The sequence below is a fragment of the Astyanax mexicanus genome, chromosome 2 (assembly GCF_023375975.1).
Source record: "Astyanax mexicanus isolate ESR-SI-001 chromosome 2, AstMex3_surface, whole genome shotgun sequence".
Classification (NCBI taxonomy): Eukaryota; Metazoa; Chordata; class Actinopteri; order Characiformes; family Acestrorhamphidae; genus Astyanax; species Astyanax mexicanus.
Genome location: NC_064409.1, coordinates 49,532,432 through 49,668,516, shown reverse-complemented (window position 1 = coordinate 49,668,516; position 136,085 = coordinate 49,532,432). Strand labels below are relative to the sequence as shown.

Here is a 136,085-nt window from a genome sequence, read left to right as displayed (position 1 = left end):
TATCTGAGTTGTGGACGTTATAAAAACTAATGTGTAATGTGTAGGTAGGTTTCCTCAGTTTTTTTTCTGGCCACAGCAGCTTTTGCTGGTTACCTGAGCAACTGCAGTGCTGCTAATACTGATGATAGAACAGCTACTGCAAACATAGAGATATTAAAAGGGCAAACTCTGTCTTCTTCTGTTTGTTCTAGCAACGATTAACCAAATAAACATGGAATTAAAACAGCAGAGAGCTGGCAATCTAAAAGGATTTTCACAGCTGTAGTTTGTTTCTCTGCTCCAAATTAGTTGATGTGTTTTCTCCCTCTGTTTGGTTTGTTTTCACACAGGTGCAAACCTAAATGCAAAAAATGTGGCCCAAAAAAAACATACAAGTGTCTTGTTTTTTTTTTTGTCTTTTCATTAGTCATAATTGTCTGACGCCGGGACAATATAGTAAAAATAGCTAGAAAGTTCTGTGTTCCAGACCAGCGTCTATATTTATAAAGTGTGAAGCTGCTTTATTACTAATGCAGATCATTTGCAGCTGCACTTTTAACAGTGTTTTCAATGGCATTTTCAGCGCATGGCCGTGAGCAGTGAGCGCTCTACATGCGACAATCAAGGTCAAAAACAACTTAGCATGGAACAGCAGCAGAGAGAGTGTTTGTTCATATCTATGGTAATTATCAGTGTAATATATCAGATTAAACTGCACCTAAACAGCCGTTTAGCTCAAATAAATGAGTATATTTGATAGGGACAGAGGCTGGATCATGTCATCACCACAAACAAACTGCTCCAGAGTTTATTCTTCTCGCAGGTCTCAGTACTGTTGTTTTAGTCTGCATCCGAGTGCAATTACTGTTTTCACATCTGCCTAAACCAACTGGTTGCACCAAGTGACATGTGATTCATATGCTTTGAAAGAGGACTGCAGCACAATGCATGTTTATACAAATTATACATTGATTGCTTGGATAACTACACTAAGAAAAAGGCCACTCAAAAAAATCAAGACCGCCATCAACAGGCTCAACACTCATTAACCCTTTCAGGCATGTATTGAAAATTGTCTATTAAATTGTTAGATTTACTAATATGGACAAACTACAAACCTTTAAATATCTGAAGTGATTTCTCTGAGTAATCACTGTGCTTTATCTGGTGTTGACTTAATTACTTAATTTTTTTTATATAATAAAGTTTGTGTGTTTCCTAAAATGTACTGATTTTCTCTTTAAAAACAATAGGAAAGTGAACAAAATGAGAAGAAAACAAGACCTAGGTGGGTTCTTACAGTGACCGCCATGCCTCAAAGGGTTAAAGCTGTCTAGTCAATGGCTGGAGGGATATCAAGACATTCTGGACTTGTTCACTGAAACGCACTACTGTAGTTGATTCTACATAAGGTGCAAGACGCACAGCAAACACACTACTGTAGTTGATTCTACATAAGGTGCAAGAATTGTGGGAACTTGTGAGCTTCTGAATGTTACACCATAGGCACTCATGCCTAGAGGCGGTTCTTTAATTAGGCAAACCTAGGGCCTCGACCAAATCTGACCATCCCAGCTACAGTAAATACACCAAAACAATGTTAATTTGTTACTTATGTAAAGTAAAGAAAAAAATATTTATATTAAAAAACATATCAGTATATGAAATATATGAAATATTAGTAGAATGCCGAATTAATGTCTAAATACTAATTGTCCAAACACACATACCCCCCTCCGTTGCTTACATTGAACTAGTCCATAATATGCTGACGTAGCAATGTGCGACACGACGTGACTTCAAACCAAAACAGCGGGAACTGTACGCGACTAGAGTGAGAGCTGTCACAGTGAAAATGAAGAGGAGTTATGAAAGTGGTTCTGCTAAACGAAAGAAACGGGCAGAGAGCAAAAGAATCGCAGATGCACTGACAAAATTCACCTCCTTTTTTACACCTCCTGGACCGATCAGTGTTTTTGGGGCCGATTCCGATCGCCGATCGTCTTTCACCACGATCGGCCGATCGCCGATACCGATATTGGGCGGGGCCATACAGTCTATGGGCGGGGCCAAATGCCACATTAATGCCACACAGGTGCCAGGCAAACCTGTTTCAGATTCCCCTAATTACATTCACGCCTAAGCATACACTGGTCATTTACGCTGCTAGTAAATAAACACGAGTGTTACTGACCACAATAAACGCTTTTTAGAAGAGATATAAGTTATGTGTAAATATTTATAATAAACATCACTGTGTCAGCGCTAGTCGCAGTTTCACCGCAGCAAAGGACGAGGACGTGAATCACTTATCTAACCAGCCTTTACTGATTTCTGCCTCCAATAACCCTTTCAATAACCTCCAATAGCCTTTAATAGTCTTCCGTAGTCTTCAACAGTCTAACCTTGCAGCCGTTGTGTGTCCACTAAACTCCGTAGTTATAAACATCCTAAACATTCGTTCGTATTAATGGCGGATGGCGTACCAACTACAGGCGCATTACCGCCACCTACTGAGCCGTGGCGCGAAGGGAGACTTCAGGATAGTGAACATCATTTAAATTAGAAACAGAACATAGGAAGGAGGAGAAAATAAAATAATAAATAAATAATAATAAAAATTAAATAAAAAAAAAAAAAGGGGGGGGGGGGGATTTAGATTAAATTAAATAACCCAATATTTTTCAAAAACACCAGAACTTGCTTATGAACTATCCCCATGCCCATCCCATAACAAAGCAACCCTTTCAAAGAAAAATCTTTATGGCCCTCCAACGTAATTGCCTCAAACAACTGCTGTCTCTGCTCAGAATATTTACAACAATGTAAGAGCACATGCTCAGGAGTCTCCCTATGTGCACAGAATCTGCACATGCCTGTGTCATGTTTTTTAATAAGATGTAAGGAAGAGTTCAACATAGTGTGCCCTATTCGCAGTCTAGCAATCACTACTTCGGCCCTCCGGCCAAGCCCTCCACCCGATACCGCTCCAGTGCTACGCTGAATGTTAAACAAATGTCTGCCCTTAAGACTTTGCTCCCAGTTTATCTGCCATAGGGCCCGAACGCGTTTTTTAATTAAAACTTTAATCTCTGCCTTACTCAGAGGGATGTCAATATCACACATCTGCCGCCGCAAACACTGCTTGGCCACCAAATCCACTATGTCGTTCCCCTCCACTCCAACGTGGGCTGGGACCCATAGAAAATTTACACAGATTCGCTGCATTTGGAGCCGGAACAATAATTGAAACAATTCCAGTACTAAATCAGGTCTACAAGAAGAACTGCCGGTTTGAACACTCTGGAGAGCTGATAAAGAATCTGAGCAAATTACCAGACTCATAGGACAGACCTCCTCAGCCCATTGTAGTGCCAATATAATTGCCACAATTTCAGTCGTAAACACTGATAGATTATCTGACAATTTCCTTCCAAAGGACACCTGAAACTCTGGAATAAATACTGCAGCTGCAGTCACCCCCAGCGAGGGACATTTAGACCCGTCAGTGTAGACCTGCAGCATATCCCCATATGACCGTGCGAGATGCTGGGCTACAACCACAGAGGATAAAGACCAATCCTCAGTATCTTTAAGCTGCTCACGTATCCTTAAATCAACAATGGGTTCAGGAAACATCCAAGGTGGAACTATAGCTCTAGGCACTGTAGCACATACAGTTACATCCCTGAAACCCAGATCCTTAACTTCTCCCGTACTACAACACCCAAAACTCTTAGACGGACCATGATAAGTTTCCGAGCAATCATGAACAATGGATATTACAGGATGATTCCCCATATGACCCTTAATGTTCATCCAGTAAACAGCAGACAAAGCCAATCTACGCAATTGGAGTGGCAATTCCCCAACCTCTACTTGTAAAGAAACTACAGGGGAAGATTTCACTGCCCCACTACATAATCTTAAAGCCTGTGCTTGTATCCGGTCCAACACCTCCAGATTGGAAGCAGCTGTAGACCTATATGCCACACATCCATAATCAAAAACAGATCGTATCAATGCCCTGTATATATACACAAGCGACTGACGATCAGCTCCCCAATCACAACCCGACAAGCATTTCATAACATTCAGAGCACTCTTACACTTATCCACCATTTTTGTGATATGTACCTTCCATGTCAGTTTGGAGTCCATCCACATTCCTAAGAACTTTAGCATTTTAACCTGTTCGATCTCTAAACCATACAACTGTAGGCTCAGACAGGTTGGTTTCCGTCGAGTTGAGAAACAGATAGTTTTAGTTTTTGAAGTCGAAATCTTAAAACCCCAATCAGTAGCCCAGCGCTCTACCGTGGTCAAAGCCTGTTGAATCTTTGTCATAACAAATGTAAGATTCCTGCCCCGTTTCCACAAAGCCCCATCATCCGCATAAAGAGATTTGCCTATATCTGCTCCAACCAAGGAAAATATATCATTAATCATAATGTTAAACAACAAAGGGCTACAGACACTACCTTGCGGAGTCCCATTATCTGCAACATAAACTCCTGACAAGTCATTACCCACTCTCACTTGAAAAGTCCTATGACTCAAAAAATCCAATATCCAATTGAACACCCTACCCCCAATCCCCAACTTGTCCAACTTAATCATCAGGCCTTCCGTCCATAACATATCATATGCTTTTTCTATGTCCAGAAACACAGCCACCACCACTTCTTTATACAGTTGAGCTTTCCTCACTTCAGACTCTAGGCACACAACAGGGTCCATCGTCATTCTGCCCCGACGAAATCCACTTTGATAGCTAGCAAACACATTGTGGGTCTCAAGATAATACGTCAGTCTGTCCGTTATCATTCGCTCCATTATCTTACTAAGACATGGCGTGAGTGATATAGGTCTATATCCCAACAGGCTAGAGAGATCTTTACCGGGTTTACCAATGGGCACCACCACTGCCAATTTCCATGCTGAAGGGATCTTACCCAACTCCCATATTCTATTATAAAAGTCAACTAGTACAGAGAGAGACTCATCTGTCAAATGCTTAACCATGTCGTAACATATCCCATCCTGTCCAGGACTTGTAAGACCAGACCCAGCTACCGCCAACTTGAGTTCCCTTAAAGTGAAATCAGCATCTAGAACACAATCAAAATCGTCTTTCCTACACAAAACTCGAGGAAATTGTAAACGAACTTTCTCCCGAGACAGCAGCATATCCTCACTTAAGTTAACAGAGCTATGGACTTTTGCTAATTCCTGAGCTAAGAGCTCTGCTTTATCCGCATCCGTCACTGCCTCAATCATATCTGTTTTCAGGACAGGGACATCAGTCCCTTTCCTAATCCCCCTCATCTTCTTAATCATGTGCCAAATATCACGTACAGATATATCTGATCCGATCATGCTGCAAAATGATCTCCAATAGGACCTTTTTGCCAACTTAACAGTTCTACGTACCACTGCCTGTGCCTTTCCTTTTCCCCCCATATGGCTTTTTAAGTGGAATAGCATCCTCCGCTGACATACACAATATATTACACACTTTTTCATTACAAATATCTACGTCATCCGAGATACCCAAGTTCCTAAATCTTTGATCACATAGGTCAGAAAATGTGACCCAATTTGCATTAGAAAAATTCCATCTACGCAAAAAGGTACGGCCCATCCTATACACTGCAATACCAAACTCACATTCAACTGGAAAATGATCACTCCCCAGAGAGGTAGACTGCGACACGTCCCAACTACTCATCCCTGCCAATATTGAAGAAGCAAACGTAAGGTCCAACACAGTAGTGATATTGCTAGCCACATTCAACCTCGTACCCCTACCATCATTGAGACACACCAGATCCCTTTCAAACAGAAACTGTTCCAACACTGTGCCATTCTGGTCCGTACCTGAACTCCCCCACAAGGTATTATGAGCATTAAAATCCCCACACCAAACCACCCCGTGCTGGTCCAAACCACCAACATCAGAAAGCGTATCCAACGTGAGTTTCTTACACGGATTATAATAATTAATCAGTCTAAATTTTCCGCATGGTCCCCATATGTCTACCTCAATAGACTCGTGCGTCCCATGAAAAGGGAGAGCCCTAAACACCAGTCCATCCTTTAAAAAGGTTGCTACACCCCCTCCATTTCCCTCAATCCTATCCCGCCTAAGTACAGTGTACCCACACAATGTGAAGCTTAGATGTGGCTTTAGCCATGTTTCTTGCACACAAATTATATCTGGCAACCTCTGCCTGTCCACCACATAGTGCTTAAATTCTTGACCATTAGCTATAAGGCTCCGAGCATTCCAGTGCATGAGGAGCAGACTCTTACTAATCATTTTCAGCCTGAGAGGACGGCATTTTCACAGCCAATCCTCCGCTAACTGACTCCCATGTCAGTCCCAGTATACCCAAAAATCTCTCCGCAGATCGAACAATTATTTTAATCTTTTCCGTCCTACTACCTGTTTGAGCAGTGCAATTAATCACATCCGCAATAAACATGACGAACTTAGCCTTCTCCACAATCAGAATCTCTGGATATAATACCCCAAGAGGCTGCGTCACCGTATCTGCCCTTCCCTGATCCGATGGACGGTCATCCGTCCTCGGTGGTACTACCTCCGGAGAGCTAGTACGGCCCACCTCTTTTAACGCCTCAGCATAAGATAAACCTCGAACCGCCCTAACCGTCTGTACTTCCACAGCCCTTTTCCGAACCTCACAACCTCCGTATGCAGCTTTATGATCCCCCCCCGCAGTTACAACATTTAGGTCGAACATCTTTACCACACGTCACCTAGTCGTGCTCACCACCACAAACCCCGCACCTCTTTCTTGCTCTACATACTGAGGCAATATGCCCATATCTCTGCCAGTTATAACATCTCACTGGTGGAGGTATATAAACCCTGACTGGGAAACAAATGTATCCCAAAAACACCTTCTCAGGTAAGGAAACACCTTCAAATTGGATCATGACTGACATGCTATCTGACCGAACACCATCCCTAAATCCTTTCAATCGGATAACGTCCCCTACTCTGCCCCCTGTCAAAGACTTCTTTATTTGATCCACAGTAATGTCAAGTGGGACCCCCGTAATCACTCCCCGTAACCTCGCAGAATCCCTGAACAGGGTCGCCGTTATTGACTTGCCCCCCAAACTATGAAGCTTCAATGCTTTATCTCGCTGTCGCGCATCCTTACATGTAATCAACACTTTACCATCTCTCAAAATCTTAGCCCCAGCCAGATCACCCAAAGCTTTCCTTAATTCATTCGTCAATCTAAGCGGGTTAAAAGGAGTCCCTGAGTCCGCCCCAAACCGAAGAAGAACAACATGCTCTTCCTTCCTACGCTTCACCTGTTCCTCCCTATTCCCACCTCCAGCCGAATCTCTCTCATCCGATAGCCTCCTACCTTTCTTAGGTCCCACAGTTTGCCACTCTCCTCCACCTCCCCACGTCCCAATCCCACTTCCCGACATGTCCGATTCACTTTCCTCTCCTACGTCACTTCCTTCCATCTCCCCTCCAACCACCTGGAACTGCAGCTTCCTGTAAGCGAGCAGTTTCACCAGTTTCATCCACACACAGCTCTGATTAACTGCTTCACCCTAAACTCCTGAATCAGATCGGCTAAAATCAGAAGAATATCTGCCGATCGCCGATTCCGTATTTTGGCTGAAAATCGGCCAATACCGATACACTGCCGATCGATCGTTCCATCTCTAGTTATTTGGTTTATGTGTTTAAGAATGAGGACCCCTTGTTTATATTTTGCCTAGGGCCCCAAAATGGCTAGATCCGCCCCTGCTCATGCCAAAACTTTATCAAGGCACTGGACTTGCTGGGTTTACAGGAAAGATACACTAAATTGTCAGGCATGATTCCAGGCATATGCAAAGCAGCCAGAGGAGACACTATTGCTTACATGGATTTTTAGTGAGGTGTTTCATATTCTGTTGCAAAATGAAATTCTAGTCATCAAACTGTAATTGTCTGTGGGACATTAGGCCAAGATCAATAGCCAAAGAGAGATGCAGTAGGTTGACAGGAATTTGATTTAAGGCACAATTTCCTCCTGGAATGCCCACAGCCTTTTCAGCAACAGGATTCTCATTCACATGGCATTACTTGTTTTTGTATGCAGTGTCTATTTGGGAATTAGCCTTTACCAGGTGTTGGGTAAATTTTGGTTGCAGAAAAAGGCCCACAGTCATCATTTAGCTTTAGGAGCTACTGCATGCTGCATACTGAGGGTTCCAAACAACACTGTCTATATGATATATATATATATATATATATATATATATATATATATATATATATATATATATATATATATATATATATATATATATATATATATATATATATATATATATATATGCATATTTCACAGTTTTCTATTTGTCAGCAGAGGGATGATTCAGTGTAATACTAAGAAATGTAAACAGATATAATTCTAGCAGAGCTTACAAGTGTGGGGTCACAACACATAACCAAGAAACCATGGCAGGAATTAATGGCTACATTCGCAAATCACATCATATCACAGATGTTAACTTTTTGAAAGGGCTTGTTCCTTCTTCTCAAACACACTCTCAGCATGTATAAACAGCCATGCTGACCTGCTTATAAATGGCAGCTTTTGAGAGTCTTGAAGAATGACATCAGCACTGACATTTGGACAAAACTGCATCCCTGACGTGTATGGCTCACACATTCATGACATAATAATGAAACGATGGAAGGATGAAGGATTGGTGGTCCCTGTTCCTCCAAAGACGTGAAACACACTGACTGGCCTTACACAGAAATGGGGTCACATGAGGAATTGAAGAAAATTTTAGTCATGTAAACAATGGAATTGACAAATGCACGATTTGTTTAATATGTTTGAGGACCAATACATTTTCTGTAGTAACACATAACATGAACAGGATGTATCATCAGATATTAAGGAAACATGCTGAGTTTAGGCACTGGCAGCTCTTGTCAGTGACGGTTCAGACAGTATTTTTATGTGAACCGTGTGATACGTCATAGAAATCTGTGTGGGATGTAGCTTCAAAAACTGCACACCACCAGTCCCTCTGGGTTGCCAGGTATATACAACAGCACACGAACAGTGTGCTACAGTCATGGAAACTGGCGAGTTGGCTATTTTTCTGCTGAACAGGTAATCACTGAGCTTCAGTAAGGTTTGCTAACCATAGCTGGGTAATTTAGCATCACACTGCAAACTTAAATCAGTGATCAGCTGCAGCTGCATCGCTCGCCACTGTGTGGGGCAGAAAAGTCAATGCAGTTTTTGAAATTGATCTCCTGTAGCTATTTCAAACACACACATGCATGTATAACTGGTTGTTCCTTTAAACATATAGACATATGATTTACTGCATTCATTTGGTTCTCTAATAGACAAATTGATATGTTATGACATATTGGATCATTTTCACAGACAGGAATCTCTATAATTATTTTTATGCTGTGATTTCTAAAAATGAAAAATGTTCTAACTATTTATCTTTTTATCCTTAACTGCCATTCTGTCTGATATTTGCTTGAACTGCTGCTATCTTCTTCGTTATAAAATTTTATTGTTGTAGATTTTGTTCAAGATCAAGCACCTCATCAGTGAAAAATGTAAACACTCTACAAACTCTTGTCTTTAACATAAACTTTGCTGAGAAGGAATCTTGGAGCCAACACTTGTTTATCATGATGAATTGTTTTTGCCCTACCCATATTCACTGACTTCACTTACATTTCTGGAATAACTCCTGCATAGATGCTTATAGAATGGTGTCAGGAAACACCCCTGGTGGTATTCATCCCAAGCCAAAGAACATCACAAGGCTTCTCACTTCCCTCATTCTCAGACCTGGTTGTTCACTTTCATCAGCCCCACACTGCTGTGGTCCCCTGCTGGGCCTCAGCAGAGCCTGAGGGTTACAACCCCCCATTTGAAGCACATACATCTCCCCAGGGGTCCTGCCACAGGTGAATGTGTGTGTGTGTGTGTATGGAGTCAAAGGACCAGATGGAATTTATAGCAGGCACCGACAAGACAGCAGGCAGACCTGTCCCAAATGGAGCTGACAGCCATCGAGCCCAGGGCACGGTGAACCCTCAAGTGAGAGGATCTGTTAAACCCATACGTCAGACACTTACCAAAACACTGAGAAATCACACTGTAAATTGCGTGAAATTGTGAGCAGCTGGTCACATGTGCTGGCAGAGAGGAGTGTGTGCTGACGTCTGCTGTTAAGTTGTTTAGTCTAGGTTTCCTCCCAGTTGTGGAGGCTCTTAGGGTTATTGGAGGAGTATCCTGGTGTTTTTGTCTGGGTTCCGATAGCTTTGGTTTGCGGCGGATAAGGAACAATACAGAACATTCTGGTGTTTGGATTTCAAATACAAATGATCGCATGAATTGAATGGCGTCATGCTGATTTGAACAAGCTGTTGCAGACAAGAATTACTAAATGTCACATGTCTGCGCTACGTTGTGCACGAGACAAATCCGAAACAGTGACTACATTGTGGACAGTTCCAAGAGAGACCAAGTCTTCTATCTTTGGTTTTCATGCTTTAGCTGTTTGGCATAGCATGCTACATTTACAATCTGTATCATCAAGGAAATGTGTCCGCATGATAATGACAAATGACTCCTGGTAAAGGTCTGGAAATCGCAACATTGTTGGAAATGGTATAATCATTTTTATATCTTTCATCAGAGCTTATTTTACATTTTTTTGGATGACCGCGAGTTTGGTTTTCTATTACATGTAGACCATGTTGCAGCTGTTGGAGGATAGCCGGATCATGAGAAAAAAAGGCACTGAGGTTTCCTGCTAAATATTGACATTCTAAAATCCAGCCCCAGAATGCTCTGAGGCTGTCAATACATTCCATATCTTGACCAACGTCTAAGAAAAAAAATGTGCAACGGAACAAAATATTGCCTGCAATAGTTCAATAGGGTAACGTGGTTTAAAAGCTCCGTCCAATAAGATTTTTCATTAAAACAAACCTGTAGTATGTGATGATTCATGATGCTAAGTGGTCTGAAGAGGTCAAAATGGTTATGCAAGATACTCCTTGGTGTCGTACCACAGATGCATGAGTTTGGCCAGACCTAAAGTACATAATGAGCTTCTCTCTGAAATCCTGGCAATAATACTTTATTTCTTCTCTAAGCAAAAGTCTTTATAATATAACAATACAATATACACAGCCCAGACAGGTGGTGGGTGGTGGGTCATTCTCAGCACTGCAGTGACACTGACATGGTGGTGGTGTGTAAGTAGTGCATGTTGTGCCAGTACAATTAGATCAGACACAGCAGTGCTGCTGGAGTTTGTAAACACTTCAGTGTCATTGCTGGACTGATAATAGAGCACCAACAATAAATATACATTTGACAGCATCCTGTGAGCAGAATCATAGAGGATGACCAACACAAATCCTGCAGCGACAGATTCAGAGATTCTGTTTCTGACTTTACATGTAACAAGGTAAAACAGCTATATAAGAGTTTCTACTAAGAGTGGAGAATAAGTGGACACAGTGTTTAAAAACCCTAGCAGCACGGCTGTGTCTGATCCTCTCGTACCAGCACAACCCTACCACCACCACCACATCAGTGTTAATGCATGGCTCAGCATAACTCATACTCAGTGTTTTCTCCACTCTCACGCTTTGAGCGTGTGACACATGCACCTCAGCGAGTTCACACGCTCACATGCCATACATGGTATTTCTAATGCTTGCCAATCCATCGGCTGCATATTATAATGTACTCTCATTGAGACAATCAGAATATAGATCGCTCTGTTTTTAGGCAGACCTAGTCAAAAAGGGTGGAGTTTCAGCCAGTGTCAGGCGCAAAGAACTATCCGATTCGAAAGTTCTGAAACGCACTTCGGAGACCAACTGAAGAAGAACTGCGGCACCCCGCAATATATATATATATATATATATATATATATATATATATATATATATATATATATATATATATATATATTCAATTTCAGTCTTTAAATTTGAAGTTGTAATTTAACACATCTGGTCCACCTGGTCAGGAACATGTGATACTGGATGTTTGTATAGTTAGAGCTGGAAATCAATTTGTAGGAGAGTAGATCACAAGAGAATAGGCCAACTCTGCACTAGAGGAGGGAAAACTATACGTACCATGATTTATTACAGACATCCTCAATGGCAGCCAAAGTCAACAGGGTGTCAATGATCTAGCTTAAAAGGTTAAGCACCAAAAAGAAAGCCAGGGATTACCACAAGATGATGCTCAATTGGAGTGCCAACAGATATCTGGAGACCATATGAGAACGTTGAAGAACAATTCAAAAGGCATTGGAGTCTTTAAAATAGGACATTTTAGTATATTTCTGTCTAAAAGCACCTGCCCAGCAACAGACGCATGAGTCAAGAAAAAGATATAGAGGGAAAGCCTAAGAAAAATGACTAAACTGAAGACTACTATTACTGCTGCAATTCAGTTGAGAATAGATCCATTCTAAAATCCTTAATCTGCAATGTCTCTGTTAATGTTAACAAGTCCACCATCAGAAGGACACTGGTGTCAACAAAAAGGGAGTCCATAGTAGGGATGCAACATTCCTAAACTGGTCTACAGTTTTGCTAAATGCTCAAATCGACAAGCCATAACACAACTGGGACAGTGTGTTATGGACAGTGGAGACCAAAATAGATTTTTGTGATTAATTTTAGATTTGGTGAAAGAAAATTATTGCAATTCAGCATAAAAACTTTATCCCATCTGTGAAACACGGTCGTAGTATTATCAGAGTAGGGCCTGGATAGATTTACATTATTGATGGAACATTGAATTTTATATTATACCAGAGAATTCTGAAGGAAAATGTCAGAACATCTGTCCACGAGCTGAATCTCAAGAGAACATGGGTCATAAAGCAAGACAATGACCCTAAGCACCACACTTTGTATTGTTAAAGGATAAAATGAATGTGTTGGAATGGCCTAGTAGAAGTCCTGACCTTAATCCGCCAAAAATGTTGTTGAATTACCTTAAGCAAACAGTTAAAGGGAGGAAACCCAACAACATAACAGAGTTGAAGCTTTTTTGTGTGGAGAAATTAGCTTAATTTTTTTAAAGCCAATGTGCGGTTTAATGTGGTTCTCCTGATCTACTTTTAGGTCTTGTGTAAAGTCTGATAGATGTCAACTTAATGCAACAAAGGCACCATTGTATGTTTGGAATCACAATACTTAAAAGTTTTGACAGATTCTACAGTAGTGGCATTGGACACGAAGAACAGCAAATCTTGGATGTTTATTTGGAGATAAACAGAATGGCATTAATTAGCTGTTTCTAAACTATATATACTGGTTTAAGCAGTTGGTTCATTGCTTAGCTGCAACCTGTTAGAAGACAAACTAATGAAAGAAGATCCAGGTTATGTGGTGCTTGCTATCAACAGAGGGCTTTGTGGAACATTTTAGACAAGTCTAGACTGCATCGTCTTTCTGGAAAAAGAGCTTTTGGTATACAGACGTCCTGACAAACCAAAATATACCCAAATTCTTTTCTTATCTCCCTCCTAGCGTGTTTAGGCAACTCATTACTTTATTTAGATGTTATAAGAGAAGTATTTAGATGTTCTGAGATATCTAAATTGCCTTAGGGATGGCACAGTGATTGCTTTGTATGTTTCACCCAATGGCAGAGACAGGCTGTGAACACATTCATTCAGCCCACATACAAACAAAGTTGGTGGCAGAATGTCATTTTGGAATGTCCTTTTCCTATAGGCCAAAACCTCATTCATTTGCTGATTTCCTTAAAATCATATGAGAAATAAGCTGCAAATAGTGTAGGCTGTGTTTGCATTTCTTATGCTGATAGGAGACAAAAGACTAGACAAAATACTTCAAGTGAGGACTATTAGTGGGTACCATGGGGATGATACATTCTATTTCTGAAGTTGTGTCGGCAATTAACATTCCTTACTCCACAGTTTAATGTCAGAAATAGGTCATAAAAAGGATTTATTACCCACAGTGGACAGCACAGTGGGTGGGTATTAATGATTGTGACTGGCAGTGTCTGGTTAGAATTGTCCATGCAAACAGAGACAAGTGACACGTTTAAAACAGGAGGCCCCAAACACATATTCTGTAAGTCAATGCAGAGTTTTTTTTAGCTTCAACTGGCCATGGCAAAAGTCACGGGACATAAAACTAGTTTGACATGTCGGTGTACTTCCCTGCAGTTTGTAATTCCACATTTCCTTGCAGTAAGGTCTTCAGAATGGCTGGCTCAATCTGCTGTACTACTTCCACTGACAGACTCTGCAGTTGTTTTTCATAAACATGGCTCTGCTCATCTTCAGCAGTTTATTATCAGCAATTAAAGCCTTCGTTTGACAGTTACAGATAATTCCCAGACTGGGAAGAGCATTAGAAGAGTCTCTAAGAATCTTTCTTTCCTCTCAATTCATCTTATCCTGAGGTTAAGCTTGAGGTTGTCAGCCATGACCTCCTCTTGTTATCTGTGATTCCTAAAAAAAGAAAAGGCTGTTTACATCCGTATCATGTCCAGTAACAGTGTGTAATTCAAATTTGTCTCTTTTTAGAAATGTTTTTCTTTACAGCCATTAAAAAATAAGTGTAATTGTATAAGAGGTACTCCGAGTTCTTATTGTAACTGTGATAAGAAGATAGAACTAGCCAGGACTAGCCCAATAAACCTGAGGCAATAGGTGGGGCCTCTTTCAGGCATCAGTCTGTAAGACCCTCCATGGAGGGATTCTTGCTGTTAGTGGCCCACTTCTGAGTAACACAGTCATGACAGGATGAAGCTGCTTTTAGTTCAAAAGAAAAAAGGCGCCCCTTGGAAGATTACCGTCATTTAAGATGCCCTCTGTACCGGTAATTTCCTTTGCCTAAGAGCATGCAGATTGGTTCTCTCTGCTTCTTGTTAGAGCCTTAAAGAAGAAGGAATGAGGGAAAGAAAGGGATAGTTAGAAAGGTAGAAATTACTGATTGAGACAGCCACATGAATGAATTGGGCCTCAAATTGGGAAAACAAATTGTTTCCTATTACTAGGCAGATTTACGGGGCCTTTTAGAGCAAGATTTACTCCTAAATCAATCTCAACCTCACATCACCACTCTTAACTGATTTCTTTACCAATACTAAACATTTATATTTTTACTTTACTTCTAATTTCCAAGCGTCAAACTTTCATTTTCATGTTTAGAGGCTTCAGAAACCTAAAGTGCTTGACTGATTTTTCTTACTGTAATGTTTTCTTACTGAGAGTTTAACAAATGGTGTATAGCAATAAATCATGGCTGTTTGTGTGACAACTGTAACAAAAGTTGTAGCATGTGGATCCGTTAAAAACGCTGAACTGTTGATGTAGAATTTACTGCATTCAGGTTATTATCTCTTGAATAATTTCAGAAAGCCCCCCTTCTTTACACATAAGACATCAGTGCCAAAATACATTATGTTATGTCACCCACATAAGTTAAAAATTGGTTAAAAAAATTGAATTAAAAAAACATTTAGCATGTGGATTCTTTATACTTTTCCAGGTATGTTCATGCATTGTTCAGCAAGACAACACAAAAACACATGCTGCAAACATTACAAAGTATACTGAACCATTTCATCGCTTAAATGGTAACATTACAAATTACATTACATTACATTTGGCAGATGCTTTTGTCCAAAGCGACTTACAAAAGGTAGAAACATCTTTAGATAGGGCCTAAAAGAGGTCAAAGGGAAATAATAGGATAGAGGAGTGAAGGAGGGGAAGAAGGAATTTAGGTTAGAAGTAGTTAGTGGGTTAGAGGTGTTAAGAGAGTAAGTGCTCTTTGAAGAGCTGTCTTCAGGAGTTTCTTAAATATAGCGAGAGATTCTCCTGATCTGGTAGTGGAAGGTAGTTTGTTCCACCATTGGGGAACTCTGTATGAGAACAGTCTGGATTGCTTTGTGTGAATGTTTGGCAAATGCTACTCTATCCCAACTTTATTTGAAATGTGGCAGGCTGAATTTGAAATATATGGGGGTTATGAGTGTTTTGTATTAATTTAGTTTAGTTGTGGAAGCTCTAACTTATTCAACCTCTTGGTGTAAGTGTGGAGGGTGAACAAGGGTCTCTACCATTGAGCCATCATGTTAAGAGAGTACTGCTGCTCAATGTGGATATTTTTGTCTTTCTCTTAGTTAAAATAAAGTTGCTGACAAAAAAGGTTACTCCACCCCTGGTAATGCTAAAATATTAACAAATGGAAAGTCAAAGTACATGTTTAAAAAAACTGCATTTTTGTACACTGTCCTAACTCTGATTTTGTAATTGAATAATATCTCTGTGCCTTTTTTCCTTTTGCTCAGAACTGACGCTGGTCAAAGCTATCAAAGCGTATTTATGCAGGTTTTACTGTAATTAGGTCATCAACTCCTCATGAACATTCCCAGAACACCTCCTGCTCCCCTTTCACCACTGATTAAACATTAGTCAATCACAGGAACTAGGCAAGGTTTCATGAATACACACATTTCAGTGACAATACATGCTTGGAAGTATAAAATTCAGAGCTCTATTTCACAAGGCCAAGAAATGAGATCCCTGATAGATCCAGCAGTCTTGTGTGACTTAATGGCCACACACTTCCAGAGTGGCTTCCTCTCGGAGAGGACATGTGGCTCTGATTAGTGGCTTTTACCTCTCAGGCTGTGCCCACAGCACAGAGGCGTGATTGAAACTACAGAAAGCCTTGCCTGGCACACAAATGTTTCTGTCGTCTGCCAATATTTTTTTTTTCTTTAACTTGCTAATTTGAGGAAATTAGAATGCTGTGTGAGAAAGGGGAAGCTTTTGGGAGAGCGACTGAGGGAGGGCGGGTGTCTGTAAAGCCTATAGCAAACTCAGATGCTACCACATGCTTGTTGCTTATCTCACAGGTTTGTTTGTTCTACAGAGAGTATTTTCAGAGGCAGAGGTGACTACTGCCCACACACTCGCACACAGACGCGAGGGAGAATGTGGGAGCTGTTTTAGCCTAAAATTACACCAGCGATACGAGACAAAATCTTAAGAAATTACAGATCTTTGTGATGTAGTTTTACTACTCTAAACTCCAATTTCAGATATTAACTATGAAATACTTACTACTAATATCAGACCTACAGATTAATAAAACAAGTCTGACATGAAATATTACCAGGATGATATCCATATTTAGGCCTGTCACAATAAGAATTTTGCGATGAACTATATTATTGTCAAAGCAACTTCAATAATAATTATAATTTTAGATTGAGAAATAGGCAGGCCTATCCATAATGTAATTTTAATGAGTCATATATTACCATTTATTTAATGTCCTTCATTTTTAAAAGTAAACACTTAAAACATCTATAAATACAAATATAATTTTTAGTAGTAGGAACTGTTATGAAGAAAATGGCTATACAACACTGAAACTACACATTAAATTATGGCAATATAGTAGTTTTCATTATTTTTAAAAAGGAAAATACTCAAATTTGTGGGTTTCTTTGGTCACTTGTGACGCTATCTTGCCAGTGGTTCTCATAGCCCTGTGTTTTAAGTGTGCCTCTGAAAAAGCTTAGTTTAAAGGGTAATATACCACTAACGTCCCCCTACCCATCCAGTCTAAAACTATAGATAAGCGGTAGGGCAAAGGGGTGAAACTGGATTGGGCAAAAAAGTTAAAATGATTCTTATTTACGTTCCATAATGATATTAACCTTAAAATATAAAATCTGCATCTCCATCGAAGTTGTCAGCAGAGGGAAGCATGAAGTGCTGTAAAATTGTCTGGTAGAAGACAGATGACATGGCTCTCCTAACCATTACTGACCATCGGTACATTTTTTATTTATTTTGGAATCAAGGCAGCAGAGTCTGGAGGAAGAGTGGAGAGACACACAGGCCAAGCTGCTTGAGGTCTAGTGTGAAGTTTCCACAATCAGTGATGGTCTGGAGAGACATGTTATCTGCTTCTGTTGATCCACTGTGTTATATCAAGTCCAAAGTCAGTGCAGGGTTTCCCAGAAAATCTTACAGCACTTCATGCTTCCCTCTGCTGACAACATTTATGCAGATGTGGGTTTCATTTTCCAGCAGGACTTGGCACATTGCCCATACTGTGAATAGTACCAACTGCTCTTATATAACTTTTTGAAACACTGATTCTTGAGTTTTCATTGGCTGTAAGCCATAAATCATCAATAATAAAAGAGATAAAGCTATCTAATTTGAGTTTTACATTTTGAACTGAATGACGGAAATAAACTGAACTTTTCAATTATATTCTAATTTTCGATCTGCACTAGTATATCTGTATCTTGAGGTTTTAGTAGTAAAACTGTAAAGTGTGGATAAGAGAGTGAGAGTCCAGGTAAATCAATGGTATGGCTTGCCCACAAGTTTGTTTGTTCTGCTGAGAGAATTTTAAGAGGCAGAGGTGACTGCTGCCCACACTTACTGAAAGAGAGAATGTGGGAGTCTAAAGCCCCTCTCACACATCTGAGAAGAGAAAAAAAACTTTGTTTTGCCATTTGGTTTAACGAAGCCAGAAGCTCACCACAGCGACGTCTGGAAGGATCCTATAAAATCAGTCCGCTCCCCTGTGGCTACTTTCACCAGGGCTTTTAGCTACACGAGAGCTGCATTTAAACAACAGTCCAAATCTGCACACTTCACCTATAGCTAAGTTACCTAAGCTAAGTAATGTATCTAATTCACACTGTTTAAGAAGTGTTTAGACTGCTGTTTCTGTCTGAGACGCTTTAAACACTCCATAAGTAGCAGCCCACACACAAGCCCTGAGGAGAAAGTAGGCTAATACACCAGTCCAGACTGGAGCTTAGCTTAGTTAGCTAATCTACTCATTTATCTGACTTAAATCAGAACTTTGGCTAGGCTAGCTTTAGCCACCTACAAGATATAAATCACGTGTAAAATATATCCCGCTATTGTAACACGGAGACAGTGGTTGTTTATGGTTCTTTGCCCTGTAGCTACAGCCTACAGGCTTATGATCTTAATTTTGTGCTCTGAGCTGCAGCTCCAGGTTATCTAGCCCACTCACTCCTGAGCTGCGTGTGTGAATGCATGGGGGCAGGGTTGCCAGGTCCAACAAAAATATCCAGCCCAAAGATAGTCTAAAACCTATGGAAGCCCATTTCCGCCACCTGAAGAAAAAAAAACGTCCTCAACTAAGTCATAATTATGAGATAGAAAAGTCATAATTATGGGATAGTAAGTCATAATTATGAGATAGTAAGTCATAATTATGAGATAGTAAGTCATAATTATGAGATACTAAGTCATAATTATGAGATAGTAAGTCATAATTATGAGATAAAAAAGTCATAATTATGAGATAGTAAGTCATATTTATGAGATAAAAAGTCATCTCATAATTATGACTTTCTATCTCATAATTATGACTTAGTATCTCATAATTATGACTTTCTATCTCATAATTATGACTTAGTATCTCATAATTATGACTTTTTATCTCATAAATATGACTTACTATCTCATAATAATGACTTTTTTATCTCATAATTATGACTTACTATCTCATAATTATGACTTAGTATCTCATAATTATGACTTACTATCTCATAATTATGACTTTTCTATCTCATAATTATGACTTAGTTGAGGACGTTTTTGTTTCTTCAGGTGGCGGAAATGGGCTTCCATAAAAACCTGCCCTTCAGAAGCTAAAACTAGCCCACAGTACAGCTCTGGAAAAGAATTAAGAGACCACTTCAGTTTCTGAATGAGTTTCTCTGATTTTGCTGTGTATAGGTATATGTTTGAGTAAAATGAAGATTGTTGTTTTATTCTATAAATAACAGACAACATTTCTCCCAAATTCCAAATAAAAATATTGTCATTTACATCATTTATTTGCAGAAAATGAGAAATGGCTGCAATAACTAAAAAGATACAGGGCTTTCAGACTTCAAATAATGCAAAGAAAACAAGTTCATATTCATAAAGTTTTAAGAGTTCAGAAATTAATATTTGGTAGAATAACACTGGTTTTTAATCACAGTTTTCATGCATCTTGGCATGTTCTCCTCCACCAGTCTTACACACTGCTTTTGGATAACTTTATGCACTTTAAGCAGTTAAGCTTGGTTTGATGGCTTGTGATCATCCATCTTCCTCTTGATTATATTCCAAAGGTTTTCAATTTGGTAAAATGAAAGAAATTTTTTAAGTGGTCTTTTAGTTTTTTCCAGAGCTGTATGTCTCACCTACGAAGCAAAATGGCAAAACAGTTTAGTATTTTGTTTATAAGGGATTTAATATGAGTGTTGTTATTTACCTTAACATAATATTGTAACATTAGTATTTTATTTTAAAACAGTTTTATAACCCAGTCAAAAACATTTAATAGTAACATAATTAGCAGAACTCATTTTTACTTACTCATTTCTGTTCTTGCCCCTCCTGAACTCTCTTCTCTCCTCTTTAACATTTTTTGTATTGCCTGGTGATTTCTGGTTACATTGTGATTTTTTGTTTTGTTTTTGTGACTTTTTTTTTTTTTGTGTTTTGGCGGACGTGGCAATAAAAAAAAACGCACCAGCTACCCCTGAATTTTCAAGGAAGCCCAATTTGACAGAAAAACCGCGAACCTGGCAACTGTGGATCAGGGGGGACAGTAGTGTGAATGTGGCGGGGGGGTCAGTCTGTGCCGCTCGTGCAGCCCGTCCCCCTCTGCACGCGCTCTGCCCCAACACGCTCTGCTCTACCCGCACTAATTGGACGGGTTGTTTGAAACGGGGCTCCAGCAGCACCTCGCAGCCGCCCGCCCGCTCTCCTTCTCCCTGCTCCACCACACACTCCTCCACCAGTCTCTCTCTCAGCCCGAGCACTGACTGAAACCGCTCCATCAGGGCATATCTGTCTGTACACGGTCTGAAACACAGCAGCAGCAGCAGTATGGGTCCCACGCTGGTCATCCTCTTCCTCTCATCCACTCTGTACGGCTTCGTTCACAGCCAAGGTAAGTGACCCCTTCACTCAACAGATCATCATCAGTCAGCTCTTCAGTGACTGAAATGTGTTTCATCAGAGATTTAGGGAGAGAATAGTTATACATCATAAACAGCTGTGGATACTGGACTGAACATGCATTAGGCTTTATGCTTTAACTGAAGTTAAAGATCTGGGGAAAAAATTTGAATTCTTGGCACTTTACTCTGGTTTCTGTTGGTGTATTGGATGGACTGGTGTTTGGAAATGGTCATTTATCAATGTTTCTGTATTGAGTAAAGCACTATTGTAGATTTTAAAATCAAATATGAAAAAGGAAAAATGATAAAGGTGGTATTATTATGTCATTTGTGTCATTATATGTTATGTTATTGTGCACTTTTATATAATCAGTTATTGAAATCTTTTCAGAAATTTAGTGAGAGAGAGAGAGTAGTCATACATCCTGAGCAGCTGTGGGAACTGAACTTTACTGAACTCAACATGCTTTGTGCTTTAACTGAGTACAGAGTTAAAGATATGGGGGAAAAACAGTGATTTCTTGGCACTTTTCTCTTTTTTCTGTTGGTGAATTGGTTGGACTATTGTCTGAAAATGGTTATTTAACCATTCTGTATTAAGTAAAGCAATAGTGTGTCTTTCAAGACCAAATATCATGAAAATTAAATAAAAATGATGAGTGTTATTTTGTAAATTTTGGAAACAAAATATTATTACAAAGTACAAAACTACTTCAAAGTACTGTTACATACAGTTTAAACCCATTTAAGGTCATGTATACTAGCACTGCACAATATATTGTCATCATTATCGTAATCTGCACATGTGCAACAGTCACACCTCAGGATGTGCAATGCCTACTGTTTACCCATTATTCATATTATGACATATTGGATCATTGACTTCAGGTGCAATCTGCTGAAACATCCCATAAGATTTAATATCACATTGTATATTCACTTCAGTTCATTCACTTCTCAAAGAACCATATAACCAGAGAAGTAATATTTTAATCATTTAAATACTTCTTTATATTGTATTGTCTAATGATTATGATATTTATTATTGGTTAGATAATGGGATCAGTACTCCATTGCCGTGAAATTGAATTTCCTGTGTTGATGGCTGGAAACTGCTGGCCATGCCTTCAAAGGTTTTCTCAGGTGACATGATTCATTCTGAAAGGGGTCAGTTTGAGAAATCGCATGGGTTTATAAAGGCTCTTGTTTACAGTGGGTGAAGTGAATAGAAATTCAGCAACTTGACATACTTGTAGTGATCATCAGAATAGCATCAAGTAAATAAAAAAAAACAGGTTATTAGCAGTCTTTTTGATGAGCAGAAGATACTTTAGAATACATTTAAAAGCTGTTCTTTAATTGCGGTGATTTCCAGCACAAAAGCTTGAGTGTACTTTTGATAGCAAAAAGCCTGTAATTTAAGAAGCCACCTCTGTAATTTGGTATACTGGCTGACTGAGGTGCTGATTCATTATTTGCCAGTACTTACATGCCAGACCTTTTATCCATTATACCGGTTAAGAGCAACCTTTCTGTACTTTCTGTCCAGCCCTGTCCAGCGGTGAAAGGGTGAAATATAAACATCCTGAAGTGACTGGCTCTTTGAAATAGGCTCTTTGTCTGTGATGGCATGCTTTTATCAGATTTGGTGGGTCTGCACACATAGTGCTGGACTACAGTGACGCTGGTGCTCAGTGAGGGTTGTAGCAGGGCCAGACTCATTAAGCCTGGTTTACGTTTTTGGGCTCAGTGCTCAATTCTGGCCCAGACACCACTGTATTCCAAGACGGCAATCAGGCTTTAAAAGAAGGAGACAAAACGTTGGGGAGGGGAGGCCTGGGAGAGCTATTGTGCCTGGATGAAGTGTCTGGACTGATAAAATAACAGGAGAGAAATAACAGCAGAGATGTTTTTTAAAGCTGGCCTCCTCTTGTAATTGCGTACGGCTGTGGATTGTCATAGCAGGGAGAGAGGAACAGGGTCTGACAGGCCAAGTAAGGTAGGATTAGGAAAAACTGGGGGCATTTTACTTATCAGCTAAAAGAAAACCACAGTAAAAGTGAGTTCCAAGCATTACTGCTCACCATTATCCAGACTTTACTGCTCAACATTGCTCCTGTCGCTTCAGCCTGTCACTTGCCTCTCTCTTTCACTTTCTCAGCCACCTGGCCTAGAGATCCACTAAAATAAGCATTTTTTGGGCCACATTAAGTAATATTAAGAAATTTTATAAATTATAAAAATCTAATAAATTGTGGAATAAATTATGTAACCTAAATGTGTAACACTTTAACCCTCTATGGCATGGTGTTGCCCAACTTTTTTTGTATATAATACCACAGACATCCACAGACATGTCTCTGTGCATTACAATTAGGGGTAGAAAGGGGTTCAACATATTTGGGAATTGAACAGTCCTTGTAGGAAGCGGAGCCACATGGGATGCAGGGCCAGCAATAAGTAAAATAAATATATATTTTTTATTTTAATGTAAAATGGAAATAATCTTGAAACATTTAAAATTGATCTTAAACCTGGTTTATTGGGCCCAAAAAATCAAACCGGCCCAAGCCTGTGCACGTACCAAATTGAGTCCAACTCGACCCGTCCCATAAACTGTCATTATGAGCCCAAGCTCGATTTAAACCCATCATTTTTTTTAGTAAATAAAGCATAAACATTTTCGGGCTGTTTGAATAAGTGAAATCTGTTCAGAATGATGTTAATTCATTATTACACCACTTGAATAAGATATTATTTAAGAGAAATGTTTATTAAGAACGGCTACACACAACGCTGCAAGTCAAATGCGTAATGCAGACTAGTAGAAGAGCTCACGTGTGTGTGAGCCCAAGAGCTGCGTGATCATAACATGTGCAATTAACTTGTGCAACTTTTTTTTTAACACAGTTAGATGTTTTACTTTGGTATATTGTGATTATCTTGCCATAGCTTTATGTGAAATAAAAAAACTAGCATTAAAAACAGAAGCCTTCATCACAGACCATTTTCTTCAGCCTGACTCGACCCAGTCGAAGGAAAGTGGTGGGAAATCTCGACCTGGCCTAAGTTTGGGTTAGGCACTGTGTCAGAATTAGGGAGAGAATCTAAACTCTACTGCTCATGCATTTGAGAATGTGTTCTGGGTTTTTTAGACAGTAGAGGGCACTGCTGAGTCAGTCCTAAAGAAGTAGGTTCCATAGACTGTATATAAAGATGGACGCCGTGTCGCCGTTCCCATTCATTCAATGAAAATGAAGCCAAAATCTTCCGTCATTTTGGCGATTCAGAGACCAGAGTCTGCGCAGTAGAGACCAGAGGAGGGAGAAAGGCTGTGGAGAGACCGCCTACTCACTTTAAATAACCCCGCCCCTGAGGGCTGCCTCGCGGTCACAGACTGCAGAGCGGGGCGGAGCGGAGCTGACGGTCTGTTATTGGTCCCGCCCATAAGCAGCCCTTTTACCATAACCACACCTTTTTTGAATAGAGCCGAATAAAGTTTTAAAAACCGAATTCTGTGGGGATATAAAAATTTGACAATATAAGCAGAGGTTACACTAGCTGTTGCATTTAAATAATGGAGGTAGAATTACAGTATATTAGAAAAGAACGTGATTGAAAGTTGTCTGTTTTGCCATTGAAACCTATGGGGATGGGTGGAGTTACACAGCTTTCTGCAGCCGAACAGCAGGGGGCGCCCGACCTGTGGTGGCTTCACTTTTAAGAGACGATGCTCTGTCCAGCTATACACAGTCTATGGTAGGTTCCAATGGAGTATGTGAGGAAAATTATAGCTAAAAAAAAATTCAATAATTCTTTATACATTTCTTAACAAAATGAACAATATCAACAGTTTCAGTATCACAAACATCATTTTTAAAGCCAATCAAATGATAAGACTTTTTTTTAACAAGTTTTTAACAAGCGTCAGCATCAACTCACTAACCCTTTAGCACACAGTAGCAGTAATGCTAACATCTATCTCTATTGTCCAAAACACATTCGTTGTAGATCAGTGGAAATATACAGGTATGTTTTCTTAGCATTTGTTTTAAGCAAAATGTTTAATTCTATTACAAAATTAAAGAAACATCCTGGCAGGTGGTTAGACAATCTTTTTAATCATTCTTTTTAGCCGCTTAGCTCTGTTTACTCATTAATAGAGGACTCGTTCATCGAGTGTGAGTCTGACGGTGCTGCTGTTTTAAAAAGTCTGTACATTCTAGAAAACTTTTGTAATATGACTTCAAATAAATAAGTCATTGTTTGGCTTAAACTGTTCTGTCTTTTTACTTATTTAGTTGAACAGCAAAGGTGCTTTTAAGCAGTCAGTTTCTTGTTAAACCTTCTATGTTTACAAATTCTTAATATCATTTGAAGGTAACCTGCTGTGCGTCCATGTAAAAGTCACATTTGTGTTCTCTGCAATGTGGCTAATGGATATTTCTTCTCGTAACTTCTCTAAAAGGACAATAAAGGAAGATGTATTTGGTGTCCTGGCTCTTGCTGCTGAAACTGTGCACTATCACTGACCATCTTTGGAGCTCAGACCTTTAGTGGTTTACATAGTAGATGTTATAAATATTCCTCTCTGTAAGGTCTAGTGAATTAAGTTTCAGTTTCTGTTTTTAAGATAAAATTCAGCTTGAAAGCACTTTAATCCCTGTAACTGCTAGCCTTGTCACTGGCTCGTATATTTCATCATGTCTAGTAAACAAAAAAATCTTCTGGTCCTGGTCTTCATTTAAAAGAATTAGCACACATAAAACCAGCTTGGCAGTTTACTCCATGCTAATGCCTGAGGAAAAGTTGGCCAAAAGGATTGACTGCCAAAGGTACTTCATGTCTGGGAGATCAAGCAAACCACAAGAAAATAAATGTGTTTGAACAGATTGAGACAGGCAGTCATTGTTTAGAGATGTTGAACATTTTCTGTGCTCTAAATTAATGGGACAGACAGATAGCATTGGGACATGAACTGACTGCCTGCCAATCAGCAGATGTCTTTAAACAGTCGATTATCTCCAATATAATCTCATACTGGTGGGGAAATAGTGGTGGATAAACAACTAAAGGCAGCAGATACAAAGACATAGTAAATAAAGCGAATAACTGAGTGTGAACAGCGTGAAAATTATTTGCTCTCTTGGTAAGAACAGCTTGAATCTAATCTTAAGTAAGCATAATTACATTTTATAAAATTTACAAAAATATCTTAATAAATCTGCTTAAATGGTTTAAGACCTAAACCTTTCCCTTTTTGATGCAATATTAAATGTGGTATTTATACATGCATGGATTCTCTAGGCCTTCTGTCTATTTTACTGTGTTTTTAATATTATAGAAGATTTATATATTATATAATAACTTTGGGCTTTACTTCACGCCACTTTAATATAATTTGAAAAAGGGACCAAGATGGCAAAAAAGGCAAGATGTTGGCAACAAATGTACTGAATTAGGGTTAAATTGCACTTGTAGTGTCATATTTTATTCACTTTGTTTTATCTTTACAATGCAGCCTGTTTGTAACATTACAAACATGTATATCTTTTATATAATGCTTATTAAATACCACTTATTATATAACTGTGTTTGCACTTTCTGTATGGCGGACATCAGTTATCCTTATCCTTACTTTATGCACATCAACTGGTGTTCGCTGTCTATTGTGTTCAACTGCACTACCTCCATTTTACATCACACACACACACTAAAGACTGTACTTTTATAATTTCATTTTATTTTTTTATTTTGTTGTATTTATATGTATCATTTATATATTTTTTTAATCTTTTTGTAACTTTGTGTACTATACACACCTGCTGCTGGATGTCAAGAATTTCCCCTCGGGGATCAATAAAGTATCTATCTATCTATCTATCTATCTATCTATCTATCTATCTATCTATCTATCTATCTATCTATCTATCTATCTATCTATCTATCTATCTATCTATCTATCTATCTATCTATCTATCTATCTATCTATCTATCTATCTATCTATCTATCTATCTATCTATGCATACCATGCAAAATCAATTGTGTGTGATCAGGTATTTTTGCCTACTATTTAATAGGTGTTGATCAAACAGCACATTTCATTCTATTGGTCTTATTTTGAAGAGATTTCTCTCTACCCAGACATCACTGTGTGACTCATGATGGTAATCACAGACATCATGTTTTTCTCGTCTCTTACAGTACATATGTGGAACAATCTTATTTGACGTCAGATTTATCTGTAAATGTCTTATACTTTAACTCAATTATGCTTATTTAAACTATTTGTTAACACTGCTGTGGAAGGGAATCAAGTGTTCTGTGGTACTCTTTATTACATTGTACTTCTGGAATGATATAAAGCAAAATTATCTACCAGGGTGTTCCAATAGTAGGCTTATGCAAATATGTGTACTACAGGAATGCCTTGCACTGGTGTGCTGTTTAAATGCCAAGATTCTCTAACCAGAAAACTAAAGATTCTTTGTGGTGATACTGCTGGAATCTATCATCTTGGGCAAGTCATAGCAAATGCAGTTCTGTACCTGCATGTTTGATATACAGTGAGCCAGCGATCTTGAGGAAAGAGCTCTGGGGAGGACAGAATTTGGCAAAGGAACATTTGATTTGCTCTATTTGCAGCTGTTTTATTCTACTGTTTTTATTTTACAGAGACCACAGATCCTATCTCACTGGATGACTGCTGTAAAGATGGCAAAGAAAAGGGCTTGCAATCCCAGGATTGCACAAGGCTCCCTCTCATTTCAGAATCTACCACCTGCAGGTAAAATGGATTTTCAGTCCCATCAGCCACATGAATCATAATGCACAATGTAGAATGGGCAGCTTAGCTGGGACCAGGATCTGGATGTCAGTGATGGGCCCAGGAGGGGTTAAACATGGGCTCCATCTGGTTTGTAGACTCCACATGGGGCCTAGATGGGACCCAACTGAGTCCTGGTAGCAACACATGTATAAACCCACTTAGAGCTTCTGCTCACGCTCACCTGAAACCTACCTAGCCTATATTCCACCCATGTGAGCCTCATATAAGAATGTTGGCTGCACTGGGGTTTTCCAAATCCAACCACTAGACAGTGATTCACCTACAGTGAGGAAAAAAAGTATTTGGACACCCTGTGATTTTGCAAGTTCTCACACTTAAAAATCACGGAGGTGTCTGAAATTTTCATCGTATTAGTATGTATATAATAATTATGTATATAATTAGTATGTTTGTTTGCAATTACAGAGGTCAAAGTTTCCTGTAGTTGTGCACCAGGTTTGCACACACTGCAGCAGAAAATCCCCCCCACAACATGATGCTTCCACCCCCATGTTTCACAGTAGGGATGGTGTTTTGGGGATTGTACTCATCATTCTTCATCCTCCAAACACGGCGAGTGGAATTAGGACCAAAAAGGTCTAATCTGATCACAGAACTTTCTCCCAGGGCTCCTCTGGATCGTCCAAATGGTCATGAGCAAATTTAAGACGGGCCTGGACGTGTGCTGATTTAAGCAGTGGAACCTTCTGTGCCATGCATGACTTTAAACTATGACGTCTTAGTGTATTACCCACAGTAACCTTGGAAACAGTGGTGCCAGCTCTCTTCAGGTCATTGAGCAGCTCCTCCTGTGTAGTTTTGGGCTGATTTCCCACCTTTCTTAGGATCATTGATACACCATGAGGTGAGATCTTGCATGGAGTCCCAGTCCGAGGGAGATTGACAGTCATGTTAAGCTTCTTCCATTATCTTACAATTGCACGAACAGTTGATCTTTTTTTACCAAGCTGCTTGGCAATTGCCCCATAGCCCTTTCCAGCCTTGTGGAGATCTACTGTTTTTGGACAGCTCTTTGGTCTTAGCCATTTTAATAGTTTTAGTTAGTAGTTAGGAGTCTTACTGATTGTGTGGGGTGGACAGGTGTCTTTATATAGCTAACAACCTCAAACAGGTGCTTCTAATTTAGAATAATAAGTGGAGTGGAGGTGGACTTTTTAGAGGTGGACTAACAGGTCTTTGAAGGCCAGAATTGTTGCTGATTGGCAGGTGTTTAAATACTTTTTTGCAGCAGTAACAGACAAATAAATTATTAAAAAATCATACATTGTGATTTCCAGGTTCCAGACATGCACCTAAGAAGAGAATTTTAGATTCCTCCATACTTTCTAAGTGGGAGAACTTGCAAAGTCGCAGGGTGTACAAATACTTATTTTCCTCACTGTATAGGTCAAAGACTAGCATGTGCTTCCTTCATGATACATAAAGCACACACATCTTTTTGAACTTCTGATAATGCAACATTGGCATTAGACAGCTCAACACACAGCTAATAGTGTTCTACATTGTCTAGTATAGTGTTGTGTGATGGGGAGAGGACAGCCATCCTAATTGTGGCTTTTTTTTACACAAAATCATAAGGTGTGGGAATCTCAGGAATATGGGTGGGAATCTTACAATACGCTATCACGATACGCTGCCCACGGTAACAATGATATCATGATACTGTGGTTTTGCGATACTTAATATATTGTGAGACAATTCTCTATGATACTTCAAGGCATCTGTGTTACTGCAGGGAATAAAATACCAGAAATTATGTATATATTGGTCTCAGTTTCACAGAAATTGACAACCAATATTCTTCACTTCCGGTTTACCCTATTCTTTTGATTAACGCCACCTCGTGGAGTAATGGAGCAGTAACTTTAGTCAGTCACATTGTGGGGGGGGGGGGGGGGGGGGGGGCAAGTTTTAGGGAGTTTAGAGTGTCTATGTTTCAAAATATTGCTATATGATGTGACGCAATGATACGGTACGACTGACACAATATGGTTATATTGTCTGTTCCCTAAAAACAAATGAAATTTAAATTAATATGCCCCAAATGGGCTTCTAAGAGTAAAACCTTCACCAGTCTTTCACCAGTGCTTCTCACAGAATCTTTCACTCTTACCTCAACCTTTTTCAACTACCCTGAGCACATGTGGTCAATAGGGAGAGCCTGATGGCACACATTAGGATTATGGACGCTGTCCCCGCTTCCCCCTTACCACAGTAGCTAAAATTATTAGCTAAGATACAATCACACAACCTTCTTAATCATGTCCCTAATGACCTGGCTAACGTTAAGGCTTGTGTAGCTCTCAAATGTAAAATATGCTGATGCTTATATAATATGCTAATATTGTTAATACAAGAAAAACTGTCACACTGCACAGCTGTGTTTAGACATAAAGGCATTTCACTGAATTGTTGGCCTGTATGTTTTCTCCTAGACCTTCCATGATGCAGCATCACTGAAATCTGTGCCTTGTTAAAGCCTTATACAGACATCACTACCTGACTCATGACTCATCACATAGTTCCTACAGTCAAATATATTTGAGGTTCCAAAATGTTTTGAAGCACAATTTGGGCACAGTGTCAGAAAGCTGGGAGCAGCTGGCAAAAGAATAGTGGTCCAAAATTCCAATAGAGGAGTGTACGAAACTCATTCATGGTTACCGTAATCTATTTATTTCAGTTATTGTGTCTAGCAGGGTGTGAATCAAAAGGTGTATCACGATATGATATTATCGCACTGCCTATGATTACCATGCTATCAATATACTGTGATTCTGTAATATTTGGTATATCACAATACAGTTCTTTATGAAAGTTTGTGGAATCTGTGTTACTGAGGAGGATACATTACTAAATAATGAAATACCTAAATAATGAAATACCAGGAATTATGTATTTATTGGTATATTTTATTGGGAAGTGGATCTGGGGTGTACGCACATTGGTGCTGCACCTGTAACAATTTACTGCCAAGATAGCAATGAATGTGTCATGGTTGACGTCTGTTTAGATTGTTGTCAGCAACTGGCGCACCTGTGTTGTCCATTGCCAAGATAGCAATACAACAGAAATTGAATACAGCTCATCTCAAAACCACCACGCTTTTTGGCATAGATATATTCCCAAGCGCTGTTGCTATTTAAATTGATGCAGACACAGGACGTGAAAATAGGCTGTTGACAAGTGGGCCCCAAGTGTCAAAAGGAAGTGCTTATAAATATAAATTGGGGAGTGGCAATCATTTTGTCCAATGAGTTTTTGCAGTTCTGTGTGAAACAATAACTGATTTATTTATTTTTTTGCTAAAAACAAGCTAAAGGAATAGGATAGCGATACTGTAAACATGTGAATACCAAAAACATATCAAATTGCAACAGTTCTAGGGAAATTAGTCACTGTTGTGAAAGAACTGCAGCAGTGCCAATATTTTTGGCTATGACTTGAAGTGTCAATGGACCTACCGAATTTAACTGGTAATGCAAATAGCAGATTCCCTCTCTCCTCCAGCCAGAAGAGTGTCTGCATGGCTGCATGACAGAGTGAACCACTTATTAGTCCTGTCCTTCAAGCACCCAAGCAGAAGGTTCTGGCAGTGTGGAGTTGCATGGCATGTGGCTGGCAGTTTAAAAAGATTGATCTACAGAAATTGAGCTACACTTACAGTTACTACACATTGCCTTGACCATAGCTAAAATCTGTGATTATATGAAAGTACTGTATATTAAGAAAAGAACCTTAAGGGATTCTAAAAAGTAAATTTAATATATTACTGTTGGTAAAATACCACATAAGTGTATGAGGCAGGAATTAACATCCATTAAGGCAGGCTCTGGTGGTTGTGTCAGCTTTGTTGAGAAAGCTACCACTGACCACTTGCCAGAGAGGCACTGGCAGTAACAATAACAATAGCGTAACAGTAGGAGGTGTGCTGCTGTAGATCCTGTGCCATTCAAAACCATATGGGTTACTCCGTCTGGCCGTCCAAAGGCAAATGCATTTGTTTTGGCAGGCCAGGAGATCCAGAATTTGTTCAAATTAGAGAGTGTGAGAAGGCAGAGATGGTTTAGGGTTTTGGGGTGGGAGGAAGGGGGGGTAGCTGGGTGTTGGAGGGGAGTTGGGGAGCTTAGGTATGGGGGTATTTCCAAATCCAGGAAATACCACTGAGGTGAAACTATAGTCAGACGGAGAAGAGAAGGGGAGGAATAACAGGAAATCTGCGGATTATTTCAGACACCGAAAGAAAAAAAAGAAACACCCAAGAAAAGAGAGAGAAAGGAGAACGTCTGTGCCCTTAAAAGGCGCTGCGGTGGTGCATGATGGGAGAAAAGTGGAGAGTAAAATAGAGATGTTTCCTGTAAGGGGAATGAATTAAAGGGGATGGTTTTAAGGGGAAAAGGGTGACTCTAGACCTGTGTACTTATACAATGTGTGTGTGTGTTACAGTAAATGCGGCCTCCTAAGTGCTCCAAAGTGCATCTCTACCAAGGTCTATTTTTTACCAACAACGAGAAGAATGGACTTACAGCAGTAATTTTGGAATTTTATGTTTTTTTTGCATACATTTGTAATATAATGTGATCTGAGCTTAATACAATTCAAGGGTATTGACAAATATATTGTGCCTAAAATAATAACTAAATAAATTATTATCCTGCAGGTTTTCACTAAGAACAATGAAACCCCCATTAAACCCCTCATAGTGCTAGCTGAAAAAGTATGCAACCCCTTGAGTAAATGACCTCAAAAAGCTAGCTATAGTCAGGTGTTAGCATAGCTCGAGAAATAATAAGTTTGAAGGTGTGAACTAGAGTTAGGTGTGTTCTTGAGTCTACTCTCTGTAAAAATCTAAAATAAGCAGGGTGTCTAAGGCAAGACATCACAAAAGGAAGGTGATGCGTACTAAAAAAAAAAACATTGCAGAATGCCAAAAGAGCACATTGACTCTTCACAATGGTACTGGCAAATGTTTTGTGAACAACTAAAACTAAGATTGAATTATTTGGAAAGAACACACAGCTTTACATCTGGTTAAAAAGGCACTCTGGTTGGGTGCTGAGTGGTCCAGCGGTCTAAAATGCTGCCACTATGACCGGGAGATTGCTGGTTTGAATCCCGGTCATATAGCTTGCCATCAGCTGCAGAAGCCCCGAGAATGCACAATTGGTCTTGCTGTCTCTGAGTGAGTAGATGGCGCTCTTTCTCCTCTTCATGTATCAGAACTAAGCCACTGCATTTTCCTCCAAGCACACTGGCTACTCTGCAATTTCAAAAAGTGTCGCATGTGTCGGAGGAGGCATGTGCTAGTCTTTACCCTCCTTGTTGCGGCATCACTTGTATTGGGGGAAATTTGGGCAATTTGCCTAGATAAATTAGGAAAAAATTAAAAAACAAAATAGAAATAAATAAAAAAAGACACTGCACACACAGTATGGTGCAGGGAACATCATGATTTGGGCCTGTTTTGCTGCATCAGGGCCTGGCCAGATTACAGTTGTTCAGTGGAAAATGAATTTCCAAAAATAATAATAAAAAAAAAAAGATGTGAGACTATCTATATAGCAGCTGAAACTCACCCAAATGTAGAAGTTGGGTGTTGCAACAGGACAATGACCCAAAACACCTGAGCATGCCTAGAACAGAATAGCCTAAAAAAAACATAATCTGCATTTTGGAGTGGCAAAGTCAGAGCCCAGATCTTAACCCTATAGACCCTATAAGGACTGACTTGAAGATTTTTAGGCACATTATATGTGGCAATACCCTTGGATAAAGATCAGACACATTTATGATAAATTTATGCAGAAAAATATGAAATTCCAAAATGTTCACATACTTTTTCTTGTCATTGGATGTTTTTTGTCAAGTTACCTTGCAAGAACAAACACACATGTGCAATAATGGAACCTTTTGAGATGCTTTGAATTTGCATTTATATTAATTATATTAAGTAAGTTGATAATACCCAAAGCTAATCAGCGTAGCTAAGGCCTCACGACTAAACAGCATAAACTAGCATTGTAAAGACAGTTTAACACTTATAATAGTCTTTGCAGTATCATATGTTACTTTACAACATGTGTAATGCCCTGCTAAGTGCAGTTCAGCCACTGACCTAGTCTTAGAGTCTCTGTAAAATGCAAAATCCACCGGAGATCTTATGTTAACCTAGTCCAGGTCCAGAAAGTAAAAATCCACTCTGGGGTTGGCTAAGCCGCAGCAGCAGAGGGGTTGATTTTTAATTTTAACTAGTTTAAACAGAACTCTTAACTCTAAACATACACCTACCTATCTCAATTGTACTTTGCTGGTGGTGTTCCATAGACAAATTCTAACTATTTGTTAGCTCTGAATTAGCTCTGAATTACTGGGCAAAGCGTGTGATATTTGAAAAAAAACTTGCAGTGCTGTTCCTAGCACTGCTAGCTCCTGTCTGACAAAACTGGCTTAGCTTTAGGCCATGAATCCAAGAGTTGATTCTGTTCTTTTCCTGATCTTATTTTCTTTTACTAGCTAATGCAGACAGTTGAGGAAGAGTTTCAAGTGCAGCATGAATAACTAAGAGAAACCTATAATATTTCATAAAGAATTAGAAAAAGTAGATTTTAGTCAAAGGAGACCTTTAAAAACTTTTAATTTGTGGATCTGACCAATGTCTAGTCATCGGTTCTGCATTGAATTCACAGTGAGTCCTGTAAATTTCCATTTGCTTTCCTTGGTAAGTCACTGATCAGTGCATCCTCAGTTTCTATTGCTGAGCAAGAACACATCCAGGAACTTTAACTGTTTCCTGTAAATACATTCTTGACTATAGGAATGCGACTTGGGAAGTGGATGATGACGTTAGGTAAGAATACGAGGATGCAAAAACACGAGAACGCATACTAAGAAACGGCCATGGAGATGATACATGGGCTGAAAGTGTGCTCTTGAGACTGCCATCAATAACTTTGCTCACTCCTAAACAGCAATCCTGTGGTTGTAGTGGCCTCAGAGGAGGAGTGATGAAGTAAAGAGCAAGTTCGTAAGAAAATAAACACAGGGGTCTTGTGCAATCTACATGGCAGTGATTGTGCTGCAAATTTCCAGAAGTTTCTAATGAATGTAAAAAATGTGAGGCCTTGTTTTGAAGTCTCTCATAACATAGAATATTTATGACCAAGCATCGGTCTAGTACATGTTGCAAAAGATGTGTTTTCTGCATAGATAATAAAAACCCAATTGCAAAAAAGTTGAAAGAGCCATGTAAATAAATGTAAATGCAAACAAAATTCAATGATTTTAAATATCTCATAGAGCCATATTTTAGTCACAATAAAACATAGTTTTATTAGATTGCAGCAATACATCTCAAAAAGATTGGAACAGGGCCATATCTACCATTGTGTAGCGGTCCCTCTTCTTTAACAACAGCCTGTTGTCACAGACAGTGATTTCTTGAAGTGTTCCTGAACCCATGCAGGGATTTCCAGTACAGAATAATGCCTGTTTTTTAATGCAGTGCCACCTGAGGGCCTGAAGATTACCAACACTCAGTACTGATGGGCGGCCTGGTCTCTAACACAAAAGGATTTCTCCAGATTCTCTGAATCTTTAAATCATATTTTTTACAGTAGATGGCAGAATATAAAGTCTTTTATCTAATATTTTCAGGATTTTTATTTACGCACACTCTGCCTCTTTTACATTCTCTTTCTATACCCACTCATGTGAGTTTTTAGCAGACAAACCAAATCTCCCTGAAGCTGCGGGAGTCTCCCGCATTTCGGCAGTGGCTCCCGGATGCCCGCGAGTCACATATAACCTCCCGGAATTCAGAACGAGTGCCCCAAACGTGCACACAGACGACAGGCTTTTTTGCTCTAATCTCGTGTGGGAAGGAGAGAGAGAAAACAGAGAGGGTTCTGATTGGCCTGTTCTCTGCAAAGAGTCTGTGAGACAGCCAATCAGTTTTTAGTGTGGGCGGGCAGTGTTTTTCCCCCCTCCCGGATGGGATTTGTTCAGAGAGTGAGAGAAAGCAGATCATGGCGGAGGCAATATTAATAATTATTGTAATATGATATGAAATGTTTTTGATTTTGTGCAATTTCTTGTGATATTGTTACTGTCAATTTTTGTCAAATAAAAAAAAAAGCATAGGCAGGAAAGCAGAGGCAGGGCCTTCCAAAAAAGAAAAAAGACAAAACTCATTTTATTTCAACTCTGAATACTCTAAATTTTATAAAATAAAAAAAAATAAAAACGTAAAATTAATTAATATAAAACTAAAGTTCCGTTATCATTTGGTGAGTTGGGGGGGATGGGCTCCCTGAAATCAACATTTGCAACTTGGGATGTCTGTTTTGGTAACTTTTACTTCTCCAGCATTTTGTTGCTTTATCACAAATTTTTTGAGATAGGTTGCTGCTTTCAAATTCTAAACAAATTACTGTAATGTTTTTCTTGAAATGGTAAAATCGTTTACTTTCAACATCTGATATGTGTTCTGAAATGTGAATCTCCTTGCAAATCATTGCATTCGTTTTTTATTTACATTTTTGTACATTTTACAGTACGGCCCAACTTTTTTGGAATTAGGATTGTCTTTTAAAGGTGGTTTGAAAGCATTTTTGTGTTAATTAGCACTGCATGAACTTTAATTGTGTTAGTAATGGCTTATTTTCAATATCTTCTTCTTTCTGTGTGTTTTTTTCTAATAGAATAGCCCAGGAACAGTGCTGTGCTGCAGTACTGGAGGACAATAGCTGCACTAATGGTATCAATATGGCCAAAGACCAGGGTACCTGTGATGCCCTTCTGTCCGGGAGCACATGCGAGACCAAAACTGCTAAGGTACTGTATGTATGCCAGATTTCATGGAACTAGAAATGGTGGCATAGTGCCATGAACCATGGAAAATAAAGAACCCTGAGTTGCTTGCTTGTGGTTTTTGGACATTCTAGCCAGGTATCAACTGTCTGACTTTTGTCAGTAATACATATGCATTTTGTATGTAACATGTCAAAGTAAAGCATTATCTTGCCATTTTTTTTGGTGAGCTGTGTCAAATTAAGTTGCTTGCTTCAGCCTTTTAGATGTAGATGAATTTTCTCTTTTGTGGTAAATTATTATTGAGTGTTTATTATTTATTTAACATAAACGTCTGTTTATGTATAAAGAAGAAAAAAAGGTTTTCACACTCACCTCTTTTACAAAAATGGTAATTTATTAAACAAAAGTGGTTATTCAATGTGATAAAAACCCTTTGATTTCTGGAAATAACTTTACAATAACACAATAACAGAATTTGGTAAAAGAATAAGCTATATTATTGTTTTTGAGTGTAATAGACTTTCTGGGAATTTGAGGAAATTACTAGGATACTTTATTTTACTTTCAGAACCACCTCTAATCAAGTTTAAATAGGAGTTTAAAAAGAGAAAAAGACACAGAGAGGGTTTTACTAAACTGTTTACAGTTAAACAGCCCAAAACTTTCAGTCATAACTGGAATGTGCCATGCTGCTAGTGTATTATTTCCACAAGCGTAATGCCATCCATAAACTCATGACAGATCTATTATACAACAACAGCCTGTACACGCCTGAGTGCGTTTCAATGCTCAGCAGGTGTTTGTTTAATTTGAGCGCTCATATAAAGTGTCAGCAGGCTGTCAAAAGTTGTCACAAGTCCAATAAACTCCTGTCAGGAGGAATCATTTCAACCACTGTACATTTTAAGCAATTACTGGGTGTGTATTGAATGTCTCACAGTGGTAACAGAAGAGAAGAGAGTGAGTGTTTTTCACTAAAATGACTGCACACTATAAGTGGTCAAGAGGTGACTGTAATATTTTGTTCTTTAGATCAGGCAGTTTAAATTTTGGGTTTCAGATATATGTCCATCCTAGAGTGCAGAGTGAACCATCATCTTTCCAGGAGCTGAAAATCACTTTCTCAGTTACAATTACATTTCTAAATAAGCACAAATTCTAATTTCAGTGTTCATTCACCTCCATTTAGGTCAAGGTTTGTTTTCTTATTTTGTCGTAGAAAAATATAAGATTTGTATTTTAATGAGACAGTTATTCAAAAATCAAGTCATGATATACATCTTGATTTTTTTCACTGGAGAAACATGACTCATGTGGTTGTGTATAAATCTATTGGTATACATATAAAACAAAAAATACATTTAAAAATGCAAAATGTAATAAATTATTCTCTCTTGTTGCAGGTAACAAAAAAACAACATAAAATGTGTTACAGACTATTATAAAAAAAAAACTGTCATTTACACCATGTAAAAAGCTTATTAGCTTAATGAACAGATCCCAAAATAATTAAGTATTTTTCATCAGAAATTGGGTTACATGGTCTTTCTTCTAATGGTTTCTGACAACAAATGTTTGGAGTGTTACTAAACTTCCAGCATCTTCTAAAACATATTAACAGAAAAAGTGATCTTAGGCAGCTATATTAAGACAGGTTTAACTGTATTTCCTAATCTACTTATTCATTATGTTGCTGTTCTCAACAAAAGCCATGATTTGGATTACTGCAGTTTGGACTTCAGTTCAGCACAATGGTAAAAAAAATAACCAATCTCTTTTTTGAACAGAGTTTTAATAGTAACAGTTTGTTCTAGCAAGTGTCTAATTGTTCACCCATTAGATTTTTAGTACAGTCAATGTTTTGTAGTGATGATATGTATGGCCATAATTTTAAACCAATACTTGCTGACGTATGAAGGAAAAGGACCAAGTGACACTGGCTGTGCTGCTACAATTGGCCAACACTGACTGTGATACATTAAAATCCATTGAATTTAATCAATTTTTTATTTTTTTATTAGTCATAAAGTTATAGGGAGTGTCTAGTCTATTTCCGAAATTGGCATCAGCAGATATATACAGGGGTTGGACAATGAAACTGAAACACCTGTCATTTTAGTGTGGGAGGTTTCATGGCTAAATTGGAGCAGCCTGGTGGCCAATCTTCATTAATTGCACATTGCACCAGTAAGAGCAGAGTGTGAAGGTTCAGTTAGCAGGGTAAGAGCACAGTTTTGCTCAAAATATTGCAATGCACACAACATTATGGGTGACACACCAGAGTTCAAAAGAGGACATATTGTTGGTGCACATCTTTCTGGCGCATCTGTGACCAAGACAGCAAGTCTTTGTATCAAGAGCCACGGTATCCAGGGTAACATCAGCATACCACCAAGAAGGACGAACCACATCCAACAGGATTAACTGTGGATGCAAAATGAAGCTGTCTGAAAGGGATGTTCGGGTGCTAACCCGGATTGTATCCAAAAAACAAAATCATGGCTGCCAAAATCACGGCAGAATTCATTGTTCACCTCAACTCTCCTGTTTCCACCAGAACTGTCCGTCCAGACAATAAATTATTGTGGTCTAAAACCAGGTGTTTCAGTTTCATTGTCGAACCCCTGTACATGTCTAATATCAGATATCATCATCAGCCCAGAATTCGCGTAACATTCGGTGCATTCCTAGTGTAAACGTTACTATGTTTTATGTGTTTCCAAACTTGATGTGTTAACCTGCAATGTCGGAGGAGAAATAGTTTATTTTCAGTCGTTTACTCATTTACAGTGAGTAAAAAAGAATAAAAAAAGGCAAAACAAAATATATATATTATTATATTATATTATATTAGCTTTTCTTCCACGATATCCATGCTATTAGGGTCTGAATACACTTACCTCCTCAGCCCTATCTTATACTAATGTGTGGGTCACGTAGTTGTGAGTAAAAAAGACTGTAGGTATAAATGTACACCCACATATGAACCTTTGTATTGTACACAGGATGTATTTGCCCGTGTGGCAACTCTGCGTGCTCTCATTGAACTCACATTGCATCACATTAGTCACAAGAACCTTGCCTCGACTGGTATCCCCCCAGCAACCTCCTTAATCTTGTTCTATTGAAGATAGCGGTACAAAAGCCTGTGTGATGCCTGTGTGCTGTCATCAGCAGCCTGTACTCCGCATGCCTGTACTTGTATGCTTGTCTGCACTTCATGATTCCACTATAGTTCAACATGGTCCATGAATCAAGATGATTTATTAGTATCCCAAAGCAGTTTTGCACACAAAGCCATTTTGTGCCTCGTCAGAATGCTCGGGCACAATAAACGTGCCATAGTGGAATTAAATTACACCAGCATGCCATATATCATGGGACAGGAACTAGCATTGTGTGACTTTTGCCATGTCACATGGAAACTAAAGTACACTGCGCTGACCTGCTGGATACGTGTGTGTGGCCTCCTAAACTGAATCTAGATGTGATAATTAATGTTGCCTTGCCATGAGCATGCTAGACAGTGTTCAGCCTCACTCACAAGATAGCACCTCACAACTTATAGAGGTGTGGATTTTCCCATGGCGTCTCCTGTGGAAAACTTTGTGATAAGTTTAAATACTGCTGTCCAATGATGTCTGGCACGTAAGTGTATGATATTTTCTTGTTTATGTACCAAACAATGAGAATGATTAAACGAGTAACTGTTTAAACAATAAAAACATATTTCATCATTTTCTAACTTTTCAGGTCAAGAAGAAGAGGCAGTTCTTTTTTACTGTGTCTTTAAACCTGGTACATTCTTGAAAAAAGGAGCTTTAAAGGGTTCTCTGGGCAATGGTACCTTTAAGGTCATTTGGGGCACCTTGATTTTTTTGTGTATACGTAAAAATTAGATATATGTTGCCATGTGGTTTGCCTTGCTGTTATTCATTTCTTTTAATTTTAACGTAAATGGCTGTACTAAAATTGCTAAATATACTCTCTCTCTCTCTCTCTCTCTCTCTCTCTCTCTCTCTATATATATATATATATATATATATATATATATATATATATATATATATATATATATATATATATATATACTATGCTCAGCATAAATGAGTACCCCAACAGATTTGTCAGAAAACCATAAGTTTCATTTCAAAATCAACATTTTCTATGGGCTACTTTACTACAAAATACTCCCATGAAGGCAGCCTCTCCTAAACCCATTCACAAAAAAGCCCACTTAGAATTTGCCAGGGCCCAAAATTGAAAAAGATCAATATAATGTTTTTGGAACAGATGGCTTTAAAACTGTAGGCATGATGTTTTAAAACATCTTAAATCAATCATTTTCTGATGTTGCTTTTTTTTTTTTTTTACTATAATGGCCATTTTAAGGCGTCTGTGGGTCTTTAAAGATGCAGCTGCACAAAAAAACAGTTTTATTCTGACTGTTGTAGTTTTAAAGTTTTTTTTTAAACAGTAGTTTCTCTCTTCTTGTGTGTTTGTGCGGTGCAGGTGTGTTGCGAGTGCTGTTTGCTTGGCAGGGCAGCAGAGGAGCAGGGCTTGTCCTGTGACTTTTCCCTGACTGTAAGCTATCAGTGTGGTCTGGTGTCCCGGGCCTGCTGTGTGGACAAATCACCAGAGACTGATGGAAACTCTACTCAAGGTTAGTGCAGCTGAGTGATGTCAATTACAGAAATATGTTTTTCCTAGTGCACAATCAGAGGCTTCATTCAGTCAAACAAGTCATTGTGGTGAATGATGGGTCACAGTTTGGCACATAGATGGAACTCCGGAGCTGAAACACAACTGCAGCCACTCGTTCATGAGCAGGTAGTCAGAGCTGCAGGCTGGGCATGGACGTTTGGGATAGGCAGCTCCTCATCAAGATCTTGATATGTTCTCCTTTACCAGTCTTACACACTGATATTGGATAAAAGATCCTGGTGCCATTATTCAAGCAGTTTAGCTTAATTATATTCCAGAGGTTTTCAATTTGGTATAATCAAAGACACTCATTATTTTTCAGAGCTGTATCTATGTAATAGGTATGCTAGTGTGAACCTAAAGGTTACTTTACACCTTTATCCACACAGAAATAATTCTTTATTTAAACAAAAACGTTTAAAATTGTGATTAAAAACCAGGGAATTCCACCAAATATTGATTTTCAAACTTTATGAATATGAACTTGCATTATTTAAGGTCTGAAAGCTCTGCATCTTTTTTTATTATTTCAGCCATTTCTCATTTTCTGCAAATAAATGCTTTTAGAATAAATATTTTTATTTGGAATTCATACAATAAAACAGCAATGTTCATTTTACTCAAACATATACCTATGAATAGCAAAATCAGAGAAACTGGTTCAGAAACTGAAGTGCTCTCTTAATTTTTTTCAGAGCTGTAGTTCTTTACAGAAGCAAAAATGGTTCTCCTGTGATATACCTCAAATAACCCTTTGCAGCACCTTAAGACAGACAGACAGACAGACAGACAGACATTTTACTGACACTGTACAAAGGCATACAATAGTTTAATACAGCTCAAATAGAAATATTGGTGTTAAGATCATCTTAACTTGCAGAGAGAGTGTTCTGGATGATGCTCACTCGACTATTTAAAAGTCTTCTTTGCATTAAGATGCTTTTAAGAAACTCAGCCCTGGTTAATTGCAGTCAGTTTCTGATTTCCTGATTTGTATTTTGTGAAAAAGCACTAAAATGTGCAGGAAAATGAAAAGGGTCCTCCAGTCTGAAATGGGAAAGTTACATCTCATAAAAAGCTCTGCTGCCCCCTAGTGGTCTCTCAGAAGCACGAACTGTGTTTCATGGTTATTGTAAAACATTCAGCCTCTCGGTATGTTACAGCAGCAGACGTACCCCTCTTCATATTTGTATTTATGTCATCTCAGGAGCTGCTGTTCCCGATGTAGAGTGTAAAGGTGAGTGCTAAAGATCTTCTGATATATAGATTTAGAATGGACATAATGTAAATAATCTTGTAACAGAGATCCATGTAGAAATATTAATCTATTAAATATTGTGTGCCTGTGTTTGTGTGTGTGTCAGTTGGAGCAGGGAACTGTGCTCAGCGCTGTGTGGGGAATAATACCTGTGCCTGCTTTGCTGGGTACAAGCTCAAGCCAGATGGGAAAAACTGTGAAGGTAGGTTCTTTAAAAATCATGTGACATTCTGAAATCTTCCATTAAAGCCACAGTAAAGAGACCACATGGGTCAAAACACAGTGATTAAGTCTTTTGACTGTTTATTATATTAGTCTACACAGAAATCAGAATTTCCCAGTTTAATCACTTTTTATTTTTACTTTTTATTTCCTGTCATCCATGAATTCACCATGGCAAACCTCACAACAGGGTTTTATTAAAAAAAAGACAGACATTTAGTGAAATTAGCATTTGATTAAAACAGGGTGGATCTAGAGCTGCAGATATTTTTATAGAAAAAGATACATTTTGATTTTCCAAAATTGTTTTCATTAATATTTTACTATGACAGGAAGAACTGCGTAAGCTCCACCTCAGCAAAATATTATTTGATGCATATTAAATAAAAATAATATGGTTAATTGCTGACCATGCAGCAGATGTCTTCAGTGCCTTGAAAATAACACAGTGTGAAGGTTGTGATGTTACTGATGTCAAAGCATACTTTTGTAAAGTGGTGGGCTAATTCTAGGATGAGCTTGATAGTTTTGTTAAAATAGATAAATGAGGGATTTAAATGTCTTATTCTTTTTTTTTTTTTATTTGTGTGTTTTTTTTTTTAATAATTTAAAATAATTATTAAAGGCAGCATCCCGGACATGGCAAAAAGCCCACCCCCCAACATCAAAAACTAAAAAAAAAAAAAAGTACATTAAAAGTGATTTTAATAATGTGTTTATTCAGAGTAATTCTTTAAAAATGTTTTGTTACACACTGTTTGTATGAAATTTAAACAACTATGCTGTGAACACAAAAGACACAGTATTGAAAACCCTTATATTTACATTCTTCATACATTTACATTTACATATAGCTTCATTCTGTCTCTCTTTCTGAAGACATTAACGAGTGTTTGCTGGGTTCTCATCACTGTCGTCCTGGTGAACGCTGTATCAACACAATGGGGTCGTACCGCTGCCAGAGGGAGGTCAGCTGTGGCACAGGATATGAGCTCACTGACAGCAACAGCTGCAAAGGTCAAACACACGCTTACTCATTTACTATATATTTGTGATATATGATTAGAGAATGTTATAAAAGCCTGTATTTAACACTTTTCTTGTATGTGGTGGTGTACTATGTGTAACTATGTGTGGGGTCTATTTATTTATTAATTTATTATTAATGTATGGTAATTTATAGTGGTCTGTATAATTTAGAGTAATTACAAAAAATGTTTTTGAGATATTGACTTAAGTAAAGTAGATCGTTTAGGAGATACTTTTGCATAGTAATGTTTTTTATTATTATTACTTGACTATCTAATGGTTAGTGTAATTACACTGAAACATTATTGTAGGTACCTCCTTCCTGCTGCACAGCAATATACAGTATCCACATGTGTAAAACAGGTTTTGCATTCACAATTCATGACATAAAATTCATAAATTGTCTTCAACAACTTATGAGACTTTATTATTTATAAGGTTTATATATACAATATAATACTAATAATATTTTTACATTGTTACATTGCTTAGACAGTTTAAGACCTTCTATTCCTATAAGTATGACATTAAAACTAAAGTTCATTCCTCTTTTTTTCAGATATTGATGAGTGTGAGACCAACACTCATAACTGTCCTAAGGACTTTGAGTGCCAGAACACACCAGGCTCCTTCCGCTGCCATCCCAGCGCACAGTGCCAGGCAGGATACATACAGGATGCTCTGGGCAGTTGCATCGGTGATGAATGATTGATGTTCACTAAAGGCCCATAATTGTGTTAAAACCTCACATATTATAATACAGAAGTTAAATATCAGAGATGCCAGAAAAACAGTAACCAAACTATTAATATATTAATATAATTTGTTTAATACCTATTGTGTTTTTGATATAATGGTGTTACAAAAAGTAGCTTTACGTTTTTTTTTTATTATGTATGCTTGCAGATAATTTTTTATTTAGATTATTTAAAAAGTTTATTTAAAACTATTTAATAATAGGTGTGGGACAATACATTAATATTCATATTGATACGTGGCATGAAATATGGATATATTTATTATAACATGGGCTCCCTAAGACTCCCCCAAATTGGCTTCATTTTTCCACGCTAATCTAATAAAGTGTGTACAACTCTGACAAAATATGAGACCACTTTAAAAATATGAGTTTCTTTGATTTTACCAAATTGAAAACCACCAAACCAAGCTGATCTGCTTGAATTTTTGCGCCATGAGCGGTGAGACTGGTGGAGGAGAAAATGCAAAGATGTATTAAAAACCAGGGTAAGTCCAAACCAATATTGATTTCTAAACTCTTAAAACTTATCTTTGCATTATTTGAGGTCTGAAAGCTCTGCATCTTTATTATTATTTCAGCCATTTCTCATTTTCTGCAAATAAATGCTCTAAATGACAATATTTTTATTTGGAATTTAGGAATAATGTTTTCCATAGTTAATAGAATAAAACAACAATGTTCATATACCTATAAATAGCAAAATCAGAAAAACTGATTCAGAAACTAAAGTGGTCTCTTATTTTTTCCAGAGCTGTTAATCTGCAGTGAAGAATATTGCTTGCCAAATTCTGTGAAACTGACACCCATAAATCCATGATATCTGGTATTTGCTTATTTAGAAGTATTTTATCCTCTTCAGTAACACGAATGCTGTGAAGTCTCTTCAGTATCATGATATCATTGTTATCATGGGCAGAGTGTTGTGATACTATTGTAGTGTGTGGTGCCTATTCAATAAGGACTATTTTGTATTTCTTTGTTATGAAATCCTTTAATGTAATTCTGTTTTATGTTTGTCTCAGATATAAATGAATGCCTGAGTGTTGCAGGGCCATGTCCGTCTGGTCAGCTGTGCATCAACACCGTTGGTTCATACACCTGCCAGAGGAACTCTGTTAGCTGTGGTCGTGGCTACCACCTTAATGAGGAGGGCACACGCTGTGTGGGTACGACAAAATAGATTTTTTTATTAAATACATTAAATTAATTCAATAAAGCATTTTTTTGTGTAAAATATAGAGGAAAACATTTTCAATAAGGGTACATTAATTTACAGTACGTGTGCTAGTATCAAATAATAAATAGTTAAACCTTTCTAAGTCATCATTACAACCTTCATATATTTTATATTATTATTCACAACATAATAATGTCTTAACTAGTGTTTAATTAATAATTAGTTGAGACGTTATTACTTTTTTTATAATGTTTATTACTTTTGTAAGTACTGTAATTTGTGACCGTTGCTATATATTGTTCCCATATAAGCAACAGAAGTTCTTTTCTCTAATTGGGTGTATGTATGTGTGCTCCTCAGATATTGATGAGTGTGCAGGGTCAGATAATGCCTGTGCTGGTCACGGCTGCATTAATCTGGTGGGCTCTTACCGCTGTGAATGCAGGAGTGGCTTTACCTTTAACAGCATCACCAGGGTCTGTGAGGGTGAGAGCCCATACATTTCACATCAGCTTCACATCAAATCCCATACATTAAACACATTCTTCTTTCATTATGAACACTTGAGCACATTATATTATAGTAAACGGAACCTAATCTAGGTTTTGCTGTCTCATATATATATAAAGAACCGATATAAAGGCCAGCATTTTGATACAAAGGTAACATACCCTCATTGTCCAATGGAAAAACATGTATCTCCAGGAAAGATCTCCATCTTACAGGAGAAAGATTAAACCTTCTTTACTTCTAACAGAAGTAAATGTAAATAAAGTTTATTTCTATTGGTCATTTAATCAAGAATTGATCAAAGTCACTCTGGTCACTCTATGGACACACCCCCATCTCTGCAGACACACTCTCAGTGATGCCCTATTACGTTATTTTTATAATTTTACACTAGTACTTTTTATTTAAAACTCTCTGTATTTACATCTCTACAAGTTTGCACTGCTAAATGTAAATTATTATATAACTGTGTATTTGTGCTGTCTGTATGGACGACATCAGTTATCCTCACAATATGCACATCACTTTTATACTTTATTGTATTTTATATGTATCGTTATATATTGTCGTTCTTTTGTAACCTTTGTGTACTATGTATACCTGCAGCTGGATGTGTACAATTTCAACTATCTATCTATCCATCCATCCATCCATCCATCCATCCAATAAATTCTCTTAGCTTATCTTAGCATTTAGCATGATCTAAATGTAATTAATACTAACTAACTTAACTAGAGTTAAATGTCAGAGAATTGACATTTGACTTGGATTTGCACAAAAATACTTTTAAACATCCTTACATAAAGTCAACATATGTTGTCCAGCTCCAGCTCTAGAGGGCACAGTTTGGTGATTTCTCTGCTCAAATATACCTGACTGCTGTTTTTTCAGGCTCTTTCTTCTTCACCCTGTTTTATTAAATAACTACATGTTCTGTCTGTCTTTTGCGAGTTCAGATATAAATGAATGCAGGCATTTTCCTGGTCGCCTGTGTGCACACAAGTGCGATAATGTTCTGGGCTCCTACAAGTGCAGCTGCACCACAGGCTTCAAGCTGGCCAGTGATGGAAGGAACTGTGATGGTAAGGAAAGATTTTAACCCTGTTCCTGGAGTAGCTCCCAGTTTAATTTCAGTTTTACTCTTAAACACATCTGACTCTAATATTCATATCAGATCTTGGTCAGATGTATCAGATAGATTACAGTATACTGCACTATACTGATTTTTATCCAGATTTTCGTCTTGATTCTCAGCCTGGCTAGATGGCTGTAGTCTGCAGATTTTTGTCAGTCAGTGTAGAACAGTTGGAGAGTGAATCGAGCAGTGTGGGAGAGGTGTTCACTCTGTTTTCTGGCCTTTTTAACCAGTTGAATAAAACATCTTTTAGCAATGTAGTCTTAATATGCCCTGTTTACAGCCAATAAAAACTGAGCATGAAAAGTGTTTTCTTAAGGCAGTCTCTTATTTGCCTTAAATTAGGCAGCAGCTTCATCCTGGCACAAGTCTGTCTTCTGTACTATTTAAAGTGAGACAAAAAATCATATAGGAATTTAAAATCTGCCATGCTCCCCATGACCAAATTTTGCTCTCTTTGTAGTCTGACCAGATCCTTTTGACCCCGCCTTTCCACCCTCAACCTCAACCAAACCATTTTTCTTGTTTCTGTTGTTTTTGATAATAGCAAGTCAAGTAGCAGACAGTGTTAACAGCTAGCTGTTATACTTCTGTTATAGCTATATAATTTATTGTATTTTTATCGTTATCTCTATATGAGTTTTTGCGATGACCATATTGTAGAAGCTGTGAAAATGTCTTTAACCTGGAGATTCTTTGGATTAAACAGAAGTTCTGAATTAACACTTAAATAACTCTAATGAACAAAATTAACTTATCCCAACAAACTGTGAACAGTTAACTATTCAAATATATAAAAGGAAATAAATATATTTATGTTGTAAGAGCAGTAACAGGAGTAACAGGAGGCACATTTCAGTCTGTGGGTCAGAGGTGTATTTTTACACTTAGTGGAGCTAAACTAGTCTTAGGTTCAACAAATCAAGCTTCACTCAGACCCCACAACAAATGCTGTGTTCCATTTACCTCGGATGTGGGAGGTCAAAGCTGGGAATGGCGTCACACCCGAGTTAGCTGTGTTTTCTGAGGAACTCTGAGTGTTCTGGTAACCCAGGGCTATATTAGCTACAGGTTCATCCCAAGTAAACACGCAGGCTACAGTACGATATACTGGCCTCTGAATGGCAAAAAAGCTAGCACTTAGCGCGGTACACGGCTAATTGTAATGCTGCTCCAGCTGTGCTAGCAGGGGTTAGCAGCTGGCTGCAGGCTGATAATGTTCACCTTTGAATGACGAAAGAGCTAGCGCTTAGAGTGGTTAGCGGCTAATGCTAATACTGCTTCAGTCTCGGTGCTGGAGAAACTGAAACTCCTGTATAACACTGTACTTCAGACTTTACTGCTCTTATAACCTGACTGGTAGAATTCATACATAAGGCGCACCGGATTATAAGGCACACTGACAGTTTTGGGGAAAATTAAAGGATTTTAATAACACTTTATAGTGTGAAAAATATGGTATATTATAATATTAATTAAAACACATTGCTCAATATTTATTATGCATCTACACCCCACAGATGTTGTATCATACTGTGTGTAAGATCGATTTAAAGTGCTAATAAACTGTATACTACTACTGCTTTTACTACTGTTGATATGGGGGCATCCATCCTGGATTCTAGGGTTAGGGTTAGGGTTGGTAAAGCTCTTCCAAATTTCAGAGTAAGAAATCTGACCTGTAGGAGCGTTCCAGTCAAAAGGGAACGCAGCAAAACACTTGATAAAAATGTAATGCTTAGATTAGGTGTAAATTGACTAAATACATGTTAATATGATAAAATCAATAAATAACAAGTTCTGTACTTTATCATTAAAAATACTTATGCCAGACACACAAAACTACTACTTATCCAGGGAAAAATAAGTGCAGCAATTCGCCAAAAAAAAAAAACCTTTGAGGAGCTTAAACTAATTTAGTTTTTTTTTGTCCATATTGTATGTTTTCTAGGTAACACAAGGCCTGTTTTGGGGTTGTGTTCTGTATTCGATTCAGTCCTGTAGTGTATGATCTCTAGTAATTTAGTGTGCGATAGACAGTTTTTTAATTTTCCATAAAATAAATCAGGAAAACTCATTTAGCAAAGGTTAGATCTTCTATGACTTTGAAAGTTGTGTAGTATCAGGTTAGATGTAGCTTGGACACTAGACCTGAGCACTGAACTAAACTTGTAGCAGAATGTCTGACCAGATGCAGAACTGGAGGAATTATAATACAGTTCTCTCCCTCTGATTAACACACAGATCTTAATGAGTGCGAGAGCAGCCCCTGCAGTCAAGAGTGTGCCAATGTTTACGGCTCCTATCAGTGTTACTGCCGCCGTGGCTACCAGCTGAGTGATGTGGATGGAATTACATGTGAAGGTATGAGCAAGTGGTTATGTGTTATTTTTATTTTTAACGTATCAGGGTTTGTACGGTTATGAAAAACCTGGAAAAGTCATGGAATTTAAAAATAGCAATTTCCAGGCCTGGATAAGTTTTGGGAAAATAAAAAAAAACATGAAAAGTCATGAAAATTTGGTCTACAAATCTTTGCGTTTATGTTTATTGATGGAGAAAATCTGTTTTGAGCTACAAATACGTCAGCTCAAACTTCTTTCAGAAATTTAGCCCTACATATTTTATTATTAAAGATTGTGTGTCAACATTTTTATCTTTCATTTTAGGCCTACTGTAATACATTTTGATTTTAGTTCTAGTTTTAGATTTTTGGTTTTATTGTCCATGTGTTTTAAAAAATCGTATGGTCATAAAAGTTTGCCTTTAAGTCATGAAACAATAATGGAAATATATTGGTTAAAAAGTATATGAACCCTGTGAATTTGTATGTACAGTTTACTAAATGCCATGTTGTTCTGTTTATCCGCAGACATTGACGAGTGTGCTCTGCCCACTGGAGGACATATATGTTCTTATCGATGCCACAACACACCAGGCAGCTTCCACTGCACGTGTCCCGCTAAAGGCTACACCCTCGCCCCCAATGGACGCAGCTGCCAGGGTAAAGAGCCTTTTTTTAACCTTGGCTGTTTTGTGGATAAACATGATATGTATTTAAATGGAGAGCACACAATTTCCTTAATGCAGTAATGGATGTATTGCAACATGCTGCTCACTTTCACTTGACTGTTCTTTATGTTATATCAAGCATTGCTCATTTTACAGCATCACACAAAAGAATTACCTCAAGGTAAAATAATGTGTGCTGCAAATACATAAAATTTTCATAAAGACGTCTGCAAAAATAAGTAAATAATAAAATAAACAACAAAAAATGTATCTCTTGGTCATATTTATTGTGATACACAGATTAGGAATTGTAGAGGTTCCTAATGGTGAACTGTGATAGTCCACTCAATCCAGCTTAAATATTCTCATGCAGTTCCTGCAGAGTTTGTAGTAGTGGTGGTTTACGCGTCCAGTAGCATCCTACACATTTCCATGATGAAAATTCTACCTCTGCTAAGTTTCATTCCTATTTATTTGATAATGAGTGTATGTATTACAATGTGCCACTGACTCTGACTTGACTGTCGTTTATATCAATAATTGCTTATTCACAGCATCATACAAAATTATCACCAAAGGAAATCAAATTATGTATATTTGACTATAATGTTAGTTTGTACTTTGAGTGGTTTACATGTAAAAGCTGTAAACTGTGCAATCTCAATGTCAGTCAAGAAATTCTAGTAATTTTTTGAATAAGGGTTTAATGTTGTTACTGTAATCTGTTTTTTTTTTGTTCGTAACAGATGTAGATGAGTGTGTAACAGGAACACACACTTGCTCAGAGACAGAGAGCTGTTTCAACATTCAGGGCGGATTCCGATGCCTAAACTTCGATTGCCCACCCAACTACAGGCGCTCTAGTGAAACGTAAGTATTTGATGTCCAGTGACTGCAGATATGTTTGGAAAGAATGAAAAATGAGAGGCATGTTTGGGGCCTGTATGTAGTGCATTTCTACTTCCTGTACATGAAATGGAAGGACAATAATATGTACCTAATCATTTTTATTGGCTCTAGATAAGTGGTTCTCAAACCGTGGTACATGTACCACTGGTGGTATGTGAAGCACACCAAGGTGGTTCACCACCAAATAAATGTTTTTTTAATGTATCAGAAAGAAAGATTATAAAAGCAAATGCATGTGAGTACCAGGGTGTCCAAATCCCTGGGTCTTGCCTGGTTTCATTGGAGACAATGACATATTGTCACTGTGAGGTAAAAACATAATTTTCTCGAAATGTTGAGAACTTCAAAAATGAAAGTAATTTTGCAGGATTTTAATTGGAATTTAGAGTAAACTTTTCAATAGCATTAATGTATTGTTTCACATTGACATCCAACAGCATACTGTATGTTCCTGTGTATCACTTTTAGGTGAAACTATGATTTTTAGTTGATTGTGGGTGGTACATGGTCTAAAATGTTGGAAAACCACTACTCTAGATAAAAAAATGAAAGAATTATTGATTAAAGGATTTTTTTTTCGTGACACTTGGACACATGGTTCAATAAATCAACAAAAATGCATGCTGAGCAATGAACACTACTGTATATTAATAATGCAAAACATTTACTTGCAAGACATGTTATGCTAAATAACTTAGTTTTAACATTACTATCCTAGCATTCATTTACCTCTCAGTGCTCCACCCACAGATGCATTATGCAGCAAATGCTTGCAGTTGCAATTGTGTTTGATTGAATTTGACAGTGGATAACTTGTGATGTGATTATTGCACATCTGGGCATTATTTGATGATGCAAAAAAAAATATTGTGTAGCCCTAATTCCATGGTGAACAGTGCATCGATCTAAATCGTACTGTGAAGAAAGTACACAATTGTCTACTAAATCCAGACAATGTTTAATTAAAAGCATGTCCAATTTCTTGTATACTGAAAGACTGGAAGTGTTTGTTAGCAATCTTAGCCTCAATTTGAAATTTGGACACCCCATATATCTTGGCTGATGAACTACTTCTGCGGTAAGACAAAAAAATTGTGCAGATTTGAAGGTATGGACTTACTTCTGACTCTTCTATGACTAAGAAGAGGTCAAAATGCTACAATACTAACAAATTGCAGCATGTTTTAGTACCTTATAGACATTTTTGCACTTCAGTTTCTCAGTTTTGCCTCAGAGCTAACCTAAGTCCTCAATAAACTCAGCAAAATCAAGGTCAAAATCACCGATGTGTCCCATGCATTTTGCTCTTATCATCACTGACCACCGGCCAATTTGGCTCAGAGACAATTGTACCCATTGAAATGATTTAGACACCACCAAAAAGGCTACAATCACCAATGTGTCTCGTGCATCCTGCTCATATCACCAAAGTTCACTTTAAATCTTAAAAAATTAGACCTTGCAACACAGTTGTGGGTGGAGCACGGTTAGGTGCTCAGATAGACCACTGCTTTGAATGACGAGACCCAGGCAGGTTACTTTGCCACTCCCCTCACCCCCCTCTCCTTCACTGCATGTCGAGCACTGCATCGCTCTAACTCTTCCCTCTCTCCTCTCCTTCACCCTCTTCTCTCCATCTCTCTCTTTTCTATTTGCAGTCGCTGCGAACGCTTGCCTTGCAATCAGAGTAGTGAGTGCCTGGCCTTGCCTGTGAGAATAACCTACTACCACCTCACTTTTCCCACCAACATCCCTGTACCCACCAACATCTTCCGCATGGGCCCCTCCAATACTATGCTCGGCGACAACCTCCAGGTGGCCATAGTGGACGGGAACGAGGCAGGCTACTTTGGCACACAGAGGGTAGACAGCGGAGGCGTGATGGTGGTTCAGAAACCCATTCTAGTGCCTCAGGACTTTGAGATCTCACTGGAGATGAAGCTGTGGCGCTATGGAAGTCTCAGCAACTACCTGTCCAAAATACGAGTGTTTGTCACACAAGAAGACATTAGCAATTCGATCGCTGAGTGAAATGATTGATTATTAAACTTTAGAAAACCTTTAGGAAAGTTTTTTATTCATTATGATTATTTGATATTTGTTTTAAATAGTGCACAGATTGGTCACTACAGCTGATTTGTGGTTAAACCTGTTTCATTTATTGGTCGGATTATTATTAATCAGGAACTTCTGAGATGTAAAGACATACACTGTAGTAAGTAAAGTAAGTATAGTAAGTATGTGGTGTCACAGCTCTTCTGATTAAAGTTTCAAATGTATAGCTTTATTATACAGTAGTTTACATTTGATACACAGAACCCTTCCAGATTTTAATTTCTATGTTTTATAGCTTTCCTGAGAGGATCTATTAGTGCTTTTCATCTTTTTGTTGTGTGTGTTGTGTGTCCTGTTTCTTTTCCGTTCCATGTTTTTTAATAAAATTATTTCTTTTTGCTACTTTTATCTTTAACAACAATTGCATTACTGGTATTGAAAAAAGGTTTCATACGATATTACTACTGTAAGCACTAATTCTGAATAGGGCCATGGGGGGAACACCTATGCTTATAGTAAAGCGTATTTTTCATACTCATATTAAATTATGGGAATAACCTTTTTATTATATATTATTGACTATTGATGTCTATTACATTTTTTACACACAGGGATTAAACTTAGTCCTGGATTTAATTTTCCTTTCAACAGCAAATCTCTGGTTTGTTTTGTGTTTTGTGTAGTTTAGTTCAAGACTAGACTTAATTGATGTCTAAGAATCCATATTGTATTATGTTGTATACAGTACCAGCCAAAGCTTTGGACACACCTCTTCTCATTTAGTGTGTTTTCTTTCATTTTAGGATTTTTACATTATAAATTGAATATTGAAGACAAACCAGACTTTGGTTTATACTTTAGATTCTTCCAAGTAGCCACACTTTTTTTCACACTTATGGTATTTTAATCTCAGTGTCTTCATGAGGGAGAGTCACCTGGAATAGTTTTCTTCAGCATCTTGAAGGAGTTCCTAGAGGTGCTGAACAATAGTTGCTGCTACTTTTTTACGCTGTGAAGCTCCAGCTCATCACAAATCACCTCAAATCACCATCTCAGTTAATCAGGTTTAGGTCGGGGGATTGTGGAGGACAAACACTTAATTGTTTTGAGTGTTTTGTCCATAATATGAATCTACAATGTAGAAAATAAAGTAAGTAAGGAAAAAACACTGAATGAGAATTAGAGTGTCCAAACTTTTGACTCACGCTGTGTTTCCATTCCTATCATGTTCTGATTACTGTTAACATTGAGCCACTAGATGGAGCTTTAGGGAAAAACAAGTTGTCCAGTGTTGTCTGTTAATATTTTAATAGAGATATTAGGAAGTTGGAGTTTGGTATTACTTTTAGTCATTATATGTAGTTTATAAATATATATTTTCATGAGATACTATTTAAAGGTAAACGTAAAATGTGCATTAAATAACACTCAACAGTTTCAACAGCTGGTTTCTTTCTTATTGGACTGGATCGAGTCTATTTATTCAGCATTAGTGATTCCACTCATCCATGATAATGAAGCTGGGAAAGCCGGTCTGATTTGATGGAGTACTTGAAAGAACGGTTTTGTGAAAAGAGACGAGACTGAGATTTTTCATGCCATAAATCAAATCAGCACTCAGGTTCATCAGGGTGTAGGGTGATTACACCACAAGAGGTGCTCTTCTCCTCACTGTCAGCCAGGGGCATGTCCTCAAAGTACAGTTTTTAAAAGCATGGCTGCGCTCCTCTTTTTTTTCTTCCCCTGCTTACTTTCTGACAGTGAGTTATAGGCCTCTGGGTTCTGGACGGTGGTCTGCACCAATTTGTGGCTCAGCAGCATCACCACTGCGCACCAAGAATGAAGGCCCGCAGAGTTTGTGTTGGGGCTTTATCAACACGCTGACTATAAATAATAATTACCAGCGAGGGAAAGAAAAAGAAAGAGAACTTGTGCTTGACCATAAGAACTCCTGTCCAAAAAAATGATTTTTTTTCTTTCTTTTCTAGAGGCAAGGCCTGAGAGTTTGTGTTTTGGGCCACGTGACTGCAGTTGGAGATGGCTTTGATGCCCCCTGTGCAGCATCTCCAGCCGCAATCAACCCCCCACGCACTCAACCTGCCTTTGAAGTCGGCTTTGATGTTATTAGGCGTTCACTTTAAAGCGGCAGTTTCAGTTCATCTCTGTGTTTTATGTCCTCGTGAATCCAGCCAGTGGTCTGCTGTCGTGACGTGACGCAACCCATTACCCCCCCCTCCCCCCTCCACCTCCATTCCTCTGGTCCCTCCCTCCCTCCCTCCCTATATCCCTACCTCCCCCCCAGTAGAACCCACTAGACTCTCCTGTGCGTGCCGTGCACGAGGCGCGCTATTATAAGTGAGGAGAACATCTTGTGGTTTTGGCTCTGCTCTAAGCAAAATGTGGACCCGCCCGCTAATTGCTAATTACAAGTCCATGCCCAGTGGTGGCTTGACTTTTCTGTCAGGGGCTTCTCCCCTCTCAGCATGAAAGAAGGCCCGTAACCCAATCCAGGCCTTGGGGTTTAGCTGCAGCTCCTACAGCCCGATGAAAGAAAGCAGCAATGGAAGGAAGGATAACTAATCACGGTGGCTCGGAGAGATCGCAGAGATCACACCACTGGAGCAGTGAGTGTTTTCTTATGTGCACAAGAGTCCAAACAGCCGAACAGCCGTTCCTTTTAATGTGTATTTGCGTGAGTGTGTGTGTGTTAATGCTGGTCGCAAATACAGCAACACTGGTAAACAGTAGTTGGTTAAAAAAAACACTCTATAAATGTCAGAGTGGATCTGGATGACGTTTGCTCAGATTCTTGCTACACATCATTGTGCATTTGATTTATCGCAAAGGATTGAAATGGATTAGGGCAGGTGCATGACTAGAAATGATTGGAAATGGTTTTGGTTTTTTAAAAACCTTCATCAAATCTCTGATCATACTGCTCGACATCAGCAGCCGGAGTCAGAGTAAGCACAATTGCTTTTGCCTTGCTCTCTCAGGGTAGATGCTCAGATAAGTAAGTGGCACGCCCTTTTTCTATCTTACTCTGGGAAGTGTGATGCTGGTCAGCACAGGCCTCTGTTGGCTGATATATCAGAGCTAGGGAGCCTTGCATGTGTCGGAGGAGGCATGTGCAAGCCTTCAACCTCCTTGTGTAGGGGGAGTCCAGGTGGGTAAAGCAATTTTTTTTTTAAATTGCAGAGAAAATGGGATACAATTAGAAATAATACATAAAATACAACATAACTTTTAAAAACACACAAAAAGACCCAATGCAATGCTTGACAGACTGTTTTTTAAATGGGAGGATTTAAAACGTTTGCCTTTCTTTCTCAGGGTAGATAGGTAGATGTGTAAATGGCATGCTCTCTTCCCATGTCACTCTGGGAAGTGTGATGTTGGTCAGCACAGCCATCTGTTGGCTGATGTATCAGAGCTGAGGAGCCTAGTTTTCCTCTGAGAGAATTGACGACCCAGTTGAAAAAGAGGTGTAGCTGACTTTTCACCCTCTTTGCGTTGGGGAGACCTAGTGGGTGAGGTAATTTACCTTCCAAATTTAAGTAAAAATGGGAAACAATTGGAATTAAATGATTAAAATACATACAAAAAACTTTAAAAACACATAAAAAAAACCTTTGAAATACTAATACAGACTGTTTTTAAAAGTGGGAGGACACAAGACTCAGGACTCTTATTCCACAGACACAACCTTCAAGGCGACATGTTCCAGAGACCCTTTCCTCTTACATCGTCCCAACTTTCTATTAGCAGCTTGCCTCTGATTATCCTGAGACACAAACAAAGTCTTAAATAAGCTCCACTGCACAGGCCTGCAAAGACAGGGGAGTTGTCTAGTCAAGCTCTCCAAGGGTATAAAACTCCCTCGGCCCATAAATCCTACACAAGAGATTATTGGATATGAATGCTGGGACGGCTCCACAAAACCAAATATTTTCTTGTACAGGCTTTAGATCAGTGTCGGGGCTTCACCCTGACAGGCAAAATGCATCGAAACTATGAGTGGCTAATGGGAAACTTGACCACCAAAGTCTCGTTCCTGGTGTGATTTTTGGCCTGTCCTTTGATTTTATTCTGATTCCGGCCCCCAAAACATGATTGCCCAACTCGCAGGTCCCATTTTAAGAATGCCCACTATTTGTGCAGATAATATTTATGTAGTGGACATTTCACTCGCCTGCTGGGCATTGGGTTCTGCGGTGAGCTGGACTGGAAGGCTCCCCGTTGTTGTGTGCCCCCAGTTTTGAAAGGATTGTTTTTTTCGTTCAGTCATCGGCTGCAATCAAGACTTGCATTCTTGTGTTGTAGCTGGTAACCAAGATTGATAATGACAGGGCAAGAATCTGTGTTAGATCAGAGTTCTTCCTGTGCAGTGCATTGTGAAGGCATGAAGGCATGCTCTTTTTCTTTTTCCCTGCACTTCTTTCAGCAGGGCAAGGGTCGACCGCTCCGACACCATCCGCTGTATAAAGTCCTGCCAGCCCAATGACATCACGTGCGTGCTGGACCCGGTTCACTCTGTGTCGCACACTGTCATCTCCCTGCCCACCTTCAGAGAGTTCAACAAACCAGAAGGTACAGTATGAGTTCAAACTCCTAACTTGATTTGGAGTTCAGAAAAAGTGGGATGCTGCATTGATCTGTGGATAAAAAGTGCCAATCATATGAAATCACCATAAATATAAAGACAGGGGACTATATTATGACCAGCCCCTTGTTCCTACACTCATTATTCACCTGATGAGCTCAATTGACAGTATATGTGCACATTGTAGTCCTTCTATTTCTCTGTATACATTTCTTGTATTATCTTCCTTTGCCCCTGGGGTTTTCAATGATCAGAACCCCAAAGGACCACCAAAGAGCAGTAATGTGTTGTGCTATTATGAGTGAGAATCAGACACGGCAGTGCTGGTGGAGTTTTTAAACACTGTGTTCCCTCACTGTCAACTTTATTAGAAACCCCCTATTTAGCTGGTCCACCTAAGGTCATTAGTGTCATCAGTGGTCACAGGATGCTGTTTCATGAATATTTCTGGTTGGTGGACTGTTCTTAGCCCAACAGTTACACTGAGATGTTTAAAAACACCAGCAGCGCTGCTGTGTCTTAGCCTCTCATACCAGCACAACACACACTATAAGTGTCACTGCAGTGCTGAGAATGACCCACCTCCCAAATAATACTGTGCTGCTCTGTGTTTGTTCCTGTGGAGTCCTGACCATTTAAAGTACATGGTAAAAGAAGGACAATAAAAACATGGACAGGGAAGGAAAAACATGGAGAAACAAGGAGATGATAATATCATAATTATCATTATATTATCATAATATTGTGACTTGACTTGGTAACCACTGCAATGGTTCTTATCATACATCATTTATTTTTCTTTTTTACAACAGTTAGTTCTGACCTCACAATCAGATTAGTTGAGAAGTGTTGTAACCGTGCTGATATTTGTGATAACTCACACTAAATATGTTTCCCTCTACGGACACGTTGCCGATTAACAGCATATTCACACAGGACAGTTTTGTATCATCTCCTCCAGCAGCATCAGTAGCAGCATTAGCTTAGCACAGGCTAGCGCCCAGCCAAGACACACTCACCCACAGCCCGCAGTGCTGGCTCGTCAATTCATCAGTTACCTCGGCCTCATTCTGATAGCCGGAACAGTAACCAACTAGGCTAGGCTAAGCTAAGCTAATGCTAAGCTAAAGCAAGCTATGCTAACCTAACAACAGTTCTGCAAGCGCAGCTAGCCTGCTAGCTAGCTAACTAACCAACACCACCCGGACAACAGGCAGAAATGCTCGCAAACATGCAGCTTTCACATGAAGACGACTCTACAGAGCAGGAGAGGAGAGTTTCAGCGTTATTTCAAGGTCCTAACATTTACCAACTACCTTAATTTCACTGTTTTTCGCTAATTCCCAATTAAAATTGAAAAGCTAATGTTCGTGGTGTGAGCCTGTATAAACCATACGCTGTTTTGTAGTTACAGTTCTGTTACAGTTCACTTGTTGTAGAACTACATTTTGGCGGAAGGCACAGTCCATATTAAAGCATAAACAATATGCATTTTTTTTAGGTTCTTTGATTAATTTTCTTCATTTATTTAGTAAAAAAAAATGTTGTATAAAAGCAATTTATACAGCTGTGATGTTATTAGCGATAACACACTCCCTCTTGTGTTCTATTGCTTAATTATTTCTGGTGCACTGACAGAAAAGTGTCCCACTTTTGCTTTCTCTGTTCTATTTCTTGCTAATCTTCTAAATGAAGTTTGGACAGATTGTAGTTCATTGTTTTCTGTATTTTTCTTTTTCCCTCTCGACAGAAATCGTTTTCCTGAGATCTGTGACCCCATCCCATTATCCACATATGGACTCCCCAGAACTCATCTATGACATTCAGGAGGGAAACATCCACAACTCGTTTGACATCATTAAGCGTGTTGAGCATGGCATGATTGTGGGTAAGTGGCACTCTGGCATCTGCTTAACAATGCCTAGGGAACACAGGCGGAACCCTGGGGCCCCGCTCTCTGGAAATTGAATTTGCCTCAAGTGGTTTTCCGACCTAATTTTGCATTACGAAAGATTCTCCCGCTTGCTTTTTTTTTTTTTTTTTTTTTAACAAACCAGTTGCATATGTGTCTTTGTGTGGGAGAGAAAAAAAAGGCAAGACTGGAAATACTGGAAAGTGCATGTAGATGCTTATTCCACTTTGTGTGGTGTTTGTGACACCACTCTTCCAGTGTTGGTTCGGTTGATGATAGCCCTCAGGAGTCTTTTGCATCTTTTGTGGTCGTCCCAACCTTTACATGGCCCTTCTGGAAGAAAACTCTTCATGTTCTGTTCATCTTTTTAGATGAATGAGGCTTTTTTTTATTTGCTTGCTAAGTATAAAGACCTATTCTCTTTCGGCCTTGTGGCAGAACTGACTTCATTTGACCCTGTGTCTGCTCGCTTTGTTTATTCAGGGCTGTTTGGAAAGATCAGAGAAAGGATTTCAGTGAGCTAAAGGTTATTGTTGTTATGTCTTCCTACAAGAGGAATTGGAAGGACTAACAGTACTAAGCGTATTGAGGCGAATGTGGTTGAGACTGAGAGAAAAAAAAGCCAGAAGACATGGAGGACACTTGAGCTTGTTGCATATCTATATATATCACTGTTTATTTTGGGAAATAGTGTCAATTCAGAGAGAACCCTAGTACATATACATTGCAAGAGGTGATAGGACCCATTATTTGAGTCCCTTTATTATATATATTTATATATGATGAATCCATATGACCTTTGGGTGAAGTTTTGATACTGATTTCATTATAAAAGACCGCGTGGCGCCACATTTATTCACCATTGGCCTGAGATCTGGCTAGATCTCATTACTGTCATTACTGGTTATTGGATGCCCCTGCTGATTTCACCTCATGACCTGTGAACATGTATGTTACACAAGTAGCTAGATGGCCCCTTGGAGAACAAGGAAACAAGGTAACAAGGAAACTGTGCATGTATGTTGGCACAGCACAATACTAAAGGCTTAAATAAAAGTGATTGTCCAAATATTTCAAATATTACAGGCATGATTGGCAGGATTGGACCAGGGTAGACATGATGCTAACAGCCAGGCTCAGCAGGCTTGGTGTGGCTTGGTGTGGTTTAGAGCCACAATGCTAACAGACACAGCAGCCAAGTTTGGGCTATTTGGAGCAGGATAGCCAAAACAGGCAAACAGGAGGAGGGAAGTATGTCTGAAAATAAAGCATTTGCTTTGTTTTAAGAGGAAATTGAAAGTCTTTTGAAAGTCTGGCCTCAGTGAGATCATCAGCTAGGTGAACAGAATTTTTTGAGGGGTATCGATGTAACCTAGTTAACTTGTATAATCACTTTTGCGTAAACACATTAACAAGGAATTTTCAAAAACTACAGTGCAGAAATTGTCAAGCATAAACATACAAACTCACAAACCCAGACAGATTCATCCAAGACCAACAGAGCTAACTAGATGATAATTCTACCCCGTCATAAGCAAGACAAAACTGGTAATTACCTGCTCAACGGCATCATCAAGTTAATTTAATTGAAATTTACAAAATGCAAATCTAATATTATGACATTCAATACACAGCTCTGGAAAAATATAAGAGACTACTTCAGTTTCTGAATCAGTTTGTCTGATTTTGCTATTTATAGGTAAATGCTTGAGTAAAATGAACATTATTGTTTTATTTTATAAACTACAGACAACATTTCAAATTCCAAAAAAATTATTTACATTTAGAGCATATATTTGCAAAAAATGTAAAATGGCTGAAATAACAAAGAAAGATGCAGAGCTTTCAGACCTCAAATAATGCAAAGATTATATTATATTTGGTGGAATAACCCTGGTTTATAATCACAGTTTTCATGCATCTTGGCATGTTCTCCTCCACCAGTCTTACACACTGCTTTTGGATAGCTTTATGCCACTCCTGGTGCAAAAATTCAAGCAGTTCAGCTTGGCTTGATGGCTTGTGATCATCCATCTTCCATTTGATTATATTCCAGAGGTTTTCAATTTGGTAAAATCAAAGAAACTCATCATTTTTAAGTGGTCTCTTATTTTTTTAAAGAGCTGTAAGTCTGTAAGCTGTATAGCAATAGCTATACATATATTTTTTTTACTTTTACTGCAAATACTTAAACAATATATTCACAATTATTTATATGAATGTTGAGGATTTTTATAATATAATACTGCGATTTTCACTATGCCTGTTTCATATTTTCATTTGCCTATTAGTACCATCTACTCTTACCATATTAAAGACACATAATTATTACATTTTCTAAGAAGATAAAATGAGCAGAGCCAAACTGAGATCATTCTGTCGGTAGGGCCCTCCAACACAGTTACAAGATAAGTTGTGGCCCCTTGGGGAAATGAATTGCCCACTTTTGCTCTACTCTCTCTTTTCTAATTTAAGTATAGTCAGAATTCATTGAATCAGTCTGAAACTTTAAGTGGCTATGCTAATTTTCACACTAGCAAATTTCTTCTCCGTGCCAGGAGAATAGCAAAGGCCAAATCTCTCTTTTTTTTTGTTTTTCACTGAAGCACCACTCTCTGGAAGCCCAAATCTCTCAGCATTTTGTATTTTCTTTTGCACAACTATTCTTTTGTGAAACATTCTTTAAAATCTGGTGTTATAAATGTATTAGGAGACAGTATGTGCTGCCGCTGCTGAGTCTTCCCAAATCAGCACCACACAAAGCAATGCAGACAGCAGGCAGACATGGTTCTGTGGAATGCTAACATCATGTCATGAATTTTGTGTGTGTGTTCATAAAACATCCCCGCTGCATGATTCATGCAGTTGCTCATCGTTACATATTGTTCCCTGCAGTCATTGTGTCTGGCTTGGCACTAGAGCTGTAAAACTGGGTACCACATGAAAGCCTTCCGTGACTTTACTGCAAAGAACCACTCGTTAGAAAAAGAAGACGACGACGACTCCTCCAGAGCCGTTTCCCACATGCGGAGTCCCGCTGCTTATGCAGAGCGAGCTGCGTCCCTTTGTCGCAATGAGGCAGAGGACCTGCAGAGGCCAAGGCAAAGACAGAGGCATCGAGGAGTCAGACACTGCCCAGCTCTGAACCAACTCAGAGGAATAAATCATGAGAAAGCATCTGGGATACATTTACAGTCCTGCACTGAAAGTCTTCCATCCCATATCTCTTGGGTATTTGAGGAGACTAAGGACTTAATCTCATTTATGAGTCGTGTCACTATAAAGAAAACGCTTGTTCGTACTCAGATGTGAATGGCCTGCTTGGCTAAATTGAAAAGCAGTAAAATGTTTCCAGAATGTCAAACAAAAAGATGCATGAAATACTTTTTCTCTGACATGGCAATTAGTCACTGTAACTCTTGCACAATATTTCTGGAATATTATTTCATGGAATGTCTTTTTTTAAATTTAGAACAGTTTTATGTAAGACAGTGTTCTTAATTGGCTGCAGAGTCGGTGCATCATGATACAAGACAGTTAAGTCTCGTGTGTCTGGAATAGGAGTGGGCAATATGGCCATAATTTAATATCACAATATTTCAGGATACTTTTCTGATAATTGTATTCTTGGTGATATGAAAAAAAAAACAAAATCAAGAATATACAACTACAACAAAATAAACATTAAAGTTTTATTAAGTATAACAGTTTCAAACTGTAACCTTTTAAAAAAAAGTCTATTTTTAAACAACATTAACTTACAGACATAAAAATAAATAAATAAATAATATAACAAAATTAAGAGTATTACAATAATAATGTAATGAACCGAGAACCTAATGAAGTAAAAAATATTAAAATACTAAGATACTTTTGTAGAAGTTCAAGTGTCAACTCAAGCTTTTTAAAGTTTAAAAGCGCTGATCTCAAAATAACTTAAAGTACTTAAAAAAAAAGTAATGTAAGGAGAACAAAATTGCATTAAGGAAACATTTTTTTTCAAAAGCCATAATGTCTAATGTTATATTAAAATGTTAATGTAAAAAAACAAAGCAAAAAAAAAAACAATGGGCTTCTCTAAAAAAAATTACAGGCTGAATTATTTACTGTTTGCCACTGAACTCTGTGGTCCTTCAGTAATTTTAGTCCTGTCCGGATCCACATCTCTGAGTTTCATCACATTGCGTTTAATAAAATGGCTATTTGCCCGCTGCCACAAACCATAATTACACTTTGGGCGAGTGTTTCCACGGGGATCCACAACAGCGAGTGGAAATGGAGGAGCTACTGAACATGATGTCACATGACCGAGAAAACCAAAAAACTCACTGTTCCTCCTGTTTTTTCAATTGTAGTCCAGATGCAAGAGTTTTATCACTGAGTAGAAATGTGAAATATTTTTCACAGACGTCCCCCTGAGAAACTAATCCCATCCAGATAAGGCTTTAGTTGAGTTAACTCAGTTAACTCTGCTGCTTTCTCATTTTAAGTCGGTCTGAAAGGATTAGTAAAGATTGTTACCATAGCTGTTACCACAAATCAATCAAGAAATAAATCAAATATTATTGAAGCTATTATATAACATATTAAATATGCAATTTCGCAATACATTAAAGTATTATAGCAAAATGACAGCGATAGCTCTACTTGTGAGGGTTAATATGAGCAGTTGGAACATTACCCACTGTTCACAGCATTTATTTGAAAGACCCTCATATAGGAATTCATGTAATGGGAATTCTTGGTCGTAACTGGTTGTGGCTGAGAGGCATTCTGCTTCTTTGTTTGTTTGGGTTTCCCTCATGCTGAGCTTCACACAGAGGGAGAGAAAGCATCAGTTTTCCTCTCGCATCCATCACTGTCCATGGCAAGCTTTCTCATGGCACTCACGTCTGAGTGAAAACACTGGCAGCATGAATCGTCCGAGCAAACACTGCAGCCTTGATGAGTTACCAGGATTACGCTCAACTTTCAGATGAGGAGCCGCTTCAAGAATCTTATGACTTCTAGCAGACGAGCTAATCTGCATTTATAATCTTGCATTAAAGTAAAAAAAGCTTTAAAATAGAATTTGTCTATTTTTAACGAAAAATAAAATTATAAAAAAAAATAATAATAATAATGTAGCAAAATTAAAAACATGACATAAAAATAATGTAATGAAATAAGAATCTGCCACTGTAAATATCAAAACAAATACAAAATAGACTACTTTCAGGAAATACCACTATTATCACATTTTTTTAATATATATTATTTATAAGTAAAAGCAATTCTGATAATCATATTATTCATTAATCATATTAATATCACATAAGACCCTTATAACTTTTAGCAGACAAACTAATCTGCATTCATGGCCTTGCATTAAGTGTAAGAAACATTATAAGACTTTAAAATACAGGGGAGAGTCAGAAGTCATAGTGCACCCTTTCATATATATATATATATATATTTTGCCCCTTCACCTTCCCTGTGAGGATGCCCCAGAGGTGATCAATTACGTTTAGGTCTAGAGATATTTTCAGTCTGTCCATCATCTTTATCTTCAGCTTCCTCAGCAGCATCCATTGTCATCTTACACTTTACATTGCATCAAAGTGTCATATTGTCAATGTTGTCCCGTCATAAGATATGATAAAATATTTACAAAAATATGAGTGGTGTACTCATTTTTGTGAGATACTCTATATAGGGATGTATTTCTTCCTATTAATATATTTTTAAAGAAATTCGCTGAACAGTGCCCCCTCTGAGCCTGAGGAAATGCAAGCTTTTGAGGTATTAACTGTTGTATCAGAACTACTTCAAATAGGCAAAGAGATGGCGCTCATATCACACTTTGGTGGCCAGAATGAAGCTTTGGCTGAATTCCCCAGTGACATAACCCCAGCAAAAATGCAGGCCTGAGGAAAACTCGGCTGTGGTGATTCCCCTCACTGACACGAGGAGAATTTGCCGACTTCCGAAAGAGCAATTGTTGGGAAAATTAAAGCAGTGGCATCTTTGCTTGAGCGATCCCCAACTTGGCCAAAACTCGGCCTGGATTCAGTTTAGGAAACCAAGATAAAAAAAAAAGACCATCCGACCACTTGAAACATCTGGGAGGGATATGCACCTGTGGTCTGAACTGACTCCAAATAATGAAATAATTTGCTATGATTCAGTTGGCATTATAGTGGAAAGCGAATGAAGAGACGGTTTGTCTGTGTTCAGGTATGTGTTGTTGGCAGTGGCTACTGTCCTTCACACACACCAGAGGAATTTTAACTAGGCGTGTCAGACCTTTTGAGATTTTGGGCGGCCTGTGTGTGTGTGTGTGGGTTTGTGTATGTGTGTGTGGAGGGGGGTATTTCCTTGTACTTGCTATTGCCTAACTTTTTAGTGTGGAATATATTAAATATGACAATATACAGTACTAGTCACAATTTTGGACTCATCTTCTCATGCATTTTTTTCCTGCATTGTAAATTAATACTCAGTCATCCAGACTGTAAGGGAACACATAAATCATGTTGTGAATTGTTAAAAAAATACTTGAGATAAATCAAACTAATACTTGAGATTGGTCTTCCTTTTTTATGCGGTCCTCATGAGAGGACTGGACTGGATAGGTCGTATGGACTGACCTATCTTTTTTCTTTATTTAGTTGAGTAGTTCTTGCCATAATATAGTTTAGAACATTACTCAAAAAGAGCTGTTCACTGTATACTAACTCTCCCTCTACACAACTTTACAACTGATGCTCTCAAACAGATTATTCTTATTAATTCTTGACACGTTTAGCACAGCTGTTAACTGAAAGCCATTCCAGGTGACTCTACCTCATAAAGCTGACTGAGAAAATCCAGCCAAGATGTGCAAAGCTGTCATCTAAGCAAGAGTTGCCTACTTTAAAGAATCTAAAATATAAAACATAATCTGGTCTGTTTAACACTTTTTTGTTTACTGAATAATTCCATGTTTTTTTTCATAGTATTTAATATTAATGTACAGAAATTTTGAAAAAAGTATTACAGGGTCTGCTTGTTTATTATCTGGTCTTTGAGACAGAGACCGAATTCAAGAATTACGACACTAAAAGGGATTTTGTGCAAATAGGTTAGAGCTATTTTTCAGTTCAAACATGTCTAATGACAATTTCGGTCTGTTGATTGGTTGATGGCCTGTTAAGGGGTTTTACATGGAGCCTTATTTTTATTATTATTTTTGTAGTAAATACTTTATTTAATAAAATGACAATTGTGACATGATAGGAATGTTTTATACTCTATTTAAAATCCTCTTGCTCCACTACAGTTTCAAGTTAGATTAGTTCTTCTTACACTTGTCATGTGTTACATAATGATGCCTGGATTCAATGCTGTTTCATTGTGGGACTGAGATGAGTAAATCTGATTTGTTGCTTATATCATGCGTGAAAAAGACTAGATGTTCAGCAGTAAAGCCTGCCGTGTCATATCTCTGTGGTTTTTTTGATTGAGTAGAGGATTGACTCCTGCTGGAAATGTGCTCCTCTTTCACTAAAATGCATTTCACTGATAGCTTAGGAAATACAGATTGCGTCTTGGAAGCCGAACCTCAAGAAGGTCAGGCCGACACACATCCTTGGATGCAGCATGGAATGAATCACAAAATGGCATCATTAGCCATACAAGAAGGGCCAAGCCCACGTAGAAGATTCCTCTGCCTGTCAGTATAGGGAATACTGTAAATAATTAAAGTGAGGTTAGTCTACTCTGGTGGTCCAGAGCCCCCACAGACACATATCATTCACTCACAGTGCACAGCCAGGGAGCCAGGGCCATCCATCACAGCTGATTTATCATCTGCTGTGGCATATCCAGGGACGGTGGCCATGAGGAGCACAGGGAGCTTTATTTATGCTACAGTTTCGACAAGGGAACACATGATCAGATCACATGTAAACCTGGTAAATGGCTGGAAACCTGTGGTTTCATAATGTGATAATAAGCAGCGCAGCAAGCCTCAGTAGCTTCAGTAACCACAGTACTGCCACAGGTATAACAGAGACATTACAAGCCTGGTTTAAAACATCTGGAAATCTTGTGTTTGAGAAAAGATAAAAAAACACATTGGACTTACTAATAGCTAGGTTTCCCTTTCATACTTAAAAAAATAATTTCACAGATTTTTCGAACTGATTTAGAATCATGGTCTTCCAAAAGAGTTAGATGTCGCTGGTACAAATCCCGGATCAGCAGCCAGAGTCTGAGAGAGTTTACCTTGCTCTCTCAGGAATAGAAGATTATTTCCTCCATGTATCACAAGGTTGGTCAGCACAGGCATCTATTAGCTGATGTATCAGAGCTGGTGAGCAGCACTTTCTTCCAAACGCTGCATCAGTTTATATACAGCTCTGGAGGAAATTAAGAGACCACTTCAGTTTCTGAATTTCTGAGTTTCTCTGATTTTGCTATTTATAGGTATATGTTTGATTAAAATGAACATTGTTGTTTAATTCTATACAGTATTTCTTCCAAATGCCAAATAAAAATATTGTCATTTAGAGCATTTATTTGCAGAAAATGAGAAAATGCAGAGCTTTCAGACCTCAAATAATTTGAAGAAAACAAGTTCATATTCATAAAGTTTTAAGAGTACAGAAATCAATATTTGGTGGAATAACCCTGGTTTTTAATCACAGTTTTCATGCATCTTGGCATGTTCTCCTCCACCAGTCTTACACACTGCTTTTGGATAACTTTATGCCTGCACTCCTGGTGCAAAAATTCAAGCGGTTCAGCTTAGTCTAATGGTTTGTAATCGTCCATCTTCCTCTTGATTATATTCTAGAGGTTTTCAATTTGGTAAAACCAAAGAAACTTATCATTTTAAGTGGTCTCTTATCTTTTTTCCTGAGCTGTGTGTCTATATATGTCTTATTTATGATTATATATATATATATATATATATATATATATATATATATATATATATATATATATATATATATATATATATATATATATATATATATATATAACATGTACTAAACAAAACATCATAAAAATAACATTACTCTTTAAATGAGAAATGTCTACAAAATATACAGAAGGTAAACACGTATAGATACATTTTAATGGAAGTTAAAGCTGCAGTCCTTAATATATTTTTTTTCTTTTAAATTGAAAGTAGTAATATTCCTGCATATTACTGCTACAATTCCTGCAATGCTGCATATATTCATTCTTAACACAAGGTGTCTGGTAGGTCCCAGGACCCTTACTCTAGCTATAACAGCTTTTCCTGGTTACCTGAGAAATCATGGTGATACGAATGATGTAAATACAAGAGTTCATTAAAACAGGGAGATATTAGAACAGAAAACTCATTTTCATCTGCTCATTTATCCATTTTAAAATTATACAGACTGTCACTTTATAATGAAGTCAAAGTGTATTTCAAGTAAATGTAGATAATTTCTCTTTATTTAGAATTATTTACACAGTGTATATTGCAGCTACAGGGTTTAAACAATGAATACAACAAAAAAGATACATTTAAGTTATTTTTATTTCTATCAGTACTTTTGGAAAACAAAATTGCAAAAAATAGTACTTTTCTGGCAGCAAGGGTGAGAGGCAGCTGACCACACAGACAAAAAAAAGCCTTCTGGAGGAACATGTTATTTTCAGGATGATGATTAGATAAATACTTGTTTGTAGTTGTTTTGCCACTGTACCAACCACAACTGTTGAGCATGGTTGTGTTGGAAGAAATGTAAAAGGAGGTCTACCTCAGAAATTCTTCAGTATAACCTCAAACCATCAGCTAGGTGGTTGTAAATTGGACACAATCCACACCAAAACAGTGCCAATTTTATGTTGTACACACAAAATCTAAGAATACAGGGACTCCAATATTGTGTATCCATTGTGTTTAATGTATATAATGAGTGTTTGTATACTTATAATCACGACTGTAGTTTATCAGTGATACATGAAGGGAAGTGTAAAGTGGAAATTTCCAGGGAGATGTACCTCTGTTTACTATTATTAACATTATCAACATTTACAACATCACTGATCATTTTATATATATTACATTTAGTAAAAGGCCTATAATTATGAGGTGTACAATATGGCATATGGCGTCAATCACCACAACGGTTAAAACATTTTACATCAAACTTCTTTGAAAGACTTTTATCGTTTATATCTCGACAACCAGACTATTCAGAGATGCTGAATATTTAGTTTCTATTTATACTATATTTTCTAAGTACTTTTTTTTTTACTTTGCAGCTCATAGAAAACTATAAAACTTAATAGTGTCGTTGATGTCTGCACTGTTGTGAGGAAATAATCTAATTTCAGCTTGGGCTGTTGGACATGATGATTCATTGCTAATTGACCTTAAGGCATCGAACCACACATCTGGCATTTCAGAGAGATCAGGCAGAAGTTAAGTCCCCTTTACAGTTGCTGAGGGCTGTTTGTATAAGGCAGCCACACTCTCCGTAGACCCACTATCCAGGCCTTCCATACCCAACTGTGGTGTCCCACTGGGGGTAAGCTTACTGAGTTTCCTATTGTAGATTCAGCCATGGTCTTTGCCATCTGGGTTTTTTTTTCCAGTGCCCTTTAGTGGATAACACGTCGGCTAGCATATCATTATCCAATACTGCGGTGAGGCGACTCATACTTCGCATTTGTCCCTAGTGTTAAACCTTCTCATTACAGATCCTGTCATACACTTCTTTCCTTAGCTACTGTAACCATAAAACCAGAAATTATACTGTTTACTTGTAACCCTTCAATATGGAAGCCTGTGTAACCATCGCAAATGAAAAATGTGAGCTTGCATTCACCTAATTTTGTTTTGTGGTGAATATTTTACTACAACCGTGCAGTGTTTTATCTCCTCTCTCTGTGGCATTGTGGGTCGAGCAGAACAATACAGGTTTATAAAGTGCATAAAGAAAAGCAAATTGGGTGAACATTCATTTTAGTCAACTGCCCTTAACACCAGGTCCACATTTAGAATAGAGGCCATTAGGCTCTGAAGTATAACATCTGTGGTGGAGAGGTACTGAACATGTAGGTTGCTGTTATCTACAGTTGAATGGAACTGTTGGATTCCACACTTGGAAATTATAAATTATATTTGTAGCTTCTCAATGTAGCTTAACTCTATAGGCCACACACAGAATACATTGAGAGGGAATAAAGTTCTAGTCTCTACACAATATACTGTTATTTTAAACACGCACATAGTTTTAGGACCTTATATTACACCCATCACAATGCTCATTGCTATCTTACACCTCGCCAACAGTCTATTTTTACGCCTTGCACCCACGTCGTTTAAACAGCAACAGTGCTTGTGAATATATCTACGCTGATTGATATGGGTGTTTGAAAGTGAGGTGTGTTTAGGTACATTTCTGGCTATTGCTATCTTGGCAAAGGAAAACACAGTCAGTGTTGCGCCTCTGACTGAAATCAAGCTAGACAGAACCAGCAGGGATATTTTTTATGCTCTAATTGCAAAATATATGAGCTGATATGTTCTGGGCTAGGTACTGGGCTTTCTTTATTTATCCAACTGGCTATGTGCAAAAAGATATTTGCCTGCATTAATCAGCCGCTTAATTGAACACAGAAACACAATTTGCATGCAGCCCACAGTGTCAAGCTGAAATTTCATTTAAGAAATGTACCTTTGTTTTAATTTACGGTTGGCTTAATATTTCAGTAGTTTTTTAGAATTTTCACAAAAGTGTCTGGTGTTTTTATGCTCTAATTGCATAAATGAAATCAAATAGAGCTAGACATATTGGCTGTTTTTCAGCGGAAGACATGAGCTGTACTGGACTAGCTAAGATAGTAACTTTAGCTAAGCTGACGTTTGCCTTTCTCTGTGTGAATTTCACCTCATGTGACCTGCATAGCACTGCTAAAGTACACTCATGATTAGAATAGCACTCTTGGGGTGGCTAATGTATTGTGCTTTGCTGGGTTATTAAAAATGTGAAATATTTTTAAATTGTAGTTTTGTAAGTTATTTTTCTTTGAAAACTTTTTTTTATTTATTTTAGTGGTGAAAAAGATTCAAAATAAATACAATCTTATAGAAAAAAACATTTTTGTTATTCAGCTTAATGTTTAATTTTGTTTTGTTTTATCTCAAATTTTATCTCAAGTATTAACCATTTGAATATCTTCACATTCATGTAGTAGACTAAGGGGTATCACGGTTTAACCTCATTGTGAAACCAGCAGTATAAGAACCAGAATTCATATTCATCAAAGAAGGATTGATGGTTCTGTCACACTTCAGGCGAGAGACCAATTTGAGAAGTGGCTATTCTGTCTGCATTAAAGGGTCATTTCAAAACATTAAACATGTAGTTTACGGTTTTGGACTTGCAGCCTGACCTTTTTATGAGGTTTGATTTGGTCAGAAGAAAAATCCTTTTCGAGGTTTCGAGGTTTGTTTTAGTCCCTCTCTGGCCACCCTTTCATCCCTCCAGTCCCTGACCGTTCTGTGGTTTCGAAAAGCCTACGCTGATGTGGTCCAATTTAGCTTTAGGCTCATCTGTCACATTTAAATTAAGCTTAAGGTCAGTCTTTGACCAAAGACTACAACTACAATTTTCTAATTACACTAAACTGCTATATATGAACAACAGTTTAGCATCTGTATCATCGTCATCATCATCTTCTGCAAAGTCTAATTTGCAGTCGTGGCATATGCTAAGCAAAGAAGCTCAGGCATCCCTGTCCCCAGACAGTTCCACCAGTTTCTCCTGGAGGATACTCAGACAGAGAGGATCACTCCATACTTGTTTTTTTGCATAATGGACATTGTACTACAATGTACTACAAGTGTTGTCCAATTTGAATGGGCTTTTTAATTGGCCTTAGACATTAATTTTCCCCAGTTCCCCAGGCCATTTTAACCTGTTCTATTAGAAATGTTCCTCATTTCGACTGGTTTTGACAGTTTTAGCCTCCGAGTGGTCCAGCGGACTAAAATGCTGCTATTATCTGAATGTTGCCAGTTCGAATCCTAGATCATGCTGATTGCAATCAGCAGTCAGAGTCAGAGAGAGCACAAATGGGCTTTGCTTTCTCTTGGTGTGTAGATGTTGCTCTCCCCACATCACTCCAAATGTAATGTGATTCAACACAGATTTAACAAAGGCTATCCCTAAGAGAGAGGGATAAAAGGAAAAACTCTCTTAAAAACATTAAATCAAAACCCTTCTTTATTTTGGACCATTATTTGGACCTATTTTGATGCAGCAAAAATTCAATTAGCAATTAGTGTTAGTCTTTTGTAGAATTAGATCTTATAAAGTACCATTTCGTAGCAAAATACATAGAAAAATAAAAATCTTTAAAAATTATCGTGATGCCCCACTGATCTTGAAAAATTGAGAATATGTCTATCCTTGCTACAGTACGCTTTTTGTCGTACTCATGCACAATTAATGTATAACAGCAAAGTTCACAGGCTTCTTTCACTTTCAGAGACAGTTTGGCATATAGAAAAACTAATCCTTAAATGGTGTCTTAAAGTGAGAATTACACCTCCGAACTATAGGGGGAGCCCAGGAGCAAGAAATGTTCATTTTCCTTTCTGTTGCTTTGTGGCCAAATCACCAGATCAGTAAAACCAGTGGCTTTTGGAGAACAGTCTACATTGGAGAATAAAATTCAGCTTTGGAATCATTTTTTAACCACAGGATCTTACAGAGCCCCTAAGGTGACATCATACAAAAAATAATAGTAATAATGCCTTATTAAGGCATGGGAACAAGATCCTAGGCACGAGAATGAGGTAATTATGGGGTGGGAATAATATATTAATGCGTTGCAACTAGAAAATAAGATGTGGGAACGAGATGATTAAGGCGTGGGAACGAGTTAATTTAATATAGCTGGAGAATAATAAAGCTTGCTTTTCTGTAAATTAATTAATTAAAATTAAAAAATAAAAATTAATTAAATCAAAGCTCCAAACCAGGGATAATCTTTTGCAAGAAAATAGAGAGTGAGCTGGTTTCTTTTTATTTTTATCTCTGAATAAATGATGGTGATGTTTTGGAGTCTCTTGCAGTGAGACATGGTATAACATGGTTCTAAGTAAAAGAAACTTAATTCTCATACTAAAAGCTGATTGGCTCAGACACAGACAGTACGCAGACCTGTTTACCTTCCTTAGGCAGCCATATTGTGCACAACCCCTATGAGGTGCTTGTTTTCTTAGCTGTGAAACAAAAGGACCTTTTGGCCATGCCTAAATGGCTTCAATTTAATTAACTCGTTCCCACGCCTTAATAAGTTGTGGCCACGCCTTATTTATCTCATTCCACGTGTAACCGGCCGTTACAGATGACAGACTCTGCGTTGTGTTTTTAATGGGTTTTAATCTGATAAACAGAAATAAACAGCCTTTAGTTCTGAATAGGTTGGCACCTTTTTTTCTCCTCTCCATTCCCCTCTCTCCATTACACATCATGTACAAAAAGTCTCACATATAAAATATTCCCAGAGATTTACAGGCTCACACATGAATAAACTTAATAACAGAGTAACAGATGTATAGCTTATCATTTCATAGGTTAAAACATGCTCAAACTAGCATGACTAGCTTAGCCTTTTAGCCACTTAGCCTAACTGCTCTACAAACTTTTTTAACACATATAAAACAAAAACTCCTCATATCTGATAAACAGAAATAAACAGCCTTTACTTCTGAATAGATTGGCACCTCTTTTCTCCTCTCCACTCCTCTCTTTAGTTAGTATGAAAACTTAAAACAGGGAATAATTAGCTAGTTAGCCTGCATGCTAGCATAGACCATGTGCTGTAGCATTAGCAGTGCACAAACATGCATATAAAAGTTTAATACTGATTATTAGGAATATATTTTAATGCGTAATTGTTGTTGTAAATTTATGATTATAACTTTTTAATTTAACATTAATACAGACTTCACCTAATCTGAGAGTCACAAACATTGGAAATCAGGTCAAATTGTTCCTTTAAAAAGTAAACTATGGAAGACCAAAAATTACGTAAGTATAAATAAATGCACATATAAATGTATAAATATATAAATAAATAAATAAATAAATACATTTATGTTGAAATTAATAAATATATAAATAAATGCAAATATATATATAAATTGTTATTGTTTTCCTCATTGAAACGTCTATAAGAGGGAGAAAGGGGAGGAGCCATCCCAACCTATCCATTCCATATTAATATAGGCAAACATAAGGAGAAGAATTTTGGGGAATTCTAACAATAAAACACTTGTGTATTTGAACTCTGTTACACATACCTTAATTATCTCGTTCCCATGCCTTATTTATCTCATTCCCACACATTAGGATCTTTTTCCCACACCTTAATAACCTTAGGGGCTTCATAGGGATCTTGATCACAGTAATGTTTGAAAAGTCACATTGGGATAAGTTGCATATGTGATATGTGCTAATGTGAACATCTTAGCCACCAAAATGATTACTTTATTTAATCCTCATGGATGCCCTGTTGAGATTGTCATACTCATCATAAATTGTTGCCAGTAAACAGTGTATTCACAGAGATAAGTATTCTACAGTGTGAAAGCTGATGTTTAGATATGTTGCGGTGCATGCACAGTAAGGGTGATCTGTACAGTGTGTGTTCGTTCACAGCTCAGTAAAGATTCAGAATTGACGATGACAACAGGGAGTTATGCCTGCATGAGTGCATCGCGTGACTGCAACAGATGGGCCTCATTTACCCTCCTCTTCCACAAACAGCAGGGCTGATGCCAGGGAAGCACTGCAAGGATCTGTCTTCTACACTTAAAAAAAAATAATATTGACTCAACTTACCTCAAGTCATCCTTTTGCTTTGACTCAGTTAAGCTGTAAAGACATAACATGTTAAGCTTAATTAACTTTACATTTAAAGTAATGTTTACAGAACTTTACACAGTTTAGTTTAGAGAATTTTAAACAATGATAAAACAATTTTTTAATATTTTTTAGAGCAATCCAATAAGTTCACAAAAATTGGCTATTTTTTAAATCTTATTTTGTAAATATAGGCTTAAACACAGAAACAGTTAAACACTTTAAAAAATCTACCAAGACTGTAGAGTACAGTATACTCCTTGTGGTGTCACAAATTTAAGCACTGTATCACCACGCCAACACACAGTCCTATTAAGCAACACAGGAAACTTGCTCTTACAGCCTACAACATTGGTCGACCAGCAAAGATTACTCCAAGAGCAAGGTGTGTGGACCACAGGTTAACTTCTAAGCAACTGAAGTCCTGTCTCACATTGGCTAACTATATACAGTTCTGGTAAAAAAATGAGAGACGACTTAAAAAGAAAAATGAGTTTCTTTGATTTTCCAAATTAAAAACCTCTGGAATATAATCAAGAGGAAGATGGATGATCACAAGTCATCAAACCAAACTGAACTGCTTGAATTTTTGCATCAGGAGTGGCATAAAGTTATCCAAAATCAGTGTGTAAGACTGGTGGAGGAGAACATGCCAAGATGCATGACAACTGTGATTAAAAAACAAGGTTATTGATTTCTGAACTCTTAAAACTTTATGAATATGAACTTGTTTTCTTTGCATTACTTGAGATTTGAAAGCTCTGCATTTTTTTTCTTATTTTAGCCATTTCTCATTTTATGCGAATAAATGCTCTAAATGACAATATTTATATTGGGAATTTGGGAGAAATGTTGTCCATAGTTTATAGAATAAAACAACAATGTTCATTTTACTCAAACATATACCTATAAATAGCAAAATCATAGAAACTTATTGAGAAACTGGAGTGACTCTTATTTTTTCCAGAGCTGTATGTACGTTACATATTTCTTTTATTGAGTTGTACTGGCCGTTAAGTTCACTCAACAGAATAATACTATTGCACTAGCTCATCTGACAAAATCCCTTTTTAGCGTGCACCAACATATTAACATGCTGGCCAATCTTCTTTAGCAGTACTTCAGTTTATATTAAACTGCTTGCTTGTAATTATTAAGCGTGTTAAGTAAATAGAGTAAATAGAGTGTGGTTGTAGTTACAACTTGTATTTTTTTTAATGATGCCTCTTTGCAACAAACCATTGTTGAAAGTATAATGCATGGATGGGATGGGAGGAGAGAGTGAAGTAAAAAGGGAGTTTGCTCCTAGGCTGCTCTGTGTAGAGTGATGAAGTCTGTGCAAACAGGACAGGGGTATATAGTGTCACCAGTCGTCCACAACGAGAGCAGTTGCTGACAGCCTGTATAAACAGTGCATTTACCCCTCCTTGTAATCGCATGTTCACTTAAAAAAGATTTTCCGACGCATTCTTGGCACGTTCGGTCATCCTCAGAATGGGTGTGTTCTCTCCTCTCTGTGATGTAAAGTGTCTCGTGTCCTCGGAGAAGAGAGGTCTTTGTCTTTGTTTCAGTAATAATGTACTTAAAGCTCACTTATATCCTTTAACCATAATGAAGGGCTTTCTGTTTAAATTGTCTTATCAGCTTCATAAAAGGCTTTATATCATAACTGCAATATAACTATTCATTGTGGTGCGGTCCTGAACTGCAACTGAACTGTGGAACCTTTGTTATTCTTCTATGGAAAGGAAATATGTTGTTCTATGTTGTCAGCGTACTACAAAAAAATGAGTAGTATATTGTCACTGTCAAAACACAATAACTCTGTTTTATCATTAGAAAATTCCAGATGCTTATATAATTGTGTGCATATCTTATGATGAATAGGCCAATAGAAATGATCCAAAATGAACAGAATTACTTACATTAAACTCCTTCAACATGTCAGAATTGCTGTCTAATTAAATGGTTCTGATGTAAACGAGTCTTTCAGAATAGTTTGAAGTGAAATTGTGGCAAAAATAAATAATATTTATTAGGAATGGGACAAAACATTGATATTGCAATATATCTTAGCGTTTTTGTGTTCTTATATATTGTCAGTATGTGTCATCAAATATAATGATATATTTTTTGAATAATAGGCGCTCTAAACATCCTAAAACTCATCCTCCAATGTGACTTACTAAAGTAACTAAATGAATAGGTTATACCTGCAGTAAAGAATATTGGTTGTTAAATTCTTTAAAATTGACACCAATTAATACATAATTCCTTGTATTTACTTATTTAGGAGTATTTGATCCCCTTCAGTAACACAGATGTCGCAAAGAATCACAGATAATTATCAGTATATCGTATATATCATTACTTTGACTTTGACATTCTTTGCCTGACAGAAGCAGGATATGCAGTACCAGTCAAACGTTTGGACAAACCTTAAATTCATTGTTTTTTTATTAGTACATTTTTTTATGCATTGTAGAAATTGGATGTCCAAAAGTCATCCAAACTATGAAGAAAAAAATATGAAATTATTTACTAAACAAAAAAGTGTTAAACAAACTAGAATATGTTTTACATTTTACAATTTTAAAAATTTCCCTCTTGCTTTGATAACAGCTTTACACATCTTGGCTGGATTTTCTCAGTCAGCTTCATTAGGTAGAGTCACCTGGAATAGCTTTCAGTTAACAGCTGTGCTCTGAGCTTGTCAAGAGTAATTACATGAAACTCTTGCCCTTTTAATATGTTTGAGGGCATCAGTTGTAAAGTTGTGAAGAGGTAGAGTTGGTATACAGTAAATAGTCCTGTTTGAGTAATGTTCTATTACATATTATGGCAAAAACTACTCAACTAAGTAAATAAAAAAAGAAAGAACAACATTGAAAAATAAATGAAAGTCAGTCAATCTGAAAACTTCCAAGAACTATCCTAAATTGCAGTCACAAAGAATATCAAAGGCATTATGATGAAACTGGCACTCATCAGGACCACCCTAAGAAGGGTGTTGCACAGGATAGGTTCATTAGAGTTACCAGCCTCAGAAACCACAAGTTAACAGAACCTCAGATAAGAGCACCTAAATGCAGGATACAGCTTTTTTGGTTTGTTTCGATACTTTTAATTTTATTAAATGATTTCATATGTGTTGTTCATAGTCTGAATGACTTCAATTAATTAATTGTTGTGTCCAACCTTTTGACTGGAACTGTGAAACTGGTATTAAAACTTTAAACTGGCATTCTTGCTAATAAATCAAACAACATTAAACTGTTGCCTAAGTTTGACTAATTATTTGAACCTTGATTTTCTCAGGTGTTGTCAGACAGGTGAAGCCGCTGGTTGGCCCAGCGAGCACGGTTCTGAAGCTGGCTATGAATTACGTCATGAACGGAGTCGTCTCTCACAGAAACATCATCAACGTCCACGTCTTTGTCTCTGAATTCTGGTTTTAAGCAAACCATTCCTCTCTACCAGTGATCAGTGATACTCATTTTAGGTGTACATTTAGAAAGCTTTGACTGTGCACACTTACACTGGTGCACTTACACTTACCGAATGATTAATGGCAAATGTTTGCATGCCATGCAGTGGTATCATGTGTATCCATAGGTAGCTTTTAGGTGAGAACATAGCAGCTTTGCCATAAGGTCTACAAATATGACATAAAACACACTGACTGCTGATTTGTGTGAATAATCTTCATAATAATCTTCCTGCTCGAATATAAATGGATACCTAAAATAAAATAAAGAAACCTATATAATACCCACAAACTCAATCACATAAAGAACATGAATGCAGGTAAGAAATGAACTTTGCATGCATTCAATGTCTTTATCTTTTTTTATATAAATCATCATGTTTTAATTCTTGTTGGTGAGGAATCACCACTTGCTGCTCTGTTGCTTTTTATTGTATGATCAAAAAGCACATCTTGTCCTTTTTTATGATTTTACATAATGTATTACATGCATGTCCTTTGCTGCACCTGCCTTTGGGAGTTAGACTGAAGGCACTGCGACTTCCAGAAGGTGGATCCAAGACGACTGTTAAATGAAGGAGTTTGATCACACATTAACTGATTAACTGTACTCTTGTGTATACGACAGCTTTTCATTATGTATGTAACACAACGTGTGGCATTAAAAACAGTTTTTATTTCCAACTTGAGTTGAATTGCGTGTTTATTTATGATGCATGCTGCCATGGAAAGGTAAACACCCCAAAGTGCCCATATAGTATTTGTTTCCCTGGTAAAAATGAGTAATTTGATTATTTTGCATGCCCATGGTTTGACCATAATTTAGTTGGGTTGTTTCAAATCATTAAGTAAATCAAACTTTCCATGTAACTCGGCGTGGTTGCCTCCACAAATAAAAGGCCTTGTTTTTTCTTCCTTTTTTCTCATTGGTCAATTTGAGACCTAAAGCCACGCCAGCACAAGTTCATTAGCTCCGTACTCCTGTTGTGCATAAACTCACTGCACTGGCATGCCACTGTAATTAATATAATAAAGTCCCGTTCAGTTCTGAGCTGGAAAATGCATACAGTACAGAAGGGTCGGAAAGCTTATGTGCGACCACATCCCTTCCAGTGGGGGCCACTGAACCGAAACTGTCTTTTCTCAACGTCAGGGGACATGAGGCAAGCAGCTCCAGTTCATTTGAGCAGATGGAGAGACTGGCCTGAACCATGCCTGGTTAATCATCACTGTGGTTGAAGCAAAAAAAAAAAAACACACTGCTGACCAGCCCTTCAAAGACAATGCTGAAGCATGAAGTTCTCATAGTATCTCCTCTCCTATTTCAACTAGTCTATTCATCATAAAAACGCTGGGAGTAGGGATGCACTGACCATCAATTTTTATGTGTCATTTTGACTTCTTAACAGTCTTACTGGACGATGGCTAGTTTACTTTATGGTCAAATTTTATGATTCCTTTTTTTTTTAACACAAAAATCACATAGTGAGCGCCAAACACATGAAACCTACTATCAGATTTCCAGTACTTTTTGTCAGCCAAATTTGAAGCATAAAAATATTATTTGCTCTTTACAAACCTAAACACATTCAAATACAGTGCATGCACACTTACCAGCTCACGCTGTTTACACCACAGAAATTGCAACATGAGTATTGAAGTCATCCAGACTATGAAGGAACACATAAGGAATCATGTAGTAACTTAAAAGTGTTAAACAAACCAAAATACTTTGTGAAGCATTTAGGTGTCTCGTATCTATGGCGCTGTTAACTTGTGGTTTCTGAGGCTGCTAACTCTGATGAACTGATGCTCTTCCTTTTCTAGGGCAGTCCTGATGAGAGCCAGTTTCATCATAAGGTTTTTGATGCTCTTTGCAACTGCACTATTATTTATTTTGTTACACAGTTAAGAAGTTCAGCATAATATGGATTAGAACATTACTCAACCAGGGCTATTCACTGTATACAAACTCTACCTCTTCACAACTTTACAACTGATGCTCTTAAACACATTAAGAGAAAATGGGCAAGAAATTCAAGTAATTAACTCTAGGCGAGTTCAGCACAGCTATTAACTGAAAGCCATTCCAGGTGACTCTACCTCATAAATGCCAAGATGTGCAAATCTGTCATCTAAGCAAGGCGTTATATTTCTCAAATTTAAAACACATTCTGGTTTGTTTAACACTTTTTGTTTATTAAAGAATTTCATATGTTTTTTTTATAGTTTGGATGACTTTAGTATTAATGTACAAAGTGCCACCAGGGCCACCAGAGAAACTTGGTGGTGGTGTGTTAGGGTGTGTTGTGCTGGTATGAGTAAATCATACACAGCATTGCTGCTGGAGTTCTTTAACACCTAGGTGTCTGTGTCACTCCTATAGAACTACAGGGGCAGTAAAGGCATCAATAACAAGATGAAGAACTACAACATGTTCCTATATTGTCAGTGGAGCTGAAAAAATAGATAATCCATCCTCCAAATTTGCTAAGGCTGGCTGTTAGCATAGCAGCTTACAAGCTTCAAATTTGCTAAGGCAGGCTTTTAACATCGTGGCTAACCAGCTCCAAATTTGCTACAGCTAGTTTTTAGCATCATTGCTAACCATCTCCAAATTTGCTAAGGCTGGTTGTTAACATTGCTGCTAACCAGCTCCAAATTTGCTAAGGCTGGCTGTTAGCATTGTTGCTAACCAGCTCCAAATTTGTTAAGGCTAGCTGTTAACATCGTGGCTAACCAGCTCCAAATTTGCTAAGGCTGGTTGTCAGCATCGCAGCTAACCTACTCCAAACTTTGCTAAGGCTGGCTGTTAGCATTGTTGCTAACCAGCTCCAAATTTGTTAAGGCTAGCTGTTAACATCGCAGCTAACCTACTCCAAACTTTGCTAAGGCTGGTTGGTAGCATTGCTGCTAACCAGCTCCAAATTTTCTAAGGCTGGCTGTTAGCATTGTTGCAAACCAGCTTCAAATTTGCTAAGGCTGGCTGTTAACATCGTGGCTTACCAGCTCCAAATTGGCTAAGGCTGGCTGTTAGCATCACTGCTAACCAGCTCCAAATCCCATCAAAGAGAAATGTGTACCACTTTAAAATAAGGCTCCTTTATAAAGGGTTTATAAATGGTTTACAAAGAGGTTTATTGATGGTTACTAATTAGGTTATAAGCTATTAATACATTACTTTATACTGATAAACCTTAACTTATCTTACTTTGTCTTTTCCATGAGTCAGCATTAACATTTCTGTTAATAACCTTATTCATTTAACTATAATAACATATTAAATAACTAAACTGACTTTATATATGATTTTATTAAATATGTTAAATTTAAATGTTCACTGTTTTTCTTTCTTTTTATGTGTTGTAAAGGCTTATTGATGTTTTTAAAGTGTTTACAACTCTTTTTATGACCATTAATAAACTCCTTTATAACCTATTAACTATTATTAAATTGTTACCGAGAAATGCAGCTAGAGATGATTTGATTTAAGATAACTTTTCACAAATCATTCTAATGTAGAGACCACTGACTGGCTCCATCCTCTCGTTCTTCAGTAACAGTGATGCTCTATTCCCTTCAGACTTCCTCTTTTCTCCTGTAAGAAACTCTTGTCTCTGGTTTTGAAACGTGACACAAAACAGTAAACCACAAATGCATATGACCTCAGCCAGCAGAAAGAGAATACCCCCCGCCACCGACACCACCAGCAGAAGAGACCACATGTGTAGGAGAACGGAGCCAGATTCTCCTTCCCTCTGCCATACCTCAAGCCTCTGGTAGCTCTGCCACAGGGGGAATCAAATTGTCGCTGGATCAGAGCAGGAGAAACGTAACTGCAGTGCAGTTAAACCTGCTGGTTGCACACCAGATGGTGGTCACTGCATGTGTGCGTAGGCGTGCTTGTGTGTGTGTGTTTGTGTATTTGGACTGTGCTGTGGCAGGGTAGTGGTCAGACCCCTGGAGAAAGGGAGGCTCTTTGGCTGTGGACGGAGGTGAAAAGAGAGGAAGATGGAGGGATGAGAGTGAGCAAGGTCCAGTTCTGCCAGGGTCGCTTAGGAAAAAAGGCCTGGTTTGGAAGTGAGTGAGCAAGCTGTGCAGGGTCTCTCTCTCTCTCTCACACACACACACACACACACACACACACACACACATGCATGCATTCCCAAACACATTCACACTCCTTGCCCTGTGCTTTTTCCTGGCCAGAACCGCTGTCCTCTACCGCAACACATGTTTTAAGATATAAGTGAGTTCTTTTAATAAAAACGTGGGGGTATTTCTCCTCTCTGGTTTAGCTAACCATTGTTTCTCATTATGCTCAACACAAAAATGCTGCATTTGGAGTCATGGTGTGTCCAGCCTGTCCAATACTCGAAATACTAACACAGGTATGCCTTTAACACACACAATTTCCCATTTTTTTAGAGGCAGCAATAGCTTTTAACATCCAAATATTTTTAGATATGTTTGCTATAGAGTCCTTGAAATGTACTGAATAAAGCAGAATCTTTGATTCTGTCCAAATCTAGGACCAATTAAGTGTCTAACAAGACTGTGTTTTGATGTTTAAGGACCCTATCTGAATAGCTCAGACTATAGGCCAACAGTTATTGTACAGTAAGTGCCTGAGGGTAATACATTTAACCACATTTTTAGGTAATAATCAATCTGCTTTCTGCTTTCTTTTTTAAAGGCCCACACATTGCTGCTTTTTCTTTATTGGTATATTTGTACCTTCCCCTCAAGATACCTGTAGAATTTGTAAGTATATATATATACTACTGTACATATGTCTAATATAAATATAAATATTTCAATATTATTTGAGCCCTTCCAAGAAAAAAAAACAGTTATAGGTAAACTACAATAGTACAATAGTATTATTATGCAAATACCTAAACCTCTGGAATATAATCAAGAGGAAGATGGATGATCACAAGCCATTAAACTAAGCTGAACTGCTTGAATTTTTGCACCGGTACTGGCATAACAGTATCCAAAAGCAGTGTGTAAGACTGGTGGAGGAGAGCATGCCAAGATGCATGAAAATGGTGATTAAAAACCAGGGTTATTCCACCAAATATTGATTTCTGAACTCTTAAAACTTTATGAATATGAACTTGTTTTCTTTGTATTATTTGAGGCCTGAAAGCTCTGCATCTTTTTTATTTCAGCCATTTCTCATTTTCTGCAAATAAATGCTCTAAATGGCAATATTTTTATTTGGAATTTGGGAGAAATGTTGTCCGATGTTTATAGATTAAAACATCTATGTTCATTTTACTTAAACATATACCTATGAATAGCAAAATCAAAATCAAAAACTGAATTGCTCTTTTATTTTTTCCAGAGCTGTATAGTCATTGGGTGGCTCATTTATCATTTGTTGTTATACTATGTACAGAAAGAGTATCATGCAAGCGTTTCGACCTATGCTGATGTTTTCCTGCAGACCAATAGGTGGCAGACATGCACAGCACTAGACCTTTCCTTTGGCATCTCTTGCCTTTAAGGAGAGTGAAGAGTGATAAAAGCAAGTCTCAACAACCAAACACTCCAAGCTTACTAACTAACTTCACAGAACTGAAAGCTTCAGTTCAGAAAGTCTTTCCAAAGCTGTTTTCCAGCACTTCTAACAGACGCTCCCGATACTGGCCTTTATGTGATCAGTGAACCTCGCTGAGGTTGAGGTTTCTACGACTGACAGAATGAACTCTAACCAAGGGCTCCTTTACCTTGACCCAATGTCAACATGTGACTCTACATAACTTACAGCTCCAACTCTAACCAACTCTAACCAGCTCTAACCAGCCCTGAGCTGGAAAGCCGTGCCAGAGTACACACTAGACCCAGCAGAGTGACAGCGAGGGCTACTGGGACGCAGCCCACACTCATGAAAATTCAAGTGCTTCAAGCAAAGGGCTTCTTTTTGAAGTTCCTGCAGCCTATGAATGGAAGGCCAGAGTGCTGCCCCTTCATTTCACAGGGCACTATTTGACGTCCCTGAGGTAAGCACGGATGAATACTAAATAATCGAATGGAAAGACGAGGCCCTCCACCTCACACAGTCAAAAGGGTCCAGAAATAGAGTGTGACATCAGCTTGTAAAAGTTGCTTTTCGTTCCTGGGTTTGACGGATGGCCTCAAAATGACTTTATTTATGGCACATATTTATTTGGCTTTCATGGCTTAGGGCAACATTCAAAACAAATGTGTTTGTTAACAGAATTAAAAGCACATTGCTTACTGAGGAAATCCATGCCCCAACTGACATTTGGGCTGAAAGGTTTGTAAATTTGCGCTAATGAAAAATGGCACTTCAAAAGATAAAAGTAGGGAATCTGTTTAGAATAATGAACGGATGTCTCCAAAAGCTTTTCGTTGCAGTCACTCTAGCTGGAGTCAATGCACAGCAAATTCTGTTTTTTGGAATAAACTCCCTGAGAGTTAATTTCAACTCATTTTAAGTGTATATCGTCGCTGTCCAATGAAAAAACACTCCAAAACAGCAACTTTGCAGGAGAGAGAAAAAAAAACATGTAAACTTTCAATGGAAGTCAATGTAAAAAGAGTTTATTTCAGGTCATTTTGAAGAGTTTCTATTGGTCCGTTCATTAAGAAATTTTGGCACAGTGTAAGGGACAGTTTGTCTGTTCAAAAAATGTAGTAAACTAAATATCGACAAAAATAAAGATGAGTGTTTTTCATAGGACAGCGACGATTTGCGTGACCATCAAATACACTCTATAAAAGAGTTAAAGTAACTTTTTTTTTCTGGGAGTTGGCCTTTTAACTCTGTTCAGGAGTGAGTTAAATCTGAACTGTTGTGGGAGTTAAAATATTTATCCCATTTAGAGTAAAATGCAGCTCTCAGCTGAAATTCATTTTACCATAAACTCCTTCATAAAGTTAACAAATAGTGGAAAAATAAAAAAACACTGTAATATTTTAAAACCGTGGAACACTTAGGAGTGAAAATGACAACAAAAAGAATCATTACTGATTTCAATAACAATTTCATTCTTTTCAACAAGTGTATGCCAGTGTATTTTCCCATTGCATTTTCAGTGCACTGCCAGCATCTTGTCACAGTTAACAGTGCAGAAGATGGCAACTTGCTCTTATAGCCAACAACACATCGGCTAGGCAAACAACCACTATATAAAATATAACGAAACACCCTGTGGAAGGTAACCCTGGTGGGCAAGACTACACACTGATGGTAGACTAGGATTGGGGGACACGCCCATTAGAGAGTTCAGTCACGCTCCTCAACATCTTGGAATAACCTCCGAAAAACTACACCGCCAAAGAGTTCCCCTCAACTCAACTTGTAGTTGTCAAACTCCAGAAATTTGCTGTGTGGCATCGTATTATTTCCCATTCATTATAAAACCCATTTTTTAGTCTTAACCACAGTGATAGTCTGATAGTCTGTCTGTATGTTGGAAAAGCAGAAGGCTCTGGGGGATTTCAGGATTTAAGTGATGTGTTGGAGATCCACCCATGCCGTTGGTCTTTCTCCCTCTCAGCCATGATGACATCACCAAACTTCTTGACCCTCCAGTTTTAGTTTTCCTTGTGTGAAAAGAACACTTAACAGTGGGAGAGTATTATTTTGTCTGCGCTGGTAAACACACGCCCAGTTGTCCTCCCATGGGTGGTGTGTCGTGTCTCGCGAGGTGTTGCGTCTCAGCCTTTCGCTTATAAGAAATCGGAGGCCTAGGCAGAATAACAAACAGTGCAACCATGCAGCGTGCACATGTTCGGGCGGTCGGTTTCAGTGAGTCTATTACATACGGCGTGTTTTGATATTTGATGTCAGGTGTGAAATTGTTTTGGACTGATTCTGCATTTACCCAGAGAGCCTAGCCTTGTGCAGTAAGTGAAAGAAATGGCATCAAGTTATCCATTACAAATTCAAAACAGTTACTGGCAACAGGATAAAGATGAACCCAGAAGGAAGTGTGAAGTGTTGAGCAGATCACAAAGATAAACTTGTGTAAAGAGGGACATTTTCTCCTCTTCTTTTACTTCACAACAAAAAGTCCTTGTTTAAGAGCCAAGTTCTGGTTCTATGGATTTCTGTTTTTCAAATGTGAGGAAAACTAGCAAACAGCTTTAATGTATTTAGGTAATTGCTTTAACTATTAGTAAGCAGAGATCTGAAGAGCATTTACCTAGATAAGCCTTTGGGGTCAATAAATGCGGAGGTGCATCATTTTCAATGTTTCTTGATGTTTCTACAAAGAAACTCATGGTGACAAATGTGTTAAAGACCATTTAAAAGCTGTGTCAATTTTCTTTAAAGCACTCTGTCCCTTACTTTAACTCATGAATTTAGCTCCTAAATGACATATAACTTATTAAACATACTGAGAGCATCATCACAGGACAATGTGTGAATCTGGTTTCATTCATCTCACCTTATTTACAGAGTGTAGGAGTGCTGGGTTAGTTCTGGAGATAAAACTCTAGCTAAATTTAAAAGAAAATTATTTGATTCTACAGATCTGTTTAAACAGTTCAAACTATGCATGTTTTACCTTCCATATAACTAGTTCTGATTTGATTTCTAGAACAAAATATCAACAATTGTTGATATCCTTTACGTTACATCATGATTTTTACCTTTACTTATTTGCAGTCTTGTTCTCACAATAATAAAAGCCCTGAATAAGCTGCTCACTGAATTTATCTGATTCAATTTTGAACTTTGTATCAATATTCAAAATCTCAGATTCTGTTGAGTCTGCCCTTTTAATTGCAAGGCATGGTGTTTGTACACCCAGAATTACGAGGCTTTGAAAAATACTTGAGAAACTCGTCTTCTTCCTTTCACCATGTCAACCTAGTGGATTTACTGTATGTATCCATCATCTTCCTCTCGTCTGTTTGGTTAGCCCATGTTTTCTTTCAGACCCAGGACGCCGGCCACTACATCTTTCAGGAGCCACTCACTCACTGGACAGATCCATACAGTTTGAGGAGAACACGAACTGCCAATTTCATTATGTCAGAGACGATCCAACCCATCCAGAGACCAGTTATGCTGTTTTGGCCATAGATGGCTGTGGCATGGCCAGGGTTGGAGCTTGTGGTCAACCAGTGAAAAAACAACAACAACCGAATGACATTTAAATGCCTTAACACAGTTTGGGCAATATCTCTACAGAGACTCAAAGTTCTGCTCTGAATTTGACATGAACTCGTCTTAAACATGAATGACAGAGCAGTATAAGGCTATCATTGATTTCTTTGAATGTTTGTTTTCTGTGGCAGAATGTCTGTACGATATATTATATTCCATTTAGTTCCGACCCTGCAATGTGATTGGCTGAGAGGCATTTTATAAGTGCCATTATCAGCCAGTAATGCACTGTAACCGAAGCTCTTCATGTATTACTCCAACAGATACAGCTAACCTAGCAACGATGCAGCGCTTACAAGCCAAAGAGCACAGCTACAAACAGAGCAGCAATGGAACTATTTTAACTCGCAGAGTTTTTATATTCAAACAGATTGTATTTTCTCGCCTTCTTTAACTTAAAATCTTTCAATAAACAGCGATAATGGAACTGTGGTATAATCAAAATAATACACTCAAGGTTTGTACTATAACGTGTTATATTGGCACTGCTGTGCTGATCTACGTTGCAGGGCCAATATTACACGTTATAGCATGAACCTTGAGTGTATTATTGCTTAATTGTACATTTCTAAAAGAGAAAGTCTAGTATTGCTGTTACATAAACCTCCATGATAAGATCTGACCATAATATGATTCTGACTTACAGACTAGCATAAATCATTAACACTTTATAAGGTAACATTCATAAGGTAACATGACACCTATATAGGGCTATAATGAGAAATGCAATAAAACTACAATAACATTCATACAGATTTATTTTAAAAAGTTTCATTTTTTTTTATTAAATCAGACAATGTACAAGCCTATTATTGGAATAACCTTTCAAAAATATACAATATGTAGGCTCATGTTATGAAGCAACATTATGGAGCAAATTTGGAATAGAATAACAACTCTGCATTTTTTTAAAGCTCCACTGTTTTGCCTAATGTTGAATGTCAGTCATTGCCACTTTAGACTCACCATGCCAGCAACACTGTAACTTTAGTGAAGTGTGTACAAACTTCTTGAAAGAATTGATCCCTCGAATTACTGTTGTTGTGTGGCGTGTGTGTGCATTTGTACATTACATGTACGTTTTAAAAGGGAAGGGGTGTCCACAAACATCTGGGCAAATGCAGCTGTCCATTGGTACTCACAGCACTGACAATAGTCAGCCCAGACTCTGCATCATGTTTTTTTATGTTTCGTTGCACATAACACTGTTTTAGAGCTGTTGTCCATTAGAATAGACCATGACGCAGCCAATGAAGTTTATAAAGTAATGAAACATTAGCTTGGCTCCATTCACTGCAAAAACACTGGAAAAATACTCTAGTACTAGAGCTACTGAGGGAAAGTAACAGCTAATTGTTACTAATTTAATGTGATTTAGAACACTTTTTAATCATGTTTTTTTTTTTACTGTTTAGGGAAAGTTTATGAAATAAAAAGATCAATATGAAACACAAAATATTACACACAGGCTTGCAATGCAATGGAAACAAAACAACTATTAAAGTCTTTAATTAATTGGATTTATTTGCTATATAGAATTTATAGTAGAATATTAGAGTCTTCTTTTCTGTGCATTACAGACAGAAAAACAGAATTGTTAATATTGATTAATCAAACAAGCAAAAAGAGCTGTCTTTATATTAGCTGCACTTATGCAAAAGCGAGTTTGGAAGAATTCCCAATAGGAAGAGAGAATATAAGTATTGTCTACCGCATTTTGCACAGCACTGAAAGGTATAATACATGCAGAGCTATTCAGCCAAGGATACGCAGTCATTGAAAGTTGAGAGTAATATATTTCATACCACTGTCTCAGAATTCAACTCGAGAGCTGGAGCTCACAAAGAGTTCAGGCTGGCTGAGAATGCAGAGAGAGAGAAGGCTGTCCAACAAAGCAACGCTGGAACAGGCTGTTTTTGGAGGCAGGATGTTCAGTGTTTGAAGCTTTCGTTCATCCTCTCTCTCTCTCTCTCTCTCTCTCTCTAGCTGTCATCCTCTCTTTTACACTGCTGTCGCTTGGGCTGTTATGCGCCGTTATTCACAGAAAAATAACCTTGTCTTTATTGGTTCATCCAGCCACCACACAGAGACGCAGGCAGGGGCCGTCCTTTGCTATACGCGACTCCAGGCCTCTTTGAAGCCAACAAACAGCCATGAATAATTGCCTCACCAAAACAAAGGCTTGGCATACCATGGCCAATGATTATTGATATACTGCATTTGACTTTTGCAAAGCAGCCCCGGTTTCTTTCTGCCGAGCGGCTGCAGACTCGTATCCATCAATATGTTTTTGTTTTGGTACCAGTTTGCACAGAGGCAGACTAGTTAATGCCTAACCACATTATTGGAACTCACTGGGGCCTAGTGCTCCATCACTTCCTCCCTGTTGTCTGGCGTTGGAACTCTGACCGTCCACCCTGTTGACTCAGAGGGGCTGTGGAGTGACCGCATTCCTTCACCCCCCCAGACAAAAGAACAAAGTGATCAGCTCTGAGCTAAGCCACCCACACCTCTGACGGATATAGGCCTAGGTTGAGTCAAAGGGATAGACTGGGAGAAAAAGGAAATAAAGTCTATTCTGGTTTGACACAGATCAATTATGCTTTGCATCTAAAAAGAAGTGCACAGTGTTTTTCCAACCCAAATAAACAACCTATTTCATTGGTGTTCAAACATCTGCACACATCATATTTTCTTTTTTTATTATTTTATTTATTTATTTATTTTTTCACATTTTTTCCCAGTTTACACGGCCAATTAGGACTCCCCCTATCACCAGTGATGCCCCAACACACCAGGAGGGTAAAGACTAGAACATGCCTCCTCTGATACATGTGAAGTCAGCCTCCGCTTCTTTTCAAACTGCTGCTGATACAGCATTGCCGAGTAGCATCGCAGCGCACTCTGTTCCAATACATTAGCTCATAGATGCCTTGTTCTGATCAACATCACCCTTTAAAGTGATGTGGGAACAGAGCACCATCTACCCCCACAAAGGGAGCAAGGCCAATTGTGCTTTCTCAGGGATCCGGTAGCCGATGGCATACCACATAAACAGGATTCGAACCGGCGATCTCCTGATCTTAGTGGCAGCCCCCCACAATGTATGTTCTGTCATGTTGAGGCCCAGAACTCATGTCATTGGCAACTGATGTTTTAGTGCTTAAGAGTGCCTTTCTTGGGCTTGGTGGTGAATTATGTGCCTTATGTTTGTGTAATGCAACCTTGATGAGTGTCTCTCTTGTTCCTTTCTATCATTTTGTGTGTCATTTTTCCCCAGGATACATTCCCTATAACTGCCTAACTGGTTACTGTGGTTTATTTTATATTGTCACTCATGCACCAATACGGCACTGATTTAGCTGTCATCATTTGTGAAGATACATTTAAGTTTAACTATTAAAATGTAATTCATGTAAAGATTGTATTATGATGTTAGCTGAATAAATCTATTTCAGTCTAATGGATGAACTAATACAACTAATGTGACATTTGGTCAATATATACATTATGTTCAAAAAGCCTAATTTTTTATAAGTTACATTAAAGTAATTATATTGGTTTAAATAGTACGTTTTGACTTTGATTTGGATTGATCAAATTTGCTGTGTTTTTAAAACACAATGGTTTTGTGTAGTTCCAAATGTATATTTTCCACTGTCCATGATTAAATTAAGTTTATGGTACAAGTATTGAGAGAACAAATGTTTAGAATGGTTAGATTATTTGTAATATACAATAACAGTCGACTGTTATGACTATTGTCATGGTTATGGTGATGTGAACATGGTGATGTGGATTACTAACAAAAAATGAACAGTCATTTATCTTGTTGCTTGTATACGACAGGCATTAAATCGTATGTCCTCTCAATCTTATGGCAGCCACACACACACACATAAAACACAAATGACAAATGAAAAGCAGATCATGACCCCGTGGATGGCTGCTCCCCAGCTGCATGCATGACCCACTTCAGACCCATCCTGGGCCTGTGTTGATTATTGTGGGTTTCAACCCCAGACCCCCATTTTAAGAGGAGAACACCAACACAGGAGAGTCACGGTCTGTTCCCAGACGCTTTGTCTTTCAGACCTTCCATGACTGTCCTTGAAAGTCTCGGCTCTAGTAGAAACAGCTGCCATGCCAATTAAAGAGAACGGTTGTTTTTCTGCATCTGTTTGTTGGTGTAGATGAGTCCTCTAAAACGACTCAGGGCTTTTGGTATTTCTTGAATTCCTGGACTGTTATTCTAAATAGAGTTTTGTTCTGTGGCTGGAAAATCCTGTCTGCCTAAACTACTGTAGCCCCTTTTTTGTTTCAGAAGAAAGAAACTCGCACCAGTTCCTCTTCACCACAATTGAGTGCAGGCTGCTCTCGTCTCACAGACTGCACAAGTTGCTGACATCCTAAGAGCTGGTTCTAAGCATGGTTAAGCAATTATGTTACTACTGACCGTAAACTTTTCATTAAGACGCATCGAGATGAACGCAGTTTGCTTATTAAAGCTCTTCTGGAATATTCTTCTGTATCTGATGAAAGCCCTGAGATCTACGGCCTGTGAGAACATTTACGTTTTTGGTGCCAGACGTTGAGGCCTTTAGTCGGGTCTAGAGAGCAGCAATATTTAAAGCACAATGTCAGACCGTGTCGTTCAGGGCAGCGTCGGTCAAGGTGCAAACACAGACCTGGATAATTATAGTCTGAGGTCTCATCTTTTCATAAACTCAGCTGAAACATCCTTATGTTTTTCATATGGCCCCCCAACCTTATGATTTCCGAACCTGAGAAAGTGTCGTGACGTCTGGAATCCCACTGCATGTTTGGCCCGAAGCCTTCACTGACCTTGGGCCAGTGAGGACCACACACATCACCCTGCACCAGGCACACTCTGGCTCGTGTTCACTGGCCTTAGAGCAGTATATGGGAAAGGGTGGTGAGTAGTCTGAGCTTACTGGACTCGTGAGCTGTCCTCCTCAGCCAACACCAATAACTCTGCCAGAAGAGTCCATTAACCTAGAGCAGAAAAGCCCTGGAGGAACAACTTTATCCAAGATTATCCAAATGCTGTGAACTCACAGACAAGGGTGTGCCAGACTACCAACGGATTTAAATGATGAACTTGATTTGCATGGTTGAAAAACATATAGTTTTGCACCCACTGCATGCATTTGATTAATGTAAAACATGTTATTGATGTGACTTTTTGTTGTTGATAAAGGAAAGTCTGCAGAACGTACAATACACATTTCATATAACTTAAAGTAAGTTTTTAAGTTGGTGAAACCTATTATTTGACATTGAAAAAATTAATTAACTTAACTAAAGATTGTAGTTGGCACAATGGGTGGTGGTTTTCTTCAAAAGTTAAAAGCTTTAGTTGGTCTCAAAACTCAAAATCTAGTGCAATGAGTGGAGCTGAAATTTTTTTACAGTGAAAGAAAAAGAAGGAAAATTAGAAAGAAAGGAAAAACAAAAGTTTTATGAGAATTGTTTCCAACACTAGTGAGTTTACACAGGAAGAAGAGTCTGACCCAGAGGTAGGCAGGCACCAGCACCCAACTATGAATTGATAAGCAACAGCATTATGTAGATAGCAGAGGACAGCACAGAACATTGAGGAGAGGGAGGATGGGAGAAATGTAAGACAAGATTTAAAAATATACAGTTAATTGCTTGCTATAGGAACTGCAAGAGAGAGGTAGTAAAAATGACTATAATGACAATAATGATCTAAAGCATGTACTATATTTACTGTATTATAAGGCGCACTATCAATGAACGTCTATTTTTTGGCCTATTTTTAAACAAAAGGCACACCTGATTATGAGGGGCATTTTACGTGACTCTAGTGAGGAATATGGGTGTTGCAATGTTTTCCTTCTAATTCAGCTGGGGACCTGTAAAGCTAAGCTAAGTCAACAAAACTTTTAAAAACTAAATTCTTAAAAAAAACCTCAGACAAGTCAGACAAGTCTCAAAGGTGGATGTTAATCTACACAGATTTCTCTCCTAAAACTGTTGATTTGGGTGAGTAAAGTGCTTCCGTTTATTTACAGAAAGCTTAGATTTCCAGGTTTCCACTAAAGCTTAAACATTAGAATTAGCGGCTGACCGCTAGCGGTAATGTTAATGCTGCTGTAGCAGAAGGCTACAGGTTGATTATACTCACCTCTGAGTGGCTAAAAAGCTAGCACATAGCGTGGTTAGTGGCTAATGCTAATATGGAGAAACTAAACTGAAACTTTTGTATAACGCTGGACTTTATCAGAGTGGCTTTACTGCTCCTTATAACCTGACTGGTAAAATTCATACATAAAGAGCACTGATGATTTTTGGGAAAATTAAGGATTTTAGGTAAGCCATATAGAGTGAAAAATGGACAGTGAAAAGAACAGTGGTTTTATATTAGCAGACCGCAACAGCAAAGAAAACAGTAGCCTTTAAAGTAGATTTGAATACTAAATGTGTGTAAAAAGTAAAAATACTAAAAATGTTTTTTTTTTCCTTAACTTCAAGTCTTTTGAATATATTACAATATCCACTCGCTCATGGAAGTATTCACATGGCATGTGCAAACTTTTTCATGCCCCTATATACGTGCATGTGTTCAATTTACATTCTAATACAAGTTCTTAGGTGCAGTTTTCCAGACAGAGCTTATGGGAAGCTGCCCCTTAAAATTTGTTAGCTTTCAAGAGAAACGCTCCTAAACCTAAAAGTTGTTGGTATGGTTTCTCTGATAGCCAATGAGGACTGAGCTCTACCACAATTAAGTCATCTCTCAGCTCACACAGTCAACTGTGAGAACAACTGCAACATCTGGCTCTGAAACAGCATGTCATCGTGCCATACTGATAGTGCAGACTGAAGGCAGACAGAAAAATCTAAGCAGCATGTATTCTACCAAGCCAGGTGCTGATTGACGTACACAAGTTCACGGCTGTGCTGCTCGACACGGCTGCTAAACACCCACCAGGGCCCCAATGTACAATTATAAGTGTATTAAATACAAAACAATTCGACTAGGGTGGCCAGTGCTATTGATGAAAAAGAACCCCCTTTTTTTCTGGCATTACGCCACATAGTTTTCATCTCCTTGTTGCTCCAGATGGAGTGATTTGTTCAGCGTTAATGAGACACTCAAGAAAATAGACTGTCAGTTTGAATGAGAGTTTTGGGAGTGCCTTCTCCTATTTTCTACCCACTTGCATTTTGCTTGTTTTGATTCCATTGACTTTCCCTTTGCCCCCTTTTGTATTAGACTCCCCACTAAATACTTAACAATACTTAACTGTATCGATTTTTCATTTTGCTTAGTGTTCACTTTATTTTGTCCCATGTCACAGGCATCAAGAAGAAGTTTTTTGTCATCATAACTTTTATCTGACCACTTCAATCTCAATGTATTTCTGTGATAAGCAAATACATCGCTGTGGAAAAGTGTTTGCCCCCACCCTCCCTCCTACAGACCTCCCACAACAGCAGATCAATGTAGTGCTGCTGAACCCAAGCATGCCTGAGCTGAAAGTCACAATCCGATGGCCAAACTTTCTCCTTTAGGGATTTCTGGTTGAGATCAAAATTCATGGCTCCATTATTTAGAGCAAGTTGTCCACGTCCTGAAGAAGAATGTTGTGTTCTTTTTGGTCAGCGGTGACTTTTGACTCCCATGGAAAATTTTTTTTGTCTCTTTCTTATTATTGAATCATTAACAATGTCAATAACTGAGACAATAACTGAGGCCTGCAGTTCTTTAGTTTTTAGTTTTGTTGTTATGGGTTCTTTTGTCACCTCCTGGATGAGTTGTCTGTGCCCTTTTGGAGTAATTTTGGTTGACTCCTGAGAGGTTCACCAATATTCCATGTTTTCTCCCAAATCCTTGGACATGACTTTGTTTTTTGGACTGACAGATGCCAGCGACTTTGTTTTCTCAATCCTTTTTTGACTTTCTTTCATAATGTGTTGCTTTCCACACAGGATGATGACTGACTATCGCATGTGAAGGCACCCCACATCATCCCCCCTGCAGTTGGGGCAGTGTGATGCTCCATAGCAATGACAGGATTCAAGTGATTACCTTTTTTTTTTTTATAAAGAAACTTTATTAATAAATAATATTTATTACAATACACAAGAAAATAATATGCTTCAATACATCATAACATAATAAACATTTTACACAAACGACAATCATTGTAACATTAAAGTAATTTTATATTCTTGCAAAATATAATAAAATTCTAAAATTGTATAAAAAAAAAAATCCCATGCTTTACCGTTATTATTTTGATAGTCCATAGTTCTTCTCCTTTTTAAATCTCTGAGAATGTGTTTAAAAAAACAATATCTAGAAACAAATTGCTGGTCAATTGTCATTCTACATTGTGTTTTCCAGCGTTTACTTTTTGTAATACAGATGACCAATCACGTGATATCATTTTCCGATGTTGAGAGATTGTTTTTAAAGCTGCCAGAGGCTATGGATTTAAAATTAATGGGAGCGTCAAGTTTGAGTGATTTTAGTTTGCCCCAAACTTCTCTTGAATGATAACACTCCAAAATGAAGTGTTCTAGACCTTCATTGTCATGACACTGAGGCATTGGGCATTTTACGGTCTTAACAAAACAACTCTGTTGCCACTGGCCTCACTGGCAGCCTTCTCACCGAAATCACTATATTCAATATTTAAATCTCGATACTCAGTCATAATGCCATATATTTTATCACAAATAATCTTATATATATTTTTACTTAAGTCTGACAATAAAATCAGAACAAAATATTTTAAAATATGGGAAAGCTGACCTCGTTTTTCCTTTTTTTTTTCTTTCCAGTTAGAGATGATACCTATCCATTCAGCTTATCTGTGGATGCCGCTTTTAATTATTTTATATGCAGCATTTTTTGTTTTAGTGCCCATATCCATCACCCCAAGGCCACCAAATTCTCTACTCTTAAAAAAATTCTCTTTTGGGAACTTCTCTTGTACAGTTCCAGATAAAATTACAAGAAATTTAATGCATTTTTTTGACCCAAAAATTAATCTGGAGGGGAAATACAAGACAGGAAATACATTTTTGATAATACATATGTTTTGATTACAATAATTTTGGTTTCATAGCTTAAATTATTATTAGTAAATTTACTAACTTCTTAATTTATTATTTATTATTTCTTCTTTCTGTTTCCAATTATAATAAGAACAACCATTATTATTAAAATACATACCTAATATTTTAATATGTACTTTTTGCAAAATATAAATTCGGAATTTGTTTTTTATATCCCCAATCCACACACATTCTTATTTATCCATATTTAATTTTGCACCAGAGGCTTGTTCATAATTCTTAAAATGATCAAATACAATACCTAGTTCTTCTTTTGTTTTAATTAAAACAGAAATATCGTATCACAAATGTGTGATATCACTAACCCCTCATACTTGATCTCCACCATCATCAGTTCCCATACAGCACCTTAATTCTTTACTAAATATAGTATGGTCTAATCCAAAGCAGTCCAGGTTTCTCATTCAAGAGACCACTGCAAATGAAGGTGAGGGAGGAGCAATTTGTCTAAATGGCCATTCTGTTTCTCTCAGTGCAAAGATGTGACTCCTCTAAAAGTCTGTCAGCTTAGCCAAAGGTCTTTTAGTGCATTGTACAGGCATGTACAGGCATGTTGTAAACATGTGAAGGGTATTCCGTCCACTGGGAATTTCACTGGTTTCCTCCTGCATGGTGTGTAGTGGGCTAATTGTGCTGTGGTCACCCACAGGATACAAATAGGATCTGAAGACCGCAAAATCTGACACTATACCATATGTGTGATAGAAGAGAGAGTATGTATTTTTAACCACTGCACGGTGCTATTAAAGAATCCATTAAATTAAGCTTCCACCTTGTGTTGTGTCAGGAATTAAATATATATTCTTTTACAGTGGGAATGTTCACAAGTGTCCCACAGGTCAGTGCAGAGTTCCTGGTCAGGGATTAAGCCTAGTCTTGGGTCCCATTTTCTTTTTAATAGGGAATCTTCATTCTGAATGCAGTGCAGTAAGAACTATAGGTTTAATCCCTGTAGGGGAACCGTCTATGTTAACCCTTTAATGTCTTTTCTTAAAAAAAAAAGTAGAATATTTTTCTTTTTAAATACCTCTTTTTGTTTTTCCTATAAACCCCATTTATCCTCATTTATTACACAACCCACTCATACAGATGCCGCCGATCACTTATAATGCCCCTAATGCCCTCTAGGAGGGGGAATACTAGCTCATGTGCCCCTCTGATACATGTGAAGCCACTGATGTAACCTCACCGGGTAGCTAGAGTACCTGGCTCTAAGATATCGCCGAACAGACGCCTGTGCTGACTGACGTCACCTTGGGAGTGATTGGGCGAGAGAGCGTCATCCACCCACACAGAGATAAAAAGGGCCAAATGTGCTCTCTCAGACTCCGGCTGCTGTTGGCAAAATGCATAATCTGGGATTTAAACCAGAGATTCTTAGACCATAGTGGCAAAATCTTAATCCGCTGGAGGTGAGCACCAAATACTTTGTGTTGAGCATCATATATTTTGTGATGAGCAACTGATACTATCTAGTGAGCACCAGATATTATCAGGTGAGTTCTGGGTACTATGGCGTAAGGATCAGATACTATCAAGAGAGCACAAATATGATCAACTGAGCACTGGATACTATTAAGTGATCACCAGATACTATAAGGTGAGTACCAGATACTATCTGGTGAGCACTGGGTACTACAGCATAAGGACTAGATACTATAACTGAGCACCAGATATTATCAGGTGAGCAACAGATATTATCAGGTAAGCAACAGATATTATCAGGTAAGCTCCAGATATTATCAGGTAAGCTCCAGATACTATCAGTGAGTACCAAGTACTATTGCATAAGCATCAGATACTGTCAAATGAGCACAAGATACCATGTGGTGAGCTACTCTGTGGAGCCCAGGGAAAAGTGATTTTTTTTTTCCCTATTAAGACTAAGTGCTTATATTATACCTTATATTTTCTGGTGCTCACTACATAGTATCAGGTGCTTATTTGATAGTATTAACCAACTTGTATCTGGTGAGAACATGTCCCGTTAGGGGCACTTTATTTTTCATCAAAACCTGTCAATATGGTGCTCACTTAATAGTATCTCGTGCTCAGTTGATCTTATTTGGTGCTCTCTTAATATTATCTGATCCTCACACCATATTTTTTCTCTGTAAAGCTGCTTTAGGGCAACCTTTGTTGTAAAAAAAAAAAAAAACGCTATATAAATAACATTGAATTGAACTGAAAATAAAAGAAAATAAAAAGTATAATATTGAATGGCACAGCAACATTTTAGCCCAACATACCTGTGCTGATTGCCAGCGGTGGCACAGTCAGGTTAATGAGTGTGGGATGCTGTGGTATGCGTTTCATCCCTGTGAAATCCTATGCGCTGCAACAGTGAGCTGCACAGTGACTGGAGTGATCACTCTCTTAGGACACAATAATTCTGTGTGTGTTTTATGAGTAAAGATTGATGATGTGTAAATTACAGTGGATACACACAAGGGATACAAAGCTTCACAGCCGCCTGAATCTCCCAGCAGTGAAAAAAAAAAACACAAGGGATGACTTTAGGATTATGTGGCTTTTCCCTAAGTCTCTGGCCGAACCAGTTTAGATCAACCTTCTGTTAATAACACATTTAATTTAGCTGTGGCTGGGCTTTCTCCAAATACTCAGTAGATTCACACAAATTCCTCTCTCCACCTCACCTCTGCCTGGTCTGGCTCAGCCAACCACATGCCAGGGTCACTCCTCTCGCACCGAGCCAAACCAGACCCATAATTTTGCTTTTGTTTCAGACGTGACCTCAATTATGAAGATGCAAGCAGTACTGGGAAGGTCAGAGGGAGAGAAAACAGAAAAAAAGAAGAGGTATTTGAGAGTGTGAGAGGAAAGTGCATAATGAGTTTGAAAATTACATATTATAGTATAAAAGGTACTAAAATAAAACTGGACCCTGCCTCTGTGGCTCCGTGGATCATGATATCCAGTCATCAAGTTACTACTAATACTGACAAAACAATTATCACACTTATCCAGGTAGACTCTCTTCTCAAACCTCTTCAACATGAAATTTGATCATTTTGACTATGATGAAGTTCCATTTTGGACAAATTCAACTACATACAATACACTTAAAACTACAATACAACTACAAATGTTTTTTTTTACGTGATCACATAGGAGAATCATTTTAGCTTTCATGCAGAACCATTTTTGTAAGAAAGATGTGTGAGTGTAAAGAACCCTAAACTGGTAAAGAATCTTCTTCACACATCGTTGAAATTACATCTTGCTTTTTATTGTACTTTTAAAAATTTTATTTCTAATTTTCTTCCGTTTTTTTTCTCACAATTTATCTGGCCAATTGTCCCACCTATCCAGCTGCTACTCAGCTGTGTATTCCCTATCAATGCCTCATTTCGAACTGCTGATGCAGCATTGCCGAGTATCCAGCGCACTTAGAGGTAAGCGCTGATGGCAAGCTGCATGAGCGGGATTCAAACCAGCAATCTCCCGATTATAGTAGCAGCATCTTAGTTCTCTGGACCATCTGGAGCAACTTATTATGCTTTTTATCTAGTGTTTATTCTGATGCAGTAGAGTATTTGAGTTTGTATACTGATAGCGTCTTAGATTATAAAATGATAAAGATGCCATTTTATACACTTATCATAAATCAATGGTGGGCCTATCCCAGGCAGCATTGGGCGGAAGGCCGTATACACCCTGGACAGGCCGCCAGTCCATCGCAGTGTTTCTGAAATATTATGAAATATTTCATCTTCTATTATTTGATTAATTTCTGAAGTTTTAGGTTTTTGCTGTATTGATTCAGTGTGGCTATTGAGATATTCGGGCAGTTATCCTGTCAAAACCTCTCAGCATGTAACTGTAGAGGTTCCTAATGGCGTTCTCCAAAAATCTATCACACACAGCTTGAATATTCATGCTGTATTATTGAAATGGCATCCAATAGCATCCCACCCATTGTCAATCAGGGATAGGTCTGGCGATGTACCTGGACATGGCATAGTGTCTTCTGTGTCTTCAGGACAGGCTCCTCAGATGGCAGCAGTGTGTGGATGAGGATTGTTCTGTTGGTATAACACACTGTAGAGCCACTGTTTGCAGAACCTCATAAACATAATGTTATATTGTTAAAGTACACCAGGCCTTCTGAACATGTGACACATGATAATAAACTGTCGATCTTGTCCTTGAAGATGACCTGCTGGTATTCTATGTCACTTCATTGCATTCTGGCATGGCTACTCACCAAAGTTTCATTCCTGTTGGTTGATTCCTTTAATTTTTTAAGTGAGTGTATGACGTCATTGTTCAAAGAAAAACAAGCATCTCCAAAATAGAAACTTTACAGGAGAAGGAAAAACCCTTATTAACTCAATGTTGAGACACATCTGGCTTTCATTTACCTCACACAAGGTTTTGCATACCTCTGAGACATCTACATCTACATCTGAAACAGAGAAGATGCTATCTCTGGTTTGACAGAAACACAGCTGATGTTCGTCCAAACTCCATGTCTGTGTTCCTTTCACAGCAAATACTTGAAAATGTACACATATTTTTTATTATTTATTTATGGACCACAACATCCAATATCCAATGTATCCAATGTAACAAACAATGTAACCCCCCCCCCCCACACACACACACACACACACACACCGTTACTTAAGAAACATTTGACATTGCTAATGAGATTCTGCTGATTGAACACGGCAAAAGTTGATTGCAGCCAGTCCTGCTAAATGTGGAACTCATTCATATTAAAATTTACCCTTACAGTGATGTAGAGCCACAAAGCTCTTAACAAGCACACTGTGGAACATGATTCAAACTAAATTCAGATAAGATGACAAAATAAATTGAGATATTTTAGTCTGCAGTGTAAAGAAAAATAACACATGGTGCAGGGCTGGTCTCCAGCAAAGTTTAGTAGTTTCATTAAGATGGAATTATACTACAAGATTTTACCCTAATTTTATTCCTGATATTCAGTTGTGGTGAGTCTGTGCTAGTTGGCAAATGACTGGTGTAACTAATTATCTACAACAAAAAACACACAATGGGTGTGGCGATGCTTCGCTGAACCCTTGTGCTGGGATACACAAAGTAACCTTGTATGTATGAAGCTGGAGTTGCTACTGTTGCATCATTTGTAGCCGCTAAGTGTTTTTCTTATCTCTTTTTCTTATCTCTAGCTATGTAATGTGTAGAAACCATGCTGACCATGTCTCTCAACCCACAACTTTACCCAGCATTTTTTTTTATTGTTTGCTTCTGCACAAATAGCATCACAATCAACAACTGCAGCAAGCTCATGCACCTCCATGTGGCCATCTGAATCTCCTAGGTAATGCCAGTCACGTGCATGGTGAAACACAAATGGTCAGGAATCTGGTGGTTAGTGTAGTGTGTGTCCTATATTGGTTTAGATTCTATAAAACTAATCAGCAAAAACATTCGTGTCCATGTACAGGGGTTGGACAAACTGAAACACCTGTCACTTTAGTGTGAGACGTTTCATGGCCAAATTGGTCCAGCCTGGTGGCCAATCTTCATTAATTGCACATTGCACCAGTAAGAGCAGAGTGTGAAGGTTCAATTAGCAGGGTAAGAGCACAGTTTTGCTCAAAATATTGCAATGCACACAACATTATAGGTGACATACCAGAGTTCGAAAGAGGACAAATTGTTGTTGCACGTCTTGCTGGAGCATCTGTGACCAAGACAGCAAGTCTTTGTGATGTATCAAGAGCCACGGTATCCAGGGTAATGTCAGCATACCACCAAGAAGGACCAACCGCATCCAACAGGATTAACTGTGGACGCAAGAGGAAGCTGTCTGAAAGGGATGTTCGGGTGCTAACCCGGATTGTATCCAAAAAACCTAAAACCACGGCTACCCAAATCATGGCAGAATTCAATGTGCACCTCAACTCTCCTGTTTCCACAAGAAACTGTCCGTCGCCTTCCGGACCTGAAGTGGTCAGGTCTGCCAAAATGTCCTCAAGGGCACAGCAACAAAGTACTCATGAAGTTCCTTGACAATATCCAGGGTTAAAAATTAATAAAGCCATAGCAAGCAATGGAAAATATAATTACAAAACCAAAAAACATTAGTGTCTGCAAAACATAGCACTGGACAAACCATAAGTCTTTATGAACAATGTTTTATGAACAGAATAGTCCAAAAAGTTAAGAGCACATGTTCTGCGGGCAGCAGAGGCCTCTCTGTATCTGCCCTAAAGCTAATGCTGCATTTTACAGCAGGAACACCATTCCAAATATTGTGGTTGTATTGAGGGTGGTGGACCAGGGTGTGCATGTTTTGCTGCTTCAGGGCTCAAACAACTTGTTATTATTGAAAGATCCATGAATTCTGTTTTGTATCATAGATATTTTAAGTAGACTGTTTATCTCATCAAAATTTCTACTGGGTTATGCAGCAATTTGGTGATCTAAAATAATAAACAAAACTGAATGACTGAAAAGAAACAGAAACTATATTTTGGAGCAGTTTTGGAAAAAGATCTGCTTTTAAGCCCCCTACACATGCTGTGGCAGGACCTCAGATGACCTTAACAGCCTAAAAGCCATGTCTGAGTTCTTTTCCCATTTAATGAATGAAAGAAGTTATGGTTATCTTAACACTCAACACAATCACACTTACACGTCTCATTTAGCACTCAACCACATACACTGATGAGAATGGCAGCCAATCATGCCCAGTGAACAGATTGCTAATCCATATCTGGGCATAAATTTTGGAGCAATTTTAGAGCTATTAAATATCCTGTTCTCCATGTTTTTGATCTGTAGAAGAAAAGCTTAGTCCTGAAGGAAACCTATCTAGAACATGGGCAAATATGGAAACTAGACACAGATAGGGACTTGAACTCAAGACCTCAGCACTGAGGGTGGGTGAAAATTTAAGGGATATTTGTGGTTTAATCAACCAGAAATATTACCTTTAGAGGATGAGAGAATTCTGAATGAACTGATAAAGCACATTGTTCACTGTTTCCATAAACCCCATTCGTATCACAAACGTCTGAGTTTAACATAATGCTTTGTGTATCCAAAAACACAGACATATGATTCAACGCAGTGAGCACAGTACACGTATTTATTTACACAGTGAAGGTAAATGGGCCGTTATTATATTTGTCACAGAGCCCTACAGCATGAACCACACTGGCTCCATGTTCCTAGTTGTGGCAGATACAGTTTCTCGGCATCTTGATGGTATCCTCTCTGTACATGGTTAGGAAAACAGGATAACTGATATCCTTCCAATCAAACCAAGCATATCCAAGTCAGCACCACACACACACTGTATGATATACTAGAGGTCGTATACCATTTCTATTCTGCTATTATGCCTCATGTAAACAGACGTTTACCCTTTATTGTTCCCCATAACTTTGATGCAGTTCTTATGTTAAGAAGACTGGTGGAATGTTCATCATGCATTTTGACAGCTGACAAGAATGGATGGTTCTTCATATTGGTATTTAATGACATGAACATTGACAGGCGGACCACTATCTATTAATTAAACGAGGAATTATTACATTGTGAGATGTACATATCTGACCGAGCGTCTTGAGTAATGTCTTGTTTTAGAACAGTAAATCAGTTCATGATCAGATCTGAAGCGGTCAGCTGAAGTTAATGCAGCCAGTGTACTCTTGCTGGCCTCAACACAAACCTAAATGAAAACACAATGTTCACTGTCTTTAACACATCCTAGCGATCATGGTTTAGTAATGAAGCTCGGTAATAGTTTTTGAGGTCGCACAATTCGCCGTTGTACAAATGATAATGCAAGATCTGAAAGATAATTGAATGTGGGAAAGGCCATTTAGAATCTAAGTCAAGGAACATTTCTTCTTGAGGTGCACCGAGCAAGCATGCTTGTGGTTTTCAAGAATCTGAAAACCCCAGAAGTTGGAGCGTTTACCTCAGACAAACAACCAAGCACAACTACAGACAAAACAAATTAGTATTATAATGTAAGAGCCAGAACCCAAGCAAATCCTGGTCTGTTCGGCCAACCTGCTCACCGCTTTTTCCTTCACTTGAGATGTTTGTTTTTTCACTTTTCTGTTTTTTATTTGCATAGCACACCACACTCTCAGGGACCCTGCATGCTTGCCATAAAGGAACTCGTGAAGAGAGTGAACGATCAGGAAAGGCAGCCCCACAAAAACGTAGTGGCTGTGTTATGAGGGAGGAAGTGTGAATGGAAGGATTACTTGTTTTTTCACCCTTATTTCCCCAGACCTAAAAATGAAAAGCTGGCAATTAGCAGCTCTGGTTTCTTTTCATTAAAAACATCCAAAATTCGGAGTTCAGAAAGTGGTCACATTAAATACAGCACATAACCTTTCATACAGGGGCTGGGATTTCAACTGAAACATTATCATATAGTATAGATCATTTGGCATTTAGTTGAATATAAATGCGTCTTATTTTACAGAGTCTTCTTCTTTTTCATTTTTTTTTTCATTTTTCATTTTTTACCATGTTTCTATTTCCACCTAAAAATTAGTAGTCCACAAATCACACAATGAATGACACCATGAATCCAAGGAGGTTCAATATAGGATCCTAACATACGAGCAACCGATTGATCATTAACTAATAATTCCCTACTGTTAATTAAGGTAAATAAGGCAAAGCTTACTCCTAATATTTTATTGTTTAGTTGAACATTCATTTAACATGGCCTTATGGTTAATTAATATAACAAAGAATAAGGTTTTAGCAAAAGTTGGACATTGTGAAATGGCAATGGGGCTGACATGACCTCCTCCAGTTTCCAAAAGCCTGCAACTTTACTGTCTATGCACTGTCTGCACTGACTGAGTTATTGTAGGTAACCCAAAAAACCCGGAGTGAACTTTCAGTGTTATTTCTGTGTATTCTCCTGTTGATTGAGTGGAATGGACTCTTTTGCGACACAATAAAAACAATTTTGTGTTAAATGTGGGGAGTCCAAATGAATGAATGAATTGTAAATCATTGAAATGTAAAGATTTAATTGTGGTGAATCAATGAAAGCTCAAAAAAAGCTGAATTTGTTTACATCTTTCGCTTAAAACCAGTTTCACACAACTTTTATGTAATGTTCCTGATCTCACTGTTCAGTGTTTCCCTCCACGTCAAACCCTGGGTCTCCTGTCTCACTTTCAGCACTGACCAATATTTTACAGATCAATTCGTCTCGAACTGCAGAGGTAAGTCGTACAATATAAAAAAAGTCTGCTTTAATAAAATGTTGAGGGTTGCCTGTATTGTCCAAGACACACAATCTCTACAAAGAGGTTACAGAGGGATACCTTTGGGATATCTTTATTCCGTAAACTGCCGGTCAGGGAGGCAGTCGTGACCATTGGAATGTTCTGGTTTGACTTGTGTGTACGAATTTAAGCTGTCTTGATAGCATTTTTTTTTCTCATCACATGCCACCCAACTTCCTATTCTTCTGTACTGTTGGGCTTAGAGCCCTGGCCCGGGCGCTGAAATCACCCCGACCTCCCCCCGCCCTACAATTTCTTTCTCTTTGGGATGGTGGGTGCTGACTTCCTGAAAACAATGGCAGAGACTAATCTGTGGATTTAGAGGTGGAGCTGTTAAACTCTAGTGTGCCGGGCCAACGGTTCTCTTACTTCCCTCCAGCTGGAAAACTCTTGCCCTGTCCTCCTCCTCTGAATTAACCACGAGAGCATTAATTGAGGTGATGTGCGTCCAATTATAACCCTTTTTCAGCCCACCACCCCACCTTACTCATGCTGTCCCAGGTTTCTAGCAACAACTGAATAGGACCATGACTTGGTCTGCTCTGATGGAGCCCTGTGAGGCAGCATGAGGTCAGAGGTTAATCTTGATGACCTCGGGGACAGGGTTAAGCAAGTGCTGCATTAGAAAGTACCTCAGTAATCTCTGAGGACTCCCATCCTTTATATAGTTTCTGCAAGCGCTGTGCCACCCACAGCAAGTTTCTCTTTCTCCTTACCCTGCCTAAGCAGGATTTACTCTCTAAAGCCGCACTTTAAGGGGATTAATTGACAAACTAAATTTACTGCCATCATGCCACCCCACACCCTCACCACCCCCACCACCCAAAGCCTGGACGGTTCTAGAGAAACAATTAAAATTCAACCTTTGGCTGGCGTTCCTCAGGCTGTCAGGAAGTGAATACCACAGGCTGGCACTGACTCGGCAAGCCTGGCATGAGCATGTTTGATGAGGCTATTATTTTAATGGGAAAGAGTTGGCTATTCATTATTTTCACACAGCCATCACAACGACACAAAGCACAGATAATGAAGTGATCTGGAAGCTGGAAGACTGCCATGATGGCGGCCAACAGCTCCAAACCTAAAGCAGAACCCCCTTAACTAGTGTAGGGCACGGTCATGGCCCATAGCTCACCCAGAGAGGCGTGAACAGCTTCAATTGTGAGAGTATGTGTTTCTTATATTTGCTTTGACTTTTATTTGATTGCAGACAGTATGAACCCAAGATAGTTCATGTTTTTTACTTGGTATCCTCAGTGTTATAAGAAGGTATGGCAAGATCAAAAAGTGGTAAATTGCGTTATCATCTTAACTTGTTCTGAAATGTGTTGCAGACCTAAAATACAGGAATTGATGTATGTTAGTAAATCAATTAAGTTGATCAGCAAAATATGAAATATCTTGGATTCATACTTAGTAGAACACTTTTTGAACATCGGTACATTTAATCAGTCAAGTTTTCAAGATGTTCTTAGAACATTTTTTTGAATGTTACTTTTTTTACTTTTAACGTTTGCATAAAGTTAGTATTTCTCTATCTGGAAATGTTATGCGAGAAACATTTGAATAACATTGTGAAGTAAATTGTTATTATTATGTCGCCATTTTTCAAGGTTCCAGGAATTTCCTCGAACCTTTTCAAAACATTACTAAAAGTTCCTATAATATTATCTGTTAGCTGGGCTGTCTGCAATCAAATAAAAGTCAAATTAAACGTGAGAAACGTTGTGATTTAGTTTTTTGTGTTCATCTGTTTTTTATCCTCTTCAGTCTTCACAGATATTATATTGGCAGCGATGGTAGAATCACTGACTTCCTCTTTTCGATTTTAGAACACTTTCTCTACTTTTCTGCCTTTTTTTCCTGCACAAAAATAGTTCAACCATCAATCAGTGACCAGCTCAGCAGGAGCTTAAGTGGCAGGATGTATGTGGCTGTCTGAAGCCCCAGCGTTTCCTGTTTACTGTTGAATTTTATAGCTGAATGCGTTTTCAGTTTGTGTATGGGTGTTTTTTTAATGCATGGATGCCTGTCTTCAAAATTCCTGTCTTGCAGCCTTGTGGGATCAGCTCCTCTTCTAGCTGTTTCATGTTAATTGGGCGTGTAAAAGACAACATACAAAAGAGCGCCGCTTAGAGCACAGATGACCGGTAACCACTGCACGCTTTCCGTTTTCTCAACACATCGCCGCACCACCAAATCCATTTGTTGTTTTTGAAGGAAGTGTACTGGGCTGATGAACCCACTGATTGATGCTCTTGTAAAACACCCATCAGCAGCAGAAATCCAAAATGCACATTCTCACGCAGAGGAAGAAAACCGCAGTGGCAGATGAAGGCGATGTGGTGAATGGGGCCACTGGGAGGACGGCTGTGACAGTTAAGCGCTGCAAAGTTTCCATGCATCAAAAAACAGGGGACTGCCCACACGTCTGTTCGCCTCTTGTTTACGAGGCGGCCGCACTGTTATTGTACTCCTGTCAATATGAATGACAGTAACTTCTCATATTGTCTAAAACGCTTCCTGCTCAGAAAGCTGCTCATGTGAGGAACGGCACATATTCTTGCCGCAAGTCGCTGGTTTCTCCACCAGATAAAAAGAGAGCTAATGACTTAATGAAAGATGCGTGTGCTACAAAAGGATGGCCGAGGCTCATGGAGTTAATAAACATGTTCTTCCTCTGACCAGATGTGAGAAAGCGCATGACTGCCCTGATGAGACAAATTACACTCGTTTCTTTTACATTACATTACATTTCATTTGGCAGACGCTTTTGTCCAAAGCGACTTACAATAATGAAGTACAAAAGTAATAGGAATTTAGATAACCCAGTTTTAGATAGGGTTTCTCATTTTTAACTTCATTTTTAAAAATCGAATACATTTTTAAAAAAGGTTTAACCAACAACCTTCTGATTAAACTGAAGTTGCTGTTTAAGAATAAAACTTAAAAAGGTTTTTTGTTGAAATGACTGAGAAAAAATGTCAGGTTTCTTGAACATATTAAAAAAAAGAAGAAAAGTTTGATGAGATGAACATTATTAAAAGGGATTAAAAAAAGTGTTCTTCTACCTACATTTCATCCTGAGTTCAGTCAAATAGATGATATTAGATTATATTACATACACTTCAAAAACAAGGCAAGTGAACCCATTGTGATTGCCCAAATGTTTTACACTGATTTCTCCCATAATTTAACTCAGAATTATGGACAAACACAACTAAAGAAGGCAGAAACATCCACACTTCAGGCTAGAAAACGTAAGTAAACCTCTGTGTTAATGACTTCTCAGACAGCTTATTGGCAAAAATTGAACCAATCACGAAGTTGAAATTGGAACTGTGGGTTTCACAGGTGCTATGGACATTAAAAAGGGATGACAATATGTCTGATTGCAGTCTGATTACTAATTAATCAGACATTGTGTGCCTTTTTAAAAAGTTGAAATCATTTATCATGGTTGGACAAATTGCCTACCAATTAAGAAATTTCAGGTTGATACACTTCTTAAGTGATACACTTCTTAAGTGATACACTTCTTAAGTGATACACTTCTTAAAGTGTTTTCCAAATTACGTTTTTTGACATTGATCATGAAGTAAAAAATACTTAAAAACAATAATAATGTTTACACAATACAAAAATTCACATTTCCATGAAGTAAAACTCCTTAAACAATCATCTATTAAAATGTTTATCAGTGGTATTGATACATGGAATATTGTTTTTTCCCACATCTTTTTACACGTTTATCTCTAAGACAATGTATATGTCAGCCAGCTAAAGCCCAGTTGTTGATACTGTAAGACTTTCCAAATACATATTCATTACACAATACTATACACACATTCTTGTACATGCTCCCTGTTTTATATTTACTGTGAGATCCATATATGCCTGGTGCTTCCAAAGAGCTGTTGGGATTGTGTTATGTAGTCAGGGGTGTCCAAACTTTTTTTGTTGGGGGCCAGAAGGAGAAATATATTTGAAGTCTCGGGCCACACTCTGTAATAAAACAAATAATGAAATATACCACTTTAAATAATACTTTTTTCCTGATTATTTCATTTACACACCATTTTACTTGACTTAATATTTTTATCTTTGACAGTGATGTGTAAACTAAGATTTTTCAAATTAATGTTTAATTTCATGATGTCTCTTAATATTCAACTCCTTAATTACGGCAACTTTTAGACTCTTTGGCCCGTTTTTCTACGCTAGAAATGCGCACCCTCTCCGCTTTTAGACTCTTTGGCCCGTTTTTCTACGCTAGAAATGCGCACCCTCTCCGCTTTTAGACTCTTTGGCCCGTTTTTCTGCACTAGAAATGCGCACCCTCTCCGCTTTTAGACTCTTTGGCCCGTTTTTCTGCGCTAGAAATGCGCACACTCTCCACTTTTAGACTCTTTGCCCCGTTTTTCTGCGCCAGAAATGCGCATCCTCTCCGCTTTTAGACTCTTTGGCCCGTTTTTCTGCGCTAGAAATGCGCACCCTCTCCGCTTTTAGACTCTTTGGCCCGTTTTTCTGCGCTAGAAATGCGCACACTCTCCACTTTTAGACTCTTTGCCCCGTTTTTCTGCGCCAGAAATGCGCATCCTCTCCGCTTTTAGACTCTTTGGCCCATTTTTCTGCGCCAGAAATGCGCATCCTCCCCGCTTTTAGACTCTTTGGCCCGTTTTTCTGCGCTAGAAATGAGCACCCTCTCCGCTTTTAGACTCTTTGGCCCGTTTTTCTGCGCTAGAAATGAGCACCCTCTCCGCTTTTAGACTCTTTGGCCCTTTTCTGACACCTAGCGTTCAAACTTTGAATCTCACATTATAAAAACCTGCTTTACAGCGGGCCAACTTTCATTCTATTTCTAAAATACCTCGCGGGCCGCTCCATAAAAGGAAACGGGCCGCAAATGGCCCACGGGCCGTAGTTTGTACACCCCTGCATTAAGTGCTACAGTGTTGTTAAAGCAGCTTAGACACCCAGTTCCAGTTGTTTAATGTTTTCAGGGTCAGTTTTGTGGGCAGTCTTTACCCATAGGTGTCCAGTCAGTTCCTGGCTTTCATAGTCAGGTGGTCAGTCTTGTGGTGGCTCGCTTTTTCTGGGGTTAGCACAAATGTTCTCAAGTTAGCACCTGTATTCACCTTCTCCAACCTTATTTAAGGCAGTAACTGTTTGATTTTCGGGTGTATCTCTTTTTACAGGATTTGTTAAGGGAGTCTGCTCAACACAGCTGTTTTCACTCAACCCACTGCTAGTATTTAATTTTTTATGACCAATCAGAACTAAGATAACATTACCATCATATAAAAAAGTAGTTATTGGTTACTATGGAGCAAGTACAGTACAAATGGTGGACAGTGTATTTTTAGACTGGCCTTATTTATAATAAAATGTGTAAGAAGTACAAAGTTTTGTGTCAAAAAGAGATTTTTTTTACAGTGCTTAGGTCTATCAACTAAACAATTCCACGGCTATTGACAGTTTGTGAGAATATGTAAGTTAGATGAATTCAGAAGACTTATATTTTTTAGAATTTTATAGCAGCTTAAAGGAAGGCTTGTAAAACCAAACACCCAAAACTGAGGTGAGTATTAGAGAAAAGGTAAGAGAAGTGAGGTGGGGGTGGGCTTGAAGCGTGAAGCTTCATCACAGAGGTGAGGTAAGAGCGTGGGGATATCTATAAGGTTATATGTGCAGTACAGATCAAATCAGACCCATCATATTATTAGGATTCAGATTTGTGCTTTTTTTGGTGAATTGACTGTTTTTGTTCTTATAAAATGTTCTGGACAGATTATATTTTCAGACAGGTTATATTTTCCTCAATTATGTGCCCCCAAACCATGACCTTTCCACCTCACATGCTTCATCATTGGATACTTTCATAAACATCTTACAATATTCTATTTTTTGCAGCAGCAGCAGATTCGAATGTCTTTGTTTATCTTAACTTTAGGATTTTTTCTAAGGCTATATTTGTTTTGATGTATTGTGTTATAGTGAAGCAACAAAATTAACAATTTTGTTTGAAACTAAAACCGAACAAAACAAAACATTTGGCCAAATGACTGAGTACCAAATACGAAACGGGTTTCAACAGATTTTAATAAATGTTGCCACTTTTTCACCATTGATAGAATTAACTATCCTAACTATTCTTCTGTTCTTCTATTTTAAGAATTTCAAGACAAAGCAAATACAAAACAATTAATCTATTTAATATTAGTCCAACAAAGCACAATATATTTACCACAGAAGTTATATTCTTACTTTTTTTACTTCAATAAAAACTAAATTGAAGAAAAAAATCCTTTAAAAAACACCATCATAATATATTTTATCAGAATAAAGCTATAGTAAGTTACATGCATTCAATTACATAATCAGAAGCTCAGAAATAGGAATGAACTAAAGATTAAGAAAAATCACACAGAATTAAACACATCAGTCCTTAACTGCATTGTACAGCACAGCTCCCTCATCTTTCAGAGCTGAGGAGATTCAGAGAGAGTTTGCAGTTTGGGAAATTCTCTTCTGTTAGTAGTAGCTTTACCACTTTACAAAATCTCTTTGGCCCCTTTAATAAAAAACTCACTAGAGACTTCAGAAAAGTCATTATATCTAATACAAAAATCTGCCAGCTGGTTAGGTCAGCTTATGTTACTAATCTAGCTTTTGTATATTTCAGCTGAAATAAAGACTGTTTGTAAAGCTGTAATAAACAGATACCAAGCATGATGAATAATGTGGGAGGATTTTTTAAATTTGTTCGTGAACAGAGCATAAAAATGAACTTAAACCTGCATTTTGTCAGTTTGTTTTCTGGTTCTCTGATGGCATTTTATTGAGCATTTGGGGTGTTCGAATGATGCCGATGCTACTGAAAAAACATATTGATTAACATTGGAGGAAACATTGGAAAAGGAATTCTAACAAATTAGCCATGGTTTGTTGTTATAAATGATTCAGTCTTTTCACCTTTTGACCATTTCAAATGAATTTTTTTGATTGACAGATTTTTTTGGATCTCAAAAAAAATCAATGCAACCCTCCAACTCTCAATATTGTTTGAATGAATGTACATGTTCAAATACTTACGACAAAAAAAGACAAAGTTTTTTTTATCATGTGTCCATTTTTTATGCTCATACATCAATAAGCCCTTGTTTTAATGGGGGAAGGTAAATGTTGTTTTAACAGTTTTTACAGTAAAGGCAGTTTTTTTTTTCATATTTTATTTTTTCAGTGCATTATCTTAGTCTATAATCTTCCTTTCTGTTCCAGAGAGAGAGATGAGAATGTCAAAGCTATCCACACCACAGCGATTTGGGAGCACCCATACGGAAAGGTGTATTTCCTTGGCCATCTTTACAAAATTCCTCCAGTGGAGTGTGGCAGCCCACATAGGGGAAGGTTGCCCTGGCGGTAAGACAGTTGCCATGGTGGCAGGAATCAAGCAGACGACTAGAGCTGTCTGTAGGTAAACAGAAAAAGTGACTCATGGCTAGACAAATTCTCTCTCTTTCTCTCTCTCTCTCTCTCTCTCTCTCACTGACAGTGGCAGCACCAGGCTGATAGGTCTGCTCGTCGCTCGGTGTGTCCCGGCGGCGCTCAGTGGAGAAGATTCCTCTTCATTCTCCACTAGCCGTGGTCCTACTCCTGCACCACAAGCCATTCCAAGTCTGAGCCACAGCAAACCACCGGCCACCTCCCGGCACAAGGGCTAATGCTAAAATAGAAAGCCGTAAGCTCTTTCGCATCTGTCCAGACAGAAATTAGACATTAGCTGAGTGGAATAAATTGTCCACCACTGTCTTGATTCCTCATTCCGGGGAACGTCATGTCTTAATGCTGACCACTTATTTTTGGCAGCTTCTCCAGTGTCTGACAGCTGTCTGTGGGGTCATGATGCTGAACCCTACTTTAGTTTTCTCTCTGTGTATACTTCCCTTGTCTCAGGAATCATGAGAAATGAAGGACTCAAACACTGTCTACAGTACTGTATGTATCCTTCTGGTGTACAGCTTTATTGGAGCACTGTATAAGTAAGTGGTTGAACCATTTATCCTAAAACACTACAACTACTTCATCTGGTAACAAGCAATTCAATTGTGTTGGTCAACTCTAATAAAGAAGGTGAATCAAGGGTGATGGGGACAATATAGGGTCAAATAGGGCGGTTAAGCTATAAAGGTATATTTTGTTGCATGAATGTAAAAAAAAACACAACATCAAAATGAACATCCCCAGGATTACAAAATTGAATCACTTATGGGCTATTTTGTTTCATTAATGGCAATAAAACCAGTCCCAATCACCATAAATTCACCCTATAGTTTGATTTAAATAATGATTCCATCATCAGGGGCGGAGTAATAAGGCCACGCCAATGCAGCTTTATTTAGCACACAGAAAGAGCATGAAATTACCAACAGCAAGCAGTAGATCAGTAGTTCTCTCTGGAAGTTCCATTGGTGAAGACTATTATCCACCCTCCACTCCAACACCAGGAGGCTGAATGACACTCTGCCAGAAGAACAGGCTCAACAAAATGAAACCCACACAAATGAAACCTAAACCCACACCTACAGTATATAAGACCAACAAAGAGAAAAGGGATTGCATGCTGAGCATGTTGGAAGCTCCCGTATGAGTGCTTATTTACACTAAAACACAAAACACCTCCCATAGAAAGTATTTATTTGAGTTGCATGAACCCAGTTCAGTTGTTTGTTACCAAATGAAATGATTTGTTTTATGTTGAGCACAGAAATTTTTTTTTTACTTTGTTTTACTTTCTTTAACATAGGGGACATGTAGGGCAAAAGTCAAACTAATAGCGTCTTTCTCTCTCCTGTATTCGTATCTTTTCCGTGGGCATTTCGAATTTTCTGCATAAACACAATGTGCATGTGAATAATTCGAATAGTGCTTCATGTCCGTCATTCATCTTGCTTGATAAAATGAAATGTTATCAGCTGCATGTAACTTAGTTTGTTTTGCCTCTCACAAAACAACCTGAGCCATGTAAAACGTTGACTGCAAGCTAGCTGGCTGTCGGGGGTTTTTGCTACCTAAACGTGGCACAGTAGGTGCTGTCAGATTATTTAGGATCACTAAATGTCCTAAACTCGATGACATCGGATTTTAGAGAAGTTGATTGTGATCATGTCATGTAATACTGTGAAGGCTACATTTCAAGCTCACCTTCAGGGAAGTCGCTCTACTCCCACGGCATCTTCAAACTCCTCTCTGCTAGTCGGCTGAAGCGCCGACCGGTCGTGCGGTTTTAGTTTTTTTGTGTGCTGCGTGCCCCCTCTACGCCCACGCCCCTCCCTTTTCTCTCCAGGTGTCTGAATCTGAATGATTGACTCTGAAAACTTTGTTTTAGGAAACTTCAATCAAAACTACGAATTATAAAGAAAATCTTGTTGAAATATGAAATCATATTTGCCTATATTATTTTTTCTCCTCCCTCGGAAGGGCAATATCAGCCAAGTACGGCAAAAGGGCAGTTGCCCAAGCACATTGGGCCATAGCGTCTGCACGTCACTGCTTTTCAGTTTGGATGTATAACCAAAAAAGCCAGTGTGAAAGTGAGGTGTAATCCATGGTCCAGACCAATGAACCAGAGTTTGATCTGACCATACGAGATGTTTTGGTCCGGATCTACTGAACCATGTTCCGGATCACCTGCAGTCTGAAACCACTTTCTAGAGGGTAAGAGTTTTGATGTCTTTAAACAAACCAAATTCAGACTCTCCTTGGTGCGCAGCAGTATAGACACAAACGCTTAAATAGGGAATTTATTCATTTGCTGTAACAGTAGATTAACCCTTATACATTCTTATACACAACACCTGTCAAAGCAGTTTAAAGCCAAACTTATAACTAACATTCTAAAACCATATAAGGTAGAATAAAATCATATGAGGTATAGTGAGACGCAGCCTGTGTAGCTGATGAGGAGAGGATGCAGTGAAGGGTAAATACTGTAAATTAAGATTACTTGAACAAGGTATGACAAGTGGCAAAATACAGCTCTGGAAACAGACCACGTGATGATGAGTTGCTTTGATTTTATCAAATTGAAAACCTCTGGAATATAATCAAGAGGAAGATGCCATCAAACCAAGCTGAACCACTTGAATTTGTGCACCAGGAATGGCATAAAGTTATCCAAAAGCAGTGTGTAAGACTGGTGGAGGAGAACATGCCAAGATGCATGCAAACTGTGATTAAAAAACAGGGTTATTCCACCAAATATTGATTTCTGAACTCTTAAAACTTTATGAATATGAACTTGTTTTCTTTGCAATATTTGCAATTTTCTGCAAGTAAATGCTCTAAATCACAATATTTCTATTTGGAATTTGGGAGAAATGTTGTCTGTAGTTTATAGAATAGAATCACAATGTTCATTTTACTCAAACATAAACCTTTAAATAGCAAAATCTGAGAAACTAATTCAGAAACTAAAGTGATATATTTTTTTTCCAGAGCTGTATAACTGACAAGCTACTGTAGCTAATGCATCATTGCTGTAATCTCAAAATGTGTCATTTTTATTTTTCGATTTTTCTATTTCTAACACCCATCTGACCCGATATGCTTTCTTCTTTATACAAATTTGCTGTTTGGGCATAGCACAGGTTTCTTCTAAGACAATATTAGGTGTATGTGAGACTTGCATGTCTTAACATATCCTACATATCTTAAATCCTGTTAAATGTTTATAGATTATATTGGCCTATGTAAATCAAGCATTGTTGCACTTTGGCAGCACTGTTTAAAACACGTAAAGAATGTAGAATCTCTGGAGCCTTAATGAAAGTTGTTAACCATCCCCATGCCAGCAGGTCCGTGTGTCTGTCTTTACCCCCATTATGAGGAAATGAAGCAGCACCAGCATCATTCTTATACTCTAACTCACCCATGCAGGACATCTCCTTCCCTCTGCAGCCGTCTGCTTTTCCCAGGATAGCTTACATACTCACTATTTGCCCCGACTTGATAATGGCACGGGTGATGAGGCGTGTACGTATGTGTGTGTGTGTGTGTGTGTGTGTGTGTGTGTGTGCATGCAGGAGGAAAACACCCCCCTTCTGGGCCTTGCTGCTGCTGTTGTGAGTTGCGAGGCGAGTTGGTGGTTTTATGTGAAATACCGTTATAGCCCAAAGGCACGTCTGCACCTTTCAGCACCTCCATTCAAAGCTGCATTTACACAGATAAATATCACTCTCTTTTCCAGAGCTCCTTAGAGTGTGATTATACGTGTGTGTGTGTGTGTGTGTGTGTGTGTGTGTGTGTGTGTGCACTTGTGTGTGTTTATTTGTGACCGAGCACAAGATATCAAAACTAATAGAACTAAAGCTGCATCATGTGTTGAAACTTCTTAAATTCTTCTTAAAATCTTGGCACATCATTATCACATTTGTGTCACTGGCTCTCACTAAGCTGTTGCTGATTTCTTACATTCCTCAAGAGCACTTCAAGCCCAACAATCACTAGATGTCACTGTTGAGTCTGTACCTGCCGGACATAAAAACTCTGCTGCATCTACAGTCACTAACTCACTCTTTCACTATAGGCTCCTGTGTTAAATCATTAAGAGGATACATAGGCTATTATTATGGTAACCTTTTTTACTGCTTTTTTATTTTAGCTCAAAATTACAGATTGAATGTTGAACCGCAATATAAATTTGGCCATGAAATATTAAGGTGCAATTTAAATTAAATATTACTACCAATAATGACTTTAATTCATAATTCATAATTAATTTCATAATTTTATGAAACACCTTATAAAGCACTACTAGCAATGAAATTATGCAGTATACCATTACTACTGAACAGAACCCAAAAATTAAAAACTCAATTTAACATAAATGTTTTAAATGGTAGTAAGCTTTATTAGTAGCATTTATATTGTGTTTAATGCATTATTACCTTATTTGACATATTTTGCATATTTAACATATTATACATGTGCCCAAAGAGTTCTTAAGTTCTGGTCCTGGATCTGTCCAGTACTAATTGGTTATTTCCCTGCTTAGACAAGCCTGGTTAAATCCATCAGTTAATTGTCAGGATTAATGGTTTTGTTTGAGCAGGACTGTAACACGGTTTTGGAACCGGATCTGAAGGAACTCTGGTATAGTGCGTCTCTCTCTATCCAGGAATGCCTCTCTAGGAAGACTTTTTACAAAACACCTCTTTTTAAATTTTCACAAAAAACTGTTATTTTTTGACAAAATTGGAATCTGTAATAATGAATGAACCAACATAAATTCTTTAATATGACCTAGAATTAATGCCATCAACATTAACACATCAACACTCACAATAAATTTACTTTTACTTAACTTTTTTTTATACAAATTCATCATTTTACAATGTCTGGCCCAAAACTTTCTCGCTTGATTCACTCAGAGCCTGGGGACATATTATCATTTTTATTTCGTGTTTTAAATGTGGTGTCGCTATTATTGAGTTTACAAGGTAGACTACTTTTTATTTATTTATTTTAAAATGGATTAAATCCCATAACTAATCCTCACTTTCATAACCCTCCCTTCTCACTCTTTCTCTCTCACTCTCTTGTTCACACACACCTTACGTACACACACACACACACACACACACACTGTTATTGTCTCTGTGAAACATACAGTAAAGTCATGTTTAACAGTAGGATAAGAATAAGAATATTGTTATGATTAATTGATTGACACACCTACTTAGAATCAAATATTTTTTAATATATTTTTTACACTTCCATTGAAACTAAAAAAAAAAAAGATTTATTCCCATTATAGCTCACATTATAGAGATATGAGGAGAGGAGAGCTTTTTAATATATACATTATGTATATTATTTACCACAATATATATATATATATATATATATATATATATATATATATATATATATATATATATATATATATATATATATATATATTATAAACTGTATTTATTATTACCACAATAATCTTGTCTACCTATACTTCCTATATCTCATCACACTCAGTCCTTCCATTTATATTCACCCAATTATAATCACTGGACCACATGCTCAATACAGTTAACTGATAGTTTAGTAACAGCTGCATCTTAACCGCACCTGTTCATACTGTATTATATATATTATATTGTCTGTTTCTATTGGACTTATAGTCTATGTTCTTTATCTATTACTGCACTGGAGATCTAGCCCAACTGCGTTGTCCAATTGAATCCTAGGATTTGATTACAATAAAAGTGATTTAAACTGAATTGAATTGTGTGCATGTGTGGATGCAGAGTGCAGAGTAAAGTTACAGAATGCTAGGAATCTAATCTCTACAGCGCTACAGGCCACAGAGGGTAGTCCTTTGATCACACACACACACACACACACACACTCAAACACACACACACACATACACACAGACACGTTTATTTGGCTAAGCTGCCGATTAAATGACTCCCAATGACATAATACAATCGTACAATTGCACTGTGTTAATCAGTAAGTGAGACCTTATTCTTACACTATGAAACCTGTTTCCCTACAAAGCAATGTTTAATCTTCCATCTCACTGATTAACAGATGGTGCTCCACAATTCTGAATTGGCTGCCAAAAAGATCCACTCTATATAGATGCCACATCACGTTAGTTCTACTATTACGACTCCGGAAGCAAAGTAGTTAGTCTAACTATTTTATGTTTTAACATATTTTTTTAGCAAACGAAGTACATGTATATTTTAAAGAAGTTATACAGAAACAGTCTCTTCTTGTAAAGTCTTAGGCCCCGTCATTGGCCCAGGACAACAATGTACCACAGGATCTGAAGAGCCAAGATGTATCAAGTCCTGGGCCAATGACGGGGCGGAGCCGACCTCCTGGGCAACTAAACGGGACCAACCTGGAGCCGGTGGGGAAGGAGGAGGGGAAGAACGACCATCAGCATCTGAAAGGCAGCAAAGGTACTGAATGAGTGATTATGAGTGATCATTATTTAAAGGCAAAATGGAAGAGCTGGTTGAATAGGTAATTAGGTGACGTAGCATTGGAGTCTATAGTAGAACTTACGCTGCGCTTTAATAGCGAGTTGGTGTCCCACATCAATCATCAAGATGAAGAGAAACTCTCCTTTAGGAACTGAAAAGCAGAAAAACAACTGATGAAACAGAAGTCGGGTACATTTCTTGTTCTTCTCAGGGTTTGGATTGTTATATAATAATTTAGAATTAATGGCCACAGGTTGGGTGGCTCCCCACAACCTTAAAAGCTCCACATCACAACAGTAAACAAACAGTACATGAACAAATCTTTCAAGCAGAGAAGTGGATAGTGAACACATACACTTCCTGTTAAAAGTTTTACAACACCCCTATTTTTTGTTGTCCAGTAGCAGTGCTGTATATCCTGTTTATTTTCTCCTCTTAGCAATGACTTTATTACTGCACTAATTCACCTGTCAGACTTCTAATTCTTCTCTTCACTGCTGAAACTGAGATTTAGTCCAATGTTGATCTGATCTAAAGGTGTTGTTGCCATGTGGGTCAGCCAGACCTCTTCCTGTAGCAGATTTCTCCAATCTTGGGCTTCATCTGTAATTCCTCCAGATAAAGAAAATACTTATGCGTGTAATAGTTACAGAGTTATCTGTGTTTCTGTGTCTTTTTCTAGGTTTTATGATTAATGTGTGAATGTGTTGTGTGTAAGTGTGTAAATGCTGCAGTAAAAAGTGCAGTAACACTCCAAAGCTCCAAAGCTGTTCCAGCACTGCTTTACTATATAAAAAGGCCTGGATGGATAATGGAAATGTCTCCAAAGCTTAGTTAAATTCCATTGTTATTTCCCATTTGTAATCTGTTAATAAATTAATAATTAAACTCATTCTTTTTTTTAAACAATACATTTTCTGTTTTACAATACTAAAACTATGTTTTATTACAAGTAGGGTCACAAATAACAAGACTTTAACAAGACAGTAACAAACATTGTTAAATGGTTAAGTAATGTAAAGTATTAACAAATTATTAACTGACTCTATTCTGTGGAAATTACTTTTAATTAATGTACCATAATTGTAAAGTTGTATCACTGGAACAGTCTGATTGGAAAATAACTTTAAAAAAAGTTTAATTCTGTATCATTTTATCATCAGTATCGGCTTAGCTATCATTAGGGCTTAACTTATAAAAGACTATAAACAGTGTCTTCACATAATTAAAGCAAAATTATTGCTAGTTTTATCGTTCAACAGTTAAGATCAAAAGATACAATCCAGTTTAGGAATCATCTATAAATATGTTTCGACCTGGTCCAATATAATACAAGCAAATCCACCAGATTCCATGGTTACAAAGGCCAAAACATAATTCACATACCCACAGACTGCTCTCCCATTCCATAAATCATCAAAGCCATTTTCCGCTTTACAACTACAAATTATCAGAGTACATTCACTTCAGCCCTGGAGATACTGTCACGGAACACTGACTTTCAGAGCCGTGTAAAAATCTTTGTCATGACCTGTGAATCACAGGCAGCGTTAATATAAAGTGTACACCTCAGTGAAAACGCATGACCTTGTACCCTCAGAGATGTCTACGGCTGTCTATCCACACGCTTCTATATGGCTGGTAACTGGGCTTCCACTGCTGGCGGTCTCTAGAACTGGCAGCCGTTCAAACCCACCCTGGAAAACAAACCACCATTGTTATGTCCTGGTTTTAATCGAGAGATCGGCAGATAGTGCCTACTTAATCAAAACTGCTTTCTGTTACACACTGCACACACACACACTTTTTCTTTGATCCCACCCTCTCTTCGCTTACCTTTGAAATGTGTGTTTAATATGAGCTAATATCTAACCTGGGGGGAGTAAGCGTAGGGAGCGTAGGGGGAATGATAAAGGCACTGAGCACACCTGTGCTGCCGTTACTAGAAGCCATTACTGCTTCTGACTTCAGCTGGCTTAACTCAAACTCCCTGCAGGCTTTGCTGTCTGTAATGGAATCCTAAAGCGTGAGCTGATTCATTCTCAGGTCTAATTGGATAAGATTCTTTTCTACAGTCTGGTAACAAAACCTGTTATAATTTGGTTGATTTTCCCTCAACATCACCTGTTTATATACAAAGAAAACTACAGACTGAGGACTTAAAGGAAAAATCTGGTGTGAAATGAGTTTGGGGTGTAGCGAAACATGAAAACAAAGACAGACTTTTGTTAAATAGCCCAACTTTGTCCACCTCCAGCATTCTGAAATACAGCGATTTTAGCCAATGCTCCCATCAGGCTTACAATCCTAGCAATCGGGGCACAGCTTTGCCCAGGCAAAAAAAATGCTATTTTGTATAACATTAACAAACTTAAAGTAGCTTCACACTTCAGTGGAAGAATTCTGAGGGCTCTGACATTTAAAATAAGGCACTAAGAATTTTGAAAGTGCACAGAAATCTGTTTATACACACAGTGTCTTAAGATAGTTCTCCGGGTGCAGCCATCTTGAAATTATGTCATGATAAATCGCTTGATCAGTACCAACAAATAGGTAGGAAAGGGGAACACATTGCACAATTAATGCATGAATTCCAGCTGTTGCTGAAAATATCTCATATCATTTCCATACATTTCCACAGAATTAATTTTGCAATCTGAGTTTTTGATGTTCACAGAATGTCACGTCCATGTCTAAACTACAATTTTGCAACTATTTAAATCCAAGTTTAACATTCTAGGACCCCATAAAATGTTTGTCTATCTTCACTCTGTCTAGTATTTTGTTAGTAAATATGGAAAATAAATAATGTTATGTTGTTGTTGAAACCTAGAAATGATTAAGAGTGTGTTCACACCTGTAATTTTAGGTCTGAAGGTTAATCTAAACTTCTTTTAGATCAAAATCTGGTTCCTTTTCACACATGGTGCAGTTTGTTTGGGCTGGTGTGAACATAGAACTCTATACCAGGTGGAGAGCAAAACAACTGTTCCACTACTATTCAAGAACACTGTCACATCTTCAGCCTTTGTATGTCTTGTGTCTGTCCTTTTTTGTTCCTTCTGTTCCTGTCCTGCTTTTTTAGCCTGTTTTGTTTTCTTCCCCCTGTGATATTGTCCTGTTTGTAACCCCGCCCCCTCGTTTCCTACTCCAGGTGTTCCTCACCCTCCTTGTGTATATACGTCAATTAGTTTCAGTGTTCCTTGTTGAGTCTCTTGTGTATGTTGTATGCCCTGTATCTTTTGTGCTTCATATTCTTTGTATGCCGTTTATTCTGGTGTCAGGTTTCTTTGGTTTTAATTCCTAGCGTTAATCAAGCTATTCTGTTTCTTGTTTTTTTTGTTTTGTTTATTCTTTGATCTTATCTTTGTATGCTCTAAGACATATCAGAGTGCAACATAACATATAAACAAAGCCAAAACAGTGCACATAACATTTAGTAAATGTACAGCACTGTGCAAAAGTTTAAAGCAGCAAAGCAAATTACACTAATCCATTTATTTCAGCAGTACGAGTGTTTTACCTGAAAAGTGCCATATATGATTTAAACAGATGCAAATAAACATAAATACAGTAGAACGCAACAAGGAATTCTCATTTTTAACTAAGTATATATCCTGTGAGCCAAACTGAAGAACAAAGTGTAGTTCCAGATTTCTCCTGGATGCTCCTCAGCCAGCATGTGTATATGTTCAGTTCCTTCAGCAGCTCACCTGATTTAACACATTTACCAATTTACCAAACCAGCTGTTGATTAATATGATGAGAACTAGAAGTAACTTTATTAAACTCAGATAAGGAGAGATTAGAATATGTTTTAGTGCTGTAAAAGCTTTTTGTAAATTTCTGTTTGTATTTATTGTAATGCTGGTGTTTTACTGAGCTAATAAACACTTACTTCACAGATAAGAAGCTTTTTCTTTACTGAAATTCCCAAAAATGCCTAAAACATTTCCACAATACTGTATGTGTTTTTTTTTTGTATAACAATGCAGGGTTGTATATAATCATCTTTCAAACAAATAACTCTCTACACAACAGTTGGTCAGAAATCGGTGAGCTGAAGTGTTGAGTGAAGGTGCTGACTGTGTGCGTATAAAAGTGAAGAACAGAGGAATCTGTGATTTGAAAAAGTCTCTGCATCACACAGGACTGCTCTCCCCTGCATGGTTGCTGTTTGCTCTGCTGCAGAAGCACAGCGCTGCTGTGTTTGCCCTGTGCAGTGGGAAGCAGAGCTGTGTTTGAGGAGGCTCCGCATCGCCGGCCCTTGTGTGTCAAATACCTCCTATTGATTTATGGGCTGGCTGTTGCTATGATACGCTAGTACACAGCTGGGCCAGTGACTGAGGGCACCGCGCAGAAACGTAATATTGGGAGAATACACTCAACAGTCTTTCCTGAACTGGGTTTGGCAGTTGTTGTGAAGAGATTACTCCTCAGTTCTTTGCCAGACTAAGGTCAGTCTTGTAGCCGAGTACAAGGATTATTTAAATGCATTTAATCAAAGAAAATGTGTATATGTAAATTATTCAAATACAATGAAAGTACTTTACAACTTATACAGATCATTTTCATTAATGCTCTGCATAACCCTCTGCATGACCTACCTATTGCCAGTCTATTTACCCCAGTGGTATATAGATTTCATGGAACTACAAACCAAATCAGAAAAAAAGTTGGGGCAGAACAGAAAGTGCTAATAAAGAAGTGCCTAATATTTCTTACATTTTCTCTGACTTATATTTCATTGCAATTCCCAATTCCTGCATTCAGGCCTGCAACACATTCCAAATAAATGTGGGACTGTAAAGCATTTATTTATAAACATTTGCAAACATTTTCATAGTTTTTTCAAGTATTCATTAACTAACTGCAGACCCTCAACTTTTCTTTGCTCCTCAAAGACTCAAAAGCTTTTCATACCAAATTTTGAGTACAATCATCTGAGAAATCAAATAAATAATAAATTCCTTTTTTTGGCCAATTACTAGCTCTAAATTGCCAATTTCTTCATTTTTTGTATGTGTTTGCAAGGCAGAAATGAAATAAAAGTCTAAAATTAAATGAAATCCAAAGTAATTGTAAGAAACACAGCATTTTACATTGTTGTGATTTTTTTAAATGTTTAATAAAACATTTGAATTACTTTCTAGTATTCATTACAAATATATAAACTTAAACCTAGACTGTTCAATTTATTATCAGATAAAACATTTTTATTTTGTTAACACTAGTTAAGATGCTAATTAAAATATTTGTAGACATTACTACATTAAACATTTTAAAGGGGACATGTTAAACCTCTTTCTACACAAGTTAGAATAGGTCTTATAGGGTTATACAAAACATGTTCATGAATTTCTTTGCACAAAATCACTCTCACATAAAGAAATTCCACCAGCTCTGTTCTTACAGAATGAGCCGTTTAAGGGCTCTGTCACTTTTATGCAAAAAAGAACTGTTGCTGGCCACACCCATTGTTTACACTTAGTGTTTACCACACGTTAGCGTTAGCTTGCCCTAAATGACAAGACACAAACAAGCTACTATGATTACCTGTGATGAAAGCACAACATTTTTTCAGTTATTTGAAAGTACATATCTTAAACATAACTAACTGGAGATCATCTACTTTTCTTTGCTCCTCATAGACAGAATCTTGATTGCAGTCATCTGTTAACATCGCCTGTGTGAAATTAAATGAACACATAGACTTTTTTAGCCAATTACAAGCCCTAAATTGCTTGTAATAGTTTTCGTAATGTGTTAGCAGGGCAGAAATGCTGTCTGAAATAAAATAAAATAAAATGAAAGTAAAATGTAAGGTTAAGGTTGTAAGGTTAATAAAACATTTGAATTATTTTCTAGTGCCCATTAGAATTTTTTAAACCTAGACTGTGCAACGCATAATCACATCAAACATGTTTAAAAGGATGATAGGTCTGAAAATAAGAAGTCATTACCAGACTTTACATTTATCAACTTTTTTACAGAGCTATATAATTCAGGTAGGCCGCCGATTCCTGTGTAAGCAGATACTCTTTTCTCATGCTTTACTACTGTTCTCTTCCTCCTCCTCTTCCTTCACATTTACGAGCCGTGAGTTAGAAAGCCACTTAATTACAGTATAATGACTAAATGAACTCTGTGTGTTTGACTCAGCAGGAAAAGAGCAGTGTACTCCACATCCCAGAGCTGTGTTCTAGCTGCATGACTCACTTGGCAAACTACTGATGATCTGACTTTTGGGGTAACAGGTATTTTTACAATCACAGAGAAACAAGTGAGGAGCTGTATTAGATCTGCTTTTTCTGAATAGACTTTAGAGTATAATTAAATAACATTCATTTCTATTATTTGTTATGATGAACAATACACACACCTACACATATACACACTTTGATATCAGCTAATGTCAGTTAATACAATTTGTACATTTTACAGCTTTTATCTAAAGTATAATGAGCATATTAATAACCCTTCATGCCACAGTATATAACTCATAAATGGATGGATTTCTTTATTGATATTTAGGTATAATTTTACAATAACGGTCACAAATAACAGAACTGCAGTATTTAACATTGTTAAATGGTTAAGTAATGTCTCAATTAATTATTAATTGACACTAGTTAAGACATTATTAAATATTACTACATTTTAAACGAGACATATTTTTAAAAGTTAGAATAGGAATATGGGCTATACAGAATATTTTCATAAATTTCTTTGCATAAAATCCCTCACAGATAAAGAGTTCTCACTTGTTCTATTCTCACCAGTTTCAGTCCCTTTTAGAATGAGCTGTTTAAGGGCTCTGTCACATTCATGCAAATGTGAACTGTTGCTGGCCACACCCCATGTTTATGCATGAATGTTTACCACATGTTAGTGTTAGCTAGAGATAAATGGCAAAACACAAACAAGCTAGTTCATGCTTAACTGTGAAAGAATCACAAAAAGCATTATTTAAAAGTACTTATATCTCCCTCATCTGCTGACTTGCCACGGACAGCAGGTACAGATGCCTCCCTCAGACGATGCATGGCAGACCAGAATGGCTGATCCTCAGCTAATCTTGTGGGTGGGGCTTTGGTGGCAGTTGACGGATGAGGGGTGGTGCTAGATGGAGTCAGCCTTTTAGCTGATTCACATAAATCAGATGTATTTTTATTATAATATTTGTTTTACACTTGGAGTGTTTATTATAGGGGTAGTTGAGGGGCATATTAAGACCCAAGTGTAAATATATAAGCATGCAAAATGTGAGTTTCCAAAATTTGCCCTCTTTTATATTAAGAAAATAATAATAATAAGTAAATAATAATGATTTAGCACACTAGTTTGAATGTTTTTTTATGAATAATAATGTTTTAACTAGTGGTCAATTAATAATTAGTGGAGACATTCTGTAATAAACAGGTAATAAACCAAGGTATCGTTATTGTACGTGAAGTTTCAACACCGGGAGTTGGCAGAGGCTTTTAGTATACAGTTAAGAGTTCTTTCATTCAGAATACAGTTTTGGCTTAAACTGGCTAAATCCAAAAATCACAGGCTAAGTTTATAGACAGGCTTGATTCTCTCACAGCCAAAGGAAAGGAAGAGTGTCAGTTTATAGCGCAGACTGAGAGAGAGCGTCTCTGTGCATTATTGTAATCTAGCTTAACTTATTTGTGTCAGAGGCTTCATTTGATCTGGGTGAAAGATGAAAATCCTAAATGGCTGGAGATTTGGAAGAGGATGAGGAGTGCACTAGAGCTTCCTACAGCTTCCTGTGAGCAATGATCCCATTATGAAACGTTCTTTAAGGAGATGAGCTCACAAACTCGTCCTCTCTGTACCTGAGCTGATAAATCCCATGAACCTAACCACACCGAGGCACGATGGTGACAAATGGTCATATTTAAAAGGTTTTGGACAGACTGTGTACACTGTAGTGGCGTGGTTGATGTGTGTGTGGATGTGTGTAGCGCCCATTGCCCAGATAAATGGCTTCCTTTAACTGGAGAGGCAGAAAGAAAGCATCGAATGAACCTAAATGCACCTGCAGCTGATGGCATTTTACTCTGCCTACTGTCAGTGCAGTGCACCCTGCCACCTCTCCAATCCCAAATGTTCAACCTTTCACACTCACTATTTCATCTATGTACAATTTAAAAATATATATATTTCTGTTGTATATACTTTTCATGTAAAACGTTTCCGTTGTCGTGCTCTTTTGCAAGCTTTGTGTAATGTATTTCTGTTTTTAAGTATTTTCATATTCCATTCGACTGAATGTGAGATGCGGTTTTGCTAAATTTTTGATGCATGTTTGGCCTGACAGGAATAATATGAGCTGTGACCCTGGGCTTGCTGCTGCTGTTTGTATTGGCGCAATTTGAGGATGTTTTTCTTTTTGAGTTACTTTTCAAGGCTCTGCTGTCTCCGCAATGCGAAGCCAAACTCGCACAAAATTGTTAATTCTGTTTTCTCTTCAGAGACCTCTCAACATGCACGGTTTGTAATGCTTAGTGACATATTGTTTTTTGTTATGCTTATGGGAGCACAGTATTTTGTTATGCTTTACATGCACTCTCTGTCTACAGTGTGTAATTAAAAGCTATGCTGCAGTTGTTCGGATGAGTGTTGACAGAGTGCCATCTTAAAATTTCAAAACCAGTAAATGGTCAAAGCCAGATCAGTACCAAAAGCTCTTCGAGCTTCCAACACGGCTTGACTTGACCCACCATCCCTTAAATCCCATGGAAAACAGGCATCCCGACTCTTCTCTGTCCTGGAACCAAGCTGGTAGAATGAAAAATCCCACTTTTAATAAGTGTCTCTAATAACTGTGTAGTTACACATTAACAATCCATGAAATTACTGTTGAATTACCAGTGAAATACGCATTATTACAGATTATTAACAATTGTACAGGTTATACAATTACACACGCTGCATTCGAAAATCCACCATCATTGTGGACGACACCACCCATCCCTCACACCGACTCTTCACACTGATGCCATCCGGCAGGAGATACCGGCGCATCCGAGCCTCCCCACCAGACTCTGCAACAGCTTCTTCCACCAGGCAATCAGACTGCTCAACGCACAGGGACTCAACTGAAACCCCCACCACTCTTCACACAAACTACATAAGACTGTACCAGAACCCCCCACCACACTACACAAACTCACACTCAACACACAGAGACTGAAATGTCTCTATCCCTATCAGCAGTATTTGCTGCAAATTTTTTATTCTTCTTCACACACCATATTCTTTTAGACTGTACTGTATCTGTATTCCACTGTCCTGTCTGTTAAACTGTCTCATGTCTGCTCTATTTACTTTCTTTTTTGTAGTGTCTTAGTTCTATGTTGCATATTTATAAAAAAAAAGGTTTGCACTTTATGTTGTCTATATTGTACTGTTGTTTGATGTTGTACCATGGTTCCTGAGAAATGTAATTTTGTTACACTGTGTATCTGTACTCATATGGATTGACAATAAAGCCTCTTGACTTGGCTTGATGTGTGTATGAGTGTTAATTAGACAGAGCTAAAAATGTGTGTACTGTACACAACTTATTCCACAAACCTTTATCAAGTAAAAAACACACACTATGTGGAAAAAGTCACCATATTAAAAACAAAATGTGTACCAATGCGTACTTAACTAGTAGTTACACAGTTATTAATGGGGTTGTTAATGTGTAACTACACAGTTATTAAAGACACTTATTATTTAGTGGGACCAAATGAATTTCCTCTGCGTGTCACAACAGTAGCAATTTTTACTCACAATCTTCAAATGCCAACGGAAGACTCATCTTCAGTCTCAGAGTTCCTAAACTAAAAACATTATCAAAGCTTAATGTGTTTTTTTTATTCTAGTCTCTACAAACTAGCTGTAGATAAAGATTTGAAGTAGACAATAAAGTGCTTTTTTAAGTCCCTCTGAGTAAATATGTGTAGCTATTCAGTATGTTCTGTCAATCAAATCAAACTCAAATTGAAGAGTTTTGTTTACAGTCATACACGGAAAATCTGTTCATGTAAAATAAAACAAAAATTGTATACAGACTTCTCTTTCTTTGTGGGCAATTTTTTAACTACGAGTGGTAATCAGCTGCTAAAAGGAGCCAATAGCTGCTGATTGTTGGGACAACCTTTAATTATTCAGAATGTTTACAAACTTAAAATTCTAAAAGCTGAAAGCCATTCTAAAAAAACTTGCCATGCGCAAACTCTTGCATGCTGCTCCTTTCCAGGTTTTACTTTTTTCTAAAATCTAAAATCTACATCATGATTTTATGGATCTTTCCTGAATTTTCCAGCTTCACTAAGCAGTTGTATGTTAGTTAATTGTATCTATAGGTCGAAACCCTGACCTCAGTGTGGCGTTCATTGAGAGGAGAGTCCCTGGCTAGTCAGGAAAGGGTAGTGCCTTGCTGTGATTTGTGTGGCTTCATTCATTCATCCCCCTGCCTGTGGTTTTAGTGGGGTTATTGCGTGCTGTCATGCGTGCAGGCATGGAAAGCCTTTGTCGTGGCTTTGCCGGTATGTCAGTCCATGGCGGTGCACGGCTGTTTTGTTTTTATTTTGGTTTTTCTGGGTGGAGGGCGGGGAGTTCAGCGGGGATTTCACCTTTCGCCAACATTTTAATAAGAAAAGCAGGCCTGCTTTCAGAAGTTATTTGTAGAGCAGTGGAAGAAGAAGAAGAAGGGCGAAAGTGAAGCTAAACTGTGTCTTTTTTTAATATGTTTTATTTTTATTTATTTTGCACATTCATTACATTACCTCATCGCTCCAGCGTCCAAATAATTTAGGAGATAATGTTCAGCTTTTAATTAACCAATAAAATCGTTCAATCCATAAATCTGAAACTTCTGAGCCGTTTGTGTGGTTAATTTGCAGCTGTAACTCATGTTTACATAGTGTGAATTTCTTTCTTTGCCTTTTACAGCAGCCCTTCAAAGTTGTTTTATTTTTACTCTTTGTCTGTAGCGTATAATTAGCTGTTAGGCTTAAATTGTTTTCTTTATTTCATTATTTAATATTTTCTTGTTTGTGTTGGGTCCAATGTGTATGATTTGTGTTCAATGCTGAAAACACTGACTTATTCCAAACCAGCTACAATCCTGTGAGATTTTAACCCTTTAACAGCATCACCAGGACGAAGCATTGAAACATTGTTTTTGTATTTTTCATTTATTTAATTTAAAGAGGAACACACCACTTAAACATTTTACGATCAGTGTTCATTTAGTTTTAGTCTTTTGACTAACATGTTTACTAGATTTAGTCAGAATGTAGTCATTTAGTTATTGTTAGTTTCAGTGTAGTTTTAGTCAAATGTTTAGGCAAATAAAAAATATGTGGGGGTGAGAGAGGCGGGGGGTTGCTGTGGTTCTAATGGCGATGTACAGAGCAGCCATGTTACGATCACTCCCTCATTCGTCACTCTTTGACAGTTTTGTTTTTATTTGTTGACGAATCATTGTGTTTGCTTTAAACTATTAATTTTTAGTTTTTGTCTTGTTTTCCTTATAAAAATATGTCAACAAATAAATTTCTTCATTATTTTCATTTATGAAACACTTTTTAGTAAAATCAAACACAAACCACTCCATAAAAAGAAAGAAAGAAAGAAAGAAAGAAAGAAGTTGGTTCAATAGCTTCTTTATAAATTCAAAGAGAAGCAGCCTGTGTGGAATGAGTACACACTGACGGTGAGTGAGAGGTGGGAGGGCATGCCCAATATGCAAATAGCGAGACCAACATCAGGTAAAAACCCCTGCAGAATTGCTCAGAAGACCCTGTTTAACTGAACAGTCTAATTGAGCATGTCAATAGAATTTAACTGGGCCTCAACATATGTACAACTATAACTGGTCAATTTTGCCAACACAGATTATTTAGGTAAACCAACTTTAAACCAGAAACTGAAATAATGCTACTTGAGGCAATTAGTTTTCTAAAGTTTATGATGTAATTCAAAGATTTTTGTTCATCTGATGTAAAAATCACATTAAGAAGAACACGTTTTTTTTTTTTTTTTACAGTTTTGTACAGACTAATATTGTAGTGCAGAGAGGAATCTAAAACATGAGAAGAACAAGATGAAGTAGGTGAGCTCACTCGCACATAATAAATGGTCTTTGGGAAAACCTGCCAAACATATCAGAGATCTTTGTATGTGTGTGTGTGTGTGTGTGTGTGCTGTATTTTGTACACTTTGTAATACAGGTTATTTTAGCTCTTTGATTTAGCATCTCTGTTTCATTCTTTTTTACATGTTTTCTCTGTTTTTCCTGATCTCTGTACTCCACTGTCATAATAATCTAACATCTCTTCTTTAAATATTTATAAAATATAATTAGCTTATATATAAATACTTTTATCTTACCAAATCACATATAAATAATAATAAAAATGTTAGCATTACAGTTATTAGATTCTAGTTAGCAGTCTAACTGCAGACACAGTTGAGCATCAATAGACTAGTGGAGGTTCACACAAACAGCAGCATTAGGAGGGACGTGAGGCACGCTGGAGGTTCCCAGCCCATCACATAGGCATGATTTAGGTGGAAGGCTGAGGCAGGGATTATTGCAAAATGCAGTGGGAGGCAGCCAGGAATGCAGAGGAGGTTACAATTGATAGAAGATTAATTGATATTCATAAAACAAAATGCCTTCAGTAATACTCAGAGGTGTGAACACAGCGGAGAAAAGAGGTGCGTGTTTGTCATGTACAGTATGATCACTTGTGCTGCCAGCAGTGATTATTAGTCATTACCTCATGCTTTACTGCACATGATTCACAGTTCATGTTTCTTAGTCCCAGGAATGAGTGTATAAAGAAAGACACATCGCAAGAAAGCTCTATACTCTGTGTTCCTCTCATTAAAAACTAACACAAGCACTTCAACCCTCTGGGGTCCACGAAAGTAGATATTTATTTATGCTGAAATATGAATTAAATCTCATAATTAAAACTCACCACTCCTCCCTCCATTTTTACTTTCTCTCTCAATCACATACAAAAGCATCAGAACTACCCTGATATATTATAATAATGTAAATATATTAATTAATTACACTACACTTCTTAAAAATACAGGGGTTGGACAATGAAACTGAAACACCTGCTATTTTAGTGTGGGAGGTTTTATGGCTAAATTGGAGCAGCCTGGTGGTCAATCTTCATTAATTACACATTGCACCAGTAAGAGCAGAGTGTGAAGGTTCAGTTAGCAGGGTAAGAGCACAGTTCTGCTCTAAATATTGCAATGCACACATTATGGGTGACATACCAGAGTTCAAAAGAGGACAAATTGTTGGTGCACGTCTTGCTGGCGCATCTGTGACCAAGACAGCAAGTCTTTGTGATGTATCAAGAGCCACGGTATCCAGGGTAATGTCAGCATACCACCAAGAAGGACAAACCACATCCAACAGGATTAACTGTGGACGCAAGAGGAAGCTGTCTGAAAGGGGGCTAACCCAGATTGTATCCAAAAAAACATAAAACCACGGCTGCCCAAATCACGACAGAATTCAATGTGCACCTCAACTCTCCTGTTTCCCGCAGACCTGTCCGTCGGGACAATAAATTATTATGGTCTAAAACCAGGTGTTTCAGTTTCACTGTCCCACCCCTGTATAGAACAATACAAGAAAAAACAGCATTTAATTGTTTTAATAATGATATCAATACTCCTTTAGCCAGATTCAGTAATCTGTCATCTGCCTTTCATCTGCAATTGGTAGATTCGTGCATGGGTTGATAATTTGTATGAAACTGATCAATCAAAACTCAGAAAGTACTCACTTGATTGTTTAACTGTTAAATAACTTTAAATACTGCTTTCCAATTTCTATTCCTTGTTTGCATTGGTGTTTTTTTATATAGCTTCATAACTCTGAATGTGAATTACAAACAATCTTTTTATTAAATGGAGTTAAAAAAAATGCAAATTTTACAGATTTATGAAATATTTCTTTACCTTATTTCTGCATCCTGTATATTTTAATTGTATTAACAAGAACATTAATAAAATGGCTGGTAAGTTTGTGGACCCCAGATTGTTAAACAGAGTTATTCAGAGTGGAACAGGGCATTTTTTTTTTTTGAGACATTAAGTGTAAATATAATAGTTTCATTGTATTGTTTCATTCAAAGTATTGAAGTAATTGGAGCTAAATAATAAACTCAAAATATATAGTTTTCCATGTTTCTACAGTATAGAAACCTATAGTTTACATAAAAATGGTCGTGAACCAGCATACTTCTTCCCCAGATCTTTGCCATGTCTACTGTTGTGTAAACATAAGTCAGTTTAAGCTAAGTTTCCATTTATTTCACACTTTAACTTTTGTATCTTCACTGGTAATAAGCGAGTAACGAGACCAGTCCTTGTCCTGTTTAGTTAACTTTATTTAGAACAGGAAGCAGCCTGAATAACCACCACCAAGTAGTGGTTCTCCCACAGAATGGTGACTTCCCTGGCAGAGCACTTATCCTCCCTCCTGCTTAAACTCGGGAGCTCCAAGAAAGAAAAAATGGTGCCAAGCATGTAAGAAGCTCCACACTACAGCTTCTATCCACTGGTGGTGCTGTTTTGTCAAATACACGTAACCTGTCTGCCATGTACTTAAAAAAGAATTGAGAAAACAGTGTCACTACAGCTCGATGAAAGCTCAAACAGAAATGGTAATGCTTTCATATTCCACTAGGGTTATATTGTAGTAGGTTAAATTTGGGTTTAGATTGAGGTGTAGGTTAAATTTAGATTTTGGGATCTGTTGGGATGTGATTAGGTTTAGGGGTTGTGTCAGTAATTTGTGTGTATGCATGAGGGTTTACTATATTTAGTACACATTCTGAAACTAGTAGGAATTCTGAAATGTATTTTAGTCAAATGCTGTACTAATACGTTCCCTTTGAAAGCAGGCTGTAAAATGGGGACAGCAAATACAATCACCAATCAGTGCTAAAATTTTCAACATCTCATCCACAGTTGAGTCTAAAAGAGATAAAAGAGAGAGAACTACAGATCATGCTTATACAATCATATTCGAGACACAAGTTTCCTATCTGATAAACTCACTGATTATTCACAGATGTATTGAGAGGAAC

At 37.9% G+C, this 136,085-nt stretch overlaps 1 protein-coding gene across 4 annotated transcripts; it reads left to right on the top strand.

The window, feature by feature from the left end:
• The first annotated feature begins 20,742 nt into the window (after positions 1-20,742).
• fbln1 (fibulin 1) lies at positions 20,743-80,065 on the top strand. Of its 4 annotated transcripts, none has more exons than XM_049474437.1 (17): positions 20,747-21,049; positions 27,736-27,847; positions 36,610-36,742; positions 41,234-41,384; positions 42,633-42,662; positions 42,790-42,885; positions 43,785-43,922; positions 44,494-44,631; positions 45,717-45,860; positions 46,232-46,357; positions 47,338-47,463; positions 49,761-49,880; positions 50,389-50,520; positions 51,275-51,398; positions 57,940-58,082; positions 59,846-59,983; positions 79,213-80,065. In XM_049474437.1, exons 1-17 carry the CDS (start codon positions 20,986-20,988, stop codon positions 79,350-79,352), a joined length of 2,055 nt encoding a protein of 684 aa, XP_049330394.1. In that variant the 5' UTR covers positions 20,747-20,985; the 3' UTR covers positions 79,353-80,065. The 4 variants fall into 4 exon arrangements, with proteins under 4 accessions (XP_049330395.1, XP_049330394.1, XP_049330396.1 ...); XM_049474436.1 differs by having other exon boundaries at positions 20,749-21,049; positions 57,937-58,082; XM_049474438.1 differs by lacking the exons at positions 57,940-58,082; positions 59,846-59,983; positions 79,213-80,065 and adding an exon at positions 53,096-53,894 and having other exon boundaries at positions 20,743-21,049.
• Positions 80,066-136,085: the final 56,020 nt, after the last annotated feature.

Excerpts from the sequence above, each read along its gene's own strand:
- fbln1 (XM_049474436.1), top strand. The coding sequence starts at position 20,986 with ATGGGTCCCACGCTGGTCATCCTCTTCCTCTCATCCACTCTGTACGGC. Across the intron at positions 46,358-47,337 it reads CATCACCAGGGTCTGTGAGG|ATATAAATGAATGCAGGCAT; the intron begins GTGAGAGCCCAT and ends TTGCGAGTTCAG. Across the intron at positions 51,399-57,936 it reads TACAGGCGCTCTAGTGAAAC|CAGGGCAAGGGTCGACCGCT; the intron begins GTAAGTATTTGA and ends CACTTCTTTCAG.